General features: G+C 34.9%; 1 protein-coding gene across 1 annotated transcript; it reads right to left on the bottom strand.

Annotated features, from left to right (window-relative positions):
- Window positions 1-691: 691 nt before the first annotated feature.
- On the bottom strand, window positions 692-61352 carry LOC146995243 (corticotropin-releasing hormone receptor 2-like). The gene is made up of 7 exons (XM_085826134.1): window positions 61202-61352; window positions 33016-33146; window positions 27426-27511; window positions 24205-24340; window positions 10117-10158; window positions 6170-6411; window positions 692-879 (listed from the first exon to the last, which is right to left on the bottom strand). Exons 1-7 carry the CDS (start codon window positions 61350-61352, stop codon window positions 843-845), a joined length of 825 nt encoding a protein of 274 aa, XP_085682260.1. The 3' UTR covers window positions 692-842.
- Between the last annotated feature and the right edge of the window lie 57065 nt (window positions 61353-118417).

The raw sequence follows: 118417 nt of genomic DNA, 5'->3' as shown, positions 1-118417 counted from the left end.
GGACATGATAGGCTGCCAGATTCGAGCATCACAATATATCGCAGATCTGGAGCGACATCTGATGAATGCCTGGCATAATGTGTCGCAGGATGACATTAGGAAACTCTACCTTCCTTGCCTCGACAAATTCAAGCGTGTATTACCGCCAGGGGCGGTTCGACCAACTTCTGTTTAAACACTCAATGGGTGATTGTGAGCCGTGAACAGGTACTATGACCTTGATTTTTTAATCATTTTATTATCTGTGTATCGGCTATGTACATATTCAGTTTCATCAAAAACAACCAGTTCCTTCATAGTGCTTCGATTTTTTTTTACAAAAGAGTGTAATATCCTAAATTTGTTAATATATTTATAAATCTACTTATATACTTTATAAAATGTATTAAATACATTTTTGTTATTGTGCAATTTATTTATAATTTGTATCACTAAAACCAATTCATTAATATAAGGTAAAATAGAAGTATTTATGAAAATATGAAAGCTCTCAATTTGCAAAAAATCATGACGTGACTCATGATTTTGAAATCAGCACTGAATAAATATAAAAAATTACCTATTAAATTTAAAACATCAAAATTTTCTTTTTTTGAAATGCAGACCAGTGAATTATTTCTGCATTAATACTGATCTTCATATTAATACAAGTATCGCTAGCATGAAATATGGTTTCAACTTAACAGTGAATTCTTAATATCTTTGATGTATTAATACACTTTAATAAATATTTCACATACATATTTTTTATGTGAAGATGATACATCTATTAAGTGAACAACTGGAAACAGTATAATGTTAGAAGAAAGCACATAATATGACATCTTTTCTTGAATTCTTGTTTATACATCACTAACATTCATACAATTGTGATCGCACCTGCGGAAGAAAGAAAGAAAAAAAAAAAAAAAAAAAGAGAGAGAGAGATCAGTTTTCTACATTTACCTTCAAATAGTAAATTAGTTTAAAAACATAAATAAATATACAATAAATTAGCTGCATTCCTGCTTAAAACGCTAACAACGTCATCAATAAAACGTCAACTACAGAATATCTTGACCATTTTATTAATTATCCTAATTATAACAGTTATTTCAATTTTAGATTTGTAGTTGAAGAAAAGATAACGGAAGCTCATTTTTATTTCCTTGTACGAAGTAAAAAGGAAGTATTGTAATCGTGAAAATTTCGGGCATCATATTTCAACGAAAATACCCATTTTGACCCCTATCGAATGCAATTTAACGATGTTTTTGCGTGACATCTGTACGTAAGGACAGAATAAAGGGCTTTTTTTCCCCGAAACGAATTATAAAAGTGATTTAAAATGCATTCAGAAGAGATTTTTTCTTCGCGTCTGTACGTACGTACATATGTATATCATATAACTCAAAAACGAGTAGACTCAAAACGTTGAAATTTTGTATATAGGACTGCTATAATGTGTAGTTGTGCATCTCCCTTTTTAGTTGCAATTGATAGCACCAAAAGTATAATAGATATAACTACATCTATATATAAATATAGTATAGATAGATATATACCGACTCTTACTGAATTTAGTCTTTCTGTACCTTCAGTGTCAGTGGGACCAAAGGCAACTTTTTTTGTGCACCGAAAAAAATCTGCCTTCTTGCCTGCCGGACGAATTGCTTGTTTTTGCATAGAAACTGTAATTTTAATTTTAAAAAATTAAAATCGTTTTAAGTGTATTTGGTGTTTATGTTTTTCTATATCTTTCAATTTTTAATATACATATTTTTCAGTTTTCATGTATTTTTGCCTTGTCACGAAGTGAGAACTGAATTAATTGAATGACAAATACATTTCTAATGAAACTCGAGGGAAACAAGTTTAAATGAATGGCAGGAAAAATGTGTATAATTTAATATTCCGTACAAGGATGTCATGTGGTGTAGACATCAGATTTTTTTAATAAAACTTTACAGATATCAGAAGCCACATGCACTGAGCTCAGATTTTGCGTATGAAGAATTTACTAGAAATTTATGAAACTTGGCACTGATAAACGGCAAGCGTTTAATTTGAAAGTTAGGTGACATTCATCTCTAGATTTATTTAGATTTTATATAAAAGCTTGTGAGATTTTACTATTCCCTCCTCACATTTCTTCAACATGGACAACAACGTCACTTCCTGATCTCTCTCTAGCGCAATGTCGACTCTGCGGTACTTATTTCTCCTTCTAACGTATCTGCCCTAAGTATCTCGGTTCTGCGGGGCTGTCAAAAAGAACTATTTCCTTCCGTTTTTCAAGTTCGTGTAACACTCTTTTCACCGCTGAGATTGATGTTATACTAACGCCATGTATATATTTTAATTTATAAAAAGAATTTATTTTTTACAGACTGGTGTTTAATAATTATCTAGGAACTCCAAAAGCTGTATACAGTTTGACGAAGGCAGCCAGGATTCTTTTTGTTTCACGAACTTTTTGCCGCATATTTTATTCCTTGGTGTGGGGGGGGGAACGAACAATATCAATTTCCCTTAAAGATATTTTATGTAAAAATAAGAAAAATGTAAGGCTGAATTTTACTCATTAATTTACTAGTGTACTCATTACACACTAGTGAGGAAAAGAAGTACCTTTATTTTAATTTTAAGATGATACTTTTTTTCCAGAATTCTGTGACTATAAATTCCTTTCCACTTGCTTCTGGTCAGGCTGCAAGAGAAAATTCCAGCCATAGTAAAATGGTGTGGTTTTTTTGGAAAACCAACATTCAGCCCTCAAAATCTAAAATTCTTCTCACCAGGAAGTATCGTAGACTCAACCAAATTAAAACTTAAGTCACCCTTTTTGGCTCCCCAATTCCAAGGGTCAACAAAGCAAACTACCTCGGAGTTCAATAGTAATTTCTCATGGAACGATCACGTGACCCAAGTATGTGGAAAGGCCTACAAAATTATGTTCAGAATGTTCGCACCGTTAAAATGTGAACAACTATCTCTACATCTGAAAAAGAGACTCTACATTACGGTCATTCGACCGATTCTCACATACACTTCCGCTGCCTGGGCCCACGCGAAAGACAAGGACTACGAAAAGCTTTAAGTTCTTCAAAACAAGTTCTTAAGAATAATCACCGGAGCACTCGGATTTAAAGTTAGAAAAGTTGAAGAATTTATTAATCGCATCAATGAAAAATTCTTCAACAGAGCGATTATCTACAACCCGGCTAATTTCGCCAATATCTTAAGTTACGAAATACTTGATGAAGGTAAACTTCTTCGCCCATTCGCCGCTCACTTGTTACAGTCAACCTAAACTGACCAATGAGAGCTCAGCTTACACACTCAGTAGTTTGCAAACTCACCACGTTTCGGAATCTACAAACCTCTTCATGTGTTTCTGCCAGCTTTCCCCACCTCCCTGACCTTCTGCAGCTGCCCCCTACATGGCTTTCTGATCACCGAAGCTCGGGCTTCACTTCTCTATTACTTTTACAAGGCTATCTCAACCGGAGAAGCTTCATTTTTGGACTTTTACATATGTCAGGACCCTAAGAGAATTCATTGAGGAATCTGGAAAGAGCGGGAGTAGTGCATTTCCCGCTGCATGCCAGAATAAAAAACCAAAGTATCAAAGTATCAGGTGCTACTCTCCTAAAACGTTGCAACAACATCATAGGAAATGCATTCCATACTTGCAAATATTAGAGACCTTGGATCACTGATGTAAGTTGTCCCCCAAAATCTCACGAAATTACACTATGCTGCCAGCTGATTCAACGTCTATTAAATTACTTCTCTTAAGCGAGCTCTAATACATGGAATATTATAGCTGTAATGACTATTTAGTTTTATTCGTTTTTTTTTACGTAGGTAAATCCCAAACACCTTATATATGATAAACTATTTTCTCGCATATTTCTCACTGTTTTTTTTTTTTTTTTTTTAGATTTTATCGTCTAAAAATCGAGTTCGGAAAATTATGCAGATAAGTTCCAAGGACGCGGTTTCAGAAAAATATAACATATGAAAAGCAGTCATTAGATAAGCTACTGGTCGCTATCCCAATATTCTTTCTTTAAAAGATTCCAGGAACATACACCAGGAAGAATACACAGTAATGTTAACATTACGATATGTACTACGATATTTTTCATTTCTAGTTCCCTATAATTTGAATCTTGTCATTTCTTATCGTTGCCTTTGCTGCTCCTTATGATTAAAATCATCCATAAGTAATTAAATAAGATGGACGTAAGGGCAGCTGACTCAACAAAATCGCAGATTGAAAGTCAGTTTGTGTTATATCGCTGTGACGAGTCGATTCTTGTATTAGGCAAGCAGTAAAAGAGAAAAGTTCAAGTTCAGCAAGTAAAAGAGAAAAGTTTGGCATGACCTTCTTCTCAGGCAGGCTGCGAGGATTTGCTTTTGTTAGACGAAAACCTTCGTTACGTAAACGAATCCATTTTAAAATTTAGGGGAGCTCGTTTTCTGGGAAATTGAAGAAGGAACAAATTACGTGAATATTTTTAAAATTTTCAAAACCTGACGCTAAAATGCTAGGGGGAATATATGAGAAGAAAATAAAAGATATAGAGGATATCATAATGCATTATTTTTCAATATGATATTCTTGTATTTCGATACACTTCTCACATTGTTTAATGAGCAACTGTCTTCAAAATGTTTCTCAGCCACTGCTTTTATGACATCGCCATCATTAAATCCTCTTTCTTAGAAAGGTCAGATTTCAGTTTGGAGAACAGATAATAATCATTCGGAGCTGAGTTGCTAAGAGGGGACGGAGCAAAATGCCTTAAACCCACATTGCTGTTTCGGATTTGCATTGATACGTCGCGGGTTCTGTATTACTGAAAGAAGTCGAGTACGCCTCACGTAGTATTTTCGCCCATAACTAAAGCAATATTTTCTGATGTCAAGACATCCAATAGTCGACTTTTACGAGAATCAGCTTTTACGGATTCTATGCCAGTGCGAAAATGGTTTATCTGCTCTTTCACTAAGAAAGAGAATAGGAAAAAGACGAATCAGCATACATATATAATCCAAGTATTGTTTTGTTTCTTTGGGATTAAAACTTTTTAATCAAACATGTAATCACAGATTCTCAATTATAAACATTTCAGGATGAACTAACACACCTCTTTGTGCAGTAGTAAAAGTAATGAGTTAACTTTGAATCAACTCATTACTTTTCCTCTACTCTCAACTCTAGTATTCTACCAGCAGCAGACAAATTAGGTAACGTATATCTGGAACAACATTTCTTGAATTTAGGAGCCAGCCACTGGTGACTGTCTTGATGCTATTTTCGCCCACCCTCTAGAGTAACTTGAGGCTTTAGCTTTTGCTAGCCGTGGTTGATGGCGTGAGTTGAAGGCATGAGCCAAGACCTAGAAGCGAGCTTGTAAATTTTCACATACGAAAGCTTAGCTTGAACATTTATGTTTTATTAATCTCGCAAACAATAGAGGGCGTCGCCCAGATGGTGTAGTGTTTAGGGTAGCCTAATACTCATATACGAAGGGCCCCGGTTCGAATCCCAGAGAAGACATGGATGTTTGTAAATGCATAGTGTAGGTGCGGCATGGCGGCACTCTAAATATGCGGGGAGTCGAAAAATCCTCTCGTGTAGATTGAAGGAAGGGGAGAGGGGGTGAGAGAACCCCCCAGATTCCCCCCGGGGTGCTCTCCCTCAAAACTGAGGGTGAAAAATAGTCTCCTAAGAAGTCCAACCTGTCTTAGGAGTCGGTTCGTTTTAAACCTAATTCTAGCTGCTGTTACTTTGGACGGCTAGTAATATTGCTGACTGTCGTTACCGAGCCAAAATTTAACATTTTCGATAGTTAAGTTCCATATACTGTGAAGCGTTAAAATAAAGTACACGATTTCTCAAACAAACTTTTCAAATTTACTGCTACTACACGTCTTCAAGAGGAATTTGTTGACAAACAATTTTTTATGTGTGAGACCCGGAAAGTTTTCGATATACCTACATATCAATGAATAACAATAAAAATACAGAATGTATGAGATGGAAATCAGAAAAGAACTTGTGTTATTTGTTTTATATCTCCCTCTTTGAATAACATAAATGAGATGATTGTATTTTTCTTTATGATATTCAAATCATTAATTCTGTAATGAGAATTGTTACAGAAAAAGATATCACCTTCGTCCCACTCCGCATTTCTGGTGCCCACATCTTTCAGGTCTTCGCAAGTCTTTCATGCAGACGGCCCTGATACTTGTTCCGGATCGCACTAATGCTGATTCCGTGACAGAATTGTCGAAGTTGGAAACGTAAGTGCTTGTTTGGGATGCTCTGGTGGTGCGGCACTTCCACGTGTACCGGTGGTTAGGGTTGCGACGCAGGGCGGCTCTGACGTACGCCTTACGTAGAACCGTTTGCACCTTCAAAAGCATAAGGGAAAATTGCATCTTATTCGGAAAATATATTGTGAAGACATATTGCAAATTTTATTTTAATAATACGTTTGTGATGGAAAATTGCTTTTTGTCTTCAAGAAAAAATCAGGAAAGAAGAGGAAATACAATATATGAGTTTGTCAGATATGTTGATATATATATATAAAGGGTTATGAGTCAGGTAAGTTGTCAAAAACTGGTAGGGGAATGCAACAATCTTTTTACGCTCATGATCTTTTGACATCTGGATTTTTAAAGAACAAACTTGCGAGAATGTGGACTCGTTCATTTTCGAAGCAAACACCAATTATTAGAAAAAAAAAAGATAATAATTACTCAATTTCTGTAGAACACAAAGTATAGGTAGTTCAGCCTAGAGGAACCTTTATGTGAATATGTATCAACTTGGAGATGGATACCTTTCAGTACGGTAATCCACAGCATCCGATGTTACGAACTTCTATTTTTCTATTAATCTCAACAGGTAACATTAAATATTCGATAGCATTTATCTATTGAATTTCTTATTAATTCTTTGAGCTTGTACATTTGTGGCGATTAATTCTACATTTACGCCTGCACTGAAAGCAAGCAGTCCGTCACGATTCTCGAGATGCGGTAAGTGTTTTAATGTAAAATAACATAAAGTAGGTTGTGTTTTATGATTTACTAAATTTATTTACCTATTTAATACAGTTAATTCAATTATTTACAACATTAAGAAACATTAGTAATTAATATTATAATCATACATACATGCATGTATGGGAGTATATATGTGTATGTACGAGTATGTATGCGCATGAATAATTTGCTGCACTTCGTTAAGTATATATATATATAAAAGATAAAAAATATGAAAGCAAACTTCTAAATTTAATTCACTATAACCTCTTTTATTTTCTATTTCATTTGTGAACTTCATCTATGTGTCCTAAAAATAGCGCTGTAAGTCTAAACTGCGTCATTCAAATTAATCAAATTAATCTTACGTAACCGTTAATGCAGATGCCTCTTGACCAATCACCAAATTGCAAACCAAAACTTTTCTCTTCGCGTGCTTCCATCTTGCACAACTACACACTTAAGCTTTTGCTCTCTACCCTGCAAAAATGTAATTTCGCTGGCTTGCTTTAACAATATCAAAAATGTAAATCTTCTGTGGAAAGGCACGACTGGAGTGCCAAGTGATTGTGGCCATAAATATCAATTGCAAATAAAAATTGAATTAAAACTGCAGCGACTGCCAGGTTCTTTACATACTACGCAATCAAAATTCTTCTTCAATATGTATCTAAGCACGCATCAACAATGCTCCGGCTTTTCCTTGTGCCTTTTTCTTATTATTGCATATATATTAATATATATGTAATATATATGTACATATAATTAATTTGAGATCTCATATTTATATTCTGCGGGAACATTTTATTCTGATATTATTTATTTGTGGAAATCTCATCCAAAGCTGAAAAAAAATTTACATACGGCGGGATACTTTTATTTTTGTGTGACCTTGAAAGAAATGCCTTGTGAAGTATCTTACTAGTTCTAATAGGGGACTCCAGGAATTCTATCTACTCCAGGGTATTGCTATAATATGTTATGACTGTTAATTATCTGGTTATAGCAAATGTTTTTCGCTAAAAAAAATCTCTTAGTAAAGTTAAAAAAACGTGAACGTAGAATCTTTAGTGAGGGTAGTAATCATCACCCAAATCTGTGATTTTCTGCCAACAGTTTGGTAGTTTTCCAAAGCCTTCGGCCCGAGAAACCTGGTGGCAGTCCGCAAGTCCAAAAATACATAGTCATTTCGGACGTCCTGTGCAGAATGGAGGATAGCACCAGAAAGATGCAGCTGCAGGTCTGAAAAAAGATATAAATATAGAGTGATTTTGCCGCTATATAATGGGTGTGGCCAAAGATCCCATTCGATTCCGTACAGAATCTTGCCGATGAATTGTGATACATGTGGTCTTGCCTTATCTTGATGGAACATTACCTTTTTGCTCTCGGAACTCAGTTCAACGTTTTTCCTTGATAGCAGCGTCAACACAGACTAGCATCTCGCTGTTCACTTTACTGTCGACGGTTTTAACTTTTTTCAGATACTCTTTGTGGATAATTCCTCAGAAATCTCACCAGATACAAAGCAAGGTATTTTTGCTAGTCTAATTGAGCTTTACGACGCTGCAGTGCTCACCGGGCGCAGACCAACCTCCATTTTGGCCTGTGTTGTTGAAATAAATCGACTTTTCATCACAAATAACGATCCAATCGTGAATTTTGTCCTTGCGTTGATATTCGAGCAGTATAGATTAGTGCAGGCTTTAACACGTGCCTCCTTATTTGCTTGAGTCAGCTCATACGACACCCAGCGATTGAACGTGTACATCAAGTTTATGCGATGCGTAGCGCGGCTAATAAACATAGCACTAACGTTAAACTCCTTAGCAAGCTCTGTAGTGGTTGCATACTGATCTTCTTCCACAAGTTCTCGCAGGCGGGACTCATCAACATCAGTAAGCCGTCCAGAGTGCTCTGCTTCTTGAATGTCATGGCTCCTTGTTTTTGAGCTTTCGGTACTAAAGCTTCAGAGTGTCATATGATACAACATTAGTACCTAAAGCTATGCACATGATTTGGTGACTTTCTTCTGTTTATTTTTGTAACAGAACTGGAACTAAATGATGGTTCTAATCCGGTAGCGTGATAGTTCCATTTCAAATACCTTGTACTTAATGGTAACGATACATTTTTTTTACAAATTCCACAATACAGTGTATTAAAGCAAGTCTCTTTCTTTCAAATGCCAAAAATCGTTTGACAAAATATAATTAAACACGCCAACGCGAACTATTTGTTCAGACGATATTTGCGGTGGCGAAACACTTGCGTTAAAACTCGATATATTATGGTGTAATAAAAATTATTCAGTTTCTTAGTGTAATTTATAAAAATTATGATAGCTTGCATCTTAGCGTCTTTTTGTCACGAGAAGTGTAAATATTTTTAAAAGTAAAAAATATTGAAAGAATATTATGGAGAAATCTATATAATAAAACATATTTATACAAAAGCCAAGAGCTTTTATTATCAGTCCTACTTACATTAAAACTAGTATTTATTATGAAATGGCCTTCAGACTGTTGATAGGATGAAACTGCCATGAAAATGTCGTATAAAAGACTATTGAATAAAATTTCCGAAGGAAAGACATTAGTGGTCTTCAACCATTTTGTCCTATTCTTCACGCATCGGAATACCTTACGCCCTTTCTAGATTTTTTGAATTCAAGTACCGCATTCCTAACATGAAATTGAAAATTGAAGCTATTTTATTTTAGTATACTACAATAAATCCTCGTTAACCCGAATCCCGAGGGACAGAAAATTCAAGAATTAATGTTAAAAAATTTCGTGTTAACTGGGGACTCAAACTTTTGTTTCGAGATAATTATTTTTACACATTAATCATTTACAGTACATACGTATATACATACTGATACTTTAATGCATTTCGATTAATAAACTTGAACATACAAAGAAAAAATAACTTCGTCTTGTATTATATTAAACTGAAGGATTTAAGACATTCGTTGGAAATCGTACATAATTTTACTCCGTTAACAATCTGTAAAAAATATATTACTGAGAATATAATAGACTCAAAGTGGTTAGTTTAACTTACCTCTACATTCATGAAGCAGTACAGAATAGAGACAAAAATTCCCTGCAAAGAAACAGGATATCATGCAATTTTTGAAAATTGTAATAAAAATGCTACCTCTCACGGTGGCATTTTTATACAATATTTATCTCATAGTACGAGTAAAAACAAAATTTTAAAGAAAATGGATTATCAACACACATTATTTCGCTTTCTTGTATGAAATACCACGGACTATATTTTTGGAATACCACAGCTCATAGTTACAGGCCAGCATTTCTCATTGTTTGTAAGCGTTAATATGGAACTTATCGCTTTTTGTTCTTCTTAATACCAATTAAAAACAGCTGATGTTTCTGAGAACCTGGATGTCGTCAGTGTCAGAATTACGTGTCTCGGAAAGCATTAGCCAACAGAACACAAAGGCTGTTGATTATATATCGTTAATGACTGCAACATCTGTTGTATGGCATTACTGGGAATGTCTTCCGGACTTATAAGGAATAGACTTCCAATTTTCTTTTCTTTCTGTATCTATCTGTATCTATCTTTCTCTATCTGTAAGTTACAAGCAGGCTACCGCTGAATTATTCGCATACTGAATTTAAAATCACTCCTTTTTCACTGAATGTGTATCCAGCTTGAAAAATTGCATGATTAACGTTCATGTAAGAGGGACTTTTTTAAAATTAAATTCCAAGAAGCTTGTAAATAAGAAAGAAACTGAAGGAAATAATACATACTAGGTAGTGCCACTGATCTATGCCAGCGTTTCTCAACCGGTGGTACGCGGAAGAGAAAAATAGGTGGTACGCAAAAAAAGGTTTTTAACTATTAAATTCAAAAAATAAATGCCCTAAGTTTTTCTCTAACACTCTTAAATTTATGCGATGTGAGTTTTGTTCAAGGTGAATAGCCGCTCATAGACTTTAGTAAATAATACATTTTTATTTGCACAAATATTCTTTTATCCATAGACAAAATTTTTTTTTATAAATGATGTTTTTAAAAACAGATAATAGAAATGATGTTGTATTTAACAGGAAATAAAATTAAGTTCTTATGAAAAGATAATAGTATCTTATTAATTCTTTTAGAGTTGATCGATTTATTAGCATGAACTACACTTTATGTTGTCACCATTTCGGCCTAATATTGTTTCTTTTTCAATCAGAATAATTTTTTAAAGTCGATTTACTTTCTCTAACAGCAAGTATTTTGTCTTCTAGTTGCTTTGCATTCCTTACTTTTCTACGCAATTTGAGAATATCGTTGTTCGTTTTTGAAGAACTCGTAATATGTTGTGCATTTAAATATTTGTGAAAAAGTAATAAAACAAACCTAGATTTTTCAAAAATGAAAAATGGCTAGGATTGACTGAGCGGAAATGTGATGATTCAAAGGTTATGGATCCAGTGCAATATATTAGCAATAAGAATATTGAACAGAAACGGAAATTGTTTATAGAAAATGTAAAGAAAGTTATTTATCATATCGGTTTACATACTTGGAAGGGAGATGAAATGGACCCTTAACCTCAAAGACTTGTTCAATGAAAGTGAGAAATCATTGTTCCCACCTTTCTTAAAAGACATATTTAATCTTAGCATGCAAATTTAAAGGATAAATCTGAAGAATATCTTAGGAGGAATTTATCGGAGTTCAAAAATAGTAAAAAAGTGATGAAAGGTTTTGTTACTTCAAGTGAAAAAGTTTTGGAAGCTAGTGACCTAGTAAACCTAAGAACTGCCAAGACTGGGCAGGCTCATACCACTGGAGAAAACCTTACATTACCAGCAGCTAAAGATATCGTTTTAACATTATTAAACGAAAAAGTGTCTAAGGAATAATATTCCGTTATTAAATGATACGGTCAGTCAACGAATTCATGAAATGGCAAATTCCATAAAAGAGAAACTTATTCAAAAAAATAAAACACATTGAGTATTTTCATTGCGGTTGGATGAAAATACTGATAAAACGAACTTTGTTCAATTATTAGTTTACATACGTTTCGAAGAACATAAACGAATTGCCGATGAGTATTTATTTGTGAATCTTTATGATAGAGCAACTGCAAATGAAATTTTCAAAGTAATTGACAATTTTATATATAAGAGCGATATTCCTTAGAATAAGTGCATGCAATTGACGGAGCTCGGGATATTACAGGAAAGCATTTCGAGTTATTTCTCAAATAAAGAATTTCGCACATGAAACTAAATTTATTCACTGCTGTACTCATCGTGAAGCGTTAGTAGCCGAAACAATCCCCGAAAACAAGAAAATCGTTTTGAATCAAGCTATGAAAATTAATTTTATTAAAAGCCCAGCTTTAAATTCAAGAATATTTACGATTTTATGCCAAGAGATGGGAAGTGAACACGGAACGCTTTTGTTACATTCCGAAATAAGGTGGTTAAGCAGAGGCAGAGTTTTAAATCGTCCTTTAGAACTTCGATCAGAAATTTAAATTCTCCTGTGTGATGCAAACTTTGCATTGCAAAATTATTTATTTAATGAACTATGGTTGGCGCATTTAGCATATGTAGCTGATATTTTTTGAAGGTTAAATGAATTAAATTTAGAATTACAAGAGCAAAGTGTTAATTTGTTCACCATTAGAGATAAAATAACTCGAGCGAATAATCAAAGAATTGGATAATAATATTTTGAGCTTTTCACCACTTTTAGAAAGTTTCCTAACGGATAATAATTTGAAAATAAAAGAAGAATTGGCGTACAACATTAAAAGTCATTATTTTTCATTGGTCAATAATTTCAACATGTATTTTTCCGAGGATTATGAAAAAGGAAATTGGATTAGAAATCTATTTTGTTCAAACGTACTTGAAATTTTATCACGTGAAGAAAAAGAAAAATTGATAGAAATTTCCTGCGATCGAACTCTAACCGAATATTTAAAAAATAAAACACTTGTAAATTTTGGCTGAACAGAAAAAAAGAATATAAAGGCATTTCAAATAAAACTATTAAATTTTTATTGGCTTTTACGCAACCTGTTTGTCTGAATAAGGATTTTCTTCCATGTTATACTTAAAAAATAAATACAGAACAAAATTAAAAGTGCATCAAATTTGCGGTTAAAACTAAGTAAAATACAACTAGACATAAAAAAGTGACCTCTCTCTTAAACAAGCCCAAATTTCGCAGTAAATTTTAGAATTAAAATATTATAACTTAAATTTTGATAACTAAAATGGTAATTAATTTTTAATTTAATATTTTTTGTGTGCATATTTAATACAAATAGAGAATAGGTTGTGCAAATGGCAAAACATTTTTAAAAATATTTTTATTCAGAAATTGAAAAATAATCATTGTAAAATATAGTCGTGGTACTAAAGTTTTTAAATGTTATTTAGATGGTACGCGTTAGTTAAAAGGTGGAGAACCGCTGATCTATGCAATTCCTTACACACTGTCTAAGCTATTGCAAATAAACCTTGTCTAAAAAGTGATCAACCATAGTTTTGAAAGATCTTGTCATCTGCGAAGCTGGTCGTCTTAGAAAGGTGATTTTCCAATACCAATATTTATTTATTTTTATTGGAAATACTGGTCACTTTAATAAATAGTTTATTTACGAGAAGTGGATGCGTGGAGATTGTCATAATGTGTCACATCCTTATTAATACATATTTGTCCACCCAACCTTTTACATGATTTATTTTGTTCACATGATTTATATTGTTCACATGATTGTTCACATGATTTATATTGTTCACATCAGCAGTAGTCACAGATTTTCTATCCATCTATCCATTACGGACATTCGTTTGTTCTTTGTAAAAATTTCTCTATCATTTAGTCTCTGCAATTAAACAATATGCGAGACTTTAACATTTTGACATTTGCTTTAAAATAGTTGATAACAGAGAAAATCTTCAGCCAGACAGGAGTATAAACACTGTTGTTTTAAATACATATTTTACAAACACAAATTTCAGGAATAAAGAACCGCTAGAACAAATGATATAATGTACTTCGTATCTAATATGAAACACATGGAATTTTGTTTCCTCCATTACTCGTTTTATTTCCAAGCTCTTTGGAAACTTAATAACAAAAATTCGTTGTCATAAATTCTTATACAGGATATTTGAAAAACATTTTGTGGCTGAATATGTGTTAAATGGGTAATCATAGATGATTCCAGTTTACGAAGTGAATCAAATAAGACAGGATTTTAGACTATGACGCTTTTCGGTAAAAGTACACAAAAGTAAGAACTTTGACGTATGTTTCAAACAGAGAAAATTTCAGTTAGTAAATGGTTTTTACTGAAGATAAGATAGTTCATGAAACAAAAATTGGTTCTTCGATTTGCAAAACTCGAACAATTTTTTTAAAAAAATTACTTGATTTAAAAACCAGTTTCTTACTATAGAAAGGAAAGCAAAAACGCGAATTTTCAGGTTCATAATTACGAACAAAATTTAGAGTTTTAGCATTTCCTTCAACCGGCAACTTGAAATCTACGCTTTTACATTAACATTTATCCAACATCAAAGGTATCTTTTAGTGATCTGGCATTCTAAACTTCAACATAATTAGTTGTCTTAAGTGATGTAATTACGATCCCAAAACATTTTGATAGATTATACCTCAAGGAATTTTGATTGCAAAACATGAATATTGTGTTTGATTAATTTCAACTATGGAAAGCAATTTTTTGCTTGAATGTCTTTTATTAATACAAGATGAGTATATAATTTGAGTTTCCTGAATTTTTTATTATATGGTATAACTTGACTAAACGTGTAGTCTGAATCTGTTATTTTTATTTATTTTTTACACCGGAACAAATATGAGTATGTAAATAACACCACAAGCAGTTCACATACCTAGTTCCCTGTAATAATTCATTGGGATTGGGTTATTATCCTTTAAAAATGTGATCTATTCCTTGAAACAAGAAAATTTTTTAATTTCTTTTAATTTAAAAATGGAAGTTAGTCATGCGCAAAGGTCTTGTTTGCGTTAATGGCGTTTCACAGCTTTAAAATTTGAAGTTTTTTGAACCAGATTATGAGTCATAATGATGATAATAATTCTCGGAGACAAGAATGCAAAGATTCTCAAGCTAACAAGTCTAGCTGACAGTTCGGGACTCACCGAGTTTTCCCAAACTTCACACAGTTACAGAGGCAAAGCATTTTAAAATGCATTCTCTGCACCTGAAACAAACAAGGCTTTTAATTTCTTGAGTTGATGAATCTTTCTTGGATTAACGGTAACCTGCAGGCGTTTGAGACAAAAATTGAACATTTTGAAGTTAGAAACAGATAACTTTATTTTTTTAAACTTTATATTTTTACCTTCATTTAAATAAGAGCAAAAATTAATTCTTAAAAGTTATTTTTCAAAGGATTAACGTAAAAAGTTATATGACATAAAATTAAAACAGGAAAATAATTCTTGTTTATTTTGCTGTAAAACTCTTTGCGTTTTGATTTATGAATGAGCGTTAGATGAAAAATGAGCAACGCCTTCGCCGGGACTCGCACCACGGGCCTCTCGAATACGCGGCAGCGTGCTGAACACTATACTACGAAAGCATGTTAAGAAGGTGGGAGAAATACCTTATAACATGATGCAACGAGTGCGTAGAACAGTATCTCCTCATTATACTTACGGATTGCAAATGCTTAATCCGCAGTCACGAAACTTGCTTTAAGCGCTCAGTACTTGAGGTTATTCTGATCTATTTTTTGTTTGTTTGTCGCAAGGGAATGTACTCAGCACTATGCGTATGTGTGAAGTTAACCTAACATATTTGCATTCTTTACAACAATACGCATGTATATACTATATTTCGGTGTACTATGCAAAACTATGCAAAGAATAATTACAAGAAGGTTAAAGTGGTGTATTGAGAATTTTGGATGTTTAGCCAATGAGCAAGCAGGATTTAGACAATACAGATTAATTAACCAGCACGCCGTTCTCCTTAGCCAGATGGTAAAGGATGCATTGGGCAAAAAACACATTCTATCAGCTAGAATCTTTCTAGCTTTTTCAGACCTAGAATCCGCCTATGACTTGGTCTGCAGGGAAAGTCTTTTGCTAAAGCTATCTAATATTGGTATCCACCGGCTCAAACGCTTTCTCTGCCAGTAGAGTACGTTACGAAAACTGCTTCTCACATTTCAAGAACCTTAAAACTGGACACTCTCAATGCGCCGTCACTGGTTATTTACTTTTTAACATTTATATAAATGACCTTATTACTGACCTACTAAAGATTGGTGATGTCAAATGCCTACTTTAAGAAGACGATTTGGTCATCTAGACTGAAAATCTTCCACCAAAAAAGCTATATTACAATCTGAAACTTATTTAAGTCAGGTTCTAAATAAGTTAAGCGATTGGTGCCATGTTAATAATATGGAAGTAAATCTAGAAAAAACTGTATATCAAACATTTTTCCTCACATACTAACCGATCAAGCTGAATTTATTTTACCTAAACCTCCCTGTTCTTCAGACGAACCACTTCTCTTATTTGGGTGTCATTTTGGACCGTAAACTGACTTGGAAAGAGCATGTTACAAGTATACTAGAACGAGCTACTTAGAGACTTACTATACTAAAAAGAATTGCTGGCTGTAAGTGGGGATGCTGCAGAACAACCCTTGAGCTGCCCTATAATTCCTATATTTTGCCACTTATTACTTACTATTCCGAAACTTTAGTGGCGGCAAGTAAGCAAGTTACTGATACCTTGGAAAAATTCCATTCCTAAACCCTTCATCTTATCACGGGAACTATTAAGACAACTCCGATTGATGCGCTTTTGATATTTACTCAACATCTGAGTATTAAATAAATAATTGAAGAGAATGTACTAATTATATGGGAAAAGATCGCAAGACTACCAGATTGTTTTCCCCTGTAGAATAGCTCTTTGTCATCATATTCACGGAACCTTAAAACCCAGTATGGTTTTGATATGACCCAGAGAGTTTTTGATATGAAAGAACAACTAGGATTGAACTGGGGGATGGAAAATCTCATCAAGTCACAATGTCCAGTTGAAGGAAAGAAGTGCATCGTTAGGATAAACTACCAAGTGAGGTTGTTAAAGAAACATATGACGTAATTCTAAATGCTGCAGCCTTGGAGACTATTCATGAATTGTGCCCAGATAACGAGTGGCTGCATGTGTTTACAAGACAGCTCCAATGTTGAATGACCATACCAATGCTGGTGCTGGCGTCTTTCGCAGGCTGTTCTCATTATACACTCCTGTCAGAAGGTTTAAAACAGCCACTGACGCGGAGATCTCTGCAATTCAAATCGCCTTGCCACAGCTCCAATGCCAATCTGAAAATTTTTCAAGGGCTGTTATACTATCAGACTCTAGAGCTGCCCTCCTGACCATCGCTTCATCTGAAGCTCCTGTTTCAGCTGATATTTTGAATATTCGTCTGACCTTTAATGATTTAAGCGAAGAATATAAAGAGGTTGCTTTGCAGTGGGTACCACCACACTGTGGACACCAGGGTAATGAAATAGCTGACTCTGGCAAAGAAGGCAACCAAAATTGCTCAGATAACAGATAAACCAATTCCCTTTCATACCAAATGCTTAATTAAGTCTTTTAGAGAGGGCTATTGGAAAAACATCAAAGAGGCAAGAAATGAATTGAGGAAATCACAAATATTCCACTACGGCCAAAGGACATATCTGTTGACACTTTTCTTCTTTCTATTGGCCATGATTGCCTCTCCAAGAATGTATATCGTAAAAAATACCGCCAAGTCCACTTTGCTTAATTGTGCAACATTCGTGAGGATGCGAACCATTTTCACTGCCACCTGAACGAGTCACTGCCTTGCACTGGGCTCGGGACACTTGTGGGAGAAATACTGGAGAGTTTACCAAGATGAACAATTTATAGATTTACTGTAGTTTTAGTTTTATTACCTGTTTCCTCTGTTAATATGTTTGTATTTCTGACTACAGTTGTTTTCTAATCTGCCATTGAGAAAAAAAATCTACGTTTCGGTGTATTTAGTTTTTAACAGAAACATTTGTCTTCAAGACAGGTTGCATAAGCCATGCTGTTCTACTTGGTTTATTATAGCGAAATTTGCCTTCTAGGGCTGCATATTTGAAGCTGCGTAGATTAATCGGTTTGAAGTTAGGAAAGAAGCTTTCTAATGCTGGACATTTAATCCTGTTTATTTTGCAATCGTGGAATGTAGATTAGAGCCCTAGTTGTTTGAAATTGTGTAGACCTATTCCAGATTGTATTTCAAAACATTGAACACTAGAATGTTTGAGATAGCGTTGGCCCGTTCGATTTACAGCTGAGAAGTATACCTTATCGCACAAAAATATTTCAACTTTTCGCTTTGGAATCGCGAAATATTATATTTTTTTATTATTTTTTGTTTGACGCTGTATTGGGCTACATGATTTAAAATTAATTTACATTTGAGACTGAACGATTGGCCCAATATGCTATAGTTAAGAAACAAACTGTCTGATACCAAATTCTTCAGAATGCGTTAACACGTGTTTAATTTGTATTCCTGAAGCTTTATATCTAGAACTGGCTATTTTTCGGATGTGTTTCTAATATGGTTTTCATCACCAGATATTTTATTTAATATAAACTGCTTGTGAATGTGTTGATTTATATTTTACAATCGATATTCTGAAAAGAAACAAAACGTTTTAGAAAAATGTTTAGATTTAAAAAATTTAAATAATAATTGTATTTGTTTATGTGGTATTTAAAGCGAAATTAAGAGCATAAGGTCCACTGTCAACTCAATGACTTTTTTGCAAATGAATTGTTTCATTCAACAATGTTACTGTTCGATTCGACATTATATGCTTTCAAGGACAAGAATATATTCATTAGGTTTACAAACAAAAATCTTAATGTCTTTTCTGATTGCCGTCAAAGAATTCATGAAACGAACAGTAGAATAATCGCTGGACCATTAAATCGATTCTAAAGGGAATTAATTTGAAAGTGACGCAGCAGAATAAGCGTTATTGGTAGAATAAGAGTATAATAAATTACAGTAGAAGAGATTTATTGTACTTTTTAAAACGTAATTATTACCTGAAATGTATTATTTTGCAAATGACGTATGCCATGACTTTTATTCATTTACTTTAGGTGTGATTCTTAATGTCGCCATTTTTCTTTAAATTATTCCACAGTACGATTTCTAGTAAGAAATTTATTGTTTAACATAGTTATTTTATACTGAAATAAATTAATAAAATATTTCAAAATACATATAATTTTGAATAATTGATTTTTGTATAGAATAATTTGGAATGCTCTAAAATCTTGCAGGCATAGTTAAAATGAAACATTCTAATAAAGCTTCACGAATTTGAATATTTAGTTATTCCAATATTTCTCAGTGAAGTAAAGGATATAAATTATAATGAATAACTTGAAGGCTATTTTTATTGAAAAGAATATTTTCCTGGGAGACATTCTAAGGGAGATAGACTGTATTCTGTGCTATATACTCGCAGAATTACAATAATATCGACGCAATTAGGTCGTTTCATTAAGGATAGAACTAAGGCAAATTTTCAGTGCTTTTACCTGTGCAGAAAATCTTATGACAGGGTCAGGTTTTTCGCCTTATTTTACATATACAAATACTAAATTTTAAAGAGGTATGTATTGTATTTTATCTAGGTATATATATTTATGTATGTATCCTATAAAATCATACAAATATTGACACTGATGTTGAAAACGAAGATAAGTTTCATCACCTGATGGTTATCTTCATAACCGTCGTATATATTTTAGTTAAATTTGGTATGGACAACATACAATCATACAATAATCTTGATACAGACGCATGGTTATGCTTAAGGCTCATCAGGGCTGGTAGGTCTAAAATAGGAATTGCAGGATCAAATAAGAAAGACTCCAGTGGGTATGGTTCCCCCTGACAGTCAAACAGTTCTTACAATGTGATTTCATACTGGAGTTGAGGCAGTCTTTGTAGCAGTTAGTGCCCCTGTTGCAACAATGCTGTATTATGTCCCGGAGGTTTTCGAGATGCAGTTGGTCTCCCAAGTGTGTACCAGACATAGGGCTTAGGTACGGAGCTCTAGCTAGCCAATACATCATCTTCACTTTCCAGAACAGCATTCACTAGATTAGTAAATTAGTCGTCATCCATTAAAATGTGCTGCAAACCTAAAAAAGGCAAACATAGGCCTTTAAGATTACTTCTATACCTTCCAGCAGTCACACAGCCACTGTCAAAGACATGAAGCTCTGTGCATGATATATTCTCAGACATCAAACTGCGTTACCATACGGCTCCCTTTCTCGGATGTTGGTGGATGTAGAGGTTCTTCTAGACGAAGGTACGCTGAGAGTCAGTGATAAGCTGAATTGATGAGATAAGCTGAGCTGGAATTCATCTGTGAAGAGAATGATCCACTGCTAATGCTTGATACAGAAATGATGTTTTCTGCACATGCTAAATGAGCTGTCTGAAGTACAGAAGTACTAAGGACGGAAACAGCAAGTTTTACAAATAGACCTCTTTTATGTAGTCTTCTGGAAACAATAATCTTTGAAACTCGGGTTCTTGTAGTCGTTTAGGAAGGTCACGAGAACATTACAGTTGTTGCACTCTCGTTACGTTTCGGTGAAATAGACAAATTTCGATCTTCTTTCACTGTCGAGGCAGTCGGCAGTTATTTTCGTCGACCTTATCCACGTTTTCTATCTACAGATCCTATATGCTTAAACCTTTTCCATAAGTTGCACGCGACACTCGGCGTTATCCTGAAATATCTAGCTATTTGCGTATGAGACTGCCCTGCTTCCAATCTTTCAACGATTTTGCATCTCGTTTCATTATCCTGTTAGCTGGTGGTTACTGATTTAACTATGCGTTTTCGTTTTTTTTTAACTGTCTGCCTTTGAATTCTACAAAATGTTGCAAAGAAAACACTGCAAATGTGGCCAAGGAGTGAGAGCGAATGAAGCGCGAAAAATGCCCCGCGCGCTTTTAATGACGGTTACTCTGAATCCTCCGCTCACCTGCACTTGTATGCTTGCGTATCCGATTCTTAAGATTTGTATTTCTCTTAATTTTAAACATCAGTCTATAAGCTTTTATTTTACGCATACTGTTTACTTAAAATATGCAATTTTAGGCATTTAAATAGAGTTATCAGTACCAGAGTTGTTGAATGTAGAACTTGTCAATCTATAAGGTATTTCTCTCGCCTTCCTAGCGTGCCTTTGTGGTGCAGTGGTTCTGCACGCTGGGCCGGTATTCCAGAGCTCCGTGGTTTGATTCCCGGAGAAAGCGTTTGCTCATTTTTCATCGTGCCTGCTTCCAAAAATACCTAATGACCCTACGAACCTGATCACAAATTGCTGTCTTGATTCAATATGTCTTTTGTTTTTGAGAGGCAGTAGTCACCGAGAGATCGTAAAAGTGTAGTAAAAGTTTAGAAAGCTTTGGTTTATTTCCAAGGAAGACTTTGATTGCTTTTGACTTCTAAGTTTCTTACTTAAATGACATTTGATTTGAGAGACAGCTAAGATTTTGTTTCTGTTTTGGAAGGTTTTACTGAGGATTATTTGCAATATGTAGGAGGATAATAGAACTACCTGAAACTAATGCTTATTTTGATTAACAGTGTGTTACTAAGAGGGGATGCAAATAACGTTTTTGTTGACGTTAAGATTATTCATTTAAAATATTATTCTTGCACATGAGGAAGTGCTAGTGCTGCATAGTTATTTACCTCTGTCTATTAATATTGATTTCTATTAATAGTGATTGTTCTTTTATTTATTCTGTTTATATGCATTTACCTTTTACTTTCTAGAGATCTGAAATGTTGCAGAAGAATATTCCACTGATTTAGTGTTCAAACATTAGTCTCTCTTTTTTCCACCTCTTGACTTCGCTGTTAAATATTTTTGTACATACTTGTTAATTTGATTACTTGCTTGCATTTGTTCGTTTCTAAATCAATATTCTTAACTGTCTCACTCAGCATTCTTATTTGTGATTCATGTGTAGTTTACATATTTTACTCTCTGTTTTTTTTCTTGTAGACACTGTTTACTTGCGCTCAAGTTTTTATTTTTTATTTCGTATTTGCTAAACTGTAACTATTTATTATAAGTTTAATATGAAATAAAAAAGGTTTGCATTAGTGATTTAAAATAAAACACGCTACTACTATATCATCCACTCTGTTCACCAACGACATTCAAAGGAAAGCAACTAGTAATTAAATGATTATATAAAACTTATACATATTTTTGCTGTTTCATGGACATTAGTAAAGAAATCTTGAAATCAATGTAAAAACTAAAATTTATCACATGAAAAACGCACTGAAAAATAAATAAGTAAAAAACTATTCGGAAACAATTTTATAAGCACTTACTTCTTTTTCATAGACATCTTACAGTGATACTTACGTATTAACGCAACCACTTTGGCGCATTTCGGCGATTTTTTACAGATGAAAAATAAAAGTCACTTATTAAGTGCAAGTTGGTTGTTTTTACGACATTTTTCGAAAAGATTCCTGAAGTATCGATAATTATTGTAAGTCGGCAAACATTATCAACATATGAAAGTGAACATACTCGTATTTTAGCAATTTAAAATGAAATTTTTAATTTTTAAATAAGAATTACATAATATATTAAAAACTACAATATTTACATTCGTCTCCAAACAAATTCTGTTTTCTTTCAAATAAAAGTCAGAGAATTGCAGAAACATGACATCGCTCAAACATGTTCCTGAAGAAATTTTACCGTAGTTTCCTCCATCACTGGCAAATTTCATAAATGCATATTTTAAAATTAAGGTATAAAGTGTCACAATTTCTTATAAAAGCCTTGGAATGCAACAAAAGAACGCAGGCGAAAATGCTGACGTTGCTTGACTGAAGAATTGTCATGAATACGGTTGCCTGAAGAGCCTTTAGATTTAGAGAACAGGCTGAATTCTTCCATATGTAATGTGGTTTTCCATATGTAACGTATATACAAACCAATTACCCTTAGAAAGTCCTTCACGAAGGCGTCCCTCCCCTTAGGCAGATAGCCCTCGAGGTTTTGCCGTAATCATATAAACCAAACCCTTACAGCTACCAATATTATTAAATCCATTTCTAAATAAAAATTCAGCAAAAACTAAAATCTGTTATAAACCGAAATTTAAAATCGCTATCAAATTAAGCTGTACATAATCTTAAATTTTGTGAGTAACTGGTTGTCTAACTTAGCTAGGCGTATCAAGATGAGTTTCAATTCATCTTCGCTTCCATTCGAAAAATAGGGGTGAGAGTAGTCTTGAATAATTAAACACTTTTATTGCTTTTAGTTTCTCAGTTTTCCAGCTTAAACACATGTGGCGCTCTGGCAGCAAAGCGAATTTTACTTTAGTGCTCAGTTGTTGTACTATTCTGAAGTAATCGCAAAATTTTTTCCGTCAGTAGCGCTGTCACCTTTATGAGTGAAACAAATTCTTAATTTCTAAACAACACAATTGAAAATACCAGGATACAAAAAGGGCTGTATACTCTGATAATTTTAAACTGAAAGTTGTCCCTTATCTTGAACATTTTTAATGGATGGAAAAGGATATTATCTGCTAAGCGAAAGAAAGCGATATTAATCGTGAAATAGAAGACGATTTCATTTCTAGCAGAAAATAAATTTCGAGATGGCTAGAAAATTCAGAGTCAAATTTTGATGTTAAGAATTTTGATTAATGTGTACTAGGATTAAATAAAATAAAAATTACAATATTTCAATTATTTAAGCTGTAATATCATTCTGAAATCGAATTGTATCGAAATGATTTTATACTCGCATATAAGCGGATTCCCTAACTTCATTTGTAAACCAATTGCTAAAATTTTTCAGCTTATTCACTGTAATTGATTTAATGCATTTAAGTACTTAATAAAGTTTCGCATGACTAATTTTACTTAAATTAACAAGTAAAAAATGTTTTAATATATCTCAGCTTCATTAAAAAGGAATTTTCTATCTACCGTTAAAGAAAATGCATTAAACAGAAATAGTAACACATACCTGCGAAGACTGAAGAACGGCGTTTGTAATCATATAGGCTTCTTCCAGCTTACTGTCGTCTCTGGGATTGACACAGAACAGTAAATGAGTGATACCGAGAAGAGGAAATAATAGAGCCGTGGCTTTCATTGCTCGTCTGGAAGAAAACGATTCAACGTTTCAAATTTCTCTACATTTAATATTAGTCTGTAAATGCCAGATATCAAATTTACGAAGTATGCAACTTAAAAAACAGCTTAAAGTTTTAATACAACCAAAATATATGACATCTATTCCTCAGAGTGAGTAAAAATTGGGCGACCACTAAATATCGATAGCTCGTTATGCGCTCGAATTTTAGTGAATAGCCTATCTGCAAGGGAGATTTAAGATTTACTCCATTTTTAACGTGAATACCAGAAAATTACCGTAGAAAGCTTTCCACGAAGACATCTCTCCCATTAGCCAGACACTCTTGCGTAATGCCGTAATCAATCAGCCAACTAGTCTGTAAAGCCCAATTAAGTAAATCACTAGAAATACCTTTCTACTTTACGATTAACTGGAGGAAAGTAAATTTTTAGTATCGTTAGCAAGGAATTACTCACGAAAGATGAGGGCTTACAAGCATTATGAAATCATCTTGAAGATTGTCGTTTTGAGTCTTATTTCATATTTTAAAGGGGAAAATGTGCATATGATATATAAACTAATAATTAAGGAATAAAATTTCCTCTGAAGCACACAGATATGATCGTTTTTTGATATTTATTAAATAAAGAATAACAGCTTATTATACAATTGATGTAAATGAACCATCATTGGCTTGCTGTTTCTTCATCTTAGTAACAGATATTTTCTTTCCAAAAACAATGACATCATCCTTAAAGTTTCCGATTTATTAATGTTTAATAGCAATTCAACAACCTTCATTCCAGGAGAAATAAAATTATTCATAGTGCTGCAACCAAGACATTAAAAAAATTCAGTATATGGCAGATATTCAGTCTAGGATCAGTATATGACAGATATGATAACAGTCCGACAGAGATAGTAGACTGCTACAAACGTAATGTTATGACTAAAGAACTCTCAGAGTAATATGCATCTGCTAGAATCCAAAATTCGTCTGTATGGGTGTCCTGTAAAAATATCGTCTATATAAACTTAAACTTATGCAAAGATTAAACAAACAGTAATTCGGCAAAGTATTGCAGTTCGCAGCATGGCTTATAATCATAATTAGCACCTCACGTATAACAAACAAACAAACAAAAAGCATTTATTAATTTACTTTTGAATTTAAGTATCAGTCGATACTCTGTATTGGGCTCTGTTGTGTGCTACCAGACGCTACCAGATGAAATGATGGGAAATGATTGTAGCTATACAGTTCCTTAAGATTATACAAAAACGTTGGGTTTAGCTCGCGAACTGCAGACGCTTACCTCTTTACTGGACATTCTCCTACTCAATAGTCGAGACAAACTCGCCTAACCTATGGTGTCATCCTTTCTCGTCAACAGTCAACAGCAGTATGGCTTAGAAGGAGGTTCCTGTAAATCCCGTGTTAGAATGTATAGGATTCCACACAGTGGTAAAAATTTTCGAAAATGGCGAAGTAAATAAATAGAATCTGACTGATATGATTACAGCCCATCACTAACAGATCTCATAAAAATTTTTGGGAACGATATAATGGCAATACAAAGCTTCTTCTTGTATTCATAAAAGCTAACTCAGTTCTTTCTCAAGTACTTAATATCATGCTAGGTCATCTAGAATGAATAAAAAACAGTAAAATAAGAAGGTTTACTTCAATTTCACAAGTAATTAATCTCTTAGTAAAATATTTATATATATTAAAAAAAAAAAAATTCTTCAAGCACTGTATTTTTGTGAACTCTGGCTTCGTGCATCACATAGCAAATTTCAGGTTTAAAAATGTATAGAGATCTTCAAGATTTTACCTTCAGTACGATAACTCGGCATTTAAATTTTCCTCTACCAGCTCTGCATTCTACCTATTATACATTATGAGTATTTAGTTTCAATGTTTGGAAGGAATTGCTAAAAGGAACAGTATTTCCCAGACTTTTGATTCACTCTATTGTAGTTCTAGATTTAATTAAGCTGCTACTTGTTAAGTATAATTAGTATGATATAAGTAGGTAGTTAATAGAAATGCAATTCTTTCTCAGTCTTTTAATAAGAACTAAACATCGTGCAAATTACCTTTTCCTTATTCACACTGTTGCGAAATGCTCAGCTGCGGTGAGATAGCTTCTTTGCAAAGCGGTGTTAGGGTTGCCAGAAAGTTGTACTGAAATGCAGGGTTGCCACATTTGGTGCAAAATCATTTGGTGATATTTTGCGACAAAATTGGAGATATGGCATAGAAGGAGCGAGAACATTCTAAAACGCATTCTTAGCTATTTTCCCGAGAATCTTCTCGAAGGTAGGTTAAAGCTACATATACCTGCCTGTACGCGTAGTAGTAGTACAGTACTTGAATTACAGTAGTAATGTAATAGTGATTTGAGCTCAGAGATTAGCTTGAGAGCGAGCGGGAGCTGAACTTTAGTGCTTTGCCGTGAAGCTGTTCTCACCGTAATAGCTTGATAATCTGAAGGCTGTGTTGCTGAATGTTTCAGCGTGTTTATCGTAGTTTTTCGACGACAGTAAACATATTTTTGGAACTGTCTTGAATAGTGCTAGCGAATAAATTGTGTTTTGATTGTTCATCAATGTGTTGTCATGAATTACTTTCAATGCACGAATCCGTAGAACGCAACAATACTACAGGTGATTTTTAAAAACAATGATATGTTCTTATGTTAAATGTTTAGCATTTAAAGAGAAGAATACTATTTTTTTATTTTTTGCCTTTTAACTAGACAATATTTTTAATAAGTAAAGGAAATTGCTTTAACAAATAAAATAGCAATTTACAACGTTATATTTATATAAATTTCAATGCAAAAATAAAGATCAGTTGCTTCTCAGTGAAAATACGTAATTTCCTTTCAAAAGTAATAAAAAAAGAAGAGCAATTTTGCTTTAAATAGTTTAACAGTGCAATATGAAATACATCTTAATTTAAATTAATCAGTAAAAATAAATATCAACGAAATAACTTGAAAGATTTCTCTTTCGAAATGTTTCATGAGCGCCTCAGAGATGGTTAGATTTTAAAACTGTTTGAAAACAAGAATCTTCTATAGATGTAAAGCACCGCTTACCTTACTTGAACAATTTCAAATGTAGAACTGGTTTTCATTTTTGTGACAAGAATGCGCACAATGTTCACCAAGAATATCAAATTAATCTGTTGGGAAGTGAAAATCATAAATATTAAAAAACATCCAGTGTACATACTGAATAATGCAATATCATAACAACTGTAATTCAATTTTCGTTAATATACTATATGTCAGTTTACAGAAAAGTACGGTAATCCCCGAAATATATATAATTCGCAGTTATGAGGCCATAGAGCAGTCTCAAATAGATTCAAAACGCAAAGCCTTATGCACTCGTAACAAACTTAAAAAAGCCGCAACTACTCTTTAGAAGAAAAGTTGAAAGTTACTGATATGAGTAGTTATAAATGATCCTCATGAGGACATTCTAAAAACAACAAAAAAGAAATGTAAGTTTTTAATATGACAAATCACATAAAAATAATAAAGAATTAAGAAGATATGTCTAAGTTAGCAATTTTAATAATTTTTCAGAAGCTCCCGTTATTTACTCGCTCAAACTTTCAAACTGGAGATTCATATTTTTTCAAATAAAAAGGAAATATTCCTCAAAATGGCGAGAACAAATTATACATTAAAAATATTATTACACAAACGAGGAGACTTTGAGATAGATTAAAAGTTTATAATAAAAAAAGCCTTAAAAATGTAATTTTTTTTAAAAGGAAGACGCATATAAAATGAATTTTTTTGAGAACACGATGATTTAAAAAATGACGAGAACAAATTCTGTATTTAAAAACCATTAATACATGAACGAGGACTTATCATAAAAGAGATTTAAAAATGGATGAAATTAAAAATATTTATAAATTTTTTGATAAAATCATTTAAGTACTTAAAATAATAAAGATGAAATATGGAAAAAAAGAAAAATAAGCAACCTTAACGAGCCTGTTGAATGATAAAAACTCACTATTAAGCACACACTATCTCTTTGTAAGCGAAATATTATTTTTAATCTGCCAATAAGTACTTTATCTTTTAATAAACAACTTCTTTGCTCTTTGTACTTAAATGTATCCATGTACTTAAAATACCGAGATTAGTTAAATATATAAAGCATAGATAGAAAAAATATATAAAAATCGAAAATTAAAAGTAATTAAGATTTTTGAACAAATTTTAGCCAAATACTTCAAAACCATTTTTTAATATAATATTTACGATTTCTTCTGACGTATCCGTTTTTATTAGGATGCAATAATTCTCTATTTTATCAATATTCTTAATTATGAAACGTTTTTAAAGAGTTTAATATTTGAAAACTTCATTCCAATCTGGAATCTTTTGAAACATTCTACAGTAATTTTCGATAATTTTTTATATCTAGGAACTAATGTCATATTTCATTTATCCGAGTTCTCTTTAACGAAACTACTGTTTAATGTTTGAGATTCTGAAATGTTTTTACCAACCCATTTAAAAAATTTAATTATAAACTTTTCAGATAACATTTGATATCTATAAATGATATCACAATGAATTAAGTGCTCCTTCTCAAAGGTAAATCTTTCTGATAGTCTTTGATAGGCACAAATATCATGCCAATCTGCTCTGCCTTTATATTCTAAGATAATAAGGCTCTGATAATATCTGACCCTTTGAAATAATTGTCCAATTCACACCAGTTTCAAAATTTCTAGCCAAACATTCAGATAATTTATCTATCCTCGAAACTTATGATAATTTGATATTCATTTATATAGTATAATGTTTTCCAATTCGTAATCATAATATTTATTTATTTTTTCCTATGAAATTAAAATTTTATCCTAAGTATTTATTTTTTAGCCGCTGTAAAAATGAGTTTACCACGACCACATTTTAAGATAATAACTTCTTTTTTCATTATCTACTGGACGTATTTCAAAGATATCATTTTATATTTTACTGCACTTCAATCATTCAATTTAAGAGTTTCAGAGTAGGATCCCAAGATGTTGAATTCTTTCATTACTTATTAAAATGATATAATTTTAAGATTGGCCTAATGCTGTTTCGTGAATTCTATTTCTAAAATAAAGCGTTTATCATCTGTCGGTGATAATGATTATTATTTTAAATATTAAATTCTTTCTTTAAAAATTTATGTATATTTTTAACTTCATCCACTGAAAACATTTTTTTTTTTGTATAATTTGTCCTTGTACGGGTATTAATGTTTTTTTAACACATAATTTGTTCTCGTCCTTTTCTTTTTAAATCATCGTATTCTCAAAACAATCCTTTTATATGTGGCCTCATTTTTAAAAATAATTTAAGGACATTTTTAAGGCTTTTCTCATTAGAAAATTTGAATCTCCTTCAAAGTGTCGTCGTTCGGGTATTAATTGATTTTAATGTAGTACTATAATATAATTTAATAATATAATTTTCTTCGGATATTTTATTTTTTTAGAAAAAATTTGAATATCCAGTTTAAAGGTTTGAGCTGTAAAGAATAGGACTTCTGAAAATTATTAAAATCGCTAATTTTGACATATCTTTTTAATCTGCTTTATTTGTTTCATACGCTTTCTTACTATAAAAAGTTACATTTTCTTTTTTGTTTATATTTTAAGTTGTTACTGTTACATATCATGATATATTTCAAAGTATCCTCGGGCGAATCATTTTTAAATACCAATGTATGAAAAGGAGAAAATATATATCAGCAACAACTCGAGATTTAAATTGACCTGTTTCGACTACGGAGGTAGAAAATTATATTTTTACCTCTACGATTTCGATGCTGAGTACGGAAAAGATCGCATTCTTGAAAGCATACAATATTCATTAATGCTAAAGGCCGCAATTATTACCAAAGAACGTCTGGGGCCTACTTCAGAGATGGAGAAATTATTCTCTGTTGGCAGAAGTGCATACCGTTGACTTTTCTGATTGTCAGCAGAAGCCGAGACCTTTATATAAAGATTAACCACAGAACACAACATCGAGCGGTTGGAGATCGCTAGCAGCCATAGCTATACCAATGTATCTAGTTACAGGATCATCTACGATGAAAAAAGCGTGTTACCGCGCAATCTACTCTTTATCTATTTGTGATATACTACTAACACCAACGTCAAGATGACATCTGAAACGATCTCGACTACCCCCAGATTTCAACATCAAGAACATGAGAAGTTACCAGAGCGCAGCATTTCTGTTTACAACTGTTCACATCCACTGTCAACTGTCCCTTTACACAGCCAGTTCAGATGACATGTTTTTATTTGAAAATTATCCAAAAGAATATCCACACAGAAGCAAAGTGAAATAATACAATTCGTATATACGTATAATAAATATTGAAACTTCTTAGGAAGTTATATTTAAGCAATTTACAAATTCTATTTGTATAAAATTTGAGTTATGAAAGGTTTATGGAACGCATTACGTACGGAATTCGGGCTTTAGTGTACTTGGTACACTACTCCGCAAAAAGATATAATAGAGAATTATAAATGGATTATATCACTGCCTTGAGTAGAAAACAGAAATTATTTTTTTTATGGAGCATTTATTGCAAAAATTAAATTACCATACTGTTTTTCAACATTATCTCTGTATAGTTCTATATCCCGTGATATCTACGCATTTAATATAGTATCGTCGGAATTAACTGATATTTTCTGATGGCTGCGCAGCCACGCACACCCGGTGGATACTGTTCGTCTTCCTAGAATTTTGTGCACCTAACTCTCAGGACCAGAGATGATAGATACTCTGTAGAAAAGTTGGATAATCAGCATCATAACGTCCGAAAAGCTATCAGCAAGCATCGACACGTTTTTATTTCATTTCAGGTGTCAAATCTTTGCCTGGTCATCTTTCAAACACTTTTCGGAACTACAGCTCACAATTGTTAAAGTGACAGATTGATCGAATCTCACCAGTAGTGATACCACCCAGTTGATGACAATGCTCTTGCTTTTTTTACATTCTGGAGAATCTGCAACATTACCTTCTAGGATTGCTGAACCCTGCAGAGAAGACGTTTTAGAGCGAAGAACATCGATCTTCATCCTGTCAATAAATTGTTGCATACGACTTGCAAAACCTGTCAACGCACGTAAATTATCAAATGACAATGAATCTGTATAGGTGTCGCTCCTACGCTTAAGAAGAATCTTACAATACTTCATCGCAACTTGCTTCTCCCTTGTTCCACACGTTCCTATGCATGCTGCAACCAAGGACAGCAGCGCCACAGCCGGTGTAACAGGAGGGGTATCACCGACATTTACAGACGCACAGAGCAACAAAACTTTTAGAATTTATGGGAGGCACTACGCAGCAGAATTTTTAGAATTTATGGGAGGCACTGCGCAGCAGAATTTAGCGCCAGAAAAGCTTTTAGAATTGAGAGAGGTGCAGGGCAGAAGAATGTAGGACCCACAGGAAATGCAACGGGCGGAAAAGCATTTGTCATCGACATTTGCTGCAAGCGTGCTAACATCACCTATAAATAGCTTGAAGCCATTATTCTGCACACTCCGTTTGCCAATGATATCCATTGTACATGCATTTTATAATACAAATTTTCCGTTTTTAACTGGAATCTGGTTGTAGTACAACTAAATGGGAGATATTTGTGGGTAGAGATATTAATAGCACCTACAGTATAGTATATAAAATATTAACTTCCTCAAATTTAAACACTTCTTTAAGAAATATCAGATACTTTATTAAGTAATTTCATGTGATTGTTTCTGTTATTTGTTATAATACTGCTAAAACGAGGAATCATGATCAAGTTCAAGTTAGATGATCTAAAGACAATTTTATTTTCTAATCATATGGTTACTATAAATATGAATACCACTAAGTTATTGTCCATTAAGAGAATCTTTTTCAATTTCAAATGAAAAAAACTTTAACTTAATGCAGCTTAACTTCATTTAACGAATTTAAGATTGTTTTAGATAACTTTAAAATTTCTGTAACAAGACAGTCACCATTTTATTCCTGTTGACATTATCTTACGTTACTTCCGTCCACATATCTAAACTAAATTATAGTATTCTGTTATGTTCTGAGCTTTAAATTTGTTAAAAAATGTGCATAACCTGATTCCATCAAAATTACAAAATACATTCTTGTTGCAACTGTTTCTCCTGGATAACAAATTTAAGGTTGTTTTAGATAACTTTAGAATTTCTGCAACAAGACAATCACCATTTTATTCCTGTCGACATTATTTATATCTCACGTTACTTACGTCCATATATCTAAACTAAATTATAGCATTCTGTTATGTTCTGAACTTTAAATTTGTTAAAAACCGTGCATAACCTAATTCCATCAAAATTACAAAAAACATTCTTGTTGCAACCGTTTCTCCTGGATAAAGATCACTGAAAACAGCCAGCACTTCTGAGAATTTAAATACATACTGTTACTGAGCATCATATTTTTATGATAAGTGCTTCCACAGAAGACCAAAATCAGCTGGAATTATGAGTGGTGTTTTTAAAAAGACAGGTTCCCCGACGTAGCAACAGCAAGCTTTTACAATGATTATTGACTAAATTTCACATTATTTCTAGAATTTATTTAAAGATACAAGAACATATGAACTTACTCCTAGTGCTCCTATCATAGGGCCGGTAATGATCCATACATAAGGAGATTTTCCATAGCCTTCCCAGCAGTCTGTGGTTAGCTTAGAAGACATAGTACAGCACCAGCTGATGATCAACAACAACGGAATACCTGCAAAAATAGGACACTTAGTACGATATATGTAACTTGACATACACGTTAATAAATTCTCATATTAATATTAAAATACTTGACACTAAGCAATATATTTCAATTACTTCTAGTTAAAGTGAAATACATTTTAAGACGGGGTTTCTTTCTTTTATGATACCCGAAAGTTTGGGCCATTATCTACTGAGTCAAGTACAAACTATAATAAAGCAAGACCACTGGATTGGAAAAGCTAATCAGGATCCCGAATGGAAATTATAAGGAAGAATTTTTATTTGAAGATATCTGTTTTGTGGCTGAAAATGAACAGAAATAAAAGTTCATCTTTAAGATTTGTTAGAAAGACATGCAAACCGGGATCATCTTTGAATATATTCTGACCGTTTTACGTTAACTCAATATCTTTAGCTTTTATTTCACAGATATAGCTTTTGCGACAATATATGTATCTGTTTATACGGAAACCTAATTATAATTTTGAAATTTAAATATTTGTATAAAATATTCATAACATTTTCAAGTATTATATGTGAACAAGCAATCGCAGAATTTGGAAACTTAAACAGTAATCTATGCATATGCGTGTGAATACAGTATATGAGCATTATATAAAACTGCTGAAGAATGCCTTAATACTGTGATAACAATGAATAACGAATGACTCATTTTAAATTATGAAACTGTTACTGCTTTCATCAATATCTGGAAGTATCTCGTAAATAATTTTCTTTTATCAACTCCAAATAAACTGATTTTAAATTAATAAAAGAACTTTATTTGGAGATTTTACCAAATAATGAATATCATTCAGTAACAAGCATGAGTTAAAGTTTGTTTCCGAAATGAAATTTATGCCACACAAAGTATTTGACATAACACACATGCTTTCCACGCTTTGGCCTATCTAGACTGCTGTCTGTCTGCTGCTGCTTTCTTACTACAAAGTTATCAAAAATGTAAGCCTTTTGGAACAGGCACATTTAATGTGCCGACTTGTGTGTAGCCGCAACATGTTACAGAAAATAAAACTGAAGATTTAATCTGCTTTCTCCAATTTACTATTCATTATGGATACACAATTCTACGCCATCCAAATTCCTGCTCCTGGTCATTGCTTCTGAGTTTGAATATTACATATATATGTGGTAATACCTTCTTGAAAAGACATCTAAGAAACTACTTGAAAGGACAGCAAGTTAAATTAAATTTAAAGTATTTACATTTTTAACAAAAAAGTTAGTTATAAACTGAATTCTTCAATACATTTTTATTTACGTCTTTATCGTCGTCGTTCTTTTACTGCATCTTGAGTACAACTCATCTAATTGCCAACTCACAAAACGAAAAATAAAACATTAAAAGAATTATACGATGAGCCATCTGTACTCCATCTGGTATTCAACATTGGCACATATATATACAGGGTATCTCGTAAATGTTGCAACAAACTTCTAGGGAAGGTAGGGCACATCATAAGGATTAAGAATTGCATAGGAACCCACACCCGGAAATGTCTGGGTAAGTGGTAGCAGAGGTAGAAGATGGGAAAAGAAACAAGAGTGATTAATTTGAAACATTTATTGGACGTGAATACAAATGGTGTACGCCAGCTTGAATGTTACGACAGATGCCAAACATGCCTGACACCGACGGACCATTGATTACCGGACATGTTCAAACACACCGGGAGTTCCTTTGATTGTAGCAACTGGGCAGGCCAGTCTTGCCACAAGATCCATTTCAGACACAACAGGATCGTGATATACTACACTTTTGATGGCTTCCCACAACCAGCATTAAGCAGTCGCCAACCAAACCTGCTCAGACATTAACTTTGAAGCGTTGTTGTGCCGCGTGGTGACGCACACCGTGGGGTTTTCTTGAGCCCACAAATGCTGATTGAATACGCCATCCCTATTGAATATGCCTTCATCCGCAAACAACACATAAGCTTGGAAATTAACATCACAGACATTTTCTTGGAGAAACCCCTGTGCACATATTCAGGATGATCATCAGGGAGCACTAATGGAACCTTTGGAGACGAAAAGCGTGGAAGGACTGCGTTCAAGAAACGCTGGACACTGGTAGGAGACATTCTTAATTAAGACCCAATGGCACGTATGCTGGTCCTTGGACTACTCTCCACCGTATCAAACACTTTCTTCCCAACGACCGAGTGAGTCGATCGTCGCCTGCACTCACTTGTGCTGCCACTTCCTAATGACCCGTAGTTGCACAAATTTTGATGCAGACTTGCAAACAAACTGTGTGTTGGTTGATATATGTTGGGGAAGCGTTCTCGATAAATGCGTGCGGCAGCTCGTCCATTACCCTCAGCTGTTCTATGCACTAAGTTATGTCTGCAAGCTCTCTGTTCGTACACCTTTCCATTCTCTTCGTATGGTACCTACCGCTCGAATGACGCAATCCTCATTTTCCACTAGCACTCTCCTGCACAAAACACCATGGCGGCGTACAATAACGTTTCTGCGCGTGGATTCCTATGCAATTCTTAATCCTTACGATGTGCCGTACCTTGAAGAAGTTTGTCGCAACATTTACTGGACACTGTGTATTATACATACATATATATATACGTATATATATATATACACCAAAGTATCGGAAGGTACGGAACTACAGTACGGAACACTGTGGTTCCGCACCTTCCGATACGTACCTCCGATTCCGGTTCAGTACGGAACCACAGTATCTAAGCAACTTTTTAGAGTACGAACTAGGAATTTTCTCTTACCGTTTTTCTAAATTTTGCAGCTCACTGCGCTAAGTTTTTGACCGCATAGGTCTTTTATAGTTTGTTCTCTTTTCTTTAATTACATATATATACACTTCTGGTGCTGCCAATTCCAACCGAAAATACACAAAATTTCAACGATCTGAGGCTACTCGTTTCTGAGGTATGGCGGGATACATATAAGTATTTACGTACAGACATCACGAAAATATCTCTTCTAAATCCATTTTACAAACCTTTTTTTGAAAAAGACTCCTTTGTTCTGTCCTTATGTACAGATGCCACGCAAAAAATCGTCAAATTGCATTCGATAACGCTCAAAATGGATATTTTCGTTGAAATACGATACCCCAAATTTTTCGTGATTACAATACTTCCTTTACTTGGTACCAAGGAAGTAAAAAGAAGAATTTTACCTCTAAATATTTTGTAGCTGGTTTTAACCTCTAAAAATTATTTGTAATTCTTCTAAATATTTCGTAACCAAACAATTTACCGCATCTCAAAATAGTCTTATAGCCGTTTAAGAAGTAAAGTACGCTTATCGATATTGAGAAACATGATTAAAAGTACCATGATAAATTTAAATTTAAAAAGAAATCATTATAAATTAAAGAACATTTTAGGCAGATTTCACTCTGATATGAATGAGCTTCGTTATATGAATGAATATTTTAATACCATTATCATTTTTTCCATAACTGTAATGTACAATGTATTGTTCAAAGATGGTGTTCGAGATGTTTTCAGATTTTATCAAAAGAGAAAAGAAAAAAGAGTTTGAAGAGAAATCTTCAGAGAGCAATTTAGAAGAAATCACTTTAAGAGCTTCAAACTCTACTTTCGTAAGATTCTTCAGATACCGATATCAATTTCAGGTTTTATCTCTCGCTTGGCATCCAATTTGTAGAAAAAGTCTTTTGGGAGCATTATCACTTACGAGTTTCTAGCTCTTTGTATTTTCTTGAACAACACACAGGTGGGAGAAAAGGCAAAGAGGAACATAATACAACTTTGTTCGTAAGAATTTCTTAAACAATATATCACAAGACACATGGGTGAAAAGAAAAACTCTGAAGAATATACTTTGTTTCTCATGTTACAGATAAAAGCTTGAATTTTGAATCACTTTTAATGATTACTTTATTGTATGCTAAATGAATGAAATTGATATGAAAATGATTTATTTGAAATGAAAATGAATTCATTCGGTACTAAATATGCGATATATGACGCTAGAAATGTATATTTTTTAAAATTACAATTATGCATTATAATTTAATTCAATTAAATCTGTTATTTAAAACGAAATGAAGATTTGATATTTTCAGAAACATTTTAAATTACTCATTAAATTCGAAAGGTAAACTAAACATTTTTCATTTTTCCGAATGACGACATTCTGAAAACTGACTCAACGACATTTCCCAGGTCATGCGGATGATATGCCCTTGATAACGTAACGTAGCGTACGGTTCAAATATTTTGGTAAGACTCTACTAAAAACATTTTTAACGTCAAAACTAGGAGGCGCACCAAAAACACTAACATAGCTGCTTCTTTTTAAAATTCTTAGGTATATTTTTTTGGCATCGTAATTTTACTGAAGTCGTATTTTTGTGTAATTCGCCTTGCTTTGCACTACTTTTATCCAATCTCAAAGAAATGTTATTTTGCTAAAATATTCCAAAGAAACGCGTAGTGTACTTAAAGTGCGGATATTTTTATTACATATTAATATTCTAATAAAACGAAACATTTAAATTAGTTAAAGTATTAATTTAAAATTTTATTGTGGAAGTACTGTAGACTTGGCTGAGTTTTTAACAGCATAAGAATTGTGCTCGACAAAATTACGTGGTGCGATATTCTTACAGCACACACGTGATGCAGATTGATTAGAATTTGGAAGGCAGATGGCGTTAGGGTTAATATTTACTTTTGGCTTTAATGCTTTCTTTTCAGATGATGAGGAGTAGCGATACTAATGAATGATACAATTTCTACTCATGAATTGCAAGAAACTAAATATTGTATTGTGCATGTACGCTCATAACTGAGCTCAATTAATAGGTTACTCGAAGAAGGTAAGGATGTTTTCGTGGAGAACTTTCCTAGGAAACGAGCTGGTATTTATGTTTGACATGGGAAAACCACGAAAACCAGCCATGCATCCAACCCGTTTGATTCTGTTGCTAGGGCAAAATACTAGCATTCAAAGCTCTTTAACCACTAGGACACTAAGCCTATATTCGAAATTCATCTTATGGGTAAAATAAAATCAGAGAATTATAAGTTATTAAATAATCAACTTTATTTTTTCTGTCTGCATAGTTAGCATTCTCATAGGAGGCAAAGGTGGCCAACCAACAAAGATGCCTCCATAACAAACTGATCACCGCTTCTGGCCTTAGTAGTGGCTAACGTCTGTGGACGGTTTGGGCCTGCCACTTGGGGGGGGGAAGTTAACATTCTACAGATTTCTCTGATATGCTGTTCTTTCCAACCCTGACTGGCCAAGCAAGCAGTTTTTTAATAATGATAGGTGGCGTTGTATGTAACAGTATTTACTCTTAACACGAGGACTGAATGAACAGCGCGAAAACCGTTTATGTCTTGAAATAAGTAATATATGGCTTCAGAAATATTTTTTGTTAATTACAGTAATGCAAATGATTGTAAAATTTACCAAATGGATACGTTATGAATTATATCAATCCGATGTATTGTATAATATTCATTTATTTTCATTAACTAGTTTTATGTGAATGATTTTTACTGTCTTCTCACTTTCAGTTTTCCTACCATAATGCTAATTTAAAGTTCCCGCGTATTCAAATGAGATAGAAAAAGGTAATATTTAAAGGAAGGTTTTAGAATCAGAGTATGTGTCCGCCTGTTGAAATCCACGTTACTAGTTGAATCTCTTGATTACATTATTGCCGCTATTAGGCTTGTCACGCCATAATAGGTTTGAGCCAACTTGCTCGCATTTTGTCTGTGTAGCCTTTGGGCTAAATTAGAAATCACTTTGTTAAGTTAAATTCGTTACTTTTGGTGTACGACATAAACGATGATTTCTTTAAGCACAAACTGTGCCTCCTGTTAATTTATCTTAGTTAATAAAAGATCTTTTACACCCTTTCCCAAGTCTCTGTTGTGAATTCTAAGATATTACGATAATTCGCTTAAGTTTCCCGGAGTTCTTGCTTAGTTTATGTTGCCAAAGATGGTAAGTTTCTAAAGAATGATTTAATAACGATAATAAGATAAAAGCTATTAAACTGAGTTTTTTGCTTTTCAGCTTACCTTGCTAAGCAGCTGTAGTTGCCTTTTGAAAACGAAACTTAACTTGTTTATGGAATGTCAAATAGCAATATTCTAAGGTTGGTTATTTGCCAAAATAGCATGCAAGACAAATTCAGGGTTTTATGTTTATGAGTGGCAACATACATACAGTTGTTGAGTAACACAAGGTAACATTTATAAACATTTATGAGTATTTAATACAACATTTATGAGTGGCAATTGTAGCATAAAATGACGAAATGGTCCAAAATATTGGAGAGATTCTACTATAAATGTTTCTCACATAAAAGCAAGAACTGTTTTATAGTATAAGTTTTAATATGACCATAACACTCTTGAACGTAAAGACATTTATTTGCATTAGTGTAAACATGGCTTTACTTTAGCATATTTATTAACATTATTTCACCTTTATTAAAGTATTCATTTATTAAATATAACCGACTTGAAATACTTTAAATAAGTTTGCTGGTTATTTGAATACAGCAGACCACCATGCCTATGAAATACTTTATGAATGTTTTGTTTTACATTCGAGATAAATTTACTGCTCGATTTTGGTTCGCCACGAAAATTTTCTGCGTGCTTATGAAACGTAATTTCTGCCTGAACTTTCAGTTATGTCTCCTTTACGGCTAACAGCGCATGTGAAATATTTTTCAGGAAGTTTCCAAAGATTTCAAGTGCTTACTGGGTGAAATTAATAGAGTGAAAATTCCATTTTCAGTATTCGCTGAAACGGAAGTTTGCTTCAGAGGGATTTTCCTTCATCTTTCGCAGGATCGGTTTCAAATAACCGATGCGAGAAATAAGTCCTTCCTGTGATTCCCTAAGCATAAGGGTCATCAAAATTCCTTTCCGCTGCACCTGCGACGTTATCCAATCCTATGTGGGTTGTGTAGCAATAATAAATAGCGATAATAGTCACCTATCATCCAAAGGAAGCACACGCAGATTAGAAACTCTGTAAAATAGTATAATAAGAGTTTAAAAAGGCTTACGATTTGCAAGCATCAATTACCGGAAAGAGAAATGTGCTACTTCAGAATCGTTTTGGAACTGTATTGAATAAAATGCAAAAGTTTACATTAAATTAGCTCAATTTTAGTTTAATAATTAAATGAAATTTAAACTTATATTCCTGAAATTATTTGACTGTTAATGTTTTAAACATTACGGATCAGGATAGAACGAGAATATGTAGCTTTTAAACCCTCTTTGTTTTTCCAAAAAGGGTCTGTTAATCTGAAAACGGGATTTTGCGTTGGTTAACTGTAAAAGGCGTATCGCGTTTCAAATTGTTGCCACCAAATATTATCGCCCTGTATTTTATTAAAGAAATTAAATAATGAATCTGCATGTATGTATAATATGTTCCTCCTAATTCTGAGCAACGTAGTACTCCACCAGAACATATGCATCTGAAAGCTCGAATTCTAAATTTCGAATTTGTTTTAGTATTTATTTCATATTTTGTAAAACTTTAATGAATTTTTGATTAACAAATTCCGCGATTTGAAAGCAAGCAGTGGCAACACTTATCGAAGTGAAACATTTTTACCTTCAGCAAGCGAGACTGTTTCCATTCATAAAAATGTAAGATGTCTTTCAATTTTAATTAACAACCTCGGATTTGCCAAAGCAGTGTGTTGCAGCGGCCGGAAATAAAATACTTTTATCTTACACGTGCCAGCCTGCTGCTATCCATAGAAGCCTAAGATACTTTAAAATTTAATCTGGTAGGATACTGAGTAATAAAACAAGCCATTTAAAAGCAATAGAGCTCTTAAGAGTACCATTTCCTACTTTTAATGTGATTGATTTAAATAAGCATAGTTAGAAATATTCAATATTTCTATGAAATTAAACTAGCAGATTCATTAAAATCATTATATAGTTTCTGTTTTTTATGATAATTATTTTATGCCACTCGAGCGGCTAGTTTTTCTAAATAGGTAATATAGCGAATATAAAAATATATATGGCCACATTTAAGACTCTATCGGGAATTCTAAAGATATGCTGTTTTTAAATACATCCAGATTTTGATGTTGAATTGAATTCTATGTTGTGTAAGCGCAAAGAGAGTGATATTGAATAAATAAAGTAAACACATAAAAAATTAATAGCAATAATAATAATAATAATAATAATAATAATAAAGGTATCCATTTTAACCAAAGAAACTGAAAATTGATATAAAGAACTAATAAAAGACTGGAAAAAATATAAAAATGTATGACAACTGCATCGGGAATTCTAAACATATGCTGCTATGCAGTGTTTGAAAATTTTGTTATTTTATTGTTGGAGTGTACGTGGCGTAAGTGCAACCGATGCTTAGAAAAAAAAGGTTACCCGTAGTGAGGTGCAAGAGCTGACTGGTGGACTGCAAGCTTAGCGAGAGCCCAAAAAACCTTAATAAAACCTCTTAGGTAACCGTTAAAATCTGAATTGCTTCAGATTTTAAAAAAAAGTATATTCTGAAGCCTAACTCGCTAGGAAAAACAGATTACAATATGCTAGAAACGAAAGTTTCGCCTTTTTGGTCACCTATAGTATTTTTACTATCAATCAAACTTTGATACAGTTTTAACATTTAGAAACACGTATTGCGTACTTTATGTTACTCTTTGCCAGAATATTTATCATCGACATAGCTTTGTAAATGTTTCCTTTACACCAGACCTTTGAAGAACTAATAGGTTTTCAGAGTAGGAATACATGAAAAATCAGTTATGCCTGTTATTCGAACCACAGAACTTCCGATCGCTAGCCTCACGTGCTATCAGTTACGCCAAGAGAATACACACACATACACCCAAATAAAAATAATAATTCATTATATACTTTCTCCATTTAAAAAGAGAATAAGGAATGAGGAATGAGACCTGATTAGCCAAATATAGGTCCACCATATCTTAGCTCGGGCACTTTCGAAGTGAGAAACATAAGGTAATTTCTACAGGACTTGAACCACGAGTCTTCCGATTGCTACCCGGACGTGCTACCAGTTACACCACGAGAGCATTCATGGGGATAGACAAGAATTCTTTACATCTGTAAATTATTTTCTTCCTTAATTTAGCTTTCATATTAAACTGTATTTGCTCAATGAACTTGTAGAGTCATTAGGTATTTTGGAAGCAAAAAAGATGAAAAATATGCAACGCCTTCGCCGGGAAGCGAACCGCGGATCTCTGGAATAAGCGCCCAGCATGCAGACCACAACACCACGAAGACATGCCAAGAAGGCGGTAAAAATATCTTATATACTCTCCCTTTTAAAGGGCGACTAGGATTTTTAGGGAACCCAATCGACAAATTCAGGGTGTGGGGAATCATCACCCACCACCCTTTCAGTTCGGCCATCACTGTAGAGTCATTAGGTTATTCGAGGTGGGAGAGATGAAAAATATGCAACGCCTTCGCCGGAAATCGAACCGCGGAACTCTGGAATACGCACGCAGCATGTAGACCACCACACCACGAAATGACAAGAAGGCGGGAGAAACACCTTATATATCGCCCTTCTAAAGGGCGACTGGGATTTTTAGGGGACCCAATCGCCAAATCCTGGGAGACTCATCATCCACCACCATTTTAGTTCGGGTGCCATTTGTAGAGACATTAGGATTTTTTTGGAAGAAGGAAAGATGAAAAATGAGCAACGTTTTCGCCGGGAATCGAACCGCGGACCCAGTGTGCAGACCACCACACCACGAAGGCATGCCAAGAAGGCGGGAGAAATATCTTATAAACTGAGCGATTTAAAAAACAATAAACGTACTTCATAATAATTTATATCTTAATAATTTATTTTATTTTGCTGTCAGAATTGTCTTTAGCAAAGTTTTTCAAAATCTCTGGGCCTATACGTTGCTCTATCATGTCATGTATCATCCAGCATACTTGGGAGATGTTGGAATAGCACGAAAAGTATCTAAGATCTTTATTTTTCTTTCAACGCCTCGCAATGGTCACTTTCAGGTATATATTACATTCGACGTGACATAAAGTCTTTAATTTTCTTTAAAATTATATTGCTTAATAAACTGAGTGACTTAAAAGAAATTCAAGAAATTATTAATTCGTGAAAACGTTATTTTACTTTTTAAAAATATACATAATGAATATAATTTACAATGCATTCAGTGGTAATTTAAAAAAGCATTGCAATATTATTGCAATTAATGAAATGCATTTCAAGCGTTATATATTACGTAAATCGTTTATTTTGTTAATAAAACTTCTACTTGATACAATTTGTTGTACAGTCGAACCTGGAATCACGAACGCCTCATTAACGAACAAATTATCTGAGCAAAAAACGATGACTAACGGTGTCTCTATTTACGAACACTCAAGTCGTCAATATGTGATTTTAATGTTGCCTATGCGTGCCTTAATTAACTATTCAAGATTTCTAGGAGTATCATTTTACCATATGCGTAGCTCTCATACACAAAGCATGTCAGCAAATGACTTACAGAACCATAACTTTAGCAGGGAAGAAATTATATTCTGTTTTAAAACTTAGGTTCTTTTTATTGTTGTTGTTGTTATCTTTGATACTGTGCCTCTAGACAAGCCTATGAGCTAGAAAGTTGAAAATGAAGAGTGGGAAATTACTAGAAGGTTATAAAAATGAACTTAACAAGAAAGAATAACAACAATTTCAAATGCAGCAAAAACAGACGGCTGTTGAAAAAATGTCATTAGAAGAAGAGGAAGCAAGAATAGTTATCTTAGCTCTCCAATCCGAGAAAAATGAGATCAAATGGAAAGTTTTCAAGTAAGGAAATCACCGCACAAGCAATTTTAATGAGAATGCTATGTTTCACTTTAGAAACATTTTAAAACGCAAGCAGTAACACATCACACTGAGATTCAGTGAAAGAGAAGCCCATGGAGTCTAAAGCAGAATCAAGTGGTGCTTAGAGACAAAGAAGCAGTAACAGAAGGTGGCTCTTAAAGAGAATTAGCTGATGCTTTTATGAAATTTCACAAACAATAACATCTTTCTCATTATATGTCAATTATACCGTCTTTATACCGTCAATTATACCGTCCAGTAAAATTAAATTAAGTTTTCCTCTATTTTACCTGTTTAATCTTATGTTAATTGTCTTACTTCCTTGTTCAAGTTACGGAAGTATTGTAATAGCGATTGTAATAAGGGAAGTATTGTAATAGCGAATTCGGATATCATATTTCAAAGAAAATATCCCTTCTAACCGCTCTCGAATCCATTTGAACGATGCTTTTGTGTGACATATGTATGTACTGGCAGAATAAAGGGCTGTTGTTTCCTAAAGGGATTGTAAAATGGGTTTAAAATGGATTCAGAGATATATTTTCGTGACGTCTGTTCGTTTGTACATATGTAATGTATGCATTTCGCATAACTCAAAAAAGAGTAACCATAGAACTTTGAAATTCTGTGTATGGGACTACTATAACATCTAGTTGTATAGTTGTACATTTACCTTTTTCGCTGTAATTGGCTGCACCAAACGTGTATATATATACAGTAGACGCTCGTTTTTACGAACTCGTAGGGACTACGAAAACAGTTTGTTAAATCGAGAGTTCGTAATTTAGAAAGGCATCGGAAATTGTTAGTATTTCACATTTTAATGTTTTCGAGACAGGTTAGTGATACTATTCCATGCTTTTATTTATGTATTAGGAATTATTTTTAATAGTATTACTACTTAATAAATGATATCCATTCTATTAAACAAACAAGAAATATAAAATATTTGTAAAACGTACCTTTATTAAGTCATTGAGCAACAAAATAATCACTTATCTTTGTCGGTTTTAAAACAACAGATTGTACAATGCAAAACTCCATCTTCTCTATATTTGTTAGCATTTCACAATTATCACTGGCCTCAAAAAATCGTCTAAGTTCTGAGAAGTATTCAGCAGTTTGTTTTAAAGTCGGTCTTGGTGTTACTTCATTTTCTTCTTCTTCTTCTTCTTCTGGATCTGAAAGTCTCTCATTCTCGTTGATTATGCTGCTAATAAAATCGTGATCCGATATTTCCTCCGTGCAGATGACATTAGAATCCACATTTAAAAAATCCTCGAATGAAAGTTCTGGCAACTGTGGATTTCTACGGCGAAGTTCATGCATGAGAACCTCATCTTCGTCGTGAGATCTATTGTAATGGATTTCTTCAGTTACGTCTGTTTCTTTAATAAAACCTGCATGTCGAAAGGCTTTAGAAATTGTTTCATCTAAAACATCATTCCATGCACTGATTGATAAATGCATTGCCACCAAGAATATAAATCTGATAAGGTTGTTCCCTTTCCAAGCCAAGGATTACTCTTTGCAAGAGCACTGTCTTATATTTTCGCTTGAAACTATTGATTATCCCCTGATCCATTAGCTGTAAAACTGCAGTTGCATTTGGTGGGAGATATTCCACACGGATTGCCTGAAGCCCAGTGACTTCCATGTGTGCAGTACACGATTAGGAGAACTTTGCGCTTCTCTGCTGAAAAACAGTTATCTAAATCTCTCAACCATTTTTCGTAGGTGTTGCCAGTCATCCAGGCCTTATTATTAGCATAATATGCAGCAGGAATCTTCTGAACATTTTTGAAACACCTTGGTTTCAGATATTTTCCAATAAAGAGCAGAGGCAGTTTTTGTGACCCAGTCATGTTGGCTGCAATCAAAACTGTAAGTCTCTCTTTAGCTTTATTACCTCCAACACATTTATCTCCTTTGTAAGCTAATGTTCTTTCTGGCAAAATCTTAAAAAAACAAAGCCGTTTCGTCCGCATTAAAAACGTCATCTGCAGCGTATTCAGAAAGAAGCAATTTCAACTTTTCTTCTTTCCATTCATTTGCTGATGACGTGTTTACTGCTGCACTTTCACCACACACTTTCCGGAAACTCAAACCATTCCGAAATTTAAATTTCTGTAACCAACCATCCGATGCTTTAAAATCTTTGATGTTTAATTTGGAAGCAAAAAAGTGTGCTTGTTCTTTAAGTACCTTTCCATCAATTGGAATGTTTAAGCTTCTCATCTTTCGAAACCAAACAAGCAAAGCCCTTTCCAAATTTGGGTGTTTTGATTCTCGAAAATATTTTCGAGAGGAGGGTCCACATTCATCGTTTCCGTTTTTAGCTCCAAAGATCTTCTTTCTTGCCTTTAAAATCGTCGATAAACTATTTTTAGGAATTCCATATTTCTGAGCAATTTGTGTCTTGCTTAATATTTTTTCGTCAACTTCTTTTAAAATCATCTTCTTTATTTCAACTGCCAAACAAATTCGTTTCTTCATTTGCGACACAGCTCTAAGAATCTTACTTAACAAAAACTGGCCCAATCTCCCTCTCGACTAACGAGACTTCACTGATTGAATTGTCTAGATCAAATGACTATGACATTACAAAAAGCAACAACTCTCTTTTAGAAGCAACCCAAACCCCTTTAACACGAATGGTCTCACCCCCACCCAACAACATCAGGCCGATGCTCTTCTGAGAGCCTCCCACAACAAACAACACCATAAATTTGTCCTAATTCCCCCTCTTCTCCCCCCTCCTTCCTTACTGTACTTCTTCGAATGTTTCGCACTTGCTGCCTCAAAATAGTTGGAGATTTTATTTGACCTTACACTTTCCCAATGAAACACGCAGAAGTATGAAAACTGAGTTCGCAAAAAAGAGATTTTCCTGATTTGTAGTTCGTAAATAAGAGCGCAAAATTACATTACATCTATGGGAGTGTATTCGGGACCATTCGCTAGTTCGTCAAATCGAGAGTGTTCGTAAAAAAGAGGTTCGTAAAAACGAACGTCTACTATATATATATATATTTCTACACTGTTACCCGGCTCGGTGAACTCAATTGTTTTTTATCTTACATGTTATTTTTTGCTAAATTGTGCATTTTTTGCTTTAAAGATGATTGAATTATGTTGTTCTTATGTTTTGGTTAAGGGTTTTATGACTTTATTCAATCTGCATGTGATAGTTGTAGAATTATCAGCAATTTAAAAGTTTAAGTGGCGCTAGCTGTAAAGATGCCGCCATTTGTTTATATTTGAAACTCTTAGTAGAAGAGTGAATTGGGACAGTTTGTGCAGCAACTTCAGTGTCTTTCTTCCCAGTAGGACCAAAAGTTAACTTTAAATTTTGTGCACTGAAAATGCTTTCTTCCTGCTCGCTGGCCGAATGGCTTTTTTTTTTGCACATAAACCCTAATTGTAATTGTAAAAATTTTTTAACTGTATTTGGTGCTTTAGGTTTTTTCCAGTATGTTAGAATTTTTAATGAAGATGTTTTGAAGTTTATGTATTGCCTTGCCGCAAAGTGAGGGCATCTTGTAACACGGTTTCGCTATAACACGATTCATAAATAGGGAGAACTTTTTTACAACACGGTTTTCCTATAACACGTTTTCTCTCTAACACGATAAGAAAATTGCCGAAGCAATCCGAAGAAATTTAATGAACTCCGCACGAAGATTTTCCATATTGAGCAAAGTACCCATATAGTCATTTAACATATAAGAATCCTCGTTTCGTGAGTTCTGCCAGTTGTCTTCCAACATCCGGTACCTCGAAGAACAAATGTCCTCAGGGAGACGAGCCACGTGGGGGAGAGCGAGTGTTGAATTCTTAACTGGTAACAGAGGAAAATCGTTTCCTTCCATAACCTTAAAAACAAAATTACATAACAGAAACAATACCCAGTCTCAAATGAGCACAATCACCAGATAACAATGAAGAAACCTCACTATCGCAGAAGGTGAACAACATGAAGTCGCAATAAGTGCCCTAAAACGCACAACCTGCACATTCGGCTTCCAAAATTCGAATCCTCATCTTCGGGGGCCTGAAAATAAAAGTGTCTCACGCTGCTGGTCGGCAGTCTGTGTTTAGCCACGGTGCGTTAGAATAATTTTTTCATCTTTAAGACATTAAGTTTTAGTCCCAAAACATGTCTGATAAAGATAAAAAACAATGTTTAAGAAGAAATGCATTTCTTTAGAAGTAAAGATAAAAATTTTTGACCGTCGTTTAAAAGAAGAAAAAGCATATCACATTGAGAAAAGTTTTAATTTGAATGAAGCAACAGTCCAAACTATTAAGCAAAAATGAAAAAGAAATAAGAAATGTAGTTGCTGCAGGATCTTCGACATTCGCAAAACGTCCCCCCCCCCGAGCGCCAATAATTGAGAAGATGGAAAAGGCATTTAGCATTTGGATTGATAGCTGTCAAAAAAGAATTCCGTTGGATGTTAATATCATTAAACAAAAAGCACTCAAAACATTTAAGCACCTTAACCTCTTCGTCGTCCGTAAGGCGTCTAGCGCGTTCAAATGAAACTTCCGCAAGCGCCTCAAGCATTCTTCTACAGTGAGAGATGGCTTCAATGTATACTCAGCAGAAAAAGAGAAAAAATGAGGTTGTGAATTAGAAAGACAAGAAGGATATACGTTTGATGAGTACAGTCCATAATAACTCGAGGATTGATGTTGGAACACGGAAAAAAAACTGTAAAAAAACCAATAATAGTAAAAGATTACAACAACAAAATGGGAAGAGTGGACCGTCTGGATCAGACGTTATCAAATTATCCTGCTGTTAGAAATAAGCAGATATATTAATATTTTTCCATTATGCTTTATTTCCTTATAATTTTACTTAATATTCATTCACATTCATCCACTACGAAAGTCATGTGTGGAAAGTTATGATGTACAGAGAAAACAACATTACACGCTACGAAAAACAGACGGTCGCTGGGGGCAAATTTTCGCGGACAGGAGAGGACAACGAAAAGATTAAAGAACATAGAGAATCCTCTGTTAACCCAGATTTTCTGTCAAGTAAAGGTTGGTTCGAAAACTTCAAAACGCGTCTTGAAACTCATGGCAGAATTCAAAGATAATCTGCATCGGCTGATTATGAAGCTGTGAGGACGTTGATTATGAAGCTAAAGCTTGGCTTTTAAATTGTTTTTTTACCAAACGCCGAACGTTATTTGAGGCAGAAAAATTTGAGCCTTAAAGCTCTATTACTATTAGATAATGCTCCATGTCACTCACAAGATTTGAATCATCCCAAAGTCAAAACACCACTTCGTTACTCTAACCATTGGATCAAGGTATTATTTATACCTTTAAAACATATTACATACAGTGCATTTTAGACGTAACTGATTCAAAATCAATTCAAGGTAATGGGAGCTTGGAAGACATTTTCAATCAAGCACTGTATTGACATTGTAATCTTTGTCTCTGAAAGTTAAATGCATGTTAGGAAGAAGATAAGTCCCTCTTCATATGAAATAGAAAACGTTCGTGAATCGTCAGAAAATGGAACTCTTGGCTTATTAAAACTTGCTAAATCAATCGGAGGCGAATGTTTTGTCGACATGGTTATTGAGGACATTCAAGATTTATTAGCGGAATAAGAAATTGACGAAGCAGATTTGATGGAAATGGCATCCGAAGCCATAAATCAAATCGATTCTGAGGACACTAGCACTGATGAAGATAGTGCAGTTAATAAGTTAACGTTAAAAAAATTAAAAAAAGGCCTAAGCTTAGCTGAAAATCTCGAATAATGTTTCTTGAGTACAGACCCTTCCGCTGAAATAAGCGGAAAATTCAAAAGGGAGCTGCAAAAATGTCTAGCTCCATATCGAGAAATTTGCATTAACCCATTATGAACTAGTACGCAAATAAAATTACAGATTTTTTTAAAGAGGGAAGAAAATGCTAGAACTTTAAATGAAGAAAAAAATTCTGAAAGTGAAAGTAATCTCATTCCACCGAAAAAACTTGATTATGCTAAGCAGAGACAACGAAGAAATTCATTAAACTAAAGTTCTGTTAAATTAAAATATGTAATATTTTTTGTTTTGTGTATATGCATGATATCGTATCATATATATGTATGATTAATTTTTATAAATCATACATATATATGATTAATAAACATTAAGTTGTTTATGTAGAATTAAAAAACATTGTTTATAATAAGTTTTCGGAACGTAACCCCCGTTTTTATACTAGTTCTGGGTCTCATACAACACGGTTTCACACAGCACGGCTTTTCTAGGAACCCATCTACGATGTTATACGAGGGTTACCTGTATATCTTTAATGAAATTCGAGGAAAGAAGTTTAGGTGAAGTGCAGCAAAAAATGTGCATAATTTTTAATAGACCGTACAAGGAAATCATGTAGCATCCACATGAGATTTTTTTTATATATAATGGTTTGATAATAGATTTTGGTTATGAACGTTTACACTATCAGGGTCAATGTTCCTTCTTACCTTCTTCGGGAACATACAAGGACCTGACCCGGAACAGAGAGCTTACTAAAGCTATGTTCACTAATTGTGGTAAGTAGACAGGATACAGACGAAGGGTATACAAAATCCTTTATTTTTCAATATATACAATAACTTCCGTACTTCGGAATACACTGACCCGCTACTTGGGGGTCTAACGTAAAAGTATAAAAATAAAACTAAACTCTAATTTAACTTTAGAATAATAAACGTGGAAGATTGGCCTTATATTAACAGGAAGCGTATGTAGTACAGAGACAATACGTTTAAATTTATCAAGAGGATTAAAACCTCTGGCCTGGAAGGCAAACAGCAACTAAGTAACTTCTAAGGTAAGCGGCCTGCTTTGACTCAACTGCTTCCTCTCTCTCGCTTGGCAAAAAGCCACAACTTAAATACTTGGCGTTCGCCAGACAAACTTTGCATAAAAACCTTAACTTATAATTCTGGCCGGAAGTAGAAAATAAGAAGTGATAGTAAAGATTTAAAATAAAATAAACGTTAGTAAAACTTAAGATCCTTACATACTTCCCGCCAGAGTTAATTAGTTTGAAACTGAGGTCTAAAACGACCTTGTTGAAAAGTTTTAGCTCTAGAATCTAACGCCAGGCCAATCTTTTACAAACATACTTCGCTAGAAACTAGAAATTTAAAAGAAAAGAAATTTGTTTTTACAATAGCAGCTCCAACGACACGCAATTTTTCATCTGTACTGCATCTAAACAGGAGCTTTTATTCAAATCTGGTTCCTTCCAGAGATCTGGAAGGAAAACTAGTTTAATGAAATGTTACACAATGAAATGGCAAGTAACATGTATAATTATATTTCACTTAACATTCTTATTTCATTCATGACTATTTTAATTATCTCTCCCCGTGCTCTCTGACATGTGTTGTAAAAGAACACCAAACACGAATGTGTTTCTGTCTACGTGTTCCACACTTCCTCCTACAATCAAAACACTAACGTGTTAAAATTCAACATAACAAGACCTCTTAACACACCCTAATTTCAACTCTAAACCCTGAGGTACTATTCTGAAAGTGTCTAACTCTAAAGTGTAGCGTCAGAGAGCCTAACTATATCATTCAACCTTTAACACATATTCGCCATGCTTTAGTCTTTTTACAGTCACACGAATAAAAAAATTTTAACATTCACTTTTACCATATCACGGTATTTCTTAACATTTAAAATAACAGTTCACATTGTATATAAGAACATATCAACATGCCGTTAGTTTTACACATTTGAAAACATACATTAGTAGTACATTGTTAACTTCTATTCTTTTCAAAGCAAGTGCCAATTCTTTCTACATTGAAATACTACATTTCAAAAAGTCTTTCAGACTAAAACTTCTCTCTTGCTAGAATGTTTTAAATAAAATTTATACAATAGCTTTTTACAATATTTAAGTCTTTACACAACGCTATTATACATCAACTTTTAATTTTACGCGCGAGTAATTTAAAAACATAATACGAAAATCGGTAACAACTCATTTCTCGCCCTTTTGGCGATAAAGGTAGACCTCGCATGAGGTAAAACTTCTTGAAATCTGCCACTTGCAGTAAGAATGAAAGATTAACTTAAGTTTGCAAAGTAACATAAAATTTTACTTATCTTTGTGATATTCGGACATCCTTTTCTGGGCCCAGTCTTTAAAGGTATTGCAGATAGTAGTTTGATTTATCCTCCTTCTTGTACGGGCTCGCCCTTCAGAGCTTTCCTCTGGAAGCTTCCTTTTTTCACCAGTTCGGTCACCCTTGAATACCTTCTTTTTCTCCTTTGCTTGTGGTCTTGGCCGTTTGATGGCAGCTGGTCTTGGCGGAACCGGGAAACTTCTGTCGTGTTCCTGCTTGGACCTCGTTGTTGGCCGTTCAAATTTTCCTTGTAACTTTTCCTCCGCCGCTGATGGCCCTTCCGCAGTTCGGCTACATTTACTGCGGAGAGTCCTGTCGGATGAGTCGATCTTCCGTTTTAGAGCCGGGATATAGTTGCCGTCATTTCTCCTGGTTCTCTTCACATACGTCGTCCTTCTCCCTTCTTCATTCTGGGGGTGTTCGTGAACTCTCTTTTCTGGACGGTGGAACGGCTTCGTTTTCTTGCTACCTTCAATTTTTCCGCGGGGCAATTTTCTTTTCACTTGCCCCTGCCTCTTATTGGCTTGCCCTTGTACTTGTCGTTTTTCCACCTCTGGAGCTTGTGCCTGCGGTGTCTGCCGTGCCGGATCCTGCAAAAGATCTGAAAATATTTGCATTTTATTACGATCGAAGTAGGGCTTGATTTGATCAATGTTTGCGGAACAGGTTTCACCATTTCTGGCTTTTAACACTACTACAGCGTGAGTTATTTTTTTCTATAACATATGGTCCTTCAAATCGTGGAAAAAATTTGGCAGTTTTATCTTCTGGTGCTGAAGAAAGTGAATGCTTAATTTTTAAAACTTCATCCCCTACTTTATAAGTTACTCCCCGTCGTTTCAAATCATAATAGAGCTTCTGTTTTCTTTGTGCTACTTCCGTATTCTTTTTTGCTTCTTTTATTAGTTTTTCTATATCACCCATTTTAAATTCTGGGGCTCTTTGTTGCACATAAAATAATTTATCTAACGGTGTTATAATCTTTCTGCCTAGAAATAACTCAGCAGGAGTTTTGCCCGTTGTATCATGTTTTGCGGTCCTAAGGGCGAAAGCAAATTCATTGACATAGTTATCCCAGCTTTTATGAAAATGTTTAACATAACTACGGATAATTTTCACTATATTTCTATTGACCCGTTCCGCTATATTTGATTGCGGCCGATACGGGACCATTTTTAAATGACGTATGCCCAGTTTTTGGCACATGTCTTCAAATATATTACTTACAAATTGAGGACCATTATCCGATATAACTTTTAGGGGCGCCCCGTATTTTAAAATATATTTATTTAAAATAGAATCAGTAACTAATTTCGCGGAGGCTCGTTTTAAGGGAACAATTTCGGTCCATTTACTAAAATGATCAACCATAACAAGGAGATAGCGACTTTTATTTAACTGACTTTTTGGGAAAGGGCCCCCAATAAATCGATGCCAATTATTTCATTTGGAAATTCGGATTTAATACTATTTAGAAACCCAGCCGGGCGGAAATTAATATAATTAACTGCTTGACATGTTGGGCAGGACTGGACATACGCCCTTGTTAACTTTTGCAGTTCAGGAAAGTAGACTGCCTCGCGTACGCGTTGGATAGTTTTTCGAATACCAGCATGAGAAGCTAAAGGGCTGTCATGGAGCTCTTGCAGGATATTTAATCTAAGACTAGCTGGGATAACAGGTCGAAATTCGTTGTTGGAATTCGTAGTTTTTGTATAGAATAATAGACCATCTATTAGTTCGTAATGGGCCGCCCTATTTCTTATCGCCACAATATCTTGGTGGCTAAAATTTTCAGGATCCTTCAAATACTCATAAATGCTTCCAAACTCAGGATCCTTACCCAGTTCGGTTATTACAGTTTCTCGGGAATTTATCGTACATGCTGTGAGCATTGCCACCTTTACGGTATTCCCTTGTTCATCTATTTTAATTCTTGATAGGGCATCTGCTACGATATTTTCCTTACCGGGGGTATGCTTGATTACCAGATTATATTCTTGCAGCTTCAGTGCCCATCTTATTAACCTGGGGTATAAATTTTTCCCTGAGTACAATCTAGTTACCGCCGCATGATCAGAGTACACTGTTATCGGCGCCTTTCCAAAATAGACTCGGAACTTTTGCACTGCTAACAGAACTGCAAGTGCCTCTCTCTCGGTCGCGGAATAGTTTCTTTGTGTTTGATTTAAAGTTCGGCTAAAAAATGCCACGGGCTGCTGATTTTGCGGAAGTACCGCTCCTACCGCATAATCCGAAGCATCCGCTGAAATTTCTAAATTCTCATCCTTTTCAGGAAATTTCAACACAGGGGCTTGCGTTAATGCTTGTTTTAATTTTTCGAAAGCACTATTGGCTTCGGCCGTCCACGAGAATCTTGCCTTTTTCCTTTTTAATTTTAACAATGGCTCAGCAATAGCTGCAAAATTTTTTATAAAGGACCTATAATATGAACAAAGTCCTAGAAAAGAAGAGAGCTTCTTTGCCGTGTTTGGAGTCGGATACTTTTGTACAGCGATTATTTTTGATTCATCTTTCTCGATCCCTTTTTGAGATATTTTGTAACCTAAATATTTTAATTCAGGGGCTGCAAATTTGCACTTTTCGACATTAACTTTTAGACCGGCCTCATTTAATAAAGAAAACACCTGTCTTAAATCCTGTACATGTTGGTCGAGATTATCACTAGTAATAATGATATCGTCTAAATAGATAAATGTGGACTTTCCAAGAACAGGTCTTAGCACAATGTCCATGCATCGCTGAAATGTTGCCGGGGCCCCTGAAAGGCCAAACGGCATACGCAAAAATGCATAAGTGCCAGACTTGGTTATAAAAGCAGTCTTAGGCACGTCCTAAGGCCTCACCCCTATTTGAAAATAACCAGTCGTTAAGTCTAAAGTCGTCATAAATTTGGTTGATTTTATGTTCCTTAGAATTTCTTCTATAATCGGTAACGGATATACCGGATATTTAGTTATGGAGTTTAATTTACGGTAATCAATAGCGAATCTCCATCTTTTTGGATGCGTCAAAGGATAGTCATTATTTTTCTTACATAAAACCACCGGGCTAGCATAACTACTTGAGATGGGCGTTATGATCTTTTTACGTAGCATATCGGTAATATGCCATTCTATAATTTTTTCCTTATTCTTATCATACCGGTATGGTTTTTGACGAACTGGCATTGCATCTCCGGTGTCAATACTATGGTTAGTAACCTGAGTAAATCCTGGAATATCACTAAATAACGAAGCAAATTCACTTACCACTTGTCGGATTCTTCCTTGCTCGTCATTAGGGAGGTGGTCAAGTTTTAACATCGGCGGTTCAGCGTTTTCTGTACGAACTGGTTTCATTGTCAGCTTAAGGGACGCTTCATTAAAATCCAGCGTAGCTTGTGCTTCTGAAAGAAAATCTATTCCTAAAATTAAATGTGTTTGCAGATTCTTTACTATAAAAAACATCACCTTTACTTGTTCGTCCTTGATACGGATATACAAAAGTACTTTACCTACGCACTTACATTTTTCTCCTTGCGCCGCTAACACTGTCGTATTATCCGCATTATATATGCGGTATTTGCGAAAATACTTCCTAAAAAACTCTTCTGCCACACAGGAACACTGCGCGCCGGTATCCAGGAGTGCGGTGGCTGGGATATTATTCACCAAGACTTCAATCTTGGGAAGAGTCAAATTTTTCACCATTACTGTATTTAACTTGTAGGAAGAGGGGTTTTCGTGGCCTTCGGATTTCCGCACCCTCTCGTCAGCAGAAATCCGTTTTAGTTTAAATTATTTTTCCTTTCCGTGCTTTCCTTCTTTTTCCACTGGCCTTGAGACTTTTTTCCTGGGTTGCTATTGAACTGTCGACGTTCGCCTTCTGTTTTTGAATGCTCGGGTTTCCTTGCCCACTGATTCGCTTTTTCTCCGTAGCCGTATGCTTGAGTTTGCTGTAGTCTTGGCGTACCAAATTGGTTTCGCTGTTGATATTGGCGTCTTCTTTCGACGTCCGCCGTTCTTCTACTTTCAAACTGGATTGCTAGCTCAAATAACTTTTCCAGTGTAGTCGGATTTCTTAATTCAATAAAGTCTTGCACTTGGGGCAGTAACCTCGGCAAAATCACTTGAATTATTTCAGGATCCGGACGGTTTCCATACAAGAGTTTGAAAACGTGAATTTTTCTTAAAATAAAGCTCGAAAGATTTTCGATTCTTTGTTGATATATACTGAAAAGTTCCGTTTCTAATTTCGCACGATCCCTTACAACAGGGAAGGCTCTTAGTAGGGCAGTCTTGAAATTTTTGTAAGTATAGGTGGGACTTCCTGCTTGACCCAAGAGACTTCTGCCTATACATTTGAACCAGTTAAGCGCTTGGCCCCTCAAAGCGCTGGTAGCTAAGGTAACTTTTTTAAACTCGTGCACGGGGTAGAGCATGAAGTGGTCATCCAATTTTTCCAAAAAACTGGTTACCGGTGAGTTTCCCTTAAATATTGCTTCTGGTTTCATCGAAGCGCGCATGGTCTGGACGATGTAACCAAATCCTTCCAGGGCGGCAGCTGGCATTTCTGGATTCTGAGCCGTTTCTGCAGGCAGCACAGGTTCTTCTTGAAATTCGGCCATGGTTATTCTTCTTCGTTGGGCGCCACTATCAGGGTCAATGTTCCTTCTTACCTTCTTCGGGAACATACAAGGACCTGACCCGGAACAGAGAGCTTACTAAAGCTATGTTCACTAATTGTGGTAAGTAGACAGGGTACAGACGAAGGGTATACAAAACCCTTTATTTTTCTCTATATACAATAACTTCCGTACTTCGGAATACACTGACTCGCTACTTGGGGTCTAACGTAAAAGTATAAAAATAAAACTAAACTCTAATTTAACTTTAGAATAATGAACGTGGAAGATTGGCCTTATATTAACAGGAAGCGTATGTAGTACAGAGACTGTGAACACTACAATACGTTTAAATTTATCAAGAGGATTAAAACCTCTGGCCTGGAAGGCAAACAGCAACTAAGTAACTTCTAAGGTAAGCGGCCTGCTTTGACTCAACTGCTTCCTCTCTCTCGCTTGGCAAAAAGCCACAACTTAAATACTTGGCGTTCGCCAGACAAACTTTGCATAAAACCTTAACTTATAATTCTGGCCGGAAGTAGAAAATAAGAAGTGATAGTAAAGATTTAAAATAAAATAAACGTTAGTAAAACTTAAGATCCTTACAACACAAAGTGTTGTTGTAAACTTAAAATAAGCAATCATCTGCGGTCCAGGAATGACATAATGCATTTTATATTAATACTTAAGGGAGAAATTGTTCCGATTTACGGATATTTCGTTAACGAACGGCTTTCAGGAACGAATTAAGTTCCTGACCCGAGGTGTCAATGTGTATTATTTAAGTAATATTATTTATTATGTATCGGATCAAAATATCTGAACAGTTATAGAACAGAATTACTATGCGTATATGCGATTTAAGATGGTACATGACAAGTGTATACATAATCTATGAGGCTCATATATGAGTTAGTATTGATTAATATTCTGTCTAGGTATTGACAACGAAGTTAGAATGCAACAGTTCTCCCATGCAATAATTTTGTTTTCATTTTTAACAAGTATGTATCGTTTTAGTAACAGAACTGATCCGTAAAAACTTGAAAGAAAATTTTTTTTTCCTGATTAACGGTTATATATGAAAGAAATAATTTTATTTCTTGAATTCATAATGAGATGTTATCTTTTATGTAAGAGAAGGCAGAAACCACTTTAGATGTTTCTAGCTCGTAATTTTATGAAGAGTTTTAACTAGAGGAAGGATAACACGCCCGAGCAATAAAACGTTTCAAGCATTTATTATGGAATGCTATCCACCATTAAAGCCAGGTACCAGAGGGGCACTGCGCATAGTACGATTTTTGGTTGTAAAAAAGAATTATTGATGCGTTTTGGAGCTGGCTGTTGAATAAATGAGTATGCTGGCTTTTTTACTAACATTTACGGAAATCTGAATAAGAATCAGTGTAGTGTATTTATAACAAGTATTTTGATACGGACAAATGCGTATAGAACTATCAATGCATGTGCTTATGCACACTTTACTCAATATCACGATGGTTAAGTAGATAGTTTTATTTTGTGAAAAATATTAATCTGTAATTATTTGAAATAATAAAAATATAGTTATTTTTAAATTCAACTATCCGGACTAACAGGAGCGCAGCTTAACTGAATAATAAAATATTCAGGTTAGCTAGGTTTCTTTTAATCTGTAGACCAAATTAATGTTTTCACATTCTATATTTTATTGGTAGAAACAGCTCATTTTTGCTAGTTAAGCCTATGAGTTTATTTTTTTGAAAAAGTGCACAGTTAATCAGTGAGTGCTTTGGCTAAGCAATGAAATATTGGAGTAAATAAAGGCTGTAAATGATACAGAAAGGCGTATGTAAAGTACATTTCTTTTCCTGTAACCGTTTGCTGGCTACAACTTCGTCTAATACTGTACAACAATCTCCCTTTCCATCTTTCTCTATACTTAAATATACATGCTGTGGCAGCAAGAATACATACTTTCAAATACAAAAATGATTTAACTAATCGGCCGCACCAAACATATATACGGATATTCTTGCCCGGCTTGGTGAGCTCTGTTTTTTATTCTTATATGTTGGTAAATTGTGCATTTTGTGCTTTAAAAGTGATTGAATTATGTTATTCCTATGTTTTGGTTGAGATTTTAGAATTATAAATTGGTAGATAATTGGTAGAATTATAAACAATTTAAAAATTTAAGTGGTTCTAGGGCTAACGAGAACGCCATTTGTTTGCATTCGAAACTCATACTAGAAAATGGAATTAAGTAAATTGGTGCACACTTCAGTGTCTTTTGGCCAAATAGGACCAAAAGTTAACTTTCAATTGTGTGCACCGAAAATTTGACTTCCTGCCCGTTAACCGAAGTGCTTCTTTTTGCGTAGAAACTTTAATTTTAATTGTAAAAATACTTTAAAAACTTTTTTGAACTGTATTTGATGTTTTAGGGTTTTTTCCCAATGATTTGAGTTTTTATGTATGTTTTGCCTTGCCGCGAAGTGATAATTGAATTGACTGAATGAGTAATTAGAAGAAATGAGTTTAAATGAAGTGCAGCAAAAAGTGTGAATAATTTAATAGGTGGTACAAGGAAGTCATGCGCTATCTACATCAGATATCAGTTTCTTGGAATAGTTTAAGTAGAGTTTTGCCGAACCAAGAAAATGTCTCATTTTTCTTGGTTTTCTTGGTTCGATTACGAACCGACCGATTTCGTAATCGCAACCGAAATTTCTTGGTTGCGATTACGAAAATTGTAGTACTTAAAAGCAGAAAGAAAGCATTACTAACACAGACTAGCCTCAAAGCAACTCTCCTTTTCTGTCTTTTTCATACATTTTAAAAATTTACTTAGGGTTTAAAGTGTCTGTTTATGTCATAACGACTATTGCGATACTTAAAAATTATGATAATCAACAGAAATTGTAAATAATGATTATTTCAAAGCTTCTAGGAAAAACTGCATTTTGTGTTCGAAATAGCTGAAGCATATAGAAGTACTTTATATGATAATAGTCGCTTGTTCTTTTAAGGCTGGCGTTAGCCAATGAGTGGCTGAGTAATAAAATCGTGGAACCTTAGTAAGATTGTAAGGATTATGTTAATTTTATCAACAGTTAAATTTTGAGTTAAAGTTCCTTTCCTATCGATTCTTAACTTCAACTTATACTTCCGGCCAGAACGTAGTTTTAGAATCACGTCTGAATACATAATGAGGAAGAGCGATGTTCAACCGCGAGGTTCTTCGGTTTTAGTGAGAGAGATACCAGGTATTCTGTCTGCACGCGTCCGCCATTTTTAGGCTACTCTCTCACTTTTAGCTATTATCACACTCGGCCGTACTTTAGGCCCTTGATAGCTTCGCAATCTATTTAAGTTAAGGGGTCAACTCTGTTAGAATTGTGATAGCTTCGGCTATACCTCTTTAGTTTAGATTAGTTTGGTATTATTCTTAGTCTCTGAAGTTCAAAGCCCAAGTTTCGGCTTTATTGTACACTCCAAGACGGAGTTAAACCTTGGTTGGAATAATAAAAGGTTAGTTAACCTTCTATCTTGTTGTTTCCTGTCACACGACCTCAAGCGATTATTCGATTATCAGTTCTTAAGATTCTTCACTTCCAACAGTAACCTAGAAGTACAAAGTGAGACAAGACCTAGATCCAAAACATGAAAAATGGGCTGGCTGCATAAGAGTTTTGTGTTTTTTTTTCATGTGCAATGTGAATGAGTCCAGTTTGATTTAAAATATCGCCATATCAGTAACCCGAGTGCTTGAACTATTGGATACTGGAAATTCACTGCATTCGTTCCCTTGCGAACGGGCTGTCTGCTTGGTTGGTTTTCGTGCTTTCCCCCATACATTACGTAATTTGCAAGTCATTGCCCTTAAAATGTCCTTCATGAAGACATCCCTGTTCCTAGGCAGATAGTCTGTGGTTGCTTTACTATAATTCAAATAATTCGGAATCTTTAGCTTAACATGCATAACTCAGCTTGCATAACTCAGGTGGGAGCATAACTCAGCTTGAATTTATCAAATGTTCTAGCCTCAGAAAACCTCTGATCAAATTACTTAGACTGATAAAGTTGCAGCAAACTTCGGTCAAGTTAATAGATAAGTTCGTATTCAAACTATGTACTAATTCCCTCTGTTCTTGGCTATATTTGTTACAATATTCCTCAAAATTTTTATTTCTCTGTTTGAATTGTTTTGGTTCGTTGCACGGTCCCCACTGTTCTGCGTTTAATCAAACGTCGCACCAATAGTTATATGCATATTTATTTTGAAATTTTAATGATTATATTACTTATTATTAAAGTCAAGTGTATTTAAGATATTTAGTTGAAATTAAAAGTATTAACTGAAGGGCAGCTTCAGTTATCTACTTACCCCATCCAATGACATAGTAGAGTTTGAAAGGAGCATCCTTTTGGAAAATATTTGTTGTAATCCTGCTATGAAGAAGCATACCTTCAACGAACATCCAATTAATACTCGAAAGCGCAGCATACATCTTAATCGAAACCACAGTCTTGCACATCCAGCTCTGACAGAAAAAATATAATTATTGTTGCAAAAATTGTTTCAAAAGAATAAAGTAAAGTTAAATTAAAATTAAATAATTCTCTTGCGCCATTGCTGCAAGGAATGAAATCTGAATTTAAAAAACATTCTCTATTCGTAAAAAGCAAATTTAAAGTTAATTAAATTTTAAATGAAATTGAATTACAAATAAATGATTAATTATTGTTGCGAACTAATCTACAATATCATTTAAATTCTGAGAGCATATGTAAATCAAGTGCAAGCATCAAAATCCATGAATATATAATAAATGTATAACATGTAATATAAATACGGTTAACTAAATATCCCAACTGCTCCTTACTTTATTTTAAAGGAACACTGGTTTTCATTTAATTAAAGTGAATATTCTGGTAAGAAAAATGGCCTTTCATATAAAATCATTACCTTTGTGTATTAGGTTGGGTATACCATTTCTAACGAAAGTTTTGTGACTTGGTATATTATTTCCAAAACGAGATTTGAACATTAAAATTGGTATACTATTCCTACAACCATCTTTATTTATTATGATTGACATATTAGCATATCTAAAATGAGCTCTTTTACATTGTAATTTGTGTAGTAAAATAAGTTTTATGTATACGGATTGATATATCTTTCATAGAGGTGTGACTAAAACGTTTTAAAACCTCTTTATCAATATTAGGCATCGCTGATTTTGTGAAGGTATACAAGTTGTTTTCAATCTCTAGTTGGACAGCCATGGCCCTCAATATTTTATCATTATGAGAAGAAGCATTTAGAACGTTTTGTCTTGATGATCGAAAATAACGTTTTTATGACTATAGATGCAAATAAATTTTCAGTGAAACTTGGAAACAGCCTTAAAGAAATTCTTGAAATATTACAATGTGCATATTTGATTAAACAATTCATAAGAGCACATCGGTACCGCCATCAAGGGTGAACCTTCTACAGCTAACTCAATGACCTTACAGTAATATTTTCTATCATGTCACGCGACCTTTGATTTCGCTGTGCTTAAAGTAAAATGGGTGAAATCTTTTTCCAACCAATTTCCTAGCCCTACGCTTACAACGGAGCGATTGCCAGTGTTCCAACACACAGCAGAACGTTTCTCTCAAAGAATCAGCTAGCTGCGATTATTAACAGTGGCCCTCTCTCTCCTCTCCTAATGAAAATCACAGAGCATACAGTCTGCATCAGACTAGACACTAGTAACTGCAGCATTGATATTATTGCTGTGTATCTACCCTTGAGAGCGAAGGTATTACCTCTCTATTAGAAGAACTTAATTCTAACCTTCTAACTGGGGCATCACACTGTATCATAGAAGGAGACTTTAACGCCACCAGCCAACTATGGGGTGCTGACTCGGAGAACCGAAGGGGAATTGCGGTACTAGAATTCTTGGACAATAAGCATTTCATTGTCATCAACGCTCAGGACTCATCGCCTACCTTTGAAACATTTAGAGCTCGAGGGTGGCCAGATCTGACAATATCAACTCCCAAGACAACTCCGTACATACAAGATTGGAAAGTGAGTGACCTGCCGTCACTCAGTGATCACAAAATTATTACTTACAGGCTGGATACTCTTACAGACTACATAATTAAGAAAAGATTCAAAACGGCATTTGGAGGACATTCCGTTTTACGGGAACACATTCGAGCGCATGTAGAGAAATTTATCAAAGATTTCAACAACTACCAGGACAGAAACTCCTTAGATAATCTCTACGACTTACTAGTTACAAAAATAGTGCAAGCCGCTCACAAAGCATATCGTTTGAAATCTGTAAAGGCAAAACAGTTCATATCCTGGTGGTCACAAGAACTTAACACAGAGAGGAGCAGAGTTTGGGCACTTCGCAGAAAGGTACAATCCACGCTAGATCCATATCTACGGCAACTCAAAATGATAACGTACAATAAAGCCAGAGCTTTATATAAAAGAAAAATTAAAATGCCAAGTTAATCTCATGGAGAACTTACTGCAGTAATGTCACTAAAGCCTTTGGACCTACTCAAAAGATAACATATAACAAGGTGTTTCGTCCTACGATACTTTCGCCTATGGTGAATAGCACTGCCTCATCCAACATCGAAGTAGTCAGTGAGATCATAAATGCAGTTTTTCCTGATGATGATGAAGAGGATTTCTTAGAGGAGCAAAAGGAAGCGAGAAAAACCTACAGTATGAAATTTCGCCAAGTTACCAGAACAGACGAACCCCCTCCTACGCATATGGAAGTGAATAACATCATACGTACTCTGGCACCCCTCCAAAAACAAGCTCCAGATCCGGATGGAATTGATAATATCATCATTTGAGAGATACACCGGGAATTCCCAAAACTATTCCTTGCGGTTATTTCAGCTTGCTGGAAACATAAGCACTTTAATAAAAATATGAAGTTGGTAGAAGTGGCGTTATTCCTAAAATCAGGCAAAACTCCGGCAGAACCTTCATCTTACAGGCCAGTCTGTCTACTGCCAGCGCTCGGTAAGGTATTGGAAAGAGTAACTCTTTACAGATTGGACTTCTTCCTACAAAGGAACAACGCCCTGCATCCCAATCAATATGGATTCCAAATGGGCAACTGAACTGAGCATGCCATAAAAGACTTAATGGCCACTATCAAACAGAGCAAGGATAACAATTTGCACTCACTGGCAATAGCCATTGACATCAAGGGAGCCTTTGACTCCCTTTAGTAGCCAGACGTAATAAATTTGCTGCACAACATGGCCTGACCAACAGCCATTATTACCATCCTTCGCTCGTAACTTCAAGATCGAAGTGTACAAGTAACATCAGACAGCGGCATTTATGTCAAAAATGTCTTTAGAGGGTGCCCACAGGGGTCATGGCTTAGACCAACACTGTGGAAAATAGTGGCAAACTCGGCATTTCGTCAATTCGAGAACGTAGAATACGCTCGAATCATAGCCTATGCGGACGATTTTATGCTAGTTGTGGCAGGAAGGAGTAACGTCGAGATGAAATCTCAATACTGTCTTGATCTGTTCTCCCAATGGGCCAGAGCACATAAGCTTCATATTTTGGCAGAGAAAACTAAAGCTTTACTCATAGGACGCAGCAGGCAGCTTAGACGCAACCTAAGCATTAAACTCCATGGGATACCAGTAAAATGTTTCCCCAATTGAAATATCTTGGGCTATTACTCGACAACAGACTTTCTTGGATACCACATGTCAGGAATCTTAAGACTCGTATTAGCATCCTAAGCAACAACATGGGAGGCATGACTTCACATAAATGGGGTATCTCATCTAAGCTACTAAAAATTTGGCATGAAACCATTACAGCAAGAGTAATAACTTACGGAGCAGCAATCTAGGGTGGCGAACTTACCTCTCATATGAAAAGATCCCCGCTCTCTATTCAGAGACAGCAGCTACTCCAAGTATGCAGGACCTACCGTACCACGCTAACACTAGCCTTACAACAGCTGGCAGGAATTTATCCCCTAAATTTAATAGTAGAAAAGGAGGCAGCTATCGTAAGGGTTACCAGGCTGGGTTAAACTTCAAAACTCTGGGATCATACAGGGTTCATAGCCACATTTTAGTTAAAAACATAAGCACCTATAAGCACTTTTCAAGCACATTTTAAGAAAAAAATAAGCACCTGTCTAATTATATCATACACAACTGCATAACCTTAAAAACTAGACTTGTAATTTAAAATATGAGAAATGAAATACTTATTAAGAGAGAATAAACATTACCTCAACCATGGAAAATAATTACTTTTTTTAAATTTTAAATAATAGTTCAATTTACAGAACTAGTTTACAATGAGAGGAAAAAAAAACCATGAAGAACTAAACTATATTACAAGATTTAATGATGAAATTTCAGTTCAAAATAGAGAAAATAAATAATAATAAGTCATATTTATTATATTCGCTTGGAACCTAATAATAAATAAAATTTATTTTTCCACTCATATTGATATTTAAATAATTTAAATCTAAATTCTGAATATTTTCTAAATTTTCATTGTATATCAGTTATCTCTTAACAGATATTGCAAGCAAAGTAATTTAAGTAAAAAAGAGGAACATTTCTGAAATCAGAAGACAAAAATTTGCTTCATGCAGTCATCTTTAACAGTAAAAGCTTAACTAACCCGCATACTTGGAAATTGGCGAATATTCGGACACTCTAGCGTAACTTGAAGGAGCGGAGGGGGGTGGGATAGACTGTAGCCGCTCTTTTAGATTTTTCCGCTAAATAAATGCTTTTGACATTTCAATATGTGCAGCATATAAAAATAAACCAACGGAACTAAAAAAATATTCTGCTTAGCAAGCACAGTAAAACTCTTTTAAGTGTTCATAAACAAATCTCGGACTGAACATCAAAATTAATTATCTCTGCAAAATATCGTTATTGCGCAATACGTGCGCCGTAATTCTTCCCTACGTGATATTACGCAATCGGAATCAACAACTGCCGGTATCGGGAGAATAACGAACTAAATAACTGGGGTGTTTTTCATTCTAATTTTCAACAGACGGCGTTAAATTTTCGGAATAGAATCATTCTTCGCTTGGGTTGGTAGACCGCAGAACTTTTAGTCCTATTCAATCCAGATTGGAAAGTGACAAAAAAAAAAAAAAAAAAAAAAAAAAAAAAAAAAAAAAAAGGTTTGTTGCTTGTTTTGCATCGAACTTTTACAGTTTTAATATTCAAGATTTTGCGGAGAAAGGGGAGACCTCCCAACCTTCGTACTGCAAAATGTATTGGCCAAAAAAATGAAATTATTTTGACTATTCGATTACTTTCCCTTTATTTAAGCCATTCCGAATATTATTCCTTAGAAAGCTAATCTGTGTTAAAACACAACCATTTTCGGAAGTTTACTATACTTCAGCAGTTACTGCAACTATGTTATTATAAATATTCATACATATGCTTATAATAAGCATAACGATCATAATAAACACGAATATGAACTGACCAAGCAGAACGAGAATGCAAATTTTTAAGATCTTGATAAAAATTCAAACGTGTGTAGTATTTGATAAAAATTCAAACGTGTGTAGTATTTGATAAAAATTCAAACGTGTGTAGTATTTGATAAAAATTCAATTTGAACTTGATAAAAATTCAAACGTGTGGTGGGAGGAAAGGAATGCCGAATGTAGCGGAATTTTCTACTGCTTTCGCAATTCTTTGACCAATAGAACGACGGGCACCTGTCTGTACTCTTCGTGCACACCAAAGGTTATGTTAATACAGAGAAAGGGGGAAAAGCTATTTCCGGGAGTATGACTCACCATCTGACATTCCATATTAGGAAGAAAATTTTTTTATTTAGTTTCGGTTTTGGTACGGGGAAAAATAGCGCGTTCATTAAAAAAAAAAGCACTAAAAGCAAAAAATAAGCACTAAAAACAAAAAAAATAAGGGCTTTAAAGAAAAAGTAAGCACCTATAAGGGCCTTTTTATTTTATTTTCAAATATAAGGACTTATAATCACTTATAAGGACCGCTACGAACCCTGCGCAATTGAAGCTATTCCCTCTAGATGCATAGCCACCAAATCTCCTGATGTGTCTCCTATGGATTAATGTGCATTTGTACTTTTAAAACAAGCTCTTTATACGTGGCATCCCCAAACATTGGACGGACTGTGGAACATTGTGAAGGAGAAGTGGCATAAAATCAACCTTGATGTTTTCAGGAAAAGGCTTTTCTCTTACAAATCAAGATGTAATATGATGGTTTAACAAAAGGGCTCTCAGACGGAATATATTAGAAAAATGAAATTATAACGTTTGTTTATATATATAATTCTTTGCAAAATCCTTAAAAGGATACCTCAACACCCCCTGCACTCAGTCATTTGCGATAGTTACGTTGAATTTTAAATTTCAGAATAAACGTTCACCTTTATTCTCATTTTTATTAATAATGCCTCATAAATATTTATTCAAATATATGAAAGTATATGAAAGGTTCATTTTCTAATTTATAAAATACGCTGTTTTTAAATATTTTGAACCAAGAGGGACATTAGCCCGAATTCTGTCCAAACGTTTATGTCTGCAAATGAAAAAATGATCCCTTTAGGTGCAATACAAAGTCTGAAAGCTTTCAGTTTAATATTTGTTTTGGGTGTATCCGTGGGGTGTAAATTCTTTAACTTCCAGTATATATCCAATCGAGACATTTTTATAAAAGTTATTTAAATTAATTTCTTCCAAATTTCATGTCATGACTGATTTGTTTGAGTAAAAGTTAGGTTATTTGAAAAGGGCAAAGAAAAGGATGGTTACCTGCCTGGCGCGAGGGATGGTTTAGCGGAGAACGTTCTATGGGAAATCGCCTAATGTACATCGAGATAAGGAAAACTGCAGAAGCCAAACGTGCAGCCAGCACGTTGGATGGGAATCAAAGAGGGTAAAACTTTTAGCATTCTTAAACACAGGGCATATTGCTATGGGACGCATATTGAAAATACTTCGTTTGAAAAGAAAGCAATTTATTCTAATTTATTATTTCTAGTAAGTTTTGACATGAAGCCCAGAGAGAGAAAAAAATCTAAAATACAAAATAACATCCTTATTCGTGTTTTAATGATAATCTGGAGTTTTTTATACGAAATTCCGACAAATCACATAGGAAAAACAAAAAGCAAGTAGCTGACGGTCACTTCGAATTGGGAGCACAGACAACAAGGGAAAATATGCCTAAGAAAAATTTCAATAATAGCTTCAGCTTAACTTAATTCAATGAGAAGTTATAGTTAAAATAGAGCATATTGGTAAATCATAACTGAATATGGTGTCTAAACTAGTAAATTAATTTAAGAGCACAAGAAAAACAAATTTAGCAACGGCATTTAACTGCAAATAATATTTTAATTTCAGGTTACCATATAATTTCATTTAAATTTTGCAGTTCTGAAATGTAGCTCTAGAAAAGAATTTTAAAATGATTTTCTGTTTCCATTTCAGCTGTAGCGCAGTCGATTGGACTGAAAACATCTTTCCTCTCTCTTGTCGAAAAAGGCAATTTCTTCCGTCCAAATCCAATGCTCAATCAATAAGGACGTCACTTAGTCAATCATTGGTCAGTCAATGTTCAATTTTTATTCAGTCACTGGTCAGGCAAAGAGATCTCCACTTTCTCAGTCGATTTTCAGTGAATGTCCAATTTTTATTCTGTCAGTGGTCAGTTAATCAGATCGTCACTCAGTCACTAGGCTGTCAATGAGATCGTCACTTAGTCACTGAATGTCCAATTTTTATTCAGTCACTGGTCAGGCAAGGAGATCTTCACTTTCTCAGTTCCTGTTCAGTGAATGTCCAATTTTTAGTCTGTCAGTGCTCAGTCAATGAGATTGTCACTCAGTCACTGCTCAGTCAATGTCCAAATTAAGTCAGTCTCCCGTCTGTCAATGAGATAGTCAGTTAGTCATTCACTGGTCAGACAATGTCCTACTTTTAGTCACTCAATGAGATTGTCATTTAGTAAGTCACTGGTCAGACAAAGTCCAATTTTTAGGCAGGCCCTGGTCAGTCAATGAGATCGTCAGTTAGTGACTGGTCAGAAAATGTCTAATTTTTAGTCAGTCACTGGTCAGACAATGTCCTACTTTTAGTCAATGAGATTGTCATTTATTCAGTCACTGGTCAGTCAATGTCCAATTTTTAGGCAAGTACTGGTCAGTCGAGATTGGCGTCATGGCAAACAAATTTATAAGGAATACAAACTGAAATTGTGTAAACTTATCTCAGATCTATATAATATGTTTTAAGTCCTTTGTTTATTTTTAATTTTTTAAAGCAGAAATATTTCAGTAATGTTTTTCTTATGTTTGAAATTTTGAAACGCTTGCTATGATTCGAAGAAGGATGTTGAGTGTACTCGTCATCAAAGCAGATAACAGGGACGGTATCAACGATGAGATCAACGAGCTGTTCTTCAGAAACTTCAGTTGGTTTCAGTTCTGTTCTGTCTACTTGATCCAGTTTGCCATTCATTTTAGGTTCATTATTTGTGTTAAGGAGATTACCAGAATCTATGTCTCTTTGTGCTCCGAGATCGTTATGTGATACAATGCATTCAGCATCCAATGATTCAATAGAGGCATTCAAACTGAATTCTTCCTGGTTCAAGATGGTTATACTGCTACTCGTGCCCATTTGATTACCTGAGTTATCAGGTTTTGGAAAATCGAAATCCTTTTCTGTTTCCTGTTGGAGGTAATTAAATTGCTTTTCATCGCTGATATTGTGCACATCATAAGAATTATTATCGAAATCTTTGGCAAAATGGCCGATGTGGTCAGTATCACTATCAATATGCAACTTAAGAAGGTTATTATCAAAAGCTTCGTTATTAACTTCGAGGAGATCGGTGTCACTGTCTGTGTCCACATCAAAGGAATCATCATTAAATTCATTAATATCAGCATATGAATCAAGGAAATCTAAATTACGTACCTTGTTTCCGGCATTAAACATGTGTTCTTACGGTTAATAGAGTTTTCATCATTATTTTCCCGAATTCTCTCTTCTCTTCGAGAAAACAAAAGGAAGGCAGTCGCAAAACAAATAAGTATGCCTAATAGGCTGTCGATAAAGGGTGTTGGTATAAAAACGTAACACAATACTGTCAAAAGAAAGAACTCCATTTCTAAAAATGGTTCGAATGCGATTTCAGCATTAAAAATAACAAGCAAATAAGCTCCACACGTAAGATTTTAGCACCACTAGATTTGATATCTCTAATGATTATGGTTTATAAGCATTGTTAAAAATGTATACATTAACTTTGTTTTAATTCAACAAAGCCTAAAATTATTATTGGTAAATTCATTGTTCCGAACGTTATTAAAAGGATTCTTTGATTATGTAACAATGAAAGGTATTCTGATATATAACTCTACTCACAATAGTGGGAAGTTTCTATGAGTCTGTCTTTCGTTCTGTCTGCGTGTAAGCTGATAGACCCAGGCCTACGAATTTGCTACATAGGTAAATCAAGAGAAGAGCCAGTGCACCTCGAAACGAGGTTTCCAAAATTTGAATTACTTTTTAAATTTTATTTTATTATTTTTGTTTTATTCATTTTTTTGATAAAATCGCATAAAATCGGTAATTCTCTCTCATTACATCAGCAATAATGCCACGCAACCATTATAGCTGTTGTATCCCTGTCGCCATTGTTGATGATATCAGCACTGTTGCCATTCGGAAAAATTAGGGCGAAAATTAGCGTTTTAATAACTTTTAATTAATATCTCTGATTTTTGCTATTTTTTGGGATAAAAGTGGAAGCGGAAAAGTGGAAAACGAACCAACGCAAAACTGCCGCTGCCATACATATTTAAATAAATGTTTCTTTTTTGGGGGTTTCTTGCAATACAAAGCATAAACGTAATACTTATATGTACACACATATATATATATATATATATATAACCAGAGATTATTATTATTAAAACGAAAATACTTGAATACTCTGGGAAAATATTTTTTATACAAAAAGTACATTCAAAACATGAATTTGTCTTGGATTTATTGGTGCAAAGCACAGAGAATCATGTTTACCTGCCACTCTGATGGAAAGGGTTTCATCTACCTTTGACTAGAAAAAAAAATGAAGCTAAATATATACACAATACAAAAATATATAAAACTATTTTTAATTCTTTAATAGTCACCTCTTTAAGATAAAATCAACTGGTTAGCGGAACATGAACTTACGTTATATAATTAGCGAGAACGATACACCAAAATGAGTTTTGGTGATCGATGTACTTAGTGTACATAGTGTTTTTTCTACTTTTGATCATTTTCTCTTTATTACATTTACTTAATTATTGCTGATAAATCGATATGGACTTTGCGAAACCTTGGGGCAGCACATTGATGTGTATCACGCGTAAAAATTTCAACAACTGGTCTGTGCAACTATGCTCCTCTCACTTATGTTACATGCCTCAACAACTACGGCCACGATATTCCGCTAGCTTCAAGACACGGAGCAAGGAGGACGCTACAGCCGTAGCACTAACGAGGATAAAGTTAAGCCAACGTGTTTATGCTACAGATGTGCTAATTTGCTTTTACGATGTGAAAGTTAGGTTTCAGATATTTTATATCGCTATTTTACACAAGTTATCCCACTGTTACATATTGCCACATTGGATGTGATTCCGAACTTCAAGTGAAAAGGTTTGTTCCAACATTGGGATTTATTTTTGACATTTATATGATACCCACTAAGGACAGATATAGATAGGTAACGATTTCAGGGTATTGTACCTCTTAAATAAGCGAAGACCTATGAACTATGACCTATATGTTATTAAAGGGAATGTATTTAGCGCTAGGAAGGCTTATAAATAATAAGCTCAATCATATGCTTATGTACGAAACCATCACAACAGACGAAATTTTGACATCATAACAGGCGACGACATTTTGACATCATAACAGGCGACGACATTTTGACATCATAACAGGCGACGACACTTCATACGACCATCATAACAGACATTCTGAACATGCAAAACGAGTGAATAGAACATAGCACTTCAATTCTCTACATTCCTCAATAATAAGATATACTAATTTGGAAAGATGCTCAGTAGAATTCAAGTCAGGGCTTTCAAGTAACCAATTTATGACAGAGAAGTCAGAGGAATGCTCTTCCATCCAACCAACCAGTAGCCAACCGTAACCTGTGAGAGGCGCAGTTATCTTTCTGAGATACTCCCTTTCCGTGTGAATGACAGGGACATAAATGGATGGAGATGATAGCTCATCAACTCCACGTACAGAATCATATTGAGGGAGGTAAGAACAAGTACTAAAGATCCCAAACACAACCAGAAGAAAGCATCCGAGACCATGATTAAGCCTCCACGGCCTTGTACAGTTCCAATCTGTCACACCGGATTCATACATTCATGATTCTCTCGCCATATTCTGAGCCTCCCATCGGTATTAATTAGAGGGATCGAGACTCATCACTCCTACACATTTCATGTCCACTAGTGTCTATTCTCTATATTCTCTTGCCCAGGTAAGAATGGCAACTCGATGGCATGCATTTAGGAAGGGTACCCTCTTGTGTCTACGGCTTCCGAAGCCCATATGGTGAAGGGAGCGATACACGATCTTTTTACTGACTGTACGACTGTCGCCTGCTTTAGTTAGGTGGTAATTTGAGCTAATACTTGGCTTCATTGACCATGTACAATACGGCTGAGACGTCTCACAGCACGATTGTTCTAAGTTAAATGTGCTTTGCACTTTGCAGAGTCGCTACTTCTTTTTCCCACCATCCGTGTATTCTCGGTATGCTCTTGACACTGTCGACCGTTAAAATCCTATCCCACTGAGGATTTTAGAAATTGTATGGCCCATGCGACGAGAGATTACTATCTGCCCGATATTGAAATTTTACCTATACTGGTATATGAAACAACTGATTAACGACAAGCATAGTGCTAGCTGTATGTGCATTTACCACAACTCCCTCACGTAAGCCCAGATGCGGCGCAGCGCTATTCAATTTGCATAGCCATGTATATCCCTAATTTAGTGGCACTTCAGTGTAGTTACAACTCATGAAGCTTGGGCATACGTGTAACGATTGCAAGAGATAAACATGAATTTACTGCCGAAAAAGAGGAGCAAAATACTTAATATATTGGTTCAGAGAAAAAAAAATGTCTTTTTTCTAAAGGTTTTATTGTTCTTACTGGATTCTTTTATAAGGGGAACTTAAAATAAGGAAAGTAGAAAAAAATATCAAAATCAATTGGGATTACAATCAGAAATAACTTTAAACACCTATATTAAAAGACGAAATTCCATCTCTTTATCCAAACAATCTTGACTGTATTAAGTTCCATCAGGATAAGGCTACAAACCATACCTCTAAATCTACTGCTTTATGTTTTGAAAAAAGTGAGATATGAAACCGCAATCAGGGTTCATAGCCACATTTTAGTTAAAAAAATAAGCACCTATAAGCACTTTTCAAGCACATTTTAAGAAAAAAATAAGCACCTGTCTAATTATATCATACACAACTGCATAACCTTAAAAACTAGACTTATAATTTAAAATATGAGAAATGAAGTACTTATTAAGAGAGAATAAACATTACCTCAACCATGGAAAATAATTACTTATTTTAAATTTTAAATAATAGTTCAATTTACAGAACTAGTTTACAATGAGAGGAAAAAAAAACCATGAAGAACTAAACTATATTACAAGATTTAATGATGAAATTTCAGTTCAAAATAGAGAAAATAAATAATAATAAGTCATATTTATTATATTCGCTTGGAACCTAATAATAAATAAAATTTATTTTTCCACTCATATTGATATTTAAATAATTTAAATCTAAATTCTGAATATTTTCTAAATTTTCATTGTATATCAGTTTTCTCTTAACAGATATTGCAAGCAAAGTAATTTAAGTAAAAAAGAGGAACATTTCTGAAATCAGAAGACAGAAATTTGCTTCATGCAGTCATCTTTAACAGTAAAAGCTTAACTAACCCGCATACTTGGAAATTGGCGAATATTCGGACACTCGAGCGTAACTTGAAGGAGCGGAGGGGGGTGGGATAGACTGTAGCCGCTCTTTTAGATTTTTCCGCTAAATAAATGCTTTTGACATTTCAATATGTGCATCATATAAAAATAAACCAACGGAACTAAAAAATATTCTGCTTAGCAAGCATAGTAAAACTCTTTTAAGTGTTCATAAACAAATCTCGGACTGAACATCAAAATTAATTATCTCTGCAAAATATCGTTATTGCGCAATACGTGCTCCGTAATTCTTCCCTACGTGATATTACGCAATCGGAATCAACAAATGCCGGTATCGGGAGAATAACGAACTAAATAACTGGGGTGTTTTTCATTCTAATTTTCAACAGACGGCGTTAAATTTTCGGAATAGAATCATTCTCCGCTTGGGTTGGTAGACCGCAGAACTTTTAGTCCTATTCAATCCAGATTGGAAAGTGACCAAAAGAAAAAAAAAAAAAAAAAAAAAAGGTTCGTTGCTTGTTTTGCATCGAACTTTTACAGTTTCAATATTCAAGATTTTGCGGAGAAAGGGGAGACCTCCCAACCTTCGTATTGCATAATGTATTGGCCAAAAAAATGAAATTATTTTGACTATTCGATTACTTTCCCTTTATTTAAGCCATTCCGAATATTATTCCTTAGAAAGCTAATCTGTGTTAAAACACAACTATTTTCGGAAGTTTACTATACTTCAGCAGTTACTGCAACTATGTTATTATAAATATTCATACATATGCTTATAATAAGCATAACGATCATAATAAGCACGAATATGAACTGACCAAGCAGAACGAGAATGCAAATTTTTAAGACCTTGATAAAAGTTCAAACGTGTGTAGTATTTGATAAAAATTCAATTTGAACTTGATAAAAATTCAAACGTGTGGTGGGAGGAAAGGAATGCCGAATGTATCGGAATTTTCTACTGCTTTCGCAATTCTTTGACCAATAGAACGACGGGCACCTGTCTGTACTCTTCGTGCACACCAAAGGTTATGTTAATACAGAGAAAGGGGGAAAAGCTATTTCCGGGAGTATGACTCACCATCTGACATTCCATATTAGGAAGAAAATTTTTTTATTTAGTTTCGGTTTTGGTACGGGGAAAAATAGCGCGTTCATTAAAAAAAAAAGCACTAAAAGCAAAAAATAAGCACTAAAAACAAAAAAATAAGGGCTTTAAAGAAAAAGTAAGCACCTATAAGGGCCTATATATTTTATTTTCAAATATAAGGACTTATAAGCACTTATAAGGACCGCTACGAACCCTGCGCAATTGAAGCTATTCCCTCTAGATGCATAGCCACCAAATCTCCTGATGTGTCTCCTATGGATTAATGTGCATTTGTACTTTTAAAACAAGCTCTTTATACGTGGCATCCCCAAACATTGGACGGATTGTGGAACATTGTGAAGGAGAAGTGGCATAAAATCAACCTTGATGTTTTCAGGAAAAGGCTTTTCTCTTACAAATCAAGATGTAATATGATGGTTCAACAAAAGGGTTCTCAGACGGAATATATTAGAAAAATGAAATTATAACGTTTGTTTATATATATAATTCTTTGCAAAATCCTTAAAAGGATACCTCAACACCCCCTGCACTCAGTCATTTGCGATAGTTACGTTGAATTTTAAATTTCAGAATAAACGTTTCAGGATTATTCACAGGGTTTCCTTTATTCTCATTTTTATTAATAATGCCTCATAAATATTTATTGAAATATATGAAAGTATATGAAAGGTTCATTTTCTAATTTATAAAATACGCTGTTTTTAAATATTTTGAACCAAGAGGGACATTAGCCCGAATTCTGTCCAAACGTTTATGTCTGCAAATGAAAAAATGATCCCTTTAGGTGCAATACAAAGTCTGAAAGCTTTCAGTTTAATATTTGTTTTGGGTGTATCCGTGGGGTGTAAATTCTTTAACTTCCAGTATATATCCAATCGAGACATTTTTATAAAAGTTATTTAAATTAATTTCTTCCAAATTTCATGTCATGACTGATTTGTTTGAGTAAAAGTTAGGTTATTTGAAAAGGGCAAAGAAAAGGATGGTTACCTGCCTGGCGCGAGGGATGGCTTAGCGGAGAACGTTCTATGGGAAATCGCCTAATATACATCGAGATAAGGAAAACTGCAGAAGCCAACCGTGCAGCCAGCACGTTGGATGGGAATCAAAGAGGGTAAAACTTTTAGCATTCTTAAACACAGGGCATATTGCTATGGGACGCATATTGAAAATACTTCGTTTGAAAAGAAAGCAATTTATTCTAATTTATTATTTCTAGTAAGTTTTGACATGAAGCCCAGAGAGAGAAAAAAATCTAAAATACAAAATAACATCCTTATTCGTGTTTTAATGATAATCTGGAGTTTTTTATACGAAATTCCGACAAATCACATAGGAAAAACAAAAAGGAAGTAGCTGACGGTCACTTCGAATTGGGAGCACAGACAACAAGGGAAAATATGCCTAAGAAAAATTTCAATAATAGCTTCAGCTTAACTTAATTCAATGAGAAGTTATAGTTAAAATAGAGCATATGGTAAATCATAACTGAATGTGGTGTGTAAACTAGTAAATTAATTTAAGAGCACAAGAAAAACAAATTTAGCAACGGCATTTAACTGCAAATAATATTTTAATTTCAGGTTACCATATAATTTCATTTAAATTTTGCAGTTCTGAAATGTAGCTCTAGAAAAGAATTTTAAAATGATTTTCTGTTTCCATTTCAGCTGTAGCGCAATCGATTGGACTGAAAACATCTTTCCTCTCTCTTATCGAAAAAGGCAATTTCTTCCGTCCAAATCCAATGCTCAATCAATAAGGACGTCACTTAGTCAATCATTGGTCAGTCAATGTTCAATTTTTTTTTCAGTCACTGGTCAGGCAAAGAGATCTCCACTTTCTCAGTCGATTTTCGGTGAATGTCCAATTTTTATTCTGTCAGTGGTCAGTTAATCAGATCGTCACTCAGTCACTAGGCTGTCAATGAGATCGTCACTTAGTCACTGAATGTCCAATTTTTATTCAGTCACTGGTCAGGCAAGGAGATCTTCACTTTCTCAGTTCCTGTTCAGTGAATGTCCAATTCTTAGTCTGTCAGTGCTCAGTCAATGAGATTGTCACTCAGTCACTGCTCAGTCAATGTCCAAATTAAGTCAGTCTCCGGTCTGTCAATGAGATAGTCAGTTAGTCAGTCACTGGTCAGACAATGTCCTACTTTTAGTCACTCAATGAGATTGTCATTTAGTAAGTCACTGGTCACACAATGTCCAATTTTTAGGCAGGCCCTGGTCAGTCAATGTGATCGTCAGTTAGTGACTGGTCAGAAAATGTCTAATTTTTAGTCAGTCACTGGTCAGACAATGTCCTACTTTTAGTCAATGAGATTGTCATTTAGTCAGTCAATGTCCAATTTTTAGGCAAGTACTGGTCAGTCGAGATTGGCGTCATGGCAAACAAATTTATAAGGAATACAAACTGAAATTGTGTAAACTTATCTCAGATCTATATAATATGTTTTAAGTCCTTTGTTTATTTTTAATTTTTTAAAGCAGAAATATTTCAGTAATGTTTTTCTTATGTTTGAAATTTTGAAACGCTTGCTATGATTCGAAGAAGGATGTTGAGTGTACTCGTCATCAAAGCAGATAACAGGGACGGTATCAACGATGAGATCAAAGAGCTGTTCTTCAGAATCTTCAGTTGGTTTCAGTTCTGTTCTGTCTACTTGATCCAGTTTGCCATTCATTTTTGGTTCATTATTTGTGTTAAGGAGATTACCAGAATCTATGTCTCTTTGTGCTCCGAGATCGTTATGTGATACAATGCATTCAGCATCAAATGATTCAATAGAGGCATTCAAACTGAATTCTTCCTGGTTCAAGATGGTTATACTGCTATTCGTGCCCATTTGATTACCTGAGTTATCAGGTTTTGGAAAATCGAAATCCTTTTCTGTTTCCTGTTGGAGGTAATTAAATTGCTTTTCATCGCTGATATTGTGCACATCATAAGAATTATTATCGAAATCTTTGGCAAAATGGCCGATGTGGTCAGTATCACTATCAATATGCAACTTAAGAAGGTTATTATCAAAAGCTTCATTATTAACTTCGAGGAGATCGGTGTCACTGTCTATGTCCACATCAAAGGAATCATCATTAAATTCATTAATCTCAGCATATGAATCAAGGAAATCTAAATTACGTACCTTGTTTCCGGCATTAAACTTGTGTTCATTACGGTTAATAGAGTTTTCATCATTATTTTCCCGAATTCTCTCTTCTCTTCGAGAAAACAAAAGGAAGGCAGTCGCAAAACAAATAAGTATGCCCAATAGGCTGTCGATAAAGGGTGTTGGTATAAAAACGTAACACAATACTGTCAAAAGAAAGAACTCCATTTCTAAAAATGGTTCGAATGCGATTTCAGCATTAAAAATAACAAGCAAATAAGCTCCACACGTAAGATTTTAGCACCACTAGATTTGATATCTCTAATGATTATGGTTTATAAGCATTGTTAAAAATGTATACATTAACTTTGTTTTAATTCAACAAAGCCTAAAACAATTATTGGTAAATTCATTGTTCCGAACGTTATTAAAAGGATTCTTTGAATATGTAACAATCAAAGGTATTCTGATATATAACTCTACTCACAATAGAGGGAAGATTCTATGAGTCTGTCTTTCGTTCTGTCTGCGTGTAAGCTGATAGACCCAGGCCTACGAATTTGCTACATAGGTGCATCTAGAGAAGAGCCAGTGCACCTCCAAACGAGGTTTCCAAAATTTGAATTACTTTTTAAATTTTATTTTTTTTATTTTTGTTTTATTCATTTTTTTGATAAAATCGCATAAAATCGGTAATTCTCTCTCATTACATCAGCAATAATGCCACGCAACCATTATTGCTGTTGTATCCCTGTCGCCATTGTTGATGATATCAGCACTGTTGCCATTCGGAAAAATTAGGGCGAAAATTAGCGTTTTAATAACTTTTAATTAATATCTCTGATTTTTGCTATTTTTTGGGATAAAAGTGGAAGCGGAAAAGTGGAAAACGAACCAACGCAAAACTGCCGCTGCCATACATATTTAAATAAATGTTTCTTTTTTGGGGGTTTCTTGCAATACAAAGCATAAACGTAATACTTATATGTACACACACACATATATATATATATAACCAGAGATTATTATTATTAAAACGAAAATACTTGAATACTCTGGGAAAATATTTTTTATACAAAAAGTACATTCAAAACATGAATTTGTCTTGGATTTATTGGTGCAAAGCACAGAGAAACATGTTTACCTGCCACTCTGATGGAAAGGGTTTCATCTACCTTTGACTAGAAAAAAAATGAAGCTAAATATATACACAATACAAAAATATATAAAACTATTTTTAATTCTTTAATAGTCACCTCTTTAAGATAAAATCAACTGGTTAGCGGAACATGAACTTACGTTATATAATTAGCGAGAACGATACAACAAAATGAGTTTTGGTGATCGATGTACTTAGTGTACATAGTGTTTTTTCTACTTTTGATCATTTTCTCTTTATTACATTTACTTAATTATTGCTGATAAATCGATATGGACTTTGCGAAACCTTGGGGCAGCACATTGATGTGTATCACGCGTAAAAATTTCAACAACTGGTCTGTGCAACTATGCTCCTCGCACTTATGTTACATGCCTCAACAACTACGGCCACGATATTCCGCTAGCTTCAAGAGACGGAGCAAGGAGGACGCTACAGCCGTAGCACTAACGAGGATAAAGTTAAGCCAACGCGTTTATGCTACAGATGTGCTAATTTGCTTTTACGATGTGAAAGTTAGGTTTCAGATATTTTATATCGCTATTTTACACAAGTTATCCCACTGTTACATATTGCCACATTGGATGTGATTCCGAACTTCAAGTGAAAAGGTTTGTTCCAACATTGGGATTTATTTTTGACATTTATATGATACCCACTAAGGACAGATATAGATAGGTAACGATTTCAGGGTATTGTACCTCTTAAATAAGCGAAGACCTATGAACTATGACCTATATGTTATTAAAGGGAATGTATTTAGCGCTAGGAAGGCTTATAAATAATAAGCTCAACCATATGCTTACGTACGAAACCATCACAACAGACGAAATTTTGACATCATAACAGGCGACGACATTTTGACATCATAACAGGCGACGACATTTTGACATCATAACAGGCGACGACATTTTGACATCATAACAGGCGACGACACTTCATACGACCATCATAACAGACATTCTGAACATGCAAAACGAGTGAATAGAACATAGCACTTCAATTCTATACATTCCTCAATAATAAGAAATACTAATTTGGAAAGATGCTCAGTAGAATTCAAGTCAGGGCTTTCAAGTAACCAATTTATGACAGAGAAGTCAGAGGAATGCTCTTACATCCAACCAACCAGTAGCCAACCGTAACCTGTGAGAGGCGCAGTTATCTTTCTGAGATACTCCCTTTCCGTGTGAATGACAGGGACATAAATGGATGGAGATGATAGCTCATCAACTCCACGTACAGAATCATATTGAGGGAGGTAAGAACAAGTACTAAAGATCCCAAACACAACCAGAAGAAAGCATCTGAGACCATGATTAAGCCTCCACGGCCTTGTACAGTTCCAATCTGTCACACCGGATTCATACATTCATGATTCTCTCGCCATATTCTGAGCCTCCCATCGGTATTAATTAGAGGGATCGAGACTCATCACTCCTACACATTTCATGTCCACTAGTGTCTATTCTCTATATTCTCTTGCCCAGGTAAGAATGGCAACTCGATGGCATGCATTTAGGAAGGGTACCCTCTTGTGTCTACGGCTTCCGAAGCCCATATGGTGAAGGGAGCGATACACGATCTTTTTACTGACTGTACGACTGTCGCCTGCTTTAGCTAGGTGGTAATTTGAGCTAATATTTGGCTTCATTGACCATGTACAATACGGCTGAGACGTATCACAGCACGATTGTTCTAAGTTAAATGTGCTTTGCACTTTGCAGAGTCGCTACTTCTTTTTCCCACCATCCGTGTATTCTCGGTATGCTCTTGACACTGTCGACCGTTAAAATCCTATCCCACTGAGGATTTTAGAAATTGTATGGCCCATGCGACGAGAGATTACTATCTGCCCGATATTGAAATTTTACCTATACTGGTATATGAAACAACTGATTACCGACAAGCATAGTGCTAGCTGTATGTGCATTTACCACAACTCCCTCACGTAAGCCCAGATGCGGCGCAGCGCTATTCAATTTGCATAGCCATGTATATCCCTAATTTAGTGGCACTTCAGTGTAGTTACAACTCATGAAGCTTGGGCATACGTGTAACGATTGCAAGAGATAAACATGAATTTACTGCCGAAAAAGAGGAGCAAAAGACTTAATATATTGGTTCAGAGAAAAAAAAAATGTCTTTTTTCTAAAGGTTTTATTGTTCTTACTGGATTCTTTTATAAGGGGAACTTAAAATAAGGAAAGTAGAAAAAAATATCAAAATCAATTGGGATTACAATCAGAAATAACTTTAAACACCTATATTAAAAGACGAAATTCCATCTCTTTATCCAAACAATCTTGACTGTATTAAGTTCCATCAGGATAAGGCTACAAACCATACCTCTAAATCTACTGCTTTATGTTTTGAAAAAAGTGAGATATGAAACCGGAATCAGGGTTCATAGCCACATTTTAGTTAAAACAATAAGCACCTATAAGCACTTTTCAAGCACATTTTAAGAAAAAAATAAGCACCTGTCTAATTATATCATACACAACTGCATAACCTTAAAAACTAGACTTATAATTTAAAATATGAGAAATGAAGTACTTATTAAGAGAGAATAAACATTACCTCAACCATGGAAAATAATTACTTATTTTAAATTTTAAATAATAGTTCAATTTACAGAACTAGTTTACAATGAGAGGAAAAAAAAACCATGAAGAACTAAACTATATTACAAGATTTAATGATGAAATTTCAGTTCAAAATAGAGAAAATAAATAATAATAAGTCATATTTATTATATTCGCTTGGAACCTAATAATAAATAAAATTTATTTTTCCACTCATATTGATATTTAAATAATTTAAATCTAAATTCTGAATATTTTCTAAATTTTCATTGTATATCAGTTTTCTCTTAACAGATATTGCAAGCAAAGTAATTTAAGTAAAAAAGAGGAACATTTCTGAAATCAGAAGACAGAAATTTGCTTCATGCAGTCATCTTTAACAGTAAAAGCTTAACTAACCCGCATACTTGGAAATTGGCGAATATTCGGACACTCGAGCGTAACTTGAAGGAGCGGAGGGGGGTGGGATAGACTGTAGCCGCTCTTTTAGATTTTTCCGCTAAATAAATGCTTTTGACATTTCAATATGTGCATCATATAAAAATAAACCAACGGAACTAAAAAATATTCTGCTTAGCAAGCATAGTAAAACTCTTTTAAGTGTTCATAAACAAATCTCGGACTGAACATCAAAATTAATTATCTCTGCAAAATATCGTTATTGCGCAATACGTGCTCCGTAATTCTTCCCTACGTGATATTACGCAATCGGAATCAACAACTGCCGGTATCGGGAGAATAACGAACTAAATAACTGGGGTGTTTTTCATTCTAATTTTCAACAGACGGCGTTAAATTTTCGGAATAGAATCATTCTCCGCTTGGGTTGGTAGACCGCAGAACTTTTAGTCCTATTCAATCCAGATTGGAAAGTGACCAAAAGAAAAAAAAAAAAAAAAAAAAAAGGTTCGTTGCTTGTTTTGCATCGAACTTTTACAGTTTCAATATTCAAGATTTTGCGGAGAAAGGGGAGACCTCCCAACCTTCGTATTGCATAATGTATTGGCCAAAAAAATGAAATTATTTTGACTATTCGATTACTTTCCCTTTATTTAAGCCATTCCGAATATTATTCCTTAGAAAGCTAATCTGTGTTAAAACACAACCATTTTCGGAAGTTTACTATACTTCAGCAGTTACTGCAACTATGTTATTATAAATATTCATACATATGCTTATAATAAGCATAACGATCATAATAAACACGAATATGAACTGACCAAGCAGAACGAGAATGCAAATTTTTAAGATCTTGATAAAAGTTCAAACGTGTGTAGTATTTGATAAAAATTCAATTTGAACTTGATAAAACTTCAAACGTGTGGTGGGAGGAAAGGAATGCCGAATGTAGCGGAATTTTCTACTGCTTTCGCAATTCTTTGACCAATAGAACGACGGGCACCTGTCTGTACTCTTCGTGCACACCAAAGGTTATGTTAATACAGAGAAAGGGGGAAAAGCTATTTCCGGGAGTATGACTCACCATCTGACATTCCATATTAGGAAGAAAGTTGTTTATTTAGTTTCGGTTTTGGTATGGGGAAAAATAGCGCGTTCATTAAAAAAAAAAGCACTAAAAGCAAAAAATAAGCACTAAAAACAAAAAAATAAGGGCTTTAAAGAAAAAGTAAGCACCTATAAGGGCCTATATATTTTATTTTCAAATATAAGGACTTATAAGCACTTATAAGGACCGCTACGAACCCTGCGCAATTGAAGCTATTCCCTCTAGATGCATGGCCACCAAATCTCCTGATGTGTCTCCTATGGATTAATGTGCATTTGTACTTTTAAAACAAGCTCTTTATACGTGGCATCCCCAAACATTGGACGGATTGTGGAACATTGTGAAGGAGAAGTGCCATAAAATCAACCTTGATGTTTTCAGGAAAAGGCTTTTCTCTTACAAATCAAGATGTAATATGATGGTTCAACAAAAGGGTTCTCAGACGGAATATATTAGAAAAATGAAATGATAACGTTTGTTTATATATATAATTCTTTGCAAAATCCTTAAAAGGCTACCTCAACACCCCCTGCACTCAGTCATTTGCGATAATTACGTTGAATTTTAAATTTCAGAATAAAAGTTTCAGGATTATTCACAGGGTTTCTTTTATTCTCATTTTTATTAATAATGCCTCATAAATATTTATTCAAATATATGAAAGTATATGAAAGGTTCATTTTCTAATTTATAAAATACGCTGTTTTTAAATATTTTGAACCCAGAAGGACATTAGCCCGAATTCTGTCCAAACGTTTATGTCTGCAAATGAAAAAATGATCCCTTTAGGTGCAATACAAAGTCTGAAAGCTTTCAGTTTAATATTTGTTTTGGGTGTATCCGTGGGGTGTAAATTCTTTAACTTCCAGTATATATCCAATCGAGACATTTTTATAAAAGTTATTTAAATTAATTTCTTCCAAATTTCATGTCATGACTGATTTGTTTGAGTAAAAGTTAGGTTATTTGAAAAGGGCAAAGAAAAGGATGGTTACCTGCCTGGCGCGAGGGATGGTTTAGCGGAGAACGTTCTATGGGAAATCGCCTAATGTACATCGAGATAAGGAAAACTGCAGAAGCCAACCGTGCAGCCAGCACGTTGGATGGGAATCAAAGAGGGTAAAACTTTTAGCATTCTTAAACACAGGGCATATTGCTATGGGACGCATATTGAAAATACTTCGTTTGAAAAGAAAGCAATTTATTCTAATTTATAATTTCTAGTAAGTTTTGACATGAAGCCCAGAGAGAGAAAAAAATCTAAAATACAAAATAACATCCTTATTCGTGTTTTAATGATAATCTGGAGTTTTTTATACGAAATTCCGACAAATCACATAGGAAAAACAAAAAGGAAGTAGCTGACGGTCACTTCGAATTGGGAGCACAGACAACAAGGGAAAATATGCCTAAGAAAAATTTCAATAATAGCTTCAGCTTAACTTAATTCAATGAGAAGTTATAGTTAAAATAGAGCATATTGGTAAATCATAACTGAATGTGGTGTGTAAACTAGTAAATTAATTTAAGAGCACAAGAAAAACAAATTTAGCAACGGCATTTAACTGCAAATAATATTTTAATTTCAGGTTACCATATAATTTCATTTAAATTTTGCAGTTCTGAAATGTAGCTCTAGAAAAGAATTTTAAAATGATTTTCTGTTTCCATTTCAGCTGTAGCGCAATCGATTGGACTGAAAACATCTTTCCTCTCTCTTATCGAAAAAGGCAATTTCTTCCGTCCAAATCCAATGCTCAATCAAGAAGGACGTCACTTAGTCAATCATTGGTCAGTCAATGTTCAATTTTTTTTTCAGTCACTGGTCAGGCAAAGAGATCTCCACTTTCTCAGTCGATTTTCGGTGAATGTCCAATTTTTATTCTGTCAGTGGTCAGTTAATCAGATCGTCACTCAGTCACTAGGCTGTCAATGAGATCGTCAGTTAGTCACTGAATGTCCAATTTTTATTCAGTCACTGGTCAGGCAAGGAGATCTTCACTTTCTTAGTTCCTGTTCAGTGAATGACCAATTTTTAGTCTGTCAGTGCTCAGTCAATGAGATTGTCACTCAGTCACTGCTCAGTCAATGTCCAAATTAAGTCAGTCTCCCGTCTGTCAATGAGATAGTCAGTTAGTCAGTCACTGGTCAGACAATGTCCTACTTTTAGTCACTCAATGAGATTGTCATTTAGTAAGTCACTGGTCAGACAATGTCCAATTTTTAGGCAGGCCCTGGTCAGTCAATGTGATCGTCAGTTAGTGACTGGTCAGAAAATGTCTAATTTTTAGTCAGTCACTGGTCAGACAATGTCCTACTTTTAGTCAATGAGATTGTCATTTAGTCAGTCACTGGTCAGTCAATGTCCAATTTTTAGGCAAGTACTGGTCAGTCGAGATTGGCGTCATGGCAAACAAATTTATAAGGAATACAAACTGAAATTGTGTAAACTTATCTCAGATCTATATAATATGTTTTAAGTCCTTTGTTTATTTTTAATTTTTTAAAGCAGAAATATTTCAGTAATGTTTTTCTTATGTTTGAAATTTTGAAACGCTTGCTATGATTCGAAGAAGGATGTTGAGTGTACTCGTCATCAAAGCAGATAACAGGGACGGTATCAACGATGAGATCAACGAGCTGTTCTTCAGAATCTTCAGTTGGTTTCACTTCTGTTCTGTCTACTTGATCCAGTTTGCCATTCATTTTTGGTTCATTATTTGTGTTAAGGAGATTACCAGAATCTATGTCTCTTTGTGCTCCGAGATCGTTATGTGATACAATGCATTCAGCATCCAATGATTCAATAGAGGCATTCAAACTGAATTCTTCCTGGTTCAAGATGGTTATACTGCTATTCGTGCCCATTTGATTACCTGAGTTATCAGGTTTTGGAAAATCGAAATCCTTTTCTGTTTCCTGTTGGAGGTAATTAAATTGCTTTTCATCGCTGATATTGTGCACATCATAAGAATTATTATCGAAATCTTTGGAAAAATGGCCGATGTGGTCAGTATCACTATCAATATGCAACTTAAGAAGGTTATTATCAAAAGCTTCGTTATTAACTTCGAGGAGATCGGTGTCACTGTCTATGTCCACATCAAAGGAATCATCATTAAATTCATTAATATCAGCATATGAATCAAGGAAATCTAAATTACGTACCTTGTTTCCGGCATTAAACTTGTGTTCATTACAGTTAATAGAGTTTTCATCATTATTATCCCGAATTCTCTCTTCTCTTCGAGAAAACAAAAGGAAGGCAGTCGCAAAACAAATAAGTATGCCCAATAGGCTGTCGATAAAGGGTGTTGGTATAAAAACGTAACACAATACTGTCAAAAGAAAGAACTCCATTTCTAAAAATGGCTCGAATGCGATTTCAGCATTAAAAATAACAAGCAAATAAGCTCCACACGTAAGATTTTAGCACCACTAGATTTGATATCTCTAATGATTATGGTTTATAAGCATTGTTAAAAATGTATACATTAACTTTGTTTAAATTCAACAAAGCCTAAAACAATTATTGGTAAATTCATTGTTCCGAACGTTATTAAAAGGATTCTTTGAATATGTAACAATGAAAGGTATTCTGATATATAACTCTACTCACAATAGAGGGAAGATTCTATGAGTCTGTCTTTCGTTCTGTCTGCGTGTAAGCTGATAGACCCAGGCCTACGAATTTGCTACATAGGTGCATCTAGAGAAGAGCCAGTGCACCTCGAAACGAGGTTTCAAAATTTGAATTACATTTAAATTTTATTTTTTTATTTTTGTTTTATTCATTTTTTTGATAAAATCGCATAAAATCGGTAATTCTCTCTCATTACATCAGCAATAATGCCACGCAAACATTATTGCTCTTGTATCCCTGTCGCCATTGTTGATGATATCAGCACTGTTGCCATTCGGAAAAATTAGGGCGAAAATTAGCGTTTTAATAACTTTTAATTAATATCTCTGATTTTTGCTATTTTTTGGGATAAAAGTGGAAGCGGAAAAGTGGAAAACGAACCAACGCTAAACTGCCGCTGCCATACATATTTAAATAAATGTTTCTTTTCTGGGGGTTTCTTGCAATACAAAGCATAAACGTAATACTTATATGTACATATATATATATATATAACCAGAGATTATTATTATTAAAACGAAAATACTTGAATACTCTGGGAAAATATTTTTTATACAAAAAGTACTTTCAAAACATGAATTTGTCTTGGATTTATTGGTGCAAAGCACAGAGAATCATGTTTACCTGCCACTCTGATGGAAAGGGTTTCATCTACCTTTGACTAGAAAAAAAATGAAGCTAAATATATATATACAATACAAAAATATATAAAACTATTTTTAATTCTTTAATAGTCACCTCTTTAAGATAAAATCAACTGGTTAGCGGAACATGAACTTACGTTATATAATTAGCGAGAACGATACACCAAAATGAGTTTTGGTGATCGATGTACTTAGTGTACATAGTGTTTTTTCTACTTTTCATAATTTTCTCTTTATTACATTTACCTAATTATTGCTGATAAATCGATATGGACTTTGCGAAACCTTGGGGCAGCACATTGATGTGTATCATGCGTAAAAATTTCAACAACTGGTCTGTGCAACTATGCTCCGCTCACTTATGTTACATGCCTCAACAACTACGGCCACGATATTCCGCTAGCTTCAAGACACGGAGCAAGGAGGACGCTACAGCCGTAGCACTAAAGAGATTAAAGTTAAGCCAACGGGTTTATGCTACAGTTGTGCTAATTTGCTTTTATGATGTGAAAGTTACGCTTCAGATATTTTATATCGCTATTTTACACAAGTTATCCCACTGTTACATATTACCACATTGGATGTGATTCCGAACTTCAAGTGAAAAGGTTTGTTCCAATATTGGGATTTATTTTTGACTTTTATATGATACCTACTAAGGACAGATATAGATAGGTAACGATTTCAGGGTATTGTACCTCTTAAATAAGCGAAGACCTATGAACTATGACCTACATGTTATTAAAGGGAATGTATTTAGCGCTAGGAAGGCTTATAAATAATAAGCTCAATCATATGCTTACGTACGAAACCATCACAACAGACTAAATTTTGACATCATAACAGGCGACGACATTTTGACATCATAACAGGCGACGACATTTCATACGACCATCATAACAGACATTCTGAGCATGCAAAACGAGTGAATAGAACATAGCACTTCAATTCTATACATTCCTCAATAATAAGATATACTAATTTGGAAAGATGCTCAGTAGAATTCAAGTCAGGGCTTTCAAGTAACCAATTTATGACAGAGAAGTCAGAGGAATGCTCTTCCATCCAACCAACCAGTAGCCAACCGTAACCTGTGAGAGGCGCAGTTATCTTTCTGAGATACTCCCTTTCCGTGTGAATGACAGGGACATAAATGGATGGAGATGATAGCTCATCAACTCCACGTACAGAATCATATTGAGGGAGGTAAGAACAAGTACTAAAGATCCCAAACACAACCAGAAGAAAGCATCCGAGACCATGATTAAGCATCCACGGCCTTGTACAGTTCCAATCTGTCACACCGGATTCATACATTCATGATTCTCTCGCCATATTCTGAGCCTCCCATCGGTATTAATTAGAGGGATCGAGACTCATCACTCCTACACATTTCATGTCCACTAGTGTCTATTCTCTATATTCTCTTGCCCAGGTAAGAATGGCAACTCGATGGCATGCATTTAGGAAGGGTACCCTCTTGTGTCTACGGCTTCCGAAGCCCATATGGTGAAGGGAGCGATATACGATCTTTTTACTGACTGTAGGACTGTCGCCTGCTTTAACTAGGTGGTAATTCGAGCTAACATTTGGCTTCATTGACCATGTACAATACGGCTGAGACGTCTCACAGCACGATTGTTCTAAGTTAAATGTGCTTTGCACTTTGCAGAGTCGCTACTTCTTTTTCCCACCATCCGTGTATTCTCGGTATGCTCTTGACACTGTCGACCGTTAAAATCCTATCCCACTGAGGATTTTAGAAATTGTATGGCCCATGCGACGAGAGATTACTATCTGCCCGATATTGAAATTTTACCTATACTGGTATATGAAACAACTGATTATCGACAAGCATAGTGCTAGCTGTATGTGCATTTACCACAACTCCCTCACGTAAGCCCAGATGCGGCGCAGCGCTATTCAATTTGCATAGCCATGTATATCCCTAATTTAGTGGCACTTCAGTGTAGTTACAACTCATGAAGCTTGGGCATACGTGTAACGATTGCAAGAGATAAACATGAATTTACTGCCGAAAAAGAGGAGCAAAAGACTTAATATATTGGTTCAGAGAAAAAAAAATTCTTTTTTCTAAAGGTTTTATTGTTCTTACTGGATTCTTTTATAAGGGGAACTTAAAATAAGGAAAGTAGAAAAAAATATCAAAATCAATTGGGATTACAATCAGAAATAACTTTAAACACCTATATTAAAAGACGAAATTCCATCTCTTTATCCAAACAATCTTGACTGTATTAAGTTCCATCAGGATAAGGCTACAAACCATACCTCTAAATCTACTGCTTTATGTTTTGAAAAAAGTGAGATATGAAACCGCAATCAGGGTTCATAGCCACATTTTAGTTAAAAAAATAAGCACCTATAAGCACTTTTCAAGCACATTTTAAGAAAAAAATAAGCACCTGTTTAATTATATCATACACAACTGCATAACCTTAAAAACTAGACTTATAATTTAAAATATGAGAAATGAAGTACTTATTAAGAGAGAATAAACATTACCTCAACCATGGAAAATAATTACTTATTTTAAATTTTAAATAATAGTTCAATTTACAGAACTAGTTTAGAATGAGAGGAAAAAAAAAACCATGAAGAACTAAACTATATTAAGAGATTTAATGATGAAATTTCAGTTCAAAATAGAGAAAATAAATAATAATAAGTCATATTTATTATATTCGCTTGGAACCTAATAATAAATAAAATTTATTTTTCCACTCATATTGATATTTAAATAATTTAAATCTAAATTCTGAATATTTTCTAAATTTTCATTGTATATCAGTTTTCTCTTAACAGATATTGCAAGCAAAGTAATTTAAGTAAAAAAGAGGAACATTTCTGAAATCAGAAGACAGAAATTTGCTCCATGCAGTCATCTTTAACAGTAAAAGCTTAACTAACCCGCATACTTGGAAATTGGCGAATATTCGGACACTCGAGCGTAACTTGAAGGAGCGGAGGGGGGTGGGATAGACTGTAGCCGCTCTTTTAGATTTTTCCGCTAAATAAATGCTTTTGACATTTCAATATGTGCATCATATAAAAATAAACCAACGGAACTAAAAAATATTCTGCTTAGCAAGCATAGTAAAACTCTTTTAAGTGTTCATAAACAAATCTCGGACTGAACATCAAAATTAATTATCTCTGCAAAATATCGTTATTGCGCAATACGTGCTCCGTAATTCTTCCCTACGTGATATTACGCAATCGGAATCAACAACTGCCGGTATCGGGAGAATAACGAACTAAATAACTGGGGTGTTTTTCATTCTAATTTTCAACAGACGGCGTTAAATTTTCGGAATAGAATCATTCTTCGCTTGGGTTGGTAGACCGCAGAACTTTTAGTCCTATTCAATCCAGATTGGAAAGTGACCAAAAGAAAAAAAAAAAAAAAAAAAAATGGTTCGTTGCTTGTTTTGCATCGAACTTTTACAGTTTCAATATTCAAGATTTTGCGGAGAAAGGGGAGACCTCCCAACCTTCGTATTGCATAATGTATTGGCCAAAAAAATGAAATTATTTTGACTATTCGATTACTTTCCCTTTATTTAAGCCATTCCGAATATTATTCCTTAGAAAGCTAATCTGTGTTAAAACACAACCATTTTCGGAAGTTTACTACACTTCAGCAGTTACTGCAACTATGTTATTATAAATATTCATACATATGCTTATAATAAGCATAACGATCATAATAAACACGAATATGAACTGACCAAGCAGAACGAGAATGCAAATTTTTAAGATCTTGATAAAAGTTCAAACGTGTGTAGTATTTGATAAAAATTCAATTTGAACTTGATAAAAATTCAAACGTGTGGTGGGAGGAAAGGAATGCCGAATGTATCGGAATTTTCTACTGCTTTCGCAATTCTTTGACCAATAGAACGACGGGCACCTGTCTGTACTCTTCGTGCACACCAAAGGTTATGTTAATACAGAGAAAGGGGGAAAAGCTATTTCCGGGAGTATGACTCACCATCTGACATTCCATATTAGGAAGAAAAGTTGTTTATTTAGTTTCGGTTTTGGTACGGAGAAAAATAGCGCGTTCATTAAAAAAATGCACTAAAAGCAAAAAATAAGCACTAAAAACAAAAAAATAAGCGCTTTAAAGAAAAAGTAAGCACCTATAAGGGCCTTTATATTTTATTTTCAAATATAAGGACTTATAAGCACTTATAAGGGCCGCTACGAACCCTGTGCAATTGAAGCTATTCCCTCTAGATGCATAGCCACCAAATCTCCTGATGTGTATCCTATGGATTAATGTGCATTTGTACTTTTAAAACATGTAGGTTTTATATTTATTTTAACTAACATTTATTTTAAGTTTAAACTATCTTTCCTATCAAGCCTTACTTTCCCCTGGAACTGCCAATGCCAGAATATGTAAATTTGAGTAGAACGCGCAAGGATTCAAATTATCAGCGGAAGTATTCTGATTTAAATAGAAGGAAACAAGTTCGCTGTGTGAGATTCTCTTACTTAGCGAGCGCGGAGGTAGTTAGCGAGAATTGAAGAACCCCGCGTTGCGGCCTATGTGCTTGGCGGGAAGTAGTGGTCATCGTTCCAGTGAGCTTCAAGTCTGCTGAATTAGCAGCGGTATTGTAAAACGCGGTGAGTTAGTTATTTTAGAGAGCCTCGTAGTTAGAACCTTGTCCTTATTTTCTTTTCAGGTTATTATTTTTTTTGACTGCCAAGTTGGCACCGTCTGTAAGCGTCAAGAGAACGCATTTGTAATTTATTACGTTGAATAAAAAGGGACTTAAACCCTTCACAAGCTTCTATCTTTTATACAAGTTTTCACAGTCACCTCTTGGTTGCGTGCAAGTTGGAGGCGCGCAACGTTATATTGGCGCCCGAACACTTATCGAACTGAAATGGCCGAAAACTGGATGGAAGCCGCTGGACAACACCAAGAAATGACAACGCAGTTAGAAGGATTTGGATACCTGGTCCAGACTTTGAGAGCATCAATCAAGCCAAACGTCTATTTCGAAGGAAAAAATTCGGTGTCCGTATTTTTAGAAGGTATAGAAAACCACTTTCAGCTCTATCCTGTGCCTGAAAGACAAAAAGTTGCTATCGCCACATCAGCACTAAGAGGTCAGGCCGCGCTATGGTGGAAAAATATAGGCAAATTTCTTCTAGGTGAATTTGGAAGCCCGACGTATACATTTGAAAATTTCAAAAAATCGTTAGTAAAGGCCTTCCCCATAGTGAAAGATCGCGCACGGCTGGAAGCCGAGCTATAAAGTTTCTATCAACGGGATACAGCAGATTTGACGGACTTTATTTTACGAAAAATCAAGCTAACGGATATGCTGTATGGGAAAAAACCCGGTGCGGAGATTATTGAAATAATATTGCCAAGATTGTTACCCGCTGTCCAAGACTACTTTGAAATTAGAAACCCAACCACATTGCAGGAACTTTTCGAATTGGCGGTGAAATTTCAAAATCGCAGAATAGCGGAAAGAGCGAGAGGGGAAACGTATTCTCAAAGTACCAGAACGAAGGAGGAAACCAGAAATGGAAATCGCTCATATGGGGGAAAGAACTATCAAGCTAACGCATCGAAACTCGAAGGTCAAGGCCCAAAATGAAAATTTGAAAATAAGCATCCGCGTACCCAGAAGACACAGATTGAAAGGAAAGCTTTAAACGACTAGAGGGGCCTGTGAAAGGGAGGGTCCAGACCCCGGAAGTTTAAAAAAAACCCTCAAATAGACATTTAAATACAGTCATCGTAAAAAACTCACAGCTACCAATTATACAAGTCCTGGTTGGCGATGTACCAGTAGAAGCCCTCATCGATACAGGAGCAGAAGGAAATTTCATGAGTGAAATGTTCTTCAAAAAGAATTTTTATAGGATACGACTCTTTAAAACCAGAAATACGGAAATTATAGCGGCGCAAGGAAAAACATGTCACTGCATCGGGAAAGTATCATTAAACGTACAGGTAAAAGAGGAAAATCTCAAAGCATTAATTTTTGTGGTGAAACACCTGCAACACTCTCTTATTTTAGGTATGGACTTTTTAAGGGCCGCGAGGGCCAAATTGAATTTTCAAGATAGTTCCGTGGTGCTGGAGGGTGGTGGAACCTGTGGAGACACCTGAATTGGACCTTAGCCATTTGAATGACCAGGAAAGTAAAGCAATACAGCAAGTGGTGAGTAATTTTTCTCATTTGTTTTCAGAAAAACCAGGAAACTGTCAAATCGTGACTCACAAGATTCAATTACATGCCGAAAAACCTTGTAGGACTAAACCGTATCGCTATGATAAACAAAAAGACTTAATCATCGAAGAACATATTCAGGAGATGTTAAAGAATAAAGTAATAACGCCCATAAATAGTGAGTACGCGAGTCCAGTCGTACTATGTAGGAAAAAGAACGAGTTTCCTCCTTCGGATAAAAGGGCTTGGAGGTTTGCTATCGATTAAAAAAAACTAAATAGCATTACTAAATTTCCAGTTTACCCTTTGCCGGTTATAGACGAGATCATTAGACAGATCAAATCGACAAGATATATGTCTACTTTGGACTTAACGTCTGGCTACTATCAAATAGCTATGAGACCCGAAGATATACACAAAACCGCGTTTATAACAAAATCGGGCACTTATGCATTTTTACGCATGCCCTTTGGGTTGTGTGGGGCCCCATCAACATTCCAGAGAGCTATGGACATTGTTCTAAAGCCTGTCCTAGGAAAATCAACTTTAATTTATCTAGATGATATAATTATAACGAGTAGTACGTTGGAACAACACATTAATGACCTCAAACAAGTTATTAAATTATTAAAAGAGGCCGGTCTTACAATTAACGCCTCAAAATGCAAGTTCGCAACTAAAGAACTTAAATATCTCGGTTATAAAATTTCGCAAAAGGGTATAGAAACGCAAGATTCAAAAATAAAAGCTATTAAGAATTTCCCACCGCCCAACACCGCCAAGAAACTTTCGTCTTTCCTTGGATTATGTTCTTACTATCGATCTTTCATAAAAGATTTCGCTAATATTGTTGAACCACTCTTAGTAATCAAAAGAAAAAAGAGTAAATTTACGTGGACAGCGGAAGCTAACACAGCTTTTGAAAGATTAAAAGAAGCGCTTATTAATGCCCCTGTTTTAAAATTCCCTGAGGGGGACGAAAACCTGGAAATTGCGGCAGATACGTCAGACTATGCGGTGGGTGCGGTTCTTATGCAAAATAACCATCCGCTGGCATTTTTTAGTAAAACATTGAATCAGACACAAAGGAATTATACAGCTACAGAAAGAGAAACATTAGCCGTATTAATGGCTGTACACAAATTTCGAGTTTATTTCGGCAAATCGCCAGTAACAGTCTTTTCGGATCATGCGGCTGTTGGTAGACTTTACTCGGGAGAAAACCTAACGCCCAGGTTAATAAGATGGGCTTTAAAACTCCAAGAATATAATATCACAATAAAATATAAACCGGGTAAGGAAAACAATGTAGCTGACGCACTTTCTCGTATAAAACTGGACGACGAAGGAAATGAACTTAAATGCGCTGTGTTGACTTCAAAAATTTTAGATTCTAGAGATACGGTTATTACTGAACTGAAAGCTGATCCTGAATTTGGAAATATCTATGCTTATTTGAAAGACCCCGAAAGCTTCGAGCACACAGATATCGATGCGATAAGAAATAGAGCAAAAAACTATGAAATAATAGATAATTTATTATTCTATACGAAAACAACAAACGAAAATCTTGAGTATAAGCCAGTCATCCCAGCCTCGCTTCGATTAAGCATTTTGAGGGAGTTGCACGAAAAAAAAAAAAACAGCGGGCCACCTCGGGGTCAGAAAGACTATAAAAAGGGTACGCGAGGCGGTATATTTCCCGCAATTATACAAAACAGTAACGGCGTATGTCAGGTCCTGCAATCAATGTCAGTTAATAAATGATATTAATTACAGCCCGGCCGGGTACTTAAATAGCATTCGCGCTACATTTCCGAATGAAATTTTAGGAATAGATCTCCTTGGTCCCTTCCCCCAGAGCGAGTTAAATAAAAATCGTTTTCTTTTAGTAATAGTAGATCATTTTTCAAAATGGATAGAAATTGTTCTCTTAAACGCGCGTCAGCCAAAACAGTCGCAGATGCATTCTTACACAGATACATTTTAAAATACGGTGCACCGATAAAAGTCATTAGCGATAACGGAAAACAATTCATTAGTCAAGTATTTGAAAACATATGCAATGGACTTGGCATACGCCATATCAAAATGGTTCCGTATAGACCACAGGCTAACATAGCAGAAAGAGTTAATAAAAACACAGTAAAAATAATTCGCAGTTACGTGAGCACACATCACAAGCGCTGGGATGGGTACATAAATGAATTAGCTTATGCTTTAAGAACGGCACATCATGATACTACGGGAAAAACTCCAGCAGAATTATTTTTAGGCAGAAAGTTAATTACGCCTTTAGATAAATTATTCTTTGTGCAACAAAGATAGCAGGAGTTTAAACAACAAGATGTGGAAAAGTTGATTGATCAGGCGCTTAAAACCTCGGATACGGCAAGAAATAGACAAAAGTTATATTATGATAGAAAACGCCGTGAAGCAGATTATAAAGTTGGGGATAAAGTATTGAAGCGGAAATTTTCTTTATCAAGTGCCCCAGACAATTTTATGGCAAAGCTAGCTCCAAAGTTTGAAGGCCCCTATGTAATTCAGGAAATCAAAGGGGTAGTATTATATCTTAAGAACGACAGAGGGAAATCTGTAAAGCAAGTCCCGACCAGGTGAAAAAATACTATAATCCAAATGATTTTGAAATCCTTAAAAGTTTCTTGCAGGACTCAAGTCTAAACGAAATAGAAGGGCCAGAGACTGCAACAACTATTCCACCACCCAAGAAACGGAGAACTGAAGAGAGACCTAGCACTTCTACAACCCGGACGTCGGTATCAAAAAGAAAAAATGATTTTCAAACTCCGGCGTTTAAGAAAAGCAAAAATACAGATGAACCGGGTAAAGAAACCGTGGTAAAGACGAAAACACCACCTACAAAGGATGGCAGGAGAAATTACACATCAAGGAGAACGCACACACGGCCACAGAGTCAGGTGCCAGCAAGGCCGCCGTTCCGGAAACTGAAACGCCAGCAGGAGGCACAAAAATACGAGGAACAGAAGAAATTCAAGAAGGACTCCAGACCGGAGGACGTCAAGACCAGCCGTCCCAGGCAGAAACGCAAAGGCCAACAACCAGACGATTACTCCGTCAAGAGGCCAGCATGTAGAGGACGCAAAAGAAACAGCAACGTGGACGACACACGGAGATCAATAAGGAGAAGATTGACATCCATGAAACCTCTAACTTGGGATCAATTTTGCCAAAAACGGATGATGGAGTTTCAAGCATCGAAAACTCAAAGATAAGTTAAAACCTTCTATAAATTTTTTTTCTCTTTTGTTCCGAAATGTTATGCATAAGTACGAAGTTCTATGTTTTGACGAAAGTCAATATGTCTCGGTTGAGACTTAGTTTTGTTTTACTTTATTTAGCTAAGGTAAAAGTATTATTTTCTTTAAGTGTAAAAGCTAAAAACAAGCATTTTCTGTTGGTCGAAAGACTAATTCTGTTATGTTAAAGCCAAAATTTGGCCGAAGATAAAAATAACTTCGTATTCTTGTATTAATAAGAATTTTAGTTTCAGTGCCGCCAGCTTGGCGAAGAATGAGTAAAGTAAAAATTTATTTTCTCTTATTCATTTTATGGTAAATTGTAAAAAGCATATGTATAAAATTTTGTAAATGTATGTAAATACTTGAAGGTTATGTAAAAGTAGAATTTAGTCTAGAAGCATAAAATTGTAGATGCTAAAAGTGAATGATTAAAAGCAATGAAGTCAAAATTTAAGTAGTAAATTGTAGATAAAGTCATGCTTTAGAGCGAAAGCCTGCATGTTTAAAGATGAATGAGGGGGAAGTTAGAATGAATGTGTTTTGTAGGGTTCTCCACCTACATTTGAATTTTTAAGAATATTAAAGTAGCTCATTGAGTTGTAGAATGTCGAGTAAGGTGTGTCTATTTGGTTGTTGAATTCTAACAAATCATGGTGGTTAGGGGAAGTGTTGTAAGACTAAAACACGAATATTCCCGTTTGACACCACACACGGTGGAGAGCCAGGGTAAAGTTAAATTAATGCTTGAAAAATTGAATGAATGTGAAGTAAGCAATAACTAAGAAAAACGAATCGTTTAAAAACAAAAATTTATTGTGTCAAGAAAGTGTAAATTATAATGTATGTAGAAAGATACTGATACTCATTCCTTCCAGATGCTGGAAGGAAAGACCAAGATTGATTGATGAAGTCCAGGAAAAGTTGCTGTAAGAAGAAAGCTTTGTAACGAGTAACAGAATTTTAATATATAATTGTTGCATAATATTTTTTTTTTTGTGTAAACGAGGTTCTCGCCAGTTAGTTCAGAATTAGATAAACTTACAACAGGTTGTTTGTAGGACCTGCTTCCAAGTTTTCCAAATTCTGGCAGCGCCAAATGTAGGGTTTATATTTATTTTAGCTAACATTTATTTTAAGTTTAAACTATCTTTCCTGTCAAGCCTTACTTTCCCCTGGAACTGCCAATGCCAGAATATGTAAATTTGAGTAGAACGCGCAAGGATTCAAATTATCAGCGGAAGTAATCTGACTTAAATAGAAGGAAACAAGTTCAATGTGTGAGATTCTCTTACTTAGCGAGCGCGGAGGTAGTTAGCGAGAATTGAAGAACCCCGCGTTGCGGCCTATGTGCTTGGGAAGTAGTGGTCATCGTTCCAGTGAGCTTCAAGTCTGCTGAATTAGCAGCGGTATTGTAAAACGCGGTGAGTTAGTTATTTTAGAGAGCCTCGTAGTTAGAATCTTGTCTTTATTTTCTTTTCAGGTTATTATTTTTATTTGACTTCCAAGTTGGCACCGTCTGTAAGCGTCAAGAGAACGCAATTGTAATTTATTACGTTGAATAAAAAGGGACTTAAACCCTTCACAAGCTTCTATCTTTTATACAAGTTTTCACAGTCACCTCTTGGTTGCGTGCAAGTTGGAGGCGCGCAACGTTATAAACAAGCTCTTTATACGTGGCATCCCCAAACATTGGACGGACTGTGGAACATTGTGAAGGAGAAGTGGCATAAAATCAACCTTGATGTTTTCAGGAAAAGGCTTTTCTCTTACAAATCAAGATGTAATATGATGGTTCAACAAAAGGGCTCTCAGACGGAATATATTAGAAAAATGAAATTATAACGTTTGTTTATATATATAATTCTTTGCAAAATCCTTAAAAGGATACCTCAACACCCCCTGCACTCAGTCATTTGCGATAATTACGTTGAATTTTAAATTTCAGAATAAACGTTTCAGGATTATTCATAGGGTTTCCTTTATTCTCATTTTTATTAATAATGCCTCATAAATATTTATTCAAATATATGAAAGTATATGAAAGGTTCATTTTCTAATTTATAAAATACGCTGTTTTTAAATATTTTGAACCCAGAGGGACATTAGCCCGAATTCTGTCCAAACGTTTATGTCTGCAAATGAAAAAATGATCCCTTTAGGCGCAATACAAAGTCTGAAAGCTTTCAGTTTAATATTTGTTTTGGGTGTATCCGTGGGGTGTAAATTCTTTAACTTCCAGTATATATCCAATCGAGACATTTTTATAAAAGTTATTTAAATTAATTTCTTCCAAATTTCATATCATGACTGATTTGTTTGAGTAAAAGTTAGGTTATTTGAAAAGGGCAAAGAAAAGGATGGTTACCTGCCTGGCGCGAGGGATGGCTTAGCGGAGAACGTTCTATGGGAAATCGCCTAATATACATCGAGATAAGGAAAACTGCAGAAGCCAACCGTGCAGCCAGCACGTTGGATGGGAATCAAAGAGGGTAAAACTTTTAGCATTCTTAAACACAGGGCATATTGCTATGGGACGCATATTGAAAATACTTTGTTTGAAAAGAAAGCAATTTATTCTAATTTATTATTTCTAGTAAGTTTTGACATGGAGGCCAGAGAGAGAAAAAAATCTAAAATACAAAATAACATCCTTATTCGTGTTTTAATGATAATCTGGAGTTTTTTATACGAAATTCCGACAAATCACATAGGAAAAACAAAAAGGAAGTAGCTGACGGTCAATTCGAATTGGGAGCACAGACAACAAGGGAAAATATGCCTAAGAAAAATTTCAATAATAGCTTCAGCTTAACTTAATTCAATGAGAAGTTATAGTTAAAATAGAACATATTGGTAAATCATAACTGAATGTGGTGTGTAAACTAGTAAATTAATTTAAGAGCACAAGAAAAACAAATTTAGCAACGGAATTTAACTGCAAATAATATTTTAATTTCAGGTTACCATATAATTTCATTTAAATTTCGCAGTTCTGAAATGTAGCTCTAGAAAAGAATTTTAAAATGATTTTCTGTTTCCATTTCAGCTGTAGCGCAATTGATTGGACTGAAAACATCTTTCCTCTCTCTTATCGAAAAAGGCAATTTCTTCCGTCCAAATCCAATGCTCAATCAATAAGGACGTCACTTAGTCAAACATTGGTCAGTCAATGTTCAATTTTTATTCAGTCACTGGTCAGGCAAAGAGATCTCCACTTTCTCAGTCGATTTTCAGTGAATGTCCAATTTTTATTCTGTCACTGGTCAGTTAATCAGATCGTCACTCAGTCACTAGGCTGTCAATGAGATCATCACTTAGTCACTGAATGTCCAATTTTATTCAGTCACTGGTCAGGCAAGGAGATCTTCACTTTCTCAGTTCCTGTTCAGTGAATGTCCAATTTTTAGTCTGTCAGTGCTCAGTCAATGAGATTGTCACTCAGTCACTGCTCAGTCAATGTCCAAATTAAGTCAGTCTCCGGTCTGTCAATGAGATAGTCAGTTAGTCAGTCACTGGTCAGACAATGTCCTACTTTTAGTCACTCAATGAGATTGTCATTTAGTAAATCACTGGTCAGACAATGTCCAATTTTTAGGCAGGCCCTGGTCAGTCAATGTGATCGTCAGTTAGTGACTGGTCAGAAAATGTCTAATTTTTAGTCAGTCACTGGTCAGACAATGTCCTACTTTTAGTCAATGAGATTGTCATTCAGTCAGTCACTGGTCAGTCAATGTCCAATTTTTAGGCAAGTGCTGGTCAGTCGAGATTGGCGTCATGGCAAACAAATTTATAAGGAATACAAACTGAAATTGTGTAAACTTATCTCAGATCTATATAATGTTTTAAGTCCTTTGTTTATTTTTAATTTTTTAAAGCAGAAATATTTCAGTAATGTTTTTCTTATGTTTGAAATTTTGAAACGCTTGCTATGATTCGAAGAAGGATGTTGAGTGTACTCGTCATCAAAGCAGATAACAGGGACGGTATCAACGATGAGATCAACGAGCTGTTCTTCAGAATCTTCAGTTGGTTTCACTTCTGTTCTGTCTACTTGATCCAGTTTGCCATTCATTTTTGGTTCATTATTTGTGTTAAGGAGATTACCAGAATCTATGTCTCTTTGTGCTCCGAGATCGTTATGTGATACAATGCATTCAGCATCCAATGATTCAATAGAGGCATTCAAACTGAATTCTTCCTGGTTCAAGATGGTTATACTGCTATTCGTGCCCATTTGATTACCTGAGTTATCAGGTTTTGGAAAATCGAAATCCTTTTCTGTTTCCTGTTGGAAATAATTAAATTGCTTGTCATCGCTGATATTGTGCACATCATAAGAATTATTATCGAAATCTTTGGCAAAATGGCCGATGTGGTCAGTATCACTATCAATATGCAACTTCAGAAGGTTATTATCAAAAGCTTCGTTATTAACTTCGAGGAGATCGGTGTCACTGTCTATGTCCACATCAAAGGAATCATCATTAAATTCATTAATATCAGCATATGAAGCAAGGAAATCTAAATTACGTACGTAAACAATTATTGGTAAATTCATTGTTCCGAACGTTATTAAAAGGATTCTTTGAATATGTAACAATGAAAGGTATTCTGATATATAACTCTACTCACAATAGAGGGAAGTTTCTATGAGTCTGTCTTTCGTTCTGTCTGCGTGTAAGCTGATAGACCCAGGCCTACGAATTTGCTACATAGGTGCATCTAGAGAAGAGCCAGTGCACCTCGAAACGAGGTTTCCAAAATTTGAATTACTTTTTAAATTTTATTATTTTTATTTTTATTTTATTCATTTTTTTTGATAAAATCGCATAAAATAGGTAATTCTCTCTCATTACATCAGCAATAATGCCACGCAACCGTTATTGCTGTTGTATCCCTGTCGCCATTGTTGATGATATCAGCACTGTTGCCATTCGGAAAAATTAGGGCGAAAATTAGCGTTTTAATAACTTTTAATTAATATCTCTGATTTTTGCTATTTTTTGGGATAAAAGTGGAAAACGAACCAACGCTAAACTGCCGCTGCCATACATATTCAAATAAATGTTTCTTTTTTGGGGATTTCTTGCAATACAAAGCATAAACGTAATACTTATATGTACATATATATATAACCAGACATTATTATTATTAAAACGAAAATACTTGAATACTCTGGGAAAATATTTTTTATACAAAAAGTACTTTCAAAACATGAATTTGTCTTGGATTTATTGGTGCAAAGCACAGAGAATCATGTTTACCTGCCACTCTGATGGAAAGGGCTTCATCTACCTTTGACTAGAAAAAAAATGAAGCTAAATATATACACAATACAAAAATATATAAAACTATTTTTAATTCTTTAATAGTCACCTCTTTAAGATAAAATCAACTGGTTAGCGGAACATGAACTTACGTTATATAATTAGCGAGAACGATACACCAAAATGAGTTTTGGTGATCGATGTACTTAGTGTACATAGTGTTTTTTTTTACTTTTCATCATTTTCTCTTTATTACATTTACTTAATTATTGCTGATAAATCGATATGGACTTTGCGAAACCTTGGGGCAGCACACTGATGTGTATCATGCGTAAAAATTTCAACAACTGGTCTGTGCAACTATGCTCCGCTCACTTATGTTACATGCCTCAACAACTACGGCCACGATATTCCGCTAGCTTCAAGAGACGGAGCAAGGAGGACGCTACAGCCGTAGCACTAACGAGGATAAAGTTAAGCCAACGTGTTTATGCTACAGATGTGCTAATTTGCTTTTACGATGTGAAAGTTAGGTTTCAGATATTTTATATCGCTATTTTACACAAGTTATCCCACTGTTACATATTGCCACATTGGATGTGATTCCGAACTTCAAGTGAAAAGGTTTGTTCCAACATTGGGATTTATTTTTGACATTTATATGATACCCACTAAGGACAGATATAGATAGGTAACGATTTCAGGGTATTGTACCTCTTAAATAAGCGAAGACCTATGAACTATGACCTATATGTTATTAAAGGGAATGTATTTAGCGCTAGGAAGGGTTATAAATAATAAGCTCAATCATATGCTTACGTACGAAACCATCACAACAGACGAAATTTTGACATCATAACAGGCGACGACATTTTGACATCATAACAGGCGACGACATTTCATACGACCATCATAACAGACATTCTGAACATGCAAAACGAGTGAATAGAACATAGCACTTCAATTCTCTACATTCCTCAATAACAAGATATACTAATTTGGAAAGATGCTCTAGAATTCAAGTCAGGGCTTTCAAGTAACCAATTTATGACAGAGAAGTCAGAGGAATGCTCTTCCATCCAACCAACCAGTAGCCAACCGTAACCTGTGAGAGGCGCAGTTATCTTTCTGAGATACTCCCTTTCCGTGTGAATGACAGGGACATAAATGGATGGAGATGATAGCTCATCAACTCCACGTACAGAATCATATTGAGGGAGGTAAGAACAAGTACTAAAGATCCCAAACACAACCAGAAGAAAGCATCCGAGACCATGATTAAGCATCCACGGCCTTGTACAGTTCCAATCTGTCACACCGGATTCATACATTCATGATTCTCTCGCCATATTCTGAGCCTCCCATCGGTATTAATTAGAGGGATCGAGACTCATCACTCCTACACATTTCATGTCCACTAGTGTCTATTCTCTATAGTCTCTTGCCCAGGTAAGAATGGCAACTCGATGGCATGCATTTAGGAAGGGTACCCTCTTGTGTCTACGGCTTCCGAAGCCCATATGGTGAAGGGAGCGATACACGATCTTTTTACTGACTGTACGACTGTCGCCTGCTTTAGCTAGGTGGTAATTTGAGCTAATACTTGGCTTCATTGACCATGTACAATACGGCTGAGACGTCTCACAGCACGATTGTTCTAAGTTAAATGTGCTTTGCACTTTGCAGAGTCGCTACTTCTTTTTCCCACCATCCGTGTATTCTCGGTATGCTCTTGACACTGTCGACCGTTAAAATCCTATCCCACTGAGGATTTTAGAAATTGTATGGCCCATGCGACGAGAGATTACTATCTGCCCGATATTGAAATTTTACCTATACTGGTATATGAAACAACTGATTAACGACAAGCATAGTGCTAGCTGTATGTGCATTTACCACAACTCCCTCACGTAAGCCCAGATGCGGCGCAGCGCTATTCAATTTGCATAGCCATGTATATCCCTAATTTAGTGGCACTTCAGTGTAGTTACAGCTCATGAAGCTTGGGCATACGTGTAACGATTGCAAGGGGTAAACATGAATTTACTTCCGAAAAAGAGGAGCAAAAGACTTAATATATTGGTTCAGAGAAAAAAAAATGTCTTTTTTCTAAAGGTTTTATTGTTCTTACTGGATTCTTTTATAAGGGGAAACTTAAAATAAGGAAAGTAGAAAAAAATATCAAAATCAATTCGGATTACAATCAGAAATAACTTTAAACACCTATATTAAAAGACGAAATTCCATCTCTTTATCCAAACAATCTTGACTGTATTAAGTTCCATCAGGATAAGGCTACAAACCATACCTCTAAATCTACTGCTTTATGTTTTGAAAAAAGTGAGATATGAAACCGGAATCAGGGTTCATAGCCACATTTTAGTTAAAAAAATAAGCACCTATAAGCACTTTTCAAGCACATTTTAAGAAAAAAATAAGGACCTGTTTAATTATATCATACACAACTGCATAACCTTAAAAACTAGACTTATAATTTAAAATATGAGAAATGAAGTACTTATTAAGAGAGAATAAACATTACCTCAACCTTGGAAAATAATTAGTTTTTTTAAATTTTAAATAATAGTTCAATTTACAGGACTAGTTTACAATGAGAGGAAAAAAAAACCATGAAGAACTAAACTATATTACAAGATTTAATGATGAAATTTCAGTTCAAAATAGAGAAAATAAATAATAATAAGTCATATTTATTATATTCGCTTGGAACCTAATAATAAATAAAATTTATTTTTCCACTCATATTGATATTTAAATAATTTAAATCTAAATTCTGAATATTTTCTAAATTTTCATTGTATATCAGTTTTCTCTAAACAGATATTGCAAGCAAAGTAATTTAAGTAAAAAAGAGGAACATTTCTGAAATCAGAAGACAGAAATTTGCTTCATGCAGTCATCTTTAACAGTAAAAGCTTAACTAACCCGCATACTTGGAAATTGGCGAATATTCGGACACTCGAGCGTAACTTGAAGGAGCGGAGGGGGGTGGGATAGACTGTAGCCGCTCTTTTAGATTTTTCCGCTAAATAAATGCTTTTGACATTTCAATATGTGCATCATATAAAAATAAACCAACGGAACTAAAAAATATTCTGCTTAGCAAGCACAGTAAAACTCTTTTAAGTGTTCATAAACAAATCTCGGACTGAACATCAAAATTAATTATTTCTGCAAAATATCGTTATTGCGCAATACGTGCGCCGTAATTCTTCCCTACGTGATATTACGCAATCGGAATCAACAACTGCCGGTATCGGGAGAATAACGAACTAAATAACTGGGGTGTTTTTCATTCTAATTTTCAACAGACGGCGTTAAATTTTCGGAATAAAATCATTCTTCGCTTGGGTTGGTAGACCGCAGAACTTTTAGTCCTATTCAATCCAGATTGGAAAGTGACCAAAAAAAAAAAAAAAAAAAAAAAAAAAAAAAAAAAAAAAAAAAGGTTCGTTGCTTGTTTTGCATCGAACTTTTACAGTTTCAATATTCAAGATTTTGCGGAGAAAGGGGGGACCTCCCAACCTTCGTATTGCATAATGTATTGGCCAAAAAAATGAAATTATTTTGACTATTCGATTACTTTCCCTTTATTTAAGCCATTCCGAATATTATTCCTTAGAAAGCTAATCTGTGTTAAAACACAACCATTTTCGGAAGTTTACTATACTTCAGCAGTTACTGCAACTATGTTATTATAAATATTCATACATATGCTTATAATAAGCATAACCATCATAATAAACACGAATATGAACTGACCAAGCAGAACGAGAATGCAAATTTTTAAGATCTTGATAAAAATTCAAACGTGTGTAGTATTTGATAAAAATTCAATTTGAACTTGATAAAAATTCAAACGTGTGGTGGGAGGAAAGGAATGCCGAATGTATCGGAATTTTCTACTGCTTTCGCAATTCTTTGACCAATAGAACGACGGGCACCTGTCTGTACTCTTCGTGCACACCAAAGGTTATGTTAATACAGAGAAAGGGGGAAAAGCTATTTCCGGGAGTATGACTCACCATCTGACATTCCATATTAGGAAGAAAAGTTGTTTATTTAGTTTCGGTTTTGGTACGGGGAAAAATAGCGCGTTCATTAAAAAAAAAGCACTAAAAGCAAAAAATAAGCACTAAAAAGAAAAAAATAAGGGCTTTAAAGAAAAAGTAAGCACCTATAAGGGCCTTTATATTTTATTTTCAAATATAAGGACTTATAAGCACTTATAAGGACCGCTACGAACCCTGCGCAATTGAAGCTATTCCCTCTAGATGCATAGCCACCAAATCTCCTGATGTGTCTCCTATGGATTAATGTGCATTTGTACTTTTAAAACAAGTTCTTTATACGTGGCATCCCCAAACATTGGACGGACTGTGGAACATTGTGAAGGAGAAGTGGCATAAAATCAACCTTGATGTTTTCAGGAAAAGGCTTTTCTCTTACAAATCAAGATGTAATATGATGGTTCAACAAAAGGGCTCTCAGACGGAATATATTAGAAAAATGAAATTATAACGTTTGTTTATATATATAATTCTTTGCAAAATCCTTAAAAAGAAGTAGTGTACAAATGAGAGAGCTGGCGCAGTGACCTTTGGGGGCGAAACAATGACTGCGAAACCCTCCATTAAAATCGAACCCACTTTTAGAATGTGATGGCTCTCCAACCCTCCATTAAAATCGAACCCACTTTTAGAATGTGATGGCTCTCCAACCCTCCATAAAAATTCCACCCACTTTTAGGAAACAATGACTGCGAAACCCTCCATTAAAATCGAACCCACTTTTAGAATGTGATGGCTCTCCAACCCTCCATTAAAATCGAACCCACTTTTACAAACGCCACTTTTCCTCTTCATCGCATGCTTCTTTTGCAAGGGGCCATTCGTCCCCCACATAATCCACTGGCATGGTATATTTAGTGAGGGTATTAATTTATACCATCAGTGCACCATTATGTATGGCTTCTAGAGCGTCAAAGGAGAGACAATGGGTAATTGATTAATAATACCTAGTGAATAATAAAAGCATTTAAAGAGAAGGTTTGCAGTATATAGAAAGACAAAATGGATTTTCAATCAAAAACAGTTCGACAGTTACAAGATTACTGTCGAGAAAATGATATTCGAGGATACTCGAAACTTAAAAAGGTGGAACTGATCGCCCTCATTCAATACCACAACGGCTTTTCCAGGTTCCACAATCACTTGTTTATCAAGCGAAAGAAGAAGAGGGAGCTAAAAATCAGGTGTTGCGGAAAGTTAATAAAGGAATCTAGCATAAATAAGCACTTACAAACTAAAGCTCATCAAAACTATAAGCCTAAGAAGGCCAGCCAGGAGGTTCACAGAGATGATTTTGACAATATGCAGGGGCTGCATCATATGACCATTAACCAACTACGTGAATTTTGTCGATCGCGTGGCATCGCAGGCTATTCCAAACTACGGAGGAAGGCAGACATCAAAGCATACATAGAAAGCGTTTTGTTCAACCGTCACTTCGAATTTGATTCCGACCTGTTTTCAGATTCGCGAGAGAGAAGGCTATATACCCCCAATGAAATTGATACGGCTTTTGAAAACCGTTTGGTGACGTATGATGTCCAAAATGAGCACAATCTGATGCTTCCCAAAGACTTCTTGAACGATGTTTCATCACTGGTCCGGGGTCTTATTACAAAACATCTGAAGAGGCTGCATGGCTTGAAGGTTAATTTCCAATTTCTCTGTGACTATGAAAAAGGGAAAGATGAAACGATGACAGAAATGGAGAAAAACTTCAAAACAAAAAATGAAGTCATCTTAGAATCAACTGATTTGGTAGCTTATTACAGATCAGTTATCCAAAAATTATTGACGGAGATGGAGGAGTTTGTTGCAAGGGGTTCAGGTTGGACGCTTGCTAGAATCAAAAGTCTTGAGGTGAGGATCAATAAGTACACCCCACTGAGAGGATCATCCTACATTGATTTGTCAAAAGTGATTAAAGCTAAAAAAGCAGTCATAAACGTAAAAAATGAGAATGATAATGAGTGTTTTAAATGGGCGATACTGTCTGCACTACATCCAGCAGAAAAAGATGCCCAAAGAGTCACCAAATATAAGCCATATGAAAATGAGCTAAAGTTCGAAGGCATTGAATACCCAGTAAAGATGGAAGACAGAGTACTCGAAAGGTTCGAAAAATTGAATAACATATCAGTGAACATATACTCATACGATGAAAAGACTAACATATACCCCTTAAGAATAACTAAGCATAAAGTAGATAAGCATGTCAATTTACTTTACATAAGAAACGAGAAAGAGAACAGTCATTACTGTTGGATAAAAGACATGTCCAAATTAATATGTAGGCAATTAACCAAGCATAATGGAAGAGTATACCCATGTGAAAGGTGCCTGTTATTTTTTCACTCTGAGGAAGATCTTCAAACGCATGAAAAGGATTGTAAGAAAAATCAGGCTGTTAAAATAGTAATGCCTGAAAAAGATTCAAAATTAAAGTTCAAACATTACCATAAATCGCTACGAGCACCTTTTGTAATGTATGCAGATTTTGAAAGTTTAACAACTAAGATAGATACATGTCAGCCAGATCCCAAGAGCTCTTACATGCAGAAGTACCAAAAACATGAACCCATGAGTTTCTCACTTTACATTAAATATAAGCACGGAGACTACAAACCGCCTATCACATATAGAGGTCCAAATGCAACTAAAGTATTTTACGAAACGTTGAAAGCTGAGGCCTTAGAGATAAAGAAAATTTATGATAAGAAGCACCCAATCAAAATTACTGATGAAGATGACAGGCATTTCAAGAGAACCCATATATGTCATATCTGCGGGTTTAACATCAAAGAAGTACCATCACCATATTCGCCGAAAGACTCTGAGTACTTCCAAAAAGTAATGGATCATGACCATTTACTCGATCCATCCAAACATGAATCAAACTATAGAGGGCCAGCTCATAAATTATGTAACTTAATGTACCAATACCCTTCCCTCATTCCTGTCTTCATTCACAACTTATCTGGGTACGATTCTCATTTATTCATAAAAGAGCTAGGTGGTGATAATGGGAATATCGATGTCATTCCAAACACTGAGGAAAAATACATTTCATTCAGCAAAGAGGTTGGAGCGGAATGGGTAGATGCAGTTGATGGTAAAAAGGTCAAGCTACCCGGAATAAAGTTGAGGTTTCTGGATTCTTTTAAGTTCATGGCTAGCAGCATTGATAGTTTAGCCAAAAATGTGAAAGAATTCAGAGAAACAGCCAAATTCTTTCCCAAGGACAAATTGGACCTCGTTACCAGAAAAGGTGTGTATCCGTATGATTATATGGACTCGTGGGATAAATGTGACGAAACACGACTACCCAACAAAAAAGAATTTTACAACAAAATGACTGAGTCGGATATATCACACGAGGACTATGCACATGCCAAAACAGTATGGAAGACCTTCAACATTAAAAATTTAGGTGAGTATTCTGATTTGTATGTGAAGACTGATGTACTGATCTTAGCTGATATTATGGAACATTTTAGAGATGTCTGCATAAGGACTTACAAATTGGATCCTGCATGGTACTTCACTGCACCCGGTCTCTCTTGGGATGCTATGTTAAAAACCACTGGAAAGGAATTAGAATTATTGACTGATTATAACATGATTTTAATGTTAGAAAAAGGAACCAGAGGTGGGATTTCTCAGTGTTGTAATAGGTATGGGAAAGCTAATAATAAATATATGAAAGACTATGACAGAAGTAAAGAATCTAATTATTTAATCTACCTAGATGCCAATAACTTGTATGGATGGGCAATGAGCCAATTTCTACCATATGGCGGCTTCAAGTGGGGGGATACCGATATAGATGTAACAGCGATCCCCGACGATTCAGATGTGGGTTATATCTTAGAATGCGACTTGGAATATCCTGAATATTTGCATGATCTCCATTCAGACCTCCCACTAGGAGCTGAGAACAGAGTTCCTGATGGCTCAAAACATACAAAATTACTAACAACCTTATATGACAAAGATCATTATGTGGTTCATTACAGGGGTTTGAAACAATTTTTACAAATGGGCTTAAAATTGAAGAAAGTACACAGGGTATTAGAGTATAAGCAAGCACCTTGGCTGAAGACATATATCGACTTGAACACTGAAATGAGAACTAAAGCAACTAATGACTTTGAAAAAGATTTCTATAAACTCATGAACAACTCTGTGTTTGGTAAGACAATGGAAAATATTAGAAAAAGGCTTGATATCAAACTGTGCTGTGATGCGGAGAAAGCCGAAAAACTTATTGCTAAACCAAATTTTAAAGGAAGAACCATATTTGAAGAAAATTTAGCCGCTATACATATGCACAAAACTGCAGTACTCTTTGATAAACCTATCTATGTTGGAATGAGTATCTTAGATTTATCCAAAACTTTAATGTACGACTTCCACTATAATGTGATGGCACCTAAATATGGGAAAAACATTATACTGTTGTACATGGATACGGATAGTTTCATCTATGATATAAAAACTGATGATTTCTATGAAGATATGAAAGGAATGCTTGAACATTTTGACACGTTTGATTATCCGGAGGATAATAGGTATGGAATGCCGCGAGTTAATAAAAAGGTTTTGGGGAAGATGAAGGATGAAAATGCAGGGGGGATCTTGGAAGAGTACGTTGGCTTAATATCTAAGATGTATGCCTGTAAAACTGAAAAAGACTTAGTTAAAAAATCAAAAGGTATTAAGAAATGTGTAGTGAAAAATAGAATTACTTTCGAGGATTACAAAAACTGTCTATTCTCACATCAAAAACAGTACAGATCTATGAATCTCATTAGAAGCACAAAACATAATATTCATTCCATACAAGTAAATAAGATTGCCCTTTCAGGAGATGATGACAAGCGGCACATATTACCAGAGGGTATCCATACCTTGGCTCACGGTCACTATGCGATAAAGAGCAACCTCAAAAGTCACCTGTACAGACGCCAGGCGAAGGATCAGCATTTTGGTAAGGCCCCCAAGAAACCTCTCCTCTATAATAGCTCGGCTACGTACTGAACATTTCAAGGGTATCACCAACTGGTCCTATCCCAACTGCTGTCCTGAATCCCTCATGCCTCTTCGAACTCCGCCAATAGAGATCCGCCCAAGAAACCTCTCCTCTATAATGGCTCGGCTACGTACTGAACATTTCAAGGGTATCACCAACTGGTCCTATCCCAACTGCTGTCCTGAATCCCTCATGCCTCTTCGAACTCCGCCAATAGAGATCCGCCCAAGAAACCTCTCCTCTATAATAGCTCGGCTACGTACTGAACATTTCAAGGGTATCACCAACTGGTCCTATCCCAACTGCTGTCCTGAATCCCTCATGCCTCTTCGAACTCCGCCAATAGAGATCCGCCCAAGAAACCTCTCCTCTATAATAGCTCGGCTACGTACTGAACATTTCAAGGGTATCACCAACTGGTCCTATCCCAACTGCTGTCCTGAATCCCTCATGCCTCTTCGAACTCCGCCAATAGAGATCCGCCCAAGAAACCTCTCCTCTATAATAGCTCGGCTACGTACTGAACATTTCAAGGGTATCACCAACTGGTCCTATCCCAACTGCTGTCCTGAATCCCTCATGCCTCTTCGAACTCCGCCAATAGAGATCCGCCTCCAGAACTGGCAGCACCAAGACTTTTTGATTTTTGCACCTCATGCACTTATGTATAGACATGACAACAACATTATCAATCAATTTAAAAGGGGTTAAAAGGAAGACTTATTAAAATAAATATGGACATGACGGAAGAAATGGAGGAAATAATGAGATTGTTTAGTCCAGACACAGAAGTTTCTTCAGACTTGAAAACTAAAGAGTGTGAACACAAATATGTAATTGGTGATGACTGGTACAATTGCCAAGCATGTGGTGAAGAACTGAGATATAATCCAAATAAACCCCCTATCAAATTAGAAGATTTATATTTCGAAAAGGCGCAGACAGCTAGAATGAAAAGCAGAATGACAAATCTTTATAAATGGATAAGTAAGTATAACTTTCCTTTCGAAGAAGAGCTTATGATTGATTTGTCATCTTTTATCTCTAAATACATAGAGTTGTATCCGAAGCGTAAGAACTTAATTAGCAAAGACTATATTTTATACCAAATGTTACGGAAAAGAGGTGGTTATGAGGTCCCACTTAAGCTACCTAAACTGATGACAACGCTAGCTCAGAATGAAGAAATCTGCAGAACCATCTTCGATGCATTAAATTGGAGCACAAATATGGGTGCGATGACCCCAATGAGTGAATTATAATTTTTAATAGCTTTCGTCGGCTATTAAAAATAAACTAAATCCTTCTTATCAATCCAGCTAGTCTCAGGATAGCCTAACCATTTTACTAGATATTTGTCCCCTTTCTTTTTGATGACTTTTTCAATCTTATATACGTTGTCTTTCTTATCATACTTTACCAATTCATTTTCATAAAAAGTACCTTTAACCTCTTCATTATTTAAATCCTGAACTCTATAAGTGATTGGATCAGTTTCTAATACTTCAGAAATGACAAATATTTCTTCTGTAAAAGTTGCTTGATAACCTCTTCTGAAGGCAGACTTATATATTGATATTCTTACTTTATCTCCTACTTGGTATTTAGGTTTATGTATGACCTTTTCTTTAAACAAATTGTGATACACATCACCACTGTTTTCTTTTAGACTGGCTTCAACAGGTGTCATTTTGATACTTCTGTGGTAGGAATTGTTATAATTTTTTACTAACTGACTCAATACATCTATGTATCTTTTTGTATTGTTTGCTGCTAAATATTTTCTAATTTTACCGTTTAAAGTTCTGTTGAACCTTTCCACTATGGAGCACTTGATTTCGACATTTTCAGTAGTAAACCAGTGAATATTATTCTCTTTAAACAGTTGTTGCGTCTCTTTGTTAATGAACTCGGTCCCCTTGTCTGTCTGAATTTTTTGAGGAATTCTTTCCTTAAAGATCTTTTTAAACGCTATAGTAACTTCTTCTCCCGTTTTTCTGCGAACTGGTATAGCCCAAGCATATTTGCTAAAAATGTCTATGACTGTTAGTAAGTAGTTGTTACCATCATTAGAACTTGATAATGGTTTTAAAAATAGCAAGTCTGCTTGCCATTGGTCATCAATGTGTGATACGTAAGTTCTCCTTCTTTTGAATTTACGGATAAGTGGTTTGTGTTTGGTATAAACATCTTGCTGGTGTAAGAACTCTTCGATATCCTTTCTAGGAACATGCACCTTCCTCTGAAGCTCCTTGATGCCGCAATATCCAGTTTCAGGATCATAGTACACATCTCTCAGTCTAGGGGTGTTCTGAGTTACCCCGTCAACTTTAAAAAAGAACTTTTCCTTGATCCACACTTTTCACACTTTCCTTTCATAATAGGCCTTCCGTTGCTTGTTACTGAATTTTCAACATTTAGTGTACCTGTCTTCTTTTTACAAATCAAGCAATATGTCACAATAGCACCTAGTCCAAAAACTCTTTTGGTTTTTATGATAGGTCGGATGATAGCCCTAGCTTGTTTTTCTCCGAGTGGATAAAATCCGCTGTTTGGGTTTTCAATGGCATCTAAATCCTTTAAAAGCTCTTCATCTGCAACATGTCTCTGTCTAGTGTCTTTTGTTTGACTGTATGCTATGTCATGCTTCTTACATGCTTTATCTACTCTGTTAACTCCTGGATCCCCTCTAGTCAATCTTTTAGAAAGCTTTGTAAAAGGTCCACAGTACTGATAACCAGGAAGATGCATTTCTGGTGGATTGAGCTTATCTTGCATCCAACCGACTAAATCTCCACCTTTAATCTTTCTATCTTGTTTGCTCATTTATTAAGAATAGAAAATTATTTTTCGTACCCGTTCAAACCTTTCTCCTTTAAATATTTTTCCATGGGGAAGTACTTCAAGTCCTTAATAAATTCTTGCTCTTTAATCAAAGCTTCCTCCTCCGAAATAGTCTTTGCTCTCAAGCAATTTAGTAAAGACTTATAAAACTTGTAGGCAAACTTGTATTCTTCTTTCCTTTCTGCGACATGCAAGGATTTATCAATAATCTCTATGACACTGGCCACGATGCTCAAGGATGCTAAGGGAAGCAGAGCGAAAGCTGTCAAACTCGAAGTACCAAACAAGAACTTCGCAATTGTCAGAGACAGACTAACATCACTGTAGAATTTGTAGCTTTTTCTGTATGCGTACAAGCATGACTCTAATTTTTGTTCCATGTTTTATTTAAAGAAGAAAAACATTTCCTATACCTCATTTCAGGGTTAACTAAATCAAGCATGAAAAAAATCATGAGGTTTCGTGACACACTTTTTGTACATACTATCGAACTCCTCGCTGGTGAGACTACCATCGATTTCCCTCAGGATTTGTTTAACCTCTCTTGGTTGGAGTCTAAAGAAGATAAAGTAGTTACAGTTCTTGCGTATGTTGATGGGTGTTGAGTAATATGATTGAGATATATAGATGATGGACGCATTTTTCTTCCTACCTCTTATGAATAGGTCCTCTATGACTTTTTGCTTCTTTTCTGTCACGCAGTCATCGAATACAACTAGATTCTTAACGTTAGGATCAAGTTCATCTACTGTTATAAAATCGCCCAACTCTGACGTGAATAATGTTTCCTTCTTGAATTTGTGAAACATTTCTAAAACTTTTTCTTTATCAACCTTCTTAACTTTTTTAAGGCTAAGAATATCATCTTCCTCTATATCATTAAACTGCGTGTATGTTTCTTGTAGAGATGAATACTTGGGCTCAAAGATGTCTTTAGCACATACGTAGAGATTGTCAAACTTCAACCAATCATAGATGAAGTTAAGAAGCAAGTTTGTCTTACCACACCCTGAAGGTCCGGTGATTAAAAGTCTGAAGGGATGTTTGGGTAGCAAAGGATGCTGATCAGCATATGCAAACTCTTCAGGTTGCGTGTAATTCTTTATTCGAATCATATCTTTATTTAAGGTGAAAATATTTGCTTTAAGGCAAAAAATATTTACTTTAAGGCAAAAACATTTACTTTAAGGCAAAAAAATTTACTTTAAGGCAAAACTTTATTTGCTAAGTAATAAAGATGAATCAATTAGAAAAGGAACGCATTGAAAAGATAAAGGGGCAGATACTAGCCCAAAAAAGATTGGGTGAGTTACAAAAAGATCTTAGAAGAAAAAACGAGCAGCAGCTTCAAGAAAAATTAGGTGTTCGAGAAATGTTAACAGAGTTTCATAAGCCTGTGACAGAAGAGATGACTAAGCAGGAAGTATCTAGAAACAAACACCTTAAAGCTGTTCAGGATGCAATACAGGAAATATCCTCTCCATCGTTAGAGTCCACAACAATTCCAGAATTGGATTATGGAATAAAAGATTTGGAGCGCAGGATTTATAATTTAAAACTTAAATAAGGATATCGACGAGTCTTTCATTCGGGAAGAGGGTTTTGAACTACCATCGGAATTAGTGAACAAAAGTGAGGGCGAGCTGAATGAAATCATAAAACGCGCCAACGACAGAAATAAAGAATTCGGAACTAGAAAAGGGCCTATGAAAAAAGAATGGAAGAACAGTGCAGAAGATAATGAAGATAGGAAAAAATATTTAAGAAAAGAGTTGGACAAGTTCGACTACAAAATTCAAATGATGAGGAACTATACAAAAGCACTCAAAACACTCAGGGATGAAAATTATTATTCAGGCGAGGGTATCGATAGGGTGGAGCTGCTTTCGCGACTGACGGATAAAAGATGTGGAGGGAATAAAAGTAAAACGCTCTACAATAAAATCGTTACTCTGTTGGATGCGCTTTTGAAAAAGGGGTGAGCTAACTAATGATTTTGTAAAAAGCTACTACGCAAAGTTTTTGAGCTAACTAAAATTTTCTCTACATATAATAAATGAGTAACTACATTAAAATAAAAGTGCATCTGACTGATCATCAGATCAACAAGTTAAAGACTGCACACAAGAAAAAAGAGGAGGTCACTCTACAGATCAATACCTCCAAGGCGCCAAATCATGATCTATATCTTACACAAACACAGATCGAGCAACTAAAGAAGGGCAAACGCATAAAGATCAGCAAAACACAACTGGAGACAAATGGTGGATTCTTGCCTTTTCTTCTTCCCATTCTTACTACTTTAGCTACCGGTGCTCTTTCGGGGGCAGCTGGATGGGGAGCCAAAAAGATTATGGATAAAGTGAGCGGATCCGGTTGCGGGGGAAAGAAAAAAAAGGGGAAAGGCGTTCTACAAAACTGGGAATCTCGAACAAAATGATTGAGGAATGCATGAATGGTGAGAGAGGATTTCGTGGCGTCTTCACATCAGACTTGCTACCCAAAAAGATGAGAAAGTTTGAAAGTGGAATTATTAATTTAGACTTGTCGACAGGGCCTGGAACACATTGGGTGGCTTACTACAACGATCCAAAAAATAATTTTGTAGAATATTTTGATTCATTCGGAGACTACAAATATAAAGGTACTACTTTAAAGGATGACACTATCCCGGCAAACATATTTCATTACCTGAGAACATCAAACAAAGAAGTTCGGTACAATTCAAGCTTCCTGCAGAAACCCACATCGGAGCGTTGTGGCTACTTCAGTATGACATACATAAAAAAGAGAAATAGAGGACACCCTCCTTGGGAACATCTTATACTCCCTAACTCAAGAACCAAGTGATCATAATGAGAAGAAAGTGCTACTTTAATGAAACATGTGTGTTATTTTAATAGGTAAAAGCCCATTAAAATAAAAAAAAATAAAATGCTTATAATAAAATGACTCTGCTTATATTAAACTCAAAAGACTACCCGAAGTCAGAAGACTTTACTGTCGAATACGCTACGCCTCTGAGAATCAAGAGGGTTGCTTTGCAATCATTTTCCTTATGGGTTTCATGGTACAACATTTGCAAGGCCTATGAGAACAACATGCTTTCATTCTATGATGGAAGCCTTTGGTATGATCTAACTATTCCGGATGGAAATTATACTCTGGGGGAGCTAAACGATTACATGATGCAGTACTTCAAGGACGAAAGTCCTCCCATACAGTTTGGCGTGATATTCGCTCGACAGAGATTTGTGATAAAACTGAAAGAACACTACAAGCTTGATTTATCAAAGAGTAAGCTTCATGAGATTTTAGGATTTGAACCAAAGATTTACGAAGAAGTGAAACAAGAAGCCAAGTATGTGGCTAATATTTCTCGAAGCATCGATGATATTCATATCCATTGTGATATAATAGAGGGAGCTTATTTGAACCAATTTGCATCAGAAGTTATCCATTCTTTCACACCGGCTCAAGAGCCAGGCAGTTTGCTCTCTAAAGATTTTGACAGACCTATCTTTTTTAAGACAAAGAGTAACCACATATATAGGATCAGGATGCGTCTGACCAATCAGGATGGTGAACCTATTGAGCTCAATAATCAAAGGGTACTTTACAGGTTGCTGGTGGAGTGAAGAAAATTTTTGTACTTACAATAAATGAACAGACATAGACTTTACGGAGCAAGCAAGAGGATACAAGGGCGAGGTTTCTTTGGGAGAAAGCTTTTGAACCTAGCTAAGAAAGAGGTTGAACAAGAGGTGCAGCAAGCAGTGAATAGTAAATTGGAGTCAATCCTTAATAAAACGATTAAAAGAGGCACAGGTTTAAAAGTAGTGAACGAAGCTAAATTAGAAGCTATCCTTGGAAAGAATATGAAGCGAAAATAATTTTACTGCATATAATAAAGATGAACAATATTTGGGAGTTGAAACAAACGTCAGAAGACGTCATCAGAGATATAGAAA

This window comes from Stegodyphus dumicola, chromosome 10 (genome assembly GCF_044657685.1).
Source record: "Stegodyphus dumicola isolate Sdum_Otavi_A_Nest chromosome 10, ASM4465768v1".
Classification (NCBI taxonomy): domain Eukaryota; kingdom Metazoa; phylum Arthropoda; class Arachnida; order Araneae; family Eresidae; genus Stegodyphus; species Stegodyphus dumicola.
This window is presented reverse-complemented; position numbering and strand designations above follow the sequence as displayed.

Bases quoted from the DNA above. Each gene is read 5' to 3' on its own strand.
- LOC146995243 (XM_085826134.1), bottom strand. From the start codon at position 61,352: ATGTGCAAGACTGTGGTTTCGATTAAGATGTATGCTGCGCTTTCGAGT. The intron at 6,412-10,116 runs GTAAGTTAAACT...ATGCTTTTGAAG, and splicing joins ACTGCTTCATGAATGTAGAG to GTGCAAACGGTTCTACGTAA. The intron at 880-6,169 runs GTGATATCTTTT...TTTCTTCCGCAG, and splicing joins AAATGCGGAGTGGGACGAAG to GTGCGATCACAATTGTATGA.